The sequence below is a fragment of the Ambystoma mexicanum genome, chromosome 7p, assembly GCF_040938575.1.
Source record: "Ambystoma mexicanum isolate Mex_15411 chromosome 7p, UKY_AmexF1_1, whole genome shotgun sequence".
In the NCBI taxonomy this organism is placed as follows: Eukaryota; Metazoa; Chordata; class Amphibia; order Caudata; family Ambystomatidae; genus Ambystoma; species Ambystoma mexicanum.
Window position 1 is genome coordinate 306,448,227 of NC_090939.1, and position 144,179 is coordinate 306,592,405.

Genomic DNA, 144,179 nt, shown 5'->3' on the forward strand with positions numbered 1-144,179 from the left:
TATGCAAATGTTGTGCAACATAGCACAAACAAGTACTGTCTTCCCTACTTTTTCAGGAGCTTACATTAGTGCTCCGCCTGTATGACATAGGCAGTGAAAATGTGCCTTCAGGAGTCCAAAGGTCCGCTCAATGCACACACAGGTCCTGCTGTGTGCCTGGTTGTATGCATTGTCATGCAGTGTTTGTGGATCACACACAGGGTCATCAGCAAGGCCAACCACAGGTATCCAGAGTCACCTGCATGGGGAAAGGCACACACATTAGTCACTGTAAAATGTGTGTTGGTGGACTAGCATTTTGTGTCAAAGCAATGGACATCATGTGCATGCATATGGGGCTTCATCACATGGAATGTGCCTCTACAATTTTGGTGCATGCTGTGTCACTGATATCATGCATTATCTGTCCTTCACATGCACCCTGTTACATTGCAGAAGATGTTTTCTAATATGTCTGTTGGTGACATTTGTTTCTGTAGGCGGCCTTGGGTCTGTGTATTGCTTTCTTGCTTGTGGCATGCATGGTTTTACATTGGGCTTTCATACCCTTCTGGGGGCAGTTGTGCAACATTGCAGGGTGGGTGTACAGGGGTGCATGACTGTGGCACTGGCAGGCCTACAGTTGTGCGATGCAATGTTGGCATTTGTTTGGTATTGCTTTGGATCATGCATGATGCATTGTGGTACCTGTAGTCATGAGTGCGGTTTGCATTGATGCATTATGTGTTTGTCAGCATGCAGTCCAAGTGTGTCCAAAATGTGCATGCACTCTCGGCTGTACTCTGATGCTGGTGCAGGGGCTGCCCAGGTGCTACATTTGCATTTGCTTCTCTGGACATGCTTTGTGTCATTCATCGCTTTCACCCAAATTTGGCCAGGTGCTACACAGTACATGCATGCAGGCAGATTTATTCACCCACTATCCACGTTCTTTGTTCACTGTGCCTCTCATGCATCCTGGCAGTGTGCTGTTCTGTAGAACCATGGAGTCGTGGGTGGAACCTGCGTAGCGGACACATCAGTGGGTGATGAGGTTGGGGTCATAGGTCACCTGCACATTGAGGGAGTGGTATTGCTTCCAATTCCTGTAGACTGCTTTGTGAGCCTGGGGGGACACCGACGCAACATGGGTGCAGTCCAGGACTGCTATTACATTTGGCAGTTGGGCTATGGCATAGAACTTTGCCTTCTTGGCATTCACCTGAGCTGGGGTGGTGGGCAGTGCATTGTGCTGACGCAGATGCCGCAGGAGGGCATCCAGCACCTGGGCCCACACTGCACAGAATGTCGGTTGTGCCATGCCATGCATCCCCTCCACAGAGTGCTGGACGGTGCCAGTACCTAAAAATTGTAGTACGGGAACTAGCTCCAGCAGTGGGGGAATGGCTGTCCAAATGTTTAACCTGCTCCCTGGGTCATCCTCTATGGTACCGAGCAGTTCAGTTATGGTCTGCCTGTTGAGGTGGTGGAGAGTTACCAACTGGGTGTCAGTGAGGGTCCAGGGTGAGGGCCTGAACCTGGAGATGGGTGCATGCCTTGCTTGGGCTCTCATCATCCTCCTCCTCCTATACTCCCTGTACCCTGCCCTGGTTGTCCTGTATCTCTACTTCCAGGTGCAGCATGAGCAGCTGCCTGTCCCAGCTCGCAGCAAATAATGGCAGGGAGGATATATCAGGGGCAATGTGCTTGCCTTAGAACCAAGATGACACAGCGGAAGACAGGTTCGATCCCCGGGTCCGCGCTTAGAAACCTCTGGGTATTAAGCATGTTATAAATAACCTATCATATCATATCATATCATGCTGTTGAAAACAATGTTTGGGGTAGAGGTGTACCTTATTTAGCCATCTGGAGTGCATTGGGTGCACCTGTGGCTTCATTTCTGGAACCTATGTTCATTTACCTCCAGCTGTATTTGTGCCAATGTTCGGTGCTAATACCGCCGTACATGGACTTGTGATATGGCTTTAATTGCGCTCTGTGTTTACGGTGCTTATTACCTCCTCCTATAATAGCACTGGCTGTAATAGCACCGGTTCATTTTGTGGCTGGTGGTATTTGTGCCAACTCGTGATCCGGAGGAGCAGTATTGGCGGTGCTAATTTTGTTGCCACCAGAGTTAAGGGCTGCTGCCCAACTCGTGATTAGGCCCATTGTGTGTCATATTCTCTTGCTCACATTCTACACCCCATTCCAATTCTAGCTCTGATTTCTGTTGTCTATTGGCATTCCTCATGTGCTTGTTCCGGAATCCTTCTGTATTGGTTACAATTTCGATTTTTGTTGAATCTTAAATCTCGTATTGTCAAGGTTGGCCAATTCTCTCACTACGAATTGGCTTTTTTTGTGACACATAACATCATTTCTGCATTCTTCTGATTTCTGTCTGGTTTTTGCCCTTTGATTGTCCAGACTAGATGGTGGTAATGTTGCTCTTGTATGTTAACCTGCCTCCATTCCGCAAATTTACAATCTATTTTGCATTCAGAACCTCACCAGATCCGTCCGTCAAGGGGTTTTGCCAATGTCATGCCCAATCCTTTTCCACAGGTTCCTATACATTTGTAGTGCCAGAATAAACTGGCTTTAAATACTTTCAAGGCAGGTGATACAGCAATATGTGAAATCAGTGAAAACAATGGAGCAGGTTGATACAGAAGAGGGATGATTGCATGCCGTTGGCTATGATAGATAATTGGTTTGATATGGGTTGATTTAATGTGACTCTGAATATGTAAGAAGAAAAAATGATCCCTTCCATTTTGCCAATTTTATTATTTCACCATGGAACTTCAGCTATGCACCATCAGGCTTGGTACTGTGACATGTTGTTAATTAGACTCATTCACTTCTAAACGCAGAGAAAGACCGCTACACTCATTGATAGTTAAGCTCTTTATATATGCAATGTCATCAGCTAACCAATCACTTTAGTTATTTGTTTATTTATTTAATACAATGCATTCAGCCAACAACTGGCTTTACATATATTCATCGTAATCCATTATTATAAAAAACAGACATTTACAATGAGCAATACAAAACAAAACAGATAAACAGGACCAACTCTAAAATATGGCAGAAGAAAGGTGGCTAAGTAGATTTAATCTCACAAAATGTCATCATGTGATAAATTAAATGAAATTCACATCATCGCCCCCTAGAAGTTTATCCCACATCACACTAAAATACTCATCGTCAACTGAGTTGTTGTAGGCTTTCAAATGTTTCATTCTAATCATTGTGAGGCTCTCACAGTGGCATATAATGTATACAGCTGTTTCAATTGTCAAGACCCGCATACATCAGTCGTACAATTTCTATTTCCATTTCAGCACTATGTATCACATGTTTCGGATTGTGCTTTATCCTTGCTTGCATTTAACTTGCCCACTCATTTTCTCCGTCATGGGACACTTTTTTATAGGTGGACCTGAGATGTCCCAAAACTCCAAAATCGTCACTACTGTTAATGCACCTAAATGCTTTCAATACCTCTAAGGTTGTGGTGTCATTATTTAGATTACATAATTTTACATACATCACAGCTGCTTTATATTCCATAATATCACATATTCGCATCATGTTACATTCCAATAAGATGTATTGCATCGGGAGGGTTTTGGGCATCCTAAACAGAATTCTTAGGATTTCTGCTTCAAGCAGGTTCAATTCCTTTTTACATTTTTTACCCCATACTTAAACCCCATATAGGAGGCAGGGTGCAAGTTTTGCAGAATACAGCAGCAGGATGGTACTTAGCAAGCAGTCACCCTGCTTTCCGATTAAATGGCTTAATGCCATAATATTCCTCATATATTTGCATTTATTTTCTGCCCATTGCGATGTCCTTTGTAAATTCTGATTTACAAAAACTCCCAGGAATTTATAGCATTCCACGTGCTCAAATTTCTAACCATCACTACTCCATCTCATGTTATTTGAGGATGTACCTCTTATTTTCTGCATAAATGGGATAATTTGGGTTTTCTTTAGATTGTTTCTCAGACCATTCCCTTTAGCAAAATTCTCAAACACCTCCAGTTTGTCATTTAGCCCCCTTGGTGTATGGTCAAGTAACAACAGATTGTTTGCGTATCCCAGCCAAGCGATTTTTAGAGGACCAACCTTGTGGTCACATGTTAAGATGGCATTTAATTCTACGGCCAGGTCTGCCAAGCACAAGTTAAACATGGTGGATGCCAATAAACAGCCTTGTTTGACACCTCTACTGGTAGGAATCAGATTAGTAACTTTGCCCTCACCATCTAGCCTTACTCTAACCGAGTGTATTCCCCAGCTTATTCCATAGTATTGTGTCAAAGATGGCACTGAAATATATAAACTTCCTGTAGACTGGGAGCTGGTGCATATTCTACGGTTGTAACAAGAGTGATTACATTATGCACTGTAGAGGATTTAGCATGGAAACCTGATTAATTAGGAGTAAGAATGTGTTTTTCAGCAATCCACTGCTTGAGCTCTTTTAGCAGCACCTTACCAAAGACTTTTGCATGGATGTCTAGCATGGCTAACATGCAGTAGTTGGTCGGGTCTTTCCAACACACTTTTGTTGTAGATGGGCAAAATGGAGCCTTATCTCCATGTGTCAGATACCTGCCCATGTTTGCCAATCCACCTAAATAGAAAGTGCAATGCCTGAGCAACGATAATCAGGTCCCACTGCTCGGGAGGCAGGAAGTACTTCATTCATTTTAGTGAGTTCATCAATGAAGTACTGGCTAACCCATTCTTCCTCCTGGGTAACATGTAATCCATCAGTCAAATTCTGGGCCACAAGTGTCATTTCCACGTGGGATATCCACCTGTGTTCACTTACTCTGTTTATGGGCAGATTTATTTTTTTGGCACCATCCATAACTGACCAGACTTGTGTATTATTATTCTCTCTAGCATAGTTTGCTAACGTCCGCCACACCTCATTTGAGGTAATAAATCTATGCTGGCGTAACCACATATGATAGTCACTCTTTGCCTTTTTAATTCGGATGGGAGTGTCCACATATTCACTTTGTTTTAAAAGCCCAATAGTAACTCTCAATTTTTTTCTTAGCTTTGCGGACGGCTCGGTCAAACTGTGGACTATTATTGTGCGCTTTTTTCCATCTTTCATTCATACTCTTGTAATGCCTTTTATTGGAGGAAGCAGCCTTATTGGCTGTAAGAATGTGTTCAAAAAGCTGTAGAGCCAAGGGCTCATCTGTATCAGTCATCTCTTGCATGTTTTTTATAAACCGTGGCAACTCATGCTCTGCTATTGACTTGCCCTTCTTCAATTTATTTGGATTCCATTTAATTCTATGCATTCCATTACAGACGAATAGGTTACCATTCAATTCATAAGTACTCTTATTTTTCTTCTTAGAGAAGAACACATAAAGGGGCATGTGGTCACTTTCCTCATGTGTCCCAACCATCATGTCCATGACTAGCTCAAGAGCCCTCTCATTTACCAATATATAGTCAATGGTGGACATGCTTTTGCCACTCACTCGTGTGACGGCCCTGTTCGCATCACTTTCACAATTACCATTCAACATGCTCATGTTTTTTGCCTGAAACAGTTTGGCCCATCCTTTCCCTTGCCGATTAAAAGCTATATCACTGGACGGTCCCTGAGTGTACTTCTCATACTGCCATATTTTATTTAACTCAGATTTGGCATTGAAATCACAAGTACAATGATGGGGACCTCTCTGTCATATTCGTCTAAGATGTGGGATACAGCCACAATATTAACTTTGTTGTACACACCATTTGGAGGATTGTTGACATTCACCACTATCATGGTGTTGTCTGAGGCATATCACATTGGATGGCCACCGCTAGGACCATATGAGTTTACCATGACGTCCCATAGGCAACCAACCCAGGGGTGCCTTACTGACACCAGCAGGCCACCCCTGGGTTGTCCGATAGGATCCTTCACCGCCAAACTTTACACTGTACTGCGTCCATCTATTTCACACAGGTCCAAGTCTCTTGGAGCGTCACAACAAAAAATAACTGCATACAAGCCAAGAGGCCATCTTCAATCGAGTAATGTGAATTACCCCTGGTGTTCCAGGACATGATAATGTCACTGTCACTGATAATTCTTGGTAAACTTTGTTTTAAAGGTACCTCAGTATTATCTTTGTCACTCATGTCTTCACTTATCACATGTTGCTCATCCCTGCCTTTCTTGACTCTTTCACAATTTCTCCCCTTTCTGTACTGTCCTTCAAAAATACACCCACTCTCAGTCCGCCTTTGGGGCCGGTCCCCACTTAAATAATATTTAACATTGTTCATTAGTATTTCTTTACAGGAGCAACCTAATCTAAGAAACTCACTTTGGTATTGCATTATGTACTGAGATGTCACTGCCTCGGTTGCCACTAATTGATCGATAATCTGAATGTCATCAGACGCAATAGCCCAAAGGGGAACTATTGTGTGGAGAAGTTTTATAATCCACTCCTATTTAACAATATCTTGGGCCTCATCGCGAGTTGGGTAGTAGCCCTTAAATCCGTCAGTAATGGTATTAGTGCAGCCAATACCGCTCCACTGTATCACGACTGCAATCCAGCCAGCACTATTCCAGCTTGCTGCTATTACAGCCGGCTGTAATAGCGGTGGCTGTAATAGTGCAAACAACACAACGCACTATCACAGACCTATCACAAGTAGAGCATCAGTGCTACTAGCGCAGGAAAACCGGTACTAATAGCAATGGAAATACCCACGGCTGCCTACTGGAGGTAAAAGAACACAGATGCAAACAATGCACACAAGAGGCCTACAAAAGACCCACTCAGGCCCAGAACACATTACCCAACACCATGTTGCCATTAGGAGCAGGGAGGTGAAAGCGATAAAGCCAGAGGTGCGAACAATGCACACAAGAGGCCTACAAAAAACCCACCCAGGCCCCAAACACACTTCCCAACACCATGCTCCCATTTGGAGTGTGGAACCTTGACATGGACCTCTACATGCTGCGCCTGGAGCTACAGAGGCCTGAAAACCACAGCCCAGGGCACATAGAGCACAAGGGGGTGGGGTGGGGTGGGTGAGGAGGAGGAAGAGGAGGAGGAGACCAGCCCCAGCAAGCGGGCAGCCATCCCCAGGGTCAGGCCATCACCCTGGGCCCAGAAAATGGCCAGTTGGTAGCCAAGTACAGACTGGACAGGGCTACCATCACCCAGTTGCTAGACACAATTCAAGGTGACATTGGCAGAAGGATTGCCATCTGCACTGCTGTGCCCCCACTTGAGAAGCTGGTGTCAGTCCTGCAATACCTTGGGACTCGCAGCTTCCAGCACACTGTTGCAATGATGAATAGCATGCCCATTCCACATTTAATGCAGTCCTGGGTCAGGTGCTGGATGCACTGCTGCACCATGTGAATGAACAAATGTCATTGCCAACCACCCCGGCACAGGTGAATGAACTTAAGGCACAGTTCTATGTGATTGCCCAAGTGCCCAACGTGATTGCAGCCGCCCCAGACTGTACGCATGTTGCAACCCGGGACAATGAGGTAGTGTAGGAATTGGAAACATTTCCATTTGTTGAACGTACAGATGACCTGTAGCCCAGACCTGACCATGAGCCACTGCTGTGCTTTCTACCCTGGATCCACTCACGACTCCATGGTGCTGCCAAACAGCACATTGCCAGCCTACATGGAGAGGCAAAGAGGACAACACACATGGGTAGTGGGTGAGTACAAACCCTGACTGAAATTCATGCCAAAGTATAACAAATGAAGGGGTTGGGGGAGCCACAGGAAGTATTGCATGCCACCAGGAGCCACAGCCAGTACCATCACAGCACCAGTAACATATACATGTAGCACACAAGTTCACCTGCACACGGCCACCACACCTGGACCCACACAAGGTGATGACCATACACTTCTCAAAACACCATAAAACGTGACCACAACAACCAGAATGCAACTTGTCTGTGTTTCAGTGCTGCTTTACACCCTGACACACAACAGTAACCTCACCCAAGGCACCACAAAGGAAGGCAAAGTGAGAGGAATGCAATACCTATCCTCTAAACCACTGTATATGATCAAGGTCAAACCCAAACATGAACATCCCTCAGAGAGTGACCCATAAATGCACATTTACATGCATGGGAAACAAAACAAAAACTGGTCCCATGTCGCTAAAGCTCCACCATCCACTGAGATAGCCACATCCAAATACAAATCACCATTGTCCCTGAACAGCCTGTCATGACGGGAGCCTCGTCCTGGATGCACCACTGTGTCAATCACACCCAGGGAGCGTTGCAGGTAGAAAGTGAGCTACAAGGGACAAGGCACACATTGCAGAGCAAACCCATGGAACAAGAATACACCATATTCAAAGTACAAGTGGTTACATGACGATACTTGATGAGCATGAGTGCCAAACACAGTCCCATTCACATAGGTCATCATTCACCGGTGCAAGTTCAGTAATCCCATGTGCAGGCAAATGTAATTTGCCACAGGACAGCCCACGCAATCACACAGGGTGGATGTACGGGTCAGATGATGCATGGCCTCAAAGATGATGGATGTATACCAATCACATTGCATGTCCCTGTTGCACGCAAAGAGGACCACGGTGCATAGTGTATTGTTGGTTATTCCTGGCACACCCATTTAAGTGACCTATACCTCATGTACTCAATGCATCCCAGGCATGTGATTCAGGATACCTGCATCTCACCTGGCTGATGAGCCCTGTGAGGAATCCACAAACTCCGGCAGAGCAGGAATACAAAATACCCATAGTAGGACATGCATATGTGTAGCAAGGACATTTGGCTTGTTGAAGGCACTGTTTTGGTGCCTGGACCATATTGGAGTGGCACAAATATATGCACCTAAAAAGTTGACAGGATTGTTCTCATGTGTGCCATGCTGTACATCTGTTGCCATAGGAATGTGCCACTACCCCCTGACACAGTCGGGCAACACCAGGGGATGGGAGTGATGATGACCATGTGCCGGTTGCCGGGCCTATTGCACGCAGGGATGGGGTGAGGGTGGGGAGGTTGGCCAGACAGGCGTTGATTGACAATTTTTTCTAACATGGTGAAAGGGCTCATGGCACAAACAGTGCTTATAAAATAAATATCACTTGTACACAATTATAAATGTCCTTGCTTAATGTCATGTTTGAATGGGCTTTAATAAAAGTGGAACTAAACCCCTCGCCCCACTAACTTCCCAGCACACATACACCCCTCCATCCACCAACTCCCCGGCACACATACCTCCCTCACCACACCAACTCCCCAGCACACAAACCCCCCACCACCATCTCCCCAGCACACATGCCCCCCTCCCATGGGTCAAGTGCCTGGCCCTCAGGTCAACAGTGCATTGTTCATCTAACATGGATGTTGACACTTCCCACGTGCACTGCCTTCAGGAGAGCGGCATTGCAAATGATGCAGTGACCTTTGCCTGGGTAACCCCTGTAGGGAGCCCTCTGTGGGGGTGGTTGAGGTGGATGGCACCGATTCGGCCAACTGCTGCTGCTGGTGGAGGAGATTCTTAACGTCATGCATCTGTTCTAAATGTGCAGATTGGCCCTCGCACAATTCGTAGACTTGCTGGCCAAACCCAATGATTGCCACAGAGCAATGCCTCTACGACCTTAGGTGTGCATGCATTGTCACGTGCCATGGTCTTGGCTTCCCCCCTAATTGCACTGCTGATGTCCTTGATGTGGCGGTTCTGATCAATGGCCATGGCCTCGATCCTAATCTGGCGTGCCTCCATTGCAGTCAAGCGTGCCATGAAAGTATTGGCGGGACCTGTTCCTGTGTCACATGCAGGGCTTCTGTGCTGGGCAGGTCTGTGCAGTGTTTAGGGATCATGTGCTGGGCAGGTCTGTGCAGCGTTGTAGGGATGCTGTGCTGGGCAGGTCTGCGTGGTGTTGTCAGGCTGCTGTTGCTGGAGGTGCTAGACTGTCTGGAGGGGCTGCCGTGGATGGAGGGGCTGCCAGCAGATGACCCATATGAGGGTCTGTCCTCATCTGCCACTGGTGTTTGTGTGCGGCTGCGGTGAGCACAGATATGTGCACTGTGGCTGTGAGTCTCCACATGCTCAGGGGCCCCTTCGGGTGTGTCCGTTTGCTGTACTGGACTGTGTATTGGTGTTAACACAGATACAGCATGCTGCTCTTCACTGGATGAGGCACACTCCTCTGGGGCGGTTGCACTCGTGGCAACTTCCACATCCTGTGAGCGCCCAGTGGCTTGGTACGGGCTCAGTGAGGCGGCCTTGGTGGCTTAGGTGCGCCGAGTCTGTGAGCCCATGGTGGCTTGTGTGCATCAAGGTCGTGAGCCCATGGTGGCTTGTGTGTGCCAAGATGGTATGACACTGCTGCAGTGGGATGGGCCCTCTGCCTTGGTGTGTCCTGCCGGACCCTTTGCAAGGTGGTGGTGCTGGTAGAGGCACATCTGGGCACACGTTGGGATGGGCCTGCCTCCTCGTCATCCACGTTGCCCTCGGATGATGCCTGCGTACCTTTAGGAGACATATGGTATGGCATGAGAACAGAGCACCTCCATTTTTTTCATGCACTTCAGTGCTTACGGGTGGGGGTTGTACAGGACAGTTTCACTCATGCTTGGGCCTTACCTGTTTTGTTTTAAGGGTGTTGATATTATTGGGGCATACTACATAAGGGGGGCACAGTTTGGAATTGTTGCCATTGCCATTTTATGCATGTGATGCACATGTACAGCTGGTATGCCACAGTCAGCGGGGGGTGGGGGGGTTGATACCACACACACCCACCTGATGAAGCTGTGCCCCACCATGGATGTGTGTGGCATGGTGCTTGCATGTGTCCATTGGCTGCCCTAGTCATAACTCTGGATCACAGGGGTCACCTAGGTGCACTGGTACAAGGCTGCTGTCAGGTGTGGCTGTGGTCATGCCCACACACTGCACCCACCCACAATGCCCGGCTGTTGGGCATTCACACTAGGAATGGAGTGGTGCCCTATTCACAATGCAATGTGCAAGAGTGCGGGTGACTCACCTCCAGCATCCTGGGTGCCGGAGCATGCCTCCACTCGTCCCACACCCTCAATGGATGCCATGTCGATGAGGGTGGTGGACTGTTCCTCCTATGGTGCCAGCTCTGGTGGTGGTGACCCTCCCTCGGGTGCCATGCTTGCACTCCTGTGCTGTGCCAGGCGGCCCCGGACATGAACCCGCAGGTCGTTAAATCGCTTGCGCCAGTCCTCACCATCGCTGGGGACATGGCCCACTGCAGTGGCCTTCTTGCTGACTTCCGCCCAGGTGCGGTATGCCGCTGTGAGCCCGTCTTATTCTGTTGGGGTCCATAGAGTTTGTCCTGGGGGGAAATCACCTCCTACACCATTATTGTGAGTTCAGAGTCTGAGAAATTAGGCTTGCGCACCCTATCCAGGGCAGACGTGCCCCTCAAACGCTCCTGGGACATTTTCGGGAATGTGTTGGGTTGGATGGCTTCCAGGGGCTCCGATTTTAGGTGGATTGTGATTTCCAAAATGGCTGCCACTTTGTTTCCCATTCCGGCGGTGACGCATTTGCCAAGTGGTATTAGTGTGCGCTAATAGCCCTAGCCGCCGATGTTAAGCAAGGTTCACTGAGTTTTGGGGTTTTCAGCCACTATTACCGCCGAACGGTATTTGTGTTAACACCAGGGCCGTGTGCTTGTGCCCGCCGACTTGTGATGGGGCGCTGTTTCCACCACAACTCACAGCATTAATGCACATAACGCTCTGTGGCACATGCCCCGGAAACCGCCCAACTCGTGATTTGATCCCTTGTCATTGGTAGTGTCTGCTACTTGGAATTGTCATCTTATTCTGTGGATGTCGCATTCTTCTCGCTAGACACATAATCTTGCACTACCAGTTTTGGCATTTTGCTGTCTGCCACTCTCCACTATACATTCTTTTTCTTCCTGTCTATGCATTCTATTTAACCGTTTAGTTTCCTTCTGCTGTGTCGTATCTATTTCAATACTCTCACTATTTGGCGATGAAAGGTTCCTAAGACAGAGTGTTGCACTCCACGATTCTTCCTAGCTTTCTTCTTTGGGTGCGCTATCAACAACTTCTATAGATTCTTGCTCCATGATATTTAACGTGCTCATGCCTTCAATATCCTCTAAACTACAAGTTCTGTTTAGTTCTTCCTCAGCACCCACTTGCTTCGTGCTCCCTTCTGTTGCCATTCGATTGTATGTCCCGTCCCCGGAGCTTCCATGCCTCAAGCCCACAGTAATTTCTGGCCACTCCACCTCAGTCTCTGCGTGAATTAATTCTATCTGGCGCCCACCATCAATACCATCGTTCCCATTGTTTCCCATACTTGCCGGCTGAAGCACCACACTTGATATCAGTTTTGTGCCTATGCATGGTAGAGCAGCACTACTCTCATCAACAATAGCGGTTAGCGCTTGCTCTTCTTCAATAATGCTCAATATCTGGATGACATTGCCCCCTTTCTTAGGGAAAAACCTAGTCATTTTTGTCATATTGTTTTGACTTAATAGACTAGGCTTGCTAATTGTTTCACCTGCACACATCTTCTTGCACGATTAGGACGCTCTTCAGCAGCATTGTCCAATGTTTTTTAGCCTTGCCAGCAACACCTATTCCTCAGGCTGCACTGGCTCCATCAGAGGAGCAATAAAGGGACAAAGAACACAACCATCCCCCTCCTAAGTGGGTCTAATTCTACTGGCTTGTGAAATCCTTAGTTTATGAAGAGTCAGCCACTCGTACCTTGTTGTGCTCAGAGAGTTTAAACAGAAGCAACGGCGAACCCAACAACTGAGCCACTGCACTACCCGCACCACACTAGTCAGCAGCACAATCTCCCTGATTGGGTTTACACAGAAGCATCTATCCTGAGCGAGTTTACACAGAAGCACCAGAAGGCCCAGCAACTGAGCTACTGCACCCCCTGGCCCACGCTAAAAAGCAAAACAGCACTTCACCGTACACTTCTAGGTGCAGGTGCGCTGGTGCACGTGGCCGTGCTTTAAGTAGGCTATTCTAACTCTATGGGTATAAGCAAAGAAAACAGTGATAAACGATATCCACAGAACTTTCATACGTCCATTGAGTCCATAACTGTCCACTAAGATAAGTGTGTAATTCTAAAGAAGAGAAAACGTGGCTCCACCATCGCCACCACTGTATGTGATATAAAAGTCCTTGCTCGAACGACCACCATGCAGACAGGGCAGTTGGGACAGCAAAGCAGCACTTCACAGTGCACTTCTAGGTGAGCGCGCACTGGTGCGTGCAGCCATGCTTTAACTAGGTGTAGAGGGAGGGGCTATTCCAACTCTCTGCCGTCGTCACCATTCTATGTGATACAAAGGTCCTCGCTCGAACGCCACGCAAATAGGGCAGTCTGGATAGCAAAACAGCACTTCCTGTGCACTTTTAGGTGACCGCGCACTGGTGCGTGCAGCCATGCTTTAACTAGGAGTAGAGGGAGGGGCTATTCCAATTCTCCGCCGTCGTCACCACTGGATGTGATACAAAGCTCCTCGCTCGAACGCCACGCAAACAGGGCAGTCTGGATAGCAAAACAGCACTTCACCGTGCACTTCTAGTTACACAAACATATTGTGCACCAACACCAACAAATGAAAATCGTTATTTTAAACCACATATGCAAAACAACATTCATTTTGGTATGTCATTAGAACATATATAACTTGTTAGATTTTAGCGTGCTTTGACTACTACCATATATGTTAAACCTTGGTGTTTCGATATCCTGTGATCATCCCCTAATCATGTATCATTGGATGGCTCATTTTAACCTAAACCTCTGGAATAATTGGACACACTCCCACTCAAGATGTTTAAACACATCTTAGTTCAATAACATTTTGGAACCATAAAGATTAAGGAAGTGTTGCTTTGTGTCCAATCTGGCACCTTGCCAGTTATACTGCGGAGGGATTCTAATTATTTATTTATGTATCTCTGATACTCACCATCAAAACAATTTCTTGTCTAATGGCCTTTTAGATGGGGGCCGTCTTGCCCTTGTGTCTGTTCTGCCCCATGCCCTTGGCCAGCAATTCCTTACCTGAAGATAGGTATGCTTCAGTCCGCACTTGCCAGACCGATGCCCATGCTCTAAACCTCATCGTCAGCCCAGTTTCGACCTTCAGCTAGCTCCAACTCCACCTGTAACCCAGTCAGCTCCTACTCCCACCACGTCCAATGCAACCAAGTGTTTCTCTGATTCCCAGCCAAGTGTGTTAGCCAAATGTGTCTGTGTCAGTCCCTACCACTCCTTTTCGACCTCAGTTTCAACCCCTACATTCATCTACGCCCCTCCATATGCCCCAAAGTATATTTTATTTGCAATTCCCCACCTACTTCCTTATGCCATCTCTCACCACATCACATGCCCGCTCATGTAATTTTCCAGCTCCTAGCTCTGGCAACCTTTGAACAATATTCTGTTGGGCCTAATCTCATGCTGAATACTGTTACTTTATATCTCCTTCCTTCTCTGCTTCCCTCCTTTCACAACTAGCACGCACAATTAATGGTTTCTCTCAAAGCCCATATCACTTCTGTTGCATGCAATGCTTTGAAACTTTCCTTCACGAAGCACTGCTGTTCAACTTTTAATTTTGGTTTGATTTGCTGCCTTAACTATGTTTGTGCACCTGTGGTTATGCTACCATTCGCCTGGCCTAAGTGAACCTAGCCTGCTCAACTCACCCCCCAAATCTAAGTGTTAAGATAGAATGTTAAAGTACATACTGAACACATACTTTAGCTCATTACTTCTTTAAAAGTTAAAACGTGTAGCAAATGTATTTGTTCAAAATTCACAGATTATTTCCTTTATGAAGACGTCACCTACAATTCTGGGGCGTGCCATCAAAACTATTTGACTATTTGAAACTTCAAAGTGTGTAATTGGTTTACACAGATACATTAATTTTGTAACATTTATTTCTTATATGTTTTGTCTATACTTCTATGAATAGTGTTTTAATATGCTATGTTAGGGTGTCCAGTCATACTTTCAAAAAAAATAGTTTCGACATACAAAAGTTCTGAATACAAAGTTTCGAATGCAAAAGTTTCGAATGCATTTTTTTTTCATGTTTTAGGTTTTATTTTTGTTTTGTATAGAAAAAAAAATTAAAAAGGAAATAGGGGTTGGGGGAGAACCCCATTAAAGGGGAACCCCCCATTAAAAAAAAAATACAAAAAAAATGCATTTGAAACTTTTTTTTCGGTGCTTTTGTATCGGAACTTTAGTATGTAGGAACTTTGACTGTCTAAACTATCACTATGAACCCTTTGTTAGTAATGTATAATGCTGAGTTTTGTATTATATTACACATCTTTTGAATATAAGGAATAATGTATACATTTTTGTTGAGGATCTTTTTTGGGTTAGAGAATTGAAGCATTTTTTCTCTTAGAGATCAATTTTAATTCAGGGTTATCATTTTTTCAAGGTTTAATGGTCCACAGAATACAAAATTTCAGAAAATAATTTCTCTTTGTCAGCTTTCTAGGTGCAGGTAAGCACTACTCAGATGTAAGGCTAGTGTTAAGGGCACAACTCATATGAGTATATAAGGGACCATAAAGAACAATTCCCTATCGAAAGATGTGGTCCAACACACTTAAAACTGCTGATAGCCACATTATCAAAGCTTCAGGGGCTAGAATTTGTATGTGTTATGCAAATGGCAAATTTGGAGTGGCATTGATGACAATAAGGCCACAGTGTTTACCATGTCTTGATACTGGACACGGTGGGGGTCATTACGACCCTGGCGGTAGGGAGTTAACGGCGCCAGTAGAGCTGCCGGCGCCGTTAACCCCCTACCTCCTCATTACGAGGTCTGCTTGCGGGTCGTACTAAGGACGCCTGGTAAAACCAGGCATCCTTAGCGGGTCTCGCGAGCAGACCAGGATGCTAACAACTGGCCCGTCATTAACGGGCCCATTGTTAGCATCCTCCCCATTCCCATTGAGCCCTATCAGGGCTCAAATGGAAATGGGTATGTACCGGGTCCGGGTTCCTTGAATGGGGAAATAACGGGCCCTCCAAGGTCGGAATGGCACGGTATTTCCCCATTCAATTAACCTGGACCCGGTACTAAAAGCAGCATGGCTACCTCCATACTTGTAATGAGGCCCATAGTTTGTTATTCCAAGAATCCTATCTCCCTTTGTCATACTGACTTGTGTTGTGCAATGTGTCAAATAATTAGGGGGAACTTCACAAGACTTAGTCCAAGAGTAAGTCTGATTATCCCAAAGAAAAATACTTACCACATTATAAATAATTCACTTCTACTTCACTGATGCAGTTACTTGAAATTAAGAATACAGCCAAAGGTGCATTTGGAAAAGGGTATTGTTATTGTTAGTGTTGTTGTTGTTCAATGAGTCAACAGTATCTAAGCATATATCCAAAAGGTAAAGGAAACTGACAGATTAGTTTGTGGTTAGAACAAGACACTTTTTATTTATTATGTACCTCATTGTAAGAGGTTTTCGGTTTATTATAGGTTCTTCTGCGATGGAGTTCCATGTTTGAGGGGACAGAACATTGAAAACGCTGCCTAGTGCCCTAGACCGTCGACAACATGGATGTACCATTGTGTTCAGTGTTTTTGCTTTTTGAGGATAATTCAAAGAGAAACATTTTATATGATTTTTCAGGTCAGAAAGGACTGCATCGTATATAGTTTGTTTTGTAAATAGTAAGTTGTTTGAAGCAAATCCTGGATGTTACTGTGATCCAGTGCCATCTCTTGAGTAATTTGTTTCTTATATGTTTTGTCTATAAATCTATGAATAGTGTTTTAATATGTTATGTTAGCAATGTATAATTCTGAGTTTTGTGTTATATTACATTTTTTTTTAAATAAAAGGAATAATGTATACATTTTTGTGGATCTTTTTTGGATATGTGATTTGAAGCTGTTTTCCTCCTACTGAAATGATTTTATTGGGGGTCATCATTTTTCAGGATGAAATCTTAATGGTCCTGAGAATGAACAATTTCGGAATATAATTTCTTTCTGTCAGCCTTCAAGGTGCAAGTGTTTCTCTGGCATGGGAGGTATAGCACTACTCAAAATGCAAAGCAGGTGTTGAAGGTACATCTCATATCAGTATATGAGGGACCTTAAAGATCAATTCCCTATCCAAAGTTGTGGTCCACAAGGCACTTAACGCTGCTGACAGACACTTTATCAAAGCTTTAGTGCCTAGAATTTGTATGTGGGATACAAATGGCAAATTTGCAGTGCCATGGAAGACAATAAGGCCTCAGTGACTTGATACTGGAAACATAGTTTGTTATTCCAAGCCTCTTATCTACCTTGGCATATGTTGTACAATGTGTCTAATAATTGCGAATTAGCAAATACTAAGGGGGAACTTCACAAGGCTTAGTCCAAGAGGAAGTCTGATTTGCCCCAGAAAAAAAACTAACAACATTATAAATAATTCACTTCTAATTCACTATTGTACTAACTTGAAATTAAGAATACAGCCACAACAGAGGTGCATTTTACAGAGGGTATTTTTATTGTTATTGTTGGTTTTGTTGTTGTTCAATAAGCCAACAATATTCAAGCTTATATCCAAAGGATAAAGGAAACTAACATATGGGTTTGCGGTTCTAGAACAAGAGACTATTTAACAATATTGCAAGAGGTTTTTGGTGTCTTGAAGTTCGCGCCATGTTTGAGTGGACAGAACATTGACAAAGCTGCCTAGTGCCCTAGATCTTCGGCAAAATGGATTTGCCATTGTGTTAAGTGTTTTTTCTCTTAAGGGATGAGTCGAAGAGAACAATTTGGCTTGATTTTTCAGGTAAGAAAGGACTGCATCACAAAGAGTTGTTTTGTAAATAATAAGTTGTTTGAAGCAAATATTGGATTTTACTGTGATCCAGTGCAGTCTCCAGAGTATATGTCTGGTCTGATCCCTTCTAGGAACATTAGAGACTATCCTGCCAGCTGCGTTTTGTAAAACCTGTAGTTGATGTTTTGTGTGTTGCGTTTCACCTACTAAGGGAGAATAACAATAATCAAGCCTTCACTGTATAGTCGCTCTTGCAATAGTTGCACAGTAAGCCTCTGGTCCCAGCTGATATAGGATTGTATTGAGAATTGTCTGTAATGGAGTTACCATGCAAGTCCATTGATAGGGTCTAGTCGAGAATTTTCCAAAGGATTTCACTTTTGGTTATAGTAAAATGGAGATGTATGCCCTGTTGATCAGAGTCATTGCTTTAAACATGTTTTTCGATGAGGATACCAACAGGGAATCTATTTTTTTGTCTGGTTTAGTCACATTCAATTATTATTCATTCACTTTTGGACTTTATCAAAGATGTATCATTTATGAGGTACATTCTATTTGTGGTCCTCATCAAGACGAAGTATATTCTACATGTAATCACATTCTTTTGGCTGGCAGCTCCCAGATTCTTTAAAAGATCATGCAGAGACCTTATATAAATATTAACTAGAAATGGGAATTTAAACAGTCCCCCTTGTGGTACCTTACAGATAATCGCATCTAGAGGGGCTTTTCAAGTTCTGATATTCTATTTCCAAGGACAAACTTCCTGCTTTGTATCTTTTTGCCTGTTTGTAGCTAATTGGCACATGCACTTGGTTTACATATGGTTTTTATTCTGGCGCCAAAGACCTCTGGCCAAAGTGCTGAATAAAATATTTCCAATGAAGGAGGTAAGACACTTTAGCCCATTCTCTGACAGATCTTCTACATCCTGACTTGCAGGAACAAGCTGAAGACAAGTCTTTTTAACCAACCACTTTAAAAGAAATAAACAATTATAGCAACAGATTAAGAACTGTTCACCTGAAACTTGGATTCATTTTTGGCAAGCAATTTTCAAAACTCTTCACACTTCCATCTGTAAGACATGTAAGTCATTTTATAGAAAAAACCCTAGACCTAAAATGAATAAAATGAGAAGGGCCTTCCTGATAAGAGAAAGAGAGATAACATGTACCAACTGTGGTCTTCATGGTTGATTTTCCTGATAAATTTCACATTTAAAAGGAAGGCACACTTCATAATAAAAATGTACCAACCATTTCACTTCACCCATTGTAAGAAACGCAAAGGATGAAATTGTCACATTTTAGGGACGATTCATTTTCTAAGGAATACAATAATCCAGAGAAAGTGCATCAGAAATACATTTTCATCAATGCTTATCTTGAATGTGTATTGTGCAGTACAATGGCCCTCTTGGCAAAGCACATCTCTGCTTTGTGTGAATTCCTGAGCCCAGAACATCAAGCACAGGATATTTATGAATCTAGAGTATAGTTTTATGCAGAGAAAAAGTAATTTATTTTTAATTGACTGTCTTTATTTGAGTGAAACACAAGTTTATGAGAATATGAAAGGCCTGTATTTGTACGATGGCATTGATCAACAGTTTATAGATTTAATTTTAACATAGAGGGGCTAGTATGAAAAAAACTGAATCAAACTGCATTTTACGTTGTCTTCGTGTGTGCATCCTGTAGAGAACAGAGGTTTCCAGCCTAGTTGGAACTGGGTATAAAATAATTACAGGTTATTGCTAGTCCAGATACTTTTAAAGAACACCCAGAGATGATCATTGATTGGATTCAAACCAGGATTTCAAAGCATGAAAACGCAATGCCTTTCTTAAGGCATTCACTAACATTAACACCATGTCTTGCCATTTAAATAATCTATTTAACATTAACTCATAAACCAAATCCATAAGCCTATGGAAGGTTGACATACAAGGTCATTAGCATTTAGATGCATGGCAAACACTATCTGCCAGGATTAGTCAACTTTACAGGCCATTGAAGGTATGCACAGCTGTACCTGCCTCCCTTGGACCCCTCTCCCCTTCCCTTCTTCTCTCGTCTTTCTCTTCTTTATCACCTGGCGAGGTCTCTAGACAAGTCCACTCTATCAATATCTCATGCAGAGAGGTGTGCCCCTGCTTTTCCAGAGCTATAACGGACAACATTGCCTCCTTTGCTCTAGCTTTGGCTGATATCTACAATCACCCCTTTGCTACTGGCTCCATCTCTCAACTCCAAAAGCACTCCTTTGTGCACCCTCTGCTTAAAAGGCCTTCTGCCGACCCCTCCTGTCTGGCTAACTACTACCCTATCTCCATTACCCCCTTTCTGGGCAAACTCTTGGAGAAGCTGGCCATCTCACAGCTTATCCACCAGACTGAATCTGTTGGTTGTCTCCACGACCACTAGTCTGGCTTCAGAGCTGCCTTAGGCAAGGAAATTGCACTCCTGAACAGCCGTAAAGGCTTGATATCTACCCTTCATTCCAACACTCCTTCTGTTATTATCCTTCTTGACCTTTCCTCTTCCTTTGATATGATCAATCATGCCAGCCATATAAATCGGCTTTGTGGTAACCTTGACATCTCATACCTGGCTCTGGACTATTTGACCTCCTTCCTCTCTGACCATCCTTCCCTCGTTGAACTGGGCCTTTTTCTATCCTCCATCTCACTCTATACCTGTGGTGTCTTGGCTTTTCAACATCTACCTTGCCCCTCTAGCCCATTTGATCTATGCCCTCCACTGTTATGTGTACGACATGCAGCTCTCCTTCAAGCTGCCCCCCCCACTGCCTCCTTCTCTTCCTCTCCCATTCCTGACTGTCTGTCTGCTATTCAGGAATGGTGTACTGCTAACAAGCTCTACCGTAATGCCAGTAAGTCTGAGATCCTTCTCATTGAGACAACAGCTCCCTTCTTCCATCGTACACTCTGGCATCCCTTCATGGGCCCCATCCCCTCACTCTCCTGTGAGGCAAAAATACTTGGTGCCATCTTTGACTCCTCTCTTTCCTTCTCTCCACACACCATGGATCTTGCCAAAAAGGACCACTTTCAGCTTTAACTCCTCAGAGGTATTCTCCCTTTCCTCACCTTTCCCCAGAAACTCAATGTCTTCTGATCTCTGGTCCTCTCCAGGCTAGACTACTGCAACAGCCTCTTCCTCAATCTACTTAATTCATGCCTTCACCCCCTTCAACTAATCCAGAATAGGACTGCAAAATTATCCTTGGCCTCAAGCTCTGGGACGGCATTTCCGCAGCCCTAAAATCACTCCACTGGCTCCCGGCTGCTGTGATCATCAACTTGAAGACCTTCTTCATCACCCACAAGGTTTTCTGGGGCCTGGGACCCTGCTACATCCAACTGTCTCTCCCTAAATACCTCCATACTAGAGCCCTATGGTCTTCTAGCTCCAACTCTCTGCAGATCAGATGCTTTCCCTTAAGCAGAGAGTGGGGGGTAGATTGCTCTCATCCGCAGATGCCTCCCTCTGGGATGGCTTCCCTGCCCCTCTCAGACTTGAGACGGATCCCCTTCAGTTCTGAAAGCTTATCAAGATCCTCCTTTTCTCTTCCTCCTTCCCTCTCCCCATCCCCTGCTAATGGGCCTCTTGACTGGCTGCCTGGTTCCTTCAGAATCTTGCAGGGCACCAGGTCCTCATCAACTAGCCTACCCCTGCACTTGTTCTTCCTAGACCCCCCGTGCCCCAACTTGCAATTACTCTTCCTAGCTCTTTCCCCCATCACTAGCCTGGCTGGGCCTGCACCCCATTGAACCCTTCCATGTCCCACACACTTACCATGTGGATCTTATTTCCCCTGCACTCTCTACATTCCCCTGGCACTTGTCCATCTGGCCTGCACTTGCATTAACCCATCATCCCTTCACCATGACCGATACTTGCTCCTCTGCTATCCACCACACTTCTTGTTACTGCACTTGCATGATCTGAATGACACAAGGCCTAGTAGCTCCATTTTTGTTTTCTTCATCCCTGACTCCCCCACTTGTCTTTGTGCGCCTTGAAACACCTTGGTGGCCAGGCGCATTATCAATACCCAATACATAAATAAATATTTAGAATAGAAAATGTGGTTTGGATAGAATACCGTGTAGAGGGAATATGTAGACTGGTTATTGTCTCTGCCCTAACTACTTCAACAGAACACCAAAGAAATCCCAATGCATTTACTTGAAAAAAAGGTCACTTAAAACATTAAAAATGTAATTGCACCTTGCATCACCATGTAAACTCTGATGATCTGAGCTTTTGATTAGTTGAAGATAAAACTAAGCTCTATCAGAATCTTGAAACGGAATTCTATGCTGAAATTTTGGAAATGGATTAAAAATGGCAAAAACATGTAAAATCATCAACAAGTATGAGAAATGTTTGGGTCGACACGCAGCAACTAGAAATATACCTTTTAACAAGGTAGCATAGATAAATCAGAAATTGGAGGATACAGACAAAATTAGCTTCTCTTCAGAAAGAGTAATTTCCCTCCCACCTTTTTGGTCAAGTGGAAAGCAAACCACTCCTCTATGACAAATCAGGGTTGGGATTAGAGGGAAATATAATGGGATGCCCATAGGACAGAAGGATGATGTATAGAATATTGGCTGAGAAAGAGACAGGAGGGGAACCAACGTGAGATTGCACAGTAAGAGAACTGATTCTTAGAAAATGACGGACCAGTCCATTAGACATGTTTATTGAGAGAAGGAAGACAGAGTAGCTCATAGAGACATAACCAGCTGACACTTGGTGATTGATTTAAAAAAGGCCAACAGAATTGAGGGTTTCCTGATAGGATGGTGTTTGGTTGACTGAGTACCTAGCTGGTTTTCCCCAAACCAGAACTTACATCGAAAAAAGAAAATCAACCCGAATCCCCACATTGTCCAATTTGAAAACCGGGTAAATATGTGAAGATTAAAGGACTGGAAATGCAAAGGGGGTGCACTTAAAAAAATAGGAATACAGGTATTGATAAATGTGTGCCCTGTGTTTCTCCACATATCTATTGAATGCAAAGTGACAGGCTGTCCTTTAATGGGCTGATAAACAGGGTACTGAAAAAATAATAAAACTGAAAACATGTTGACTAGCAGTTTAAAGTGGAGTTGTCTGTGAAGAGTTAAGTCTTATTTGCAAATATAGCTAGTGGGTGTAACAGGTGTTAAGTCAATACGGGTCATAGTGCAATTGCAAGTACTATTGCCTGGGAGGATATCACAAAGTTAATACCACCAATAGAGACCACAGTATAGTATGGATGTTTGGTGATGACATGCATGTTTAGAGAATACATTCTATCCATTAAGAACTGTGCAACACGAACATCCTTTGCATTCTCTTGCATTTCAATGCCTAGGCAAAGTCAGGTGTGTGGGGCGAGCAGGGGAATTTCTAACTAAATATCTACTAATGGGTAAGGTTTATAGTTAATATTTCGAATTCAATTATTTTTTTCCGAATGTTTCATTTTTTTTATGGGGGGGTTCCCCCCAAACCCCTGTTTTTTACACTTTATTTTACTTACCAAAACCCCAAAAAAACGTATTAAACAAAAAAATAACATTCACATTTTTTTTTTCGATATAATGTTTTCGACATTTTTGCATTCTCAAAAAATGCGTTCGACATACTGACTGGACACCAATGGGTAATAGTACATCTCCAGCACATAAAAGTGAAGAGACTGAAAGCCTTACATGCAGTGTTTTTTAAAACTGTTTCTGGCTGGAAAGCGGTCCATTCATGTGCAGGAAAAACCATACACAAACAACCATAATTATGGATCAATCAAGAATAGATCCTGGTTTAATGAAAGTGACATATACATGTTTTTCGAGCACTGCACAGACACCCACACAGGAAATATAGTGCACATATGGGTTCATAACCGAAAACATAGATTCCTGAGGATATTATTTGTGAATTCAAACTTACATGAGCCAACACAAAAAAGTGGCCTTCTGCATGTAAATGGCTTAACACATATCCCTATGTTAGCTATTCCTTGCCTATATGTTAAGTGGCATGTAACTAGCTAAAACCTTCACATGCAAGCTTTTGTTAAAACTGTGCATGTTTCTGGAAAGAAAGGAATCCATTCACGTGCATGGAAAGCCACACACACCCACGCATAGCGATAAATGAAAGAACACATTTTGGTTTACTGAAAGTCCCATATACATGTTTATATTTAACTGCACCCATACATGCAAGAACTATTGTGCATATGTGGGCTCAGAACTGAAAATATAGATTTCCAAGGACAGTATTTGTGAATGCAAACTTACATTAGCCAATGCCTTTTTGCATGTAAATGACTTAGCCCTCTGTCAGCCAGTCCTTGCCTATATGCCCAGTGGCCACTACATAGCAAAAAGATACCCAAACCTTCCACCTGCTCCGGGAGTCAGTGCATAGATATATTCAAACAAAAGTGATGTCCGATTTTCCAGCACCATACTTGTCTTGAAATCGCAGAACATCCAATGCTTAAACTCTGAAATGTTCCATTGAAATGTTAGTAATGTTCATAAAGAAACCCATTCTAAGAAGAATGTTAGTGTGTTAAATGTTTATTAGAATGCAGCATAGTAGTTAGAAGGAGGTTTTTGTGATTGAAAGTGCATGCCTTTGTGAACTTCTAGTAGTGAGATTCATATAGGCAGGTAACATTCCACTTTGGTTTAAATATGTGTTTTATATTCATACCATTTTGCAGTGGGTCCCTGGAAAAAGCTGGAGAACCAGTAACAACTATTCCTGTAAACAAAGGTTTATTTTTTAATACCTCACTGTTTGTTCTTTTCCCTGAATGGTTGCATGGGAATGCATAAATGGGGGCATTAGTTCTATATGCCATATCTATGTGAACTACCTGCCAAAAAATATATAAACTGCACTACAGAAACCAGTTTGATTCATGGAACCTGTGCTGCGTAACACTGCTCTACACCTTAATCTCACTGTAATCTACAATCAAGAGTCAGAAAGCACCAAAACCCCAACTTCACTCACCCTCATCCTTCTCCAACCCCTCATCTCTGAACTATCTCATCACTACTAAACTCTTGCTTCCTTACACCCCCACATGCCTTTATGTGACCACAGGGTCTAGTGTACATAACACATTATTCAGACCCTTTCCATCTTCTGTCAACAACCATGCTATCCATTTTTGCACTCCACAATCCAAGGTCTGCTCCTATGGCTAACCTGCCTTGCCAGTACTAACCAAATACAACATAGAGATTTGCATATCGGCAAACAGGTAATGGGTATTTCCAACCTGCAACCAACAACACCAAAGGATTCTGCATCGGCCTTCCTGCTATCTGACTAACACACCCTGCCCTTGTTTCTTACAGAGCCATACATAGTGATACCAACATTATAGGCAGAAAAGCGCTATATAAGACTACTTTACATTATGTTACATGATATGATATGATATGGCATTTATGACACGCCTATACACAAGTGTTTCAAGGCGCGACTAGGCAAGGGGGGGACAAAGGGAGGACAGACAACGATCCTACTAGGCCAGGTGTCATTCAGATCGCACAAGTTCATGGGAAGGGGGGACAGGAAATGTGTGCAGGGGGAAGGGAGAGGGGAAACTGCAGTACATGGGAAGTGGAATAAATAAGACACATAAAACAGCCAGCTAGTGGCAAGTGCAAGGAAGTGCAGACGTAAGTGCTGGTAGGGGGACTGAAGGAATACAGAAACACGGTCCCCAAGTGCAGGGGTTGCCAGGGAGGCAGTGCAGGTGGGTAATTGACGGGCCTGGGCCAGAGATCAGAAAGGGTGGGCAGGTGACCAGCGCAATTTCGTCCGGAATTCAGCAAGGGAGGGGAGGAGAGAAAGCAGAAGCAAAGAGGAAGGTTTTGAGGTGTTTCTGGAACTGGAGATGGTTCTCCTCGAGTTTCAGGGAGGCAGGAAGGCTGTTCCAGAGAGAGGCCCCTGCCGAAGAGAGTGATCTGCCACCAACTCGTTGCTTGGAGAAGCGACTGACCCTAAGGGTGTTGGAGGCAGATGAGCGAAGAGCTCGAGAAGGAAGATATTTAGGAAGAGAGAGTTGAAGGTATTGCGGCCCCAGACCCCAGAAAGCCTTCTGTACAATGCAGAGGGTTTTGAACATAATTCTCGCAGCCACTGGGAGCCAGTGCAGAGATTTCAGTCCTGGAGAGATACGATCCCTGGGCTTGAGGCCAAGGACAAGCCTCGCAGTCCTGTTCTGGATAAGTTGCAGAGGGTGGAGAGTTCAGGCAGGCAGATTAAGATAGAGGCTGTTACAGTAGTCCAGCTTGGAGAGGACCAGGGCTCTGGAGAAAGAGAGCTTCTGGGGGAAGGAGAGGAAAGGAAGAATACCTCTAAGGAGGTGCAGCTGGTAGTGTGATTTCTTAGAGACGTCAGAGATGTGAGGGGAGAAGGAGAGTGCAGAGTCGAAGATGACCCGAGGTTTTTTGCCTTGCAGGTGGGGTTGGGAGGAGGACCAAGAGAGGCCGAACAGAGAGCTGCAGGGAAGGCGGGAGTGTGTGTGCCGATATGGAATCTCAGTTTTACTGGCATTAAGGCAGAGGTCGTTGGCATCACACCATACCTGGATGGCAGACAGACAGTCAGAGATGAGGGAAGGAGAGGAGGAGGCAGAGGGTAGCCTGAAAATGAGCTGGTTGTCATCCGCAGAGCACTGGAAGTTGGGACAGAGAGCGGCGATGCGGTGGGCAAGGAGTGCCAAGTATTGGTTGAACAGCCAGGGAGAGAGGTTAGATCCCTGTGGGACACCACGGGTAGATAAAAAGATGTCAGAGAGGAAGGACCCGAGTTGGACCTGGAAGGGTCGGTCGGAGAAGAAAGAACTCAGCCACTCCAGAGCCTGACCAGTGATACCCAAGTTATCACAGAGATGGTTGCGCAGGATGGCATGTTTGACAGTGTCAAAGGAAGAAGAGAGATCAAGCAAGATAAGCACGCATGGGGTGTTAGAGTCGAGGTTGGTGAGCAGGTCTTCACGGATGTTCAGGAGAGCAGTTTCCGTGCTTCTGGCAGCTCTGAAGCCAGACTGATGGTCATGAAGACAACCAACAGATTCAGTGTGGAGATTGAGCTGGGAGATGGCCAGTTTCTCCAGGAGCTTGCCCAGGAAGGGAGTGATGAGATTGGGCGATAGTTAGCCGGGCAGCAGGGGTCGGGAGAGGGTTTCTTAAGAAGATGCATCCATGATGCATTGAAGCATGAGATTGTGGTCCAAGTGCTTGAATGCTGCTCGAAGTTCTAATAAAATAGCCAGTCCAGTTTTACCTTAATCCATAATTTCTAATTGATTTTCTTCAAGGACTATAAGGGCAAATTATGTTCCTCTATTTGGGGGAAATTCACACTGCTATTTCCCCACTAGCTGCATATCCTTGAAGTGTGATTGTAGATGTTTTGGAGCCATATTGTCACATATATGTGTAGCCTTATACATTTGCTAAATTGTACTGCAGCAAAAGTACATACAAATAGAGCAAAAGGGGGCACTGTCCTGAATGTGTATGTGGGAATTGTGGAAGAATCAAGGGGTTGTTTGAATGAAAAATTGTGTTGCATAACTTTTAATCAAAAACATAAAAATTAGTGTCAGATACTTTTGGGAACACACAACGTCCACATGGATGTTATAATTGTGAATTTTGGATGTGAGGTGTGAACATGAATAAAAGTATGTGTAAGTCAGCAATGTGTGGAGTGGAGAAAGTATATGGTATTGAAATATTTTGCAGAAGAAAAACCTGTACATTTTATCTACATTTTAAAACTGAGTTCATATGGTAATCACTTCCCACATCCGCTGAATTTCAAGGGTTGTGTTGCACTACATCTTATTGCCTTAACCCTTTCTTCACTAAGGTTTCTTCACTGAATTTCAAGAGTTTTGTCACACTATAGTTTATTCGTGGACTCACTAGCCATGGCCTTTGGCCATAGCCACTGCACATGTGGCACCAATATGTTTCCTCTGGGCTTACTAGCCATGGCCTTCGCCCATTAGCCATTGCCTTCAGCCACAGCCAGTGGCCAAGGATGACCATGTTTCACCAATTTGTTTCTTCTGGAATCACTAGCCTTCTCCTTTGCCCACTGTACATGTTGCACCAATAAGTTTTTTCATGGCCCGCTAACCATGGCCTTTGGCCATGACCAATGTCCATGGCTTCAGCCATGACCACTGTACATGTTTCACCAATAATTTGATTTGTGGCCACTAGCCATGACCACTGTAAATGTTGCACAATTATGTTTCTTTGAAGCCCACTAGCCATGGCCTTCGCCCACTAGCCATGGTTTCTGCCTATGGCCACTGTACATGTTGCACCAATAAGTTTCTTCAGGCCCACTAGCAATGGCTTTCGGCCATGGACACTGTACGTGTTGCACCAATACAATTCTTTGGTGCCCACTAGCCTTTGACCGTGGCCATAGCACATTTTGCCAAATTATCTGAAAGAAACTCCAGAGGGCATGATTTATACAAAAATATCAAAATTATTTCTTTAAATTGATACAACATAATATATGAACTAAATCACAAAGTAAGCACAAGAAAAACACAGTAATTTAATGCAGGTAATGAAAATTAATGTAAACCATATGTGATCAATTATATTTGTAATATAGTAAAAACACACAAATCATTCTCACAACTGAAGTGGGCTTGTGCCCTCGTCCCAACACTCACATCCACAACTCACGTTTCATACATATTAACAATTATAAATTAAACATCACAATGACATAGACAATAATCATGAAAGTATGTTTTTGTCTTCTTCTTTCTTCTAGAATGGATCCCCGTAAACGTCCATTAGAGAACACGATCACATTTCTAGATGTAACAGGACCAACTGTTTTCAATATAAGGATACAACCTCACCACGTCTTCATCAGGGAACTTAAAGCATTCTATACAAATCCATGTATAACATAAATTACATCAGCCTACATATAATATTCAACCATCAATTAAAAACACATGAGTGCCATTAACCACCTTTTTTAATTCAACATTTGACCAAGGACATATAGTGAATCCCAATAGTCCCCAAACAACCTTGGTACCACACAAAACCAGATTCATAAGCAAAGGAGTGACCACGCAGCTAGGCAGAACTCAACACCTAATCATTCTACTGATGTGCACTGCCTCACACACCTGTAGATGCAGTTCACCTTGCTTGGGTGCACTTGTATTTTACGTTGTATTCTGTATTCACTTCCTTATTTCAAGGTGTAAATTAGTGCTGAATGATCACCTAAAATGAGATTATTACAAGGCACATCTTTCACAGCCCCTTAAACAGGGTCAAAAAAAGAGGGAAGACCCCAATCTCGTCCATTTTCAAAAGTGTGCTAACAGTACTTATACTCACCAGGGATTTCTTAGCATGGAGCAAATTGTGTTATACGAGCAAGCTGCAAGTTCCACTTCATTTATGTTGGCAATCCATTTCACAACTGTACATGATTCACATTGAGCAATACCTAATGAATGAAAATAAAGTGTCATGAACGTTACAAATTAATTACTCTGCACAAAGAAACAGCGTTATCTATATCCTCTCAATTGATCAGGCGAGATTATACGGTATGTCAAGTGTTCCATTCACTTTGTAACTGTGTCGTAACTGAAATTATCTAGTAAATCAAACAATGGTGGCACACTAAAAGAATCTAGCCCCTGCACAATTCACAGTGACTCAAGGACAGCTGGCTTCTCTTTAACATAAGAGCTGCAAAATGTAGTTTCTAGCACAGGCATTTCAAATGTTACACATATGAAATCAGCCCGGTCGTGTAATTGTGGCATTCCACATCATCGCAGCAACGTTTAGCAGGATTCCAAGAGAAATAGTTATCAGCAAACTTACCACATCAAGGGTCACCACACACTCCAGAGCGCCAGTGTCTCAATAGTTCAAATCCTGTGGTACATCATTAAACGTTCTTCGATGTTAAGCATGTATGTGTGACTTAGTCATGTTATTAGAGCAGTGCACGTCAGCACATAACGTGCTACAAATAAAAACAAAAAACAACTATGCTTACTTTTGCCAACCTATTGATTGATGTAAAGTCCCAACTGGCCAAACTATCCTGCTGAAGTGTGTACAATGCTCACGAGTGCCAGCCCAAGCAATGCCACAAGAGGCAAACCTGCACTACACACTTATCCTTTATTGGTTATATACGGCCATTGAGGAGACATGTTAGTATCAGATGTATATATTCTTGTCAAATGGTGGCTGGTTGATCATCTCCCTCCCCATAAAGGGAACCCACCTAATTTGCAATGATAATAAAATCCATTGTGGGGCGCTGATTTTGGGTGGGCTATACTCTATTTGCACCATGATTCTTGTGGGCAACTGTAGAAAGCAATATCATGGGCGGAACCTACAAAAGTCCCAATTATTATGCAGTGGATAATCCAACTTGTGGCCAAGGTTCCAAAGCCACCCTTTATTATGGGCCAATAGTTAGAGAACCTGTGTATCCTAACCAACACAAATAGTGGCCCTTAAAAGCTTAAAGAACAACCCGGATTTTATTAAACAATGCATAAGAGTCAAGTTCTAAAATCCCACTGCTCCATTGAGTTTAAGCCTCTCTCAAATGTTTTCAAGTTGAAGATCCATAACTGCTCCTTATAAGCCAGTTTTTGGTTCCTGTGCAGTACTTGTCTCCTGAATCTTGTCCACACAAAATCAGGTGAGGTCTTCCAACCCGTGTCCCATTTCCAAAAAGTGTACAACCTATGGGGAATTCAGGGTCCTGGTGCAAATTATTGACCATTGTTTGTTGATTCATAAATGGACCTCCCTTGATGTTTTCCCAATGTAGATCTTTTTACATGGACATAATACTGCATAAATGACGTTCTTGCTTTGGCAAGTGGTAAAAGCCTGCAACTGCCATACTCTCCACTCATGCTCAAAGCCATGGACTTTCATAGAATATTTGCATGGCACACATGAGGTACATGGATAATGTCCAACTACTGGAACATAATTAATGTTATGAGTTGTTGGACATTTTGCCATTGTACGGCTCGTTTTTTGTAAGTCTCTCCTTTAGATTTTTACTTAATTTAAAAGCAAATAGCGTTTTTCCATTCTTACTCCTGCTATATTTAAGATTTTGCAATTTTTCAGAATTGATCCCTTTATTGCCTCACAATGTTGACAAAAGGTAGCTGAGCACACCAATCGATCCATGGAGTCAGGTTTTGTGTTAGCCGGAAGTAAATTGTCACGATTCGTAAACCTGACCCTTTTCCTGCACTGCCTAATCAACCTTTTGGGGTTTCCCGGTTCCAGCAGTCTCATTTGTAAGACATTTGGATGATTATTACATTTAATAGTGTCTGTTCAATTACGGCTAGTGACACCAGAGGAAACATATTGGTGCAACATGTGCAGTGGCTAGTGAGTCCACAAATTAACTATAGTGTAAAAAAATCCTTGAAATTCAGCGAAAAAACTTTAGTGAAGAGAAAGTTAAGGCAGTAAGATCTAGGGCCTAATTCACAGATCTTTTTCCAATGGGGGTATGCCATTATAAAACGCTTCTGTGACTTAGACCCTTCGTGTAACACAACCCTTGAAAATGGACTTCCTGATTTAGTTCATATATAATTTTGTATCAATTTAGATACATCAGTTTGATATTTTTGTATAAATCATGCCCTCTGGATTTCCTTTCAGATAATTTGGTTTTGTAATTCCCTATTGAATAGAGTGGGGATTTCCTGCTCTTGTTTGTTTGTTTGTTTGTTTTATTTATTGTATTGCGCTCCAGACCCGATGGTATCAGGGCGCAGAGGTTAAAAGGATATTCGTAGCTTGGTTACACAGTGAAATGGCATATATACATAAATACATAGCATTATAATCTATACCATACATATTTACAAAATGGAGAGGCAGAAGTACATTACAGGTATATATATGCACGAGTTAATGAGGGGGGAAAAATACAATACAGTACATTTTGCACCAATATGTTCCTTCAGGGTTTACGCGCGATGGTCTTCGGCCATGGTCAGTAGCCACGGCCTTCTGTGGTGCAACTGTTCTTGCTAGACCTGTATTTTCGTTTGAAAGACCCATTGCTCCCTGACCACGTGATGAGATTGCTGAAGATGTTAACAAAAAAAGGTCTGCTGCGAAAATGTCCAACCCATAACTGGCTCCGAGCTCACCCCCAACTTCCTAACTTCCCATGGTGTTGTATTTCCACCTCGCCACATCTAGCCCGATGTAATTGCATACATTTTCCTCCTCCACAGGCCCACTTTTCATTTTCGGGGGTTTGCCAATATGTATCTGCCACTCCGCCATTAAAGTGTGCATGTCTGTGATGTAATGTATCTGATTTAGTCAACAATGTTGAAAACAAGGACTAAGTCACATTTTCTGCTGTAATAGCAGCATCCATCACTCAATTCCCTAGCGTTTACAAAGTGAGCGAAACCTGGAATGAAAAGCAGAAACTAAAAATCAGAATGGGTAAAGAGGAAGCGCCGTTCTACCCACCCAGCAATGCCAGGGTGAACAGTGCACTTTATGACAATGATGAGTGGTCGACAAAATGGAAGTCATGTCGGTTGTGCTCCACATCCCTCCAAGTTCTTGCCACATTTTGCTGACAAATGCAAAAAGCAGCTTCTTAGATTCGCTTCTCTACTTAAAGGGTTTGGATGTTAGACTTGCAATTTGTAAATAGCAGTTATCGCCAAGATATTTGTGGCAATGCATTTCCTTCTGGCATAACCGCAAAACATTTTGCCCTGAAGACATGTCTAAACAAGATTGATTATAGATAAACCAGCTTGAAAGAAAAACGTCACTTCGGTAACAAAAATGCCAAAATGTGATTGCCCCTGCTTCGGCCATCATTTTTCCCCCCAAGTACTGCGTCCGACTCAAGCTTCACTGGCAAGTGTTCTTTTTCTTGTCTCACCTCAGAGGTTTATGAACTTCACATTCTTTAACACCTCCCTTTCCACACATAATGTATCGTTTCTTTAAGTGAAAGGATTATTCGTATTTAAATATCCTCTGCAGAAACATGCAAGTGCTTGCGATAGAGTACATGGAATTTCAGAATATGTAATTAACCCAGGGTTATCATTGGTCAGTTCACTCTGACTGAATCTTTAGTTCAAAGAGCATTTGGCGGCCATCCTGAGATGATGTAATGCAGTCCCTGAGACAAAGAGTGCGGAGGATTTACAGGTTGAGCAAATATATACACAGCAGACCAAGTTTGTTTTGGGGGGGCCTTACGCCACGGTAGTGTTCTGGTGTTTTAAATTCTTTATTTCATATTAGTAGCATCCAGTCATGTGCAGCTACATTTAGAAGCATTAATGCAAATAAAAAATCTGCAAATTATAATTGATCCAATGTACGGGCTTCATGTACGTATCTTGGTGCAGTTCAATGCACAATGCTAAATGATTGCAGCTAGCAATGGATGAAAAAAAGGAACTGCGGCTGTCTAATGGCAGAGAGGTGTACCGGTCCTGCATCATTGCTTCCAAGAGCCGAGGGTACCTTTGCCCTCTGCACTCTCAGGTCTTTCATTAATTTAAGATTTAAAAAGTAACTTGCTTAATTTCTTTCCCAACAAACTCTCATTCATGTAAGTTTGTTAGCCCCCAAAGCTTCTCAAATGCTGCTGAGTGCACGTAAGCCAATTGGTCTTCCATCAGGAAAAATACCTAGGCCTAGAGTGTCCTCAAGCCTCGAACCACAATCCCTAAGACCCCATTACTGTCAGGATCCCAATCTAATCACTTCTCCCACTTTAATCTGTCTGCCTTTCATTCATTTAAAATTCTGTCTTGGAATTGATTTTCCTTCCTAACAGTCTGCTACCAGATTTCAAATGTGATTCAAACCCCTTTACACGGTCCCCAATGACAGCCTTAGTGGGTGAGCCAGCTAAGAGCTGTGACTGAAGGAGAAGCCTGTTTCTCTGTATGTCAGATCACCCCCGTGGACACAGATACACTCATCTGTCTTGTAAGCAAAATCGTCTAGTAGGATTCCTTTGCTCCAGGACCTCACAAAAAAGGAATGTCTATATGGCCACTTTGCGATAATGAGGAACTGAGACATGCATGCTTGCAATATTTGGTACAATTTAGCATCAATTTGGAGAAGGTTTCTTGTGATGCCATAGTGTTCTTTCAAGAAAACCTTGCAGGGTTTTACTGTGAGATTTTACAACCAGAATTTACTAAGAGAATTTGCGCTAAACTGCACAATCCCCCCCCCCCCCCATACTCACCTGTAGTGGAAAAGGTCACTATAATGTGACATGCCACAACTTACAACAAAACGGTAACCTGGCTCTTCGGCCATACAGACTACTGATCGTTAACATTTAACCAAAAAAGTTAATTAATGAATTTATTTCTTAATTCATGGCCCTTGCTCTCTCCCTTCCCCCTCAATTCCTCTCACCCTATTTTCCCCAATTCTCCTCCATCTTCTCCCCAAGGACACGCCCCTCCTTCTTCCATGCCTCTTTAACCTTCTTGTATCCCTGCCCCCGGGCTAGACTGTCCATGCAAACAGTGCTTGCCCCCTCCTTTACCAAGCTAATACCCACTTTTGCTTCCCCCAACCATCCACCAAAGGACGATACCCCTGGCTCCCCCTTCCACATGCACAACCAATGCTCCCCTCAACACCAATCTCCCTACTCTGACACTACTGCCACATCTGCAAAACAATAAAACCGTTAACACATCAACTTCAACCCCAAATGCACCAGCTGTCACACCAGTGCCATCACCCCCCCATTTAATTACCAAACTCCCTCTGCCCATACACCCACCAGAAACCACCCTCACCTGTACATGTAACCATGGTGGGAGGGTAAGAAACACAACACTGAGCCTCAACCATTGCTTGCTCCCAAACCTTTCCTGCCCCTTTTTATGCCAGGTAGGGGGCACTCTGCCCAGCACCCAATTGCTCCCCTGGGTGCAGTGCCCAAATTACCCCTGGGGGAAGGCGTACGCATGCCCCAGGGGCCCACATTGGGCTACACTGCACAAAAGTGGAAAAGGTTGCTTTAATGTGACAGGCCACAGATTAAAACAAAATGCTAACCTGGCTCTTTTGGTTAACAAATTAAAAAAACGATGAATTAGTTAATTCCTTAATTAATGTCCCTTGTTCCCTCCCCTCCCTCTCAATCCCCCTCACCCTTCTTCCCACAATTCTCCCACATATTTTCCTGGAGGCCACGCCACTGCTTCTTCCATACCTCGCCACCCTTCTTGTACCCCGGGGTGAGCCTGTCTGTGCAAACAGCACCCCCCTTCCCTGCTCTTACCTACTTTCCATCGCACTTGCCATTGGGCCTCCCTGTTACACCTGCACTTCGCCCCTTCACCCTTCCCTTCCCACCTTAGCACTTCTTTTGCACTGACCTGCACTTCCTCCCTACCTCACCTAAGGACACCCTCCTTCCATTCCCATAATCTCCCCCACCCAGGTGATCCTCCCTGGCATATCCAACACTAGGGTCTCGATCCAAAATGAATGGCCTTTCCATGGGAAACTGAGCAGAGGATCCTGAGGAGAAGGCACTGAGGAAACTTTCAGGTTTCTCACAGCACCCATAACACTTTGCCCTTCTGATCGGTTTTCAATTTTGTAATCTTGATATCTACACAATCATCGGACAGTACCACCTGCTACCACCTCAAAGCACTCTGACCCACCCCAACACCAATTATGACACTCGTAATGACCCATAAACCAACCAAATAAAGCATACCCTGAAAATGTCCCTCTCCCAGTGGGACCAGAATATCCCACAATGGTTTGCAACAATCTCCCAGTGATGCCACTGTTACTGCCCTTCTCTTGTCTTTTACCCACCCCTTCTCCCTTGCCCACCCCTCCAGCATCATCTTTGCCATCCCTCACCCACTAGGCTAAAAACCCCAGAACCGACTGCCGTAGACCGCAATCCTTGCCAATTTCTCAGCAATTGTGGAGTTAAACCACCTCATATCAATGCAATCCAGTTTGAAGTTCACCACATCCCATTCCATCTCTCCTCCACATTGCTTCACCTTCTCCACCTCTGTGCTCCCCCTTCAGGCAATCTAACCATGTTCTCTTGCATGCTACTTGCAAAATTGCAGCCAATAAACTCTTCACTAAATGCAATGCTCTCGCTCTCCTAGCTGCCATAGCTCCTCTTCTAGCTCCACTTCTGGTGCCAATCCATGGAATCCCTCCCAATGAAAACAAGATAATTCATCAGTGAATCAAAATCTTGAACACCCTCTGATACTTGGCAGACCCTCTGCTCACCACATTGACCACTGCCAAATTGTCCATATTGAAGTTCACCCTGTTGTTCTCCAGCTCCTTGTCCACAATGCCAGCACGACTATCAATGAAAAGGACACAATGTTCGTCTTTCCTTTCCTCTAGTGTGGTGGCCACTTCTCTGAACAACACCTCCCCTGACAGTACATCCCAGAAAATCCTGCTCCTGATGCATCAGTGAAGACTGTTACCTCCCAAGCCTTTGGTTTCCCTAGAAGCCACATGGACACTCCATTGAAATCCTACAAGGAACACAACCATACCCTGCAGTGCTCCCTGAGAGCCCCTGACACCCTTATTCTGTGGTGCAATTTGTTTGTCCTTGACATAGACCATGTCATGGTTCTGCAAAATGTTTGTCCTGAGGCCACTACATGGCATGTAAAATTCAAGTGTCCCAACAACTTCTTCATGTCTAACAGTGTCATTTTGAGTGCCCCCACCACCTTCTTCAGTAAATGGACTAACTTGCTCACCATGTCGTCCGGCAAGCGTAACACCATCACCACCATGTCCAATTTAATCCCCATAAAGGTCAGAACCACTGCCGGCCCGTCTATCTTCTACCAATAGAACATCCAAGTCATTTATAAACACTTTGAAATCCTCTAGCACTCCAAACACTCCTCCTTTCCCCCCACCCCACTCAAAACCAGATCTGTATGTGAAACAAACTACAGGAAAGAGCTGAAACACTCAAACAATGCACACAACACTGCAAAACCCATCAGAGTTGCCTTATCTAAACAAATCTGGTCCTCAAACTGCATCCCAATTAACAAACAATACTATGGATGCAACAGCAGCAACCTGAACACTGACTTGATATTGCATTTGGCAATAAATGCTCCCTTTCCCTTTTCTCTCACAACCTCCACTGCCTGATCCACCACACAATACTCTTGGACAATCAAATTGTTCACTTACATGCCAACTCCTCTTCAATCTTCTTAGGCACGTCCACAAGAGGTCCAACTACCCTCCCCTCTGCCACTTCTTTCTCCAGCTTCAGTCACATTTTCCATACACCTACTCACCCTAGGTCCTTGATATCCCAGACTAAAACCATCCTGAAACCCTTCCCCCATAGTCTTTGCTTCCTCCCTGTCAGGGAAACACAGCCATTCCTCCAAATTAACTGAAGTATAGGCCTTTCTGCACAATCTCTCTCCATGTACCCCTAACTCTTTCTCCTGCTTCAAAGCATTGTGTGAGAGGGTGCCGTCCTGCACACCAGCTGCACTTGTGCTTAAACTTAAAGACAGCCATGGAGCACCATTCTTTGTTGAATGCCCAACAGGCCATTGATGGCTACCTTCTGCCTCCAACCCCACCACATACAAGGTGGGGCAACCATAAAGGCCCGGTAAGGCACAGGAAAATGGATTTCTCTGTGCAAAGTGGGCGCAGGATGCGTGGGTCACTGGATGCGTGGGCACCATCCACTGTAACCCCAAATCCATATCGATCACACCCCACACCGCCACCTGATCCTCTCTCATCATACCTCACCCATGCAAAACCAGTAAAGCTGACAATGGTCTTCCTAATGATGTCCATACATTTAAACAACACCACACTCCTCTCCGGGTATTTCTCACAGTAGACATTAACATATATCAAAAGGCAGACATTCAATTAGCAATCATTACCGCCCTGTTGGGCCTCGATACAAGCTCCTTCTCCTCCTACTCTGTTCCCTCATTTTCCCTTACTTCCCTGTGCAGAAGCAGAAATTCATCCACAAAATCCCGTGCCCAAATGTTCCCTTTGGTGGCCGCCATTAAATGTGCCCCAAGCGGCTTTGTAAGACCCATATAAGGTACTTCTTCAACTTCTCTTTGCTCTTACTAGTCCCTGCAGAGGTCACTTCCACCACCGACAGTACCTCCTTGTCCAGTACATAGCTGTCTGTAGTTCTACTATGCACACACTCCATACCTCTGCTTTCACCAATGCCCCTGCAGCCCCCTTGCCATCCTTCCTCCCCAATATCCACTCTCCACCCCCACTCTTTTACCATCCCCACCTCCCCCCCAACCTGACCCATGCAGGTGACCATTCCCATCCCTGTTCACCTCTTGGTTGTCTGTCCACACCATCCTAGCTGCATCACTGCCACTCCTCCTTTCCTTCCTGATGGGACTCTGACTGTGGGTACAAAACACATTGGCAGAACATCTCTGCATGTTAGCCTGACCACTGGCCCCACCCCTAGACCATCTCTCCCTCACAGCTGCCAAACATCTCTTGCCACCCCCATCACTCTACCAAACCTTTCCATGCTCTCCTCGTCTCCCCAAACCCCATGATCTCCTTCCACCCATACCATCCATCTCCCCTCATCCTTCTCAACAGCCATATATCATTCTTGGTCCATGAACACACTTGGGCAAGGAAGATCATCCTCTCACCAGCAAAGGAGCATCCACCACAATTCTTCTGTGACATCTTCTTGGAGGGGTCACCCCAACCCCTTCCTGCTTTTCCCTTGCCCTACTTTCTGCTGTGGTAGGGGCCATAATGGGCGGTGCCCTCTAAGCTGTTCATCACTGCTGGAAGGAGGGTCCATCCTGATCCCATCTCTATCATCATCTTCTGCTGTATTAGAGGCTGTGCAGCACCCTCCATGCCCCTCTCCACTGTCTGGGAAGAGTGTCCTGGACCTTCCCCCTCTTCTGCCACCTACCAGGAAAGGTCTGCTTCCCCCTGCACTCTTTTGCAGGAACTTCTTCCCCTGTTCCCTCCTTACCACCGCCAGGTTCTGCTGCCATTCCTTATCCTGATCCTCAACACCCATCCTCCCAACATTCTCCCACAAATGCCCTTCCTACCTGACCCAGCATTTTTTCCCTCTTGACCCCCACTATCCTTATTAACGAGGTGCCTCCCCCTCACCGCCCTCCGCAGCATGTCCACCCTACTTCTCCTGACAAAGTTCAACTTCTCTTTAATCCTATCTTCTTCAGTCCCGCCAAAAGGGCAGCAAGCCACCACTGCTGCTAGGGCCATGTCTGAGGCCTCCCTGTGCTTAGGTCTACCATGGGTTCTGCATCAACAAACACCTCACCTTTAAGATGAATATAGCTAAGAAAACTCAGTCAGCTTGGAATCAGCTTTCCCTCAGGCAAAAAGTCAAGCCCTTCATCCCTTCAGACAGATTTAGATCCACCATTCAAGCACCAGTCCTATCCCACTCTGCTTCCTTGTATTCGCCACCCTAAGATAACTGAGCTTACCTACCTACCTAGCCCATTTACGATACCTAAACTTAGTCTTACCTACAAACCTGAGTACATAACCATTTGCTTAGATAGCCTTGCTAGAGGGCATGTGACATTCCAAGCTATGCCTTGTGCTTGTACATCTGTTTGTACATATTCTTGTATATATTATTTTTGTCTATGTGTTTTGTGTACTCATGCCAAACTCTGTAATAAGCTTAAGATTTCTGGTACACTGTTGCGCCCGGCTACCCAAGGCTTTGGTGCACATTACCAAATAAATAAACAAACAAACAAACAAACCTGGATGGGGGCAATGCACTCCTCAAAGGCCTCCCGTCGTCCTCCCTTGTGCCCCTGAGAAGTGTCCTACATGAAGCTGCACTTCTCATCAAAGGTCCACGCAGATACAACCACATTATCCCAGCCCTCCTCGACCGTCACTGGCTCCCACTGCACACGCAAATCGCCTTCAAGTCTTGCTGCATCATCACCCAGCTACCTCATGGAGAAAACCAGCATCTCTGGTAGATAGCGCACCGACAGAAACCAGACTTAAAATCAACCACTACAAAAAGGAAACAACCAGAAAACAAGTCTTCTCTGCCTATGCCACAAGACTGCGGAACCTCCTCCCAATCGACATCAGACACATCCCCATACTCCTACAATTCAGAAAAGAACTCAAGACCCAGCTCTTCAATAAGTCTCTCCTCCATGATACCTAGGCCAACATGTTACCCCTCACGCCACCTGGCTCGCAAGATGCCTCACACCCCTCTTCTCCCAGCCACCTGGTACAGCCGGTCCCCTACCTCTGCGCCCTTCTGTATCCTACACCCACTGTATATCTGTTCTGTAGTTACCACTGCAAAATGATCCGTTATGCATCTGTAATGTTGTACACATCTGTGCCCAGCTCTGTTATGTATCTGTAATAATACCACCCTAACCCTGCATCCTCCAGGTGGGTCTTTGATGCCCTATTTATGAGGTTCGATGCCTTCCACATGGCCTGAGCGTCCGCCAGCCCCCAGCCATGGTTCCGCACTCTACCCCAACTCGCCCAGAGGAAAATCCCCCATTTCCCCCATGTGTTCCTGGTGCAGGTCTCCCTACCCGCAACCCCTTCCTCTAATTATCTTTTATTTAAGAATAATACAATTATTTAATTATTTAGCTATTTTTTCTATCCACTACAACTCACCAATCTCTCACAACACCCAAAACCGCCCTAGCCCCTCTGAAACAACAAGGGGTGCTCAGCTGGCAACCATCCTGTATGTGACAGCCCCACAGCCCCTTCCTTTGTAATTATTATTATTTTGTTGCAGTTTTGCCGTGCCCCTACCATGCCAATCTGCCCAGCTAACCCCACAAAGACCCCAACTGCCCAACTCCCTAACCACTCTCAAGCTCCCCCCCCATCTCCAACCGTGCTAGAACAGAGGCCTGGGTAGGGAAAACAAGCAGCCTCACAATCAAACATAGGCTGGCACCCTGCATTACAACATGCTGGTTTAAAAAAACTAACTGCACTGTCACCACCAACACTCCCCATCTTCCAGCTCCTGGCCTCCCTGTCCCAGTAGCTCAGGACAGCACCTGGCAGGTACCGAGCCTGCACCTGACACTGCTCCCCATCCTGCTGCACCCAAAATTGAAAACCCACCAGCCCCCTTATTGCTCAATGACCGCTCGCTGCATGAGCCCCCACCAGTCCCCCACCAACCTCCCCCCTAACCCTACACAACACCATCACATGCCAAAGCTGGGGTACCACAAACATTTTATATATATATATATATATATATATATATATATATATATATATATATATATATATATATATATATATATATTGTATTTATTTATTTATTTACTTTTTTCTTTTATATGCCACCTCATGACTTAACAGTCATACATGATTCTTACAAATGTTCCATTTGCACTCTCGGGAACATGAAAATGCATAACAAATGCTATCTGAAGCACCCCGCAAACATTAAACATGCCTGAATGCTACTCTTGTACTCCGCCATCCACCTTGAAGATAAGCCTCCTCTTAAGCCATTCATATTACCATTTTAAACATGTAATTTTTCAAACATGGCATCTTTTCATTTCTGTAAAGCCTGCCTTGTTACGATACATTATTGGAGAAATAGGAACGATTTTGGTACTGGATTTGCTGCAGGTCACTAAAAGAAATGTCTGCACTGCTCTGTGCCAAACTTGTTTCGAAACTGAAGGAAATCTGTCCAGTGCTTTAGGATGTATTTTTATTTTTTTACACTGTGGTGCATATTTTTAGCCATCACACACATGTCTACCAAACATTAACATTTGTTGGGTCTGGGCCAAAACATTTTTGGGGAAAATGTTGCACAGTCAAAGGTTAATGGATGCTAGAGTTCATCTAATTACAGGGTAAAGGCTATCACACGATGACATCATCAATTACATCACTGGAACCTAGACATTACCAAGAAGGGCCACTGCCAGCTGCACCTCCCCAGAGGTACTCTTCCTTTTCTCACTTTCCCTCAGAAGCTCACTGTCTCCAGAGGCCTTGTTCTCTCTAGGCTGAACTACTGCACTAGCCTCCTTCTCAATCTGCCTTCCTCTACTCACCACCCTCTGCAAGTAATCCAGAACAGGACTGCAAGTCTTGCCCTTGGCCTCAAACCTAGGGACCGTATCTCTCCAGCCCTGAAATCTCTTCACTGTCTCCCTGTGGATGCAAGGATCAAGTTCAAGACCCTCTGCATCGCCCACAAGGCTTTCTGGGGCGTGGCCTGCACTACATCCAGCTCTCTCCCAAAATACCTTTGTTCTCGAGCCCTTCACTCAGCTACCTCCAACTCTCTGAGGGTGAGACGCTTCTCCAGGTAGAGAGTGGGGGATAGATCTCTCTCTTCTGCAGGTGCCTCCATCTGGAGTGGCCTCCCTGTCCTTCTCAAACTTGAGCCAGACCACTGAAAGGTCCGGGAGCTGCTTAAGACCTTCCTTTTCTACTCTGCTTTCTCTCTCTCCCTCCCCTGCTGACTTACCTCTCTGCTGCGCCAACTGGTTTGCGTGGTACCCTCAGAGTCTCACTGGGTACCATGCTCCTCCATGATAAGTCTCTGCTCTACAACCACACACATAGGGGCTGTAACTGTAACCTCTACAGCCCCCTGCCTCCTTGCACTTACCCAGAAGCCGCACTGCCCTGGCTGCGCTCATTCAGAGCAATTCTGCCCTGATTGCACTTCCCCTTTCCCTCTCCCTGGCACTTCCCACCCACACTCCACCCACACTTTTTGCGCTGTCGCACTTGCACAATCTGAATCACACAAAGCCTAGTAAGATCATTTGTCTTGTCCTCCCCTGTATTTCTGCTGTGTCTTGTCATGCCTAGAAACACCTGTGTACAGGCACCATATAAATGACATATCATACCATTAGTATTCGCTGAGTAATAACTCCGATAAGACTTCAGCAGCACCTATGGTAGAATTCCCAGGCCTTATCATCCTGTAAGATTTTAATGTGCAGGCAGATGGCCTTACTCCCCTTGCCACAAAACCTCTCTCGGCTGCAACTTAGATATGCACAAGCTGACTTAAAGAGTGGGAGGTGTGACCCATGTCCTTGGCCACATATTTGATTTGGTACTTGCAGTCTCAGAGTTCATTCAAGCAGATCTCCATTTCCACTAACTTGAATACATTGCTTATTTGTCCATATTAACAACCCTTAGCATCAAACAATAATAACAACTTAAAAAGTAAAGAATGAGACAAAGTGACACGTATCTTCCCCTAGAGACCTCTACACCGCATCAGCTTTAAGTAATTTCACCGGCTACTGATCTCAAACTGTCTAATGCTCTCCTGCCTTTCTTCACACAGGAACTTTCTCATCCCCCAGATACTTTTCATCATATAAAGGAATATAAGTTTAGGTATAATGTAATCATTTAAATTGCATCATGTAAGTCTGACTTTGCAACCACTAAACTATTAAAATGACTATATATTGTTAATGACAAACCTTATACCAGTAAAGCCTGATTATTACTTCTAAAAAGACTAACTACACACAACAAATCGCAGAGGCTTTACATGCAGAAATGTTGTTAAACCTTTGAGGAGTTTAAAACAAAGGCACACAGTCATTGATTGTGCAATGACGTTGCCATTTTATTCAAATCAAAATTCCAAGATATCAGTCAGGAAATGGAGGAAAAGTAAGTGATGAGGCTCCTAACTGAATTGAATTGAATTGTTTATTATTATAGCGCCAGATACACAATGTGTTTCAAAGCGCTTCAAGGCCGGGAGGGAACAAGGGCGAATACAGTGACATTCTTACAGGTCCTTGATACATTTAAGAATGAGAAATTAACTATCATACTCAGCCTAGCGACATTTAATACATCATCTTGACCTCTTGTTCTTATCCCACAGCCAGCATATGCTAAACTAGACTCCTCCAAGGACTCTCTTAGGTAAATAACAGAGCTCTGCTAACGTTCAGTAAATATCCAAGCTCCCTTTTGGACCTATTATCAGCATCATAGCTCAAACAGCTAGTCCTTAAACCATTACTATTTTTAAGAATATTTGTAACACTTTCTTAGTCAGGGTTGCGTGGTGTCTTCAATTAAAAAAGTCGTCCTAAACTCTGACTTGAAGCATTCTTACTTAGAAAATAAGTCTTTGGGAAACTACAGGTCTTTCAGAAAAATGTACCATACCCACATAAACTACTCAAATATGCAGTGCTAAAGCAACTGCAAGTATCTGAAGAGAACAATAGCATCTTGAGTACCCTAGCAGTTTGTCTCTTCCTCGGTAGAGTGACAATAGCTGTTCTGTCAGCAGCTTTGGATACATTACAAATCATTGCAGACAGAGGTTGCATGGGGATACCAGTTCTGTTAGACCTGTCAGTGGATGTCAGCACAATTAACCACTCTTTTCTGATCTTCCAGTAGGGAGAGTACAGTTTTTATTAGGCTTCTTTGGAAAGGATCACATCTTCACATTGGCTGGTGGATGTCTGTTGGGATGTGCCTCTCTCTCTAGCGCCATGATGACTTTGGGCGACTGCGAGCTTTACAAGAAGTCATAACATAAAATAACATTCCAAATACCAGCAAAGGATTGCCATGCTCCATTTATCATGAGAATTAACACAGGTAAACGGTGGTGTTTCACACAATTAAGCCAGATTTCTGCTACTTTAATATCTCTCTTATGCATTTTGAAATTCTGATTCATCAGTTTGCCTTCAACTTCTTTGGCTCTGCTGACAATACTGAGATCAGGCTGGAGGTAACATTTCTTCTACCCACAATGCTTGCCGTGATACCTCCGGGTTTGGACGGGTAACAAATGCAATAAATAAATAAAATAAATCTAGGTAGACATTTGAGAACTTCATCTTGGTTGGACAATCTTTCCTTAAATTTAATCTACCTAAGATTAGTTGCTACTCTACCAAGAAAGACTTAGCTGTTGCGCTCCATTGGGAAAGCGAGTCCCACTGAGTTATTTTTTCCTTTCTTCCCGGACTGCCATGGGAAGGAATATGGGACTATGTGTAGTCCCTTCTTTCAGTTCCATGACAGGCATTTTGTTTGTTTTCTTTTATTTTTATTTTTTAATGGCTGCCATGGAAAGTGAGAAGGGACTATGTGTAGTTCCTTCTCCCCAATCCCTGCCGGACATATATATATATTTTTCTCAAGTTGCAAAATGGTTTCCACGCTGTTTCACAAATCGAACAAAATATTTTAGTACTCTTGTATGACATCCCAGGGTACTAATAGCAATATAACCCTTGGAGGGAGGGTATTACAGGTCGGGTAATGCCCGTAGGGTTAGGTGAAAGCCCTCGCACCACTCAAGCTTCTAACTATCGCCCTGGGGGCATTACCCAACTGGTAATGCACCCCTCCTCAGGTTGTATAGCTTAATTGAGACCCTATAAGTCTGAGCTCCTATAATGGATCTTAACCTGTCCTAGCTATGCTCACTGGGTTACTGCCTAGTGTCTTCTAATAAGCTGAAAAATACAGGAGTGATTATTGACAATCAATTGTCTGCAGCCCTGCAGCCACAAGTAATCAAGATCAAGATAGGTTTGGTTGATAAACAAATGAATAGACATGTCTATCTTACATATCCCCTACCTATCTATCCCAAGTCATTCTAGACCTTGTACAGTCACCTTTAGAATATTCCATAGGGATTTACATATCTCATGAAGAGGCTTTAAATGCTCTATAAGGCCACTGCACTGCTCCCCTCTTGTCCAACAGCCCCGGGGTAGAGCCTGTTCTCCGAACTCAAAGTACTGCTCAGGCTACCAGTCAAAAGAAATATTCATTTTAAAGTTTGTGTGGCCAATCTAGCCTATTAAAAGATTGGTCCAACTTTTCTTTCACTTTGCTTATGAACTGTCTATCAACCAGATACCTGCATTCTATAGCTGACAGATGGATTACTGTTTGCTGAGTTAATAAAATGAGTGCTGGTGGTTGGCTAGGTCTAATGACTGGAAATCCTGATCACACACAGTAGGATTAGCACCAAGAGGCCAATCGTGCAATACATGCACTTTCAAAAGAACTCTTAACATAAAATTCCATTTAATATGTGTTTTAATGAAACATTTATTTACATAGAACAATGAATGAGGCATCAATCCCATTTCAGTGTGCCTTATAATTATAAGAGGTTATGGGGATTTGAGGGAACAATAACCAACTGGGGGTTGTCATGGAGGATGTTCTTTCTGTTAGAAAAGGAATTCGGGTGAATAACCCAGTCAGTTGATCTTTGATTTCTTTACTCTCATTTTTTCCTATGATTGGAGTGATTTATTGTGTATAAGTTTATGTGTACATTTGGTTTGATTGTTTTTTTTGTGATGGTAAATAGAAAAATATAGTTATGATGCTCTTTTACGATGTCTGTAATCATTTAACAGTTACTGACCAAACAAAGGACGTGAGTATATACACCTATTATATATTGAGGGGCGTGATGTTTATTTTATAGATGGAGTAAAAATAAAACTAATATGTTGGCTCTCAAATGCAGACTTCTGTCAGATGTTGTTGAGACACAGTTGGTGATCATTTAGTATCTGAGAAAATGCATATTTCTCCTTGTGAATGGTTGCTTTGTGCTTGTGCTTGTTTCAGCTATGGGAGCAGAATGAGACACATGTTCTTACACAAAATCAAATGCAAACTGCTTGCTGGGGCACAACAATTTGAATTTGAACTTTTGGTTGTTGTGGGTTTAAACTGATCTGAATTACAGAGAAGTCAGAGGGTTCATGGAAGGTTGGCAAAGCCGAGTAGTAATATTGGCAGTGCCATACACATCATCAATTACTGGAAATGTTCTCTTCGTAGTGAGTATTATAATTTCAGATTAATATTTAAACAACAAAACACCTATCCAAGATCTGTACCATGTGCAAAAGGCCAGGCCCGAGCTCATAAGGTCCTTGCACTATTATTTTATTCTATTCTATACTATTCTATTCTATTCTATAGAATTTGTGTAAAGTGCCAGCTCGCCCAAGGCCTCAGAGCGTTCACATGACAGTACAAATGGGAAACATAGACCGCTAAGACAGCGGGTTAAGCGATGATCAGGTCTGCATTGGTGATAGTAGGGAGCTGAGGAAACCTATATTCCTCCTCCGTCGAACAAGTGCGTTTTAAGAGCCTTCCTAAACTGGATGGTGGATGGCAGCTGCCTGATGGATGGTGGAAGATTATTCCACCTCCTTGGTTCCCATGCACTGAAACTTAGGTCCCCGTATTTCTTCAATGTGAAGCGTGGTACGAGCAAAAGGTCCTTGTCATTGGATCGCAGATTTTGTTTTTGTGGTAGTGTCTTGATGTGTGATTGCAAGTACTTGGGGTCAATGCCACAATGCACTTATGTAGCAGGCAGGATACCTTAAACTGGACCCTTTGCTGAATGGGGAACCAGTGTAGGTTCTTCCGGGCTTTTGATACATGGTCCCTATGTCCTATACCACAGACAGCTCTAACAGCCCCCTTCTGTATTGTCTGTAATCTTTTTAGATTAGCTGATGTAGTGCCAGCCAGTAGGCTGTTATAATAGCCCAGCCTAGAGTTGATGGTTGCTGTTGCTATCACCGCCCTGTTAGCTTCTGGAAGGTATGTGCAAATCTGTCAAAGTAAGTGAGTCGTATAGGTGCAACTGGAGATTACAGAGGCGAAATTGAGATTGCAGTCAAAGGCCCTCATTAGGACCCAGGCGTTAAGGGGTTTACGGCACCGTAAACGGCGCCAACCCTTAACGCCTGATTCCAAGGTCCCTTTGCGGGATGGTGATTTTAACGCCTGCTTTTTGCAGGCGTTAAAACCCATGCCGCAAAGGGACCCTGGTGCTAATTACGCCACCGTAATTTACGGTGGCGTAATTAGCGCCTTTCCCCATTCCCATTATGCCCTATGGGGCAAAAATGGGAATGGGGAAGGATAAAATGGGAAATGGGGATTTACCGCCCCACTCACCTTGGAATGGGGCGGTAAATCCGCCATCCACTATGGTGTAAACGCAGTTTACACCATGGTGGTAAGGGTACGACCCAGGCAGTAACTTACCGCCTGGGTTGTAATGAGGGCCAAAGACCACTCCAAGTGTCTTGATGTGGCTGGATACCTTAATGATACTTCCTCCAACCAGAAATGCTTCATATTCAGTACCTAGAGTCTTAAGTTTGGCCACATACCGACGATCAGGATCTCCGTCTTTTTATCATTCAAGGCCAAGAAGTTATTTCTCATCCATGTTTTGATGGCATCAAACACTCCTGCGACTAACTGAGAGTTGGCCTCATTGGAACCATATAGTTCCAGAATGATCTGTGTGTCATCTGCATAATTTGCATATTTGACACCTAGACCATCCAAGAGGGAAAAAAACACATTGGAGTAGAGATTGTAGAGCAATGGGAACACATTAAACCCTTGGGGAACACCACAGCATTGGAGAACCTCCACGGACCTGGAGTCCCCTCGAGCTACCTTGGTTCTCCAGGGAAAGTGTTGTACCAGTTGGTTGCTGATCTGGAGCATCTGCCCACCTCAGGTAACCTGTCCGCCATCCAAGAGGAGCAGCATGGCCACCTTCCCGTGGTCGACAATTTCAGAAATGGTAGATTTAACCTCCAGCAGCGCAGTTTCAGTGCTGGGGATATTTTTGAAATTCAGACTGTCCAATGGACAGAAGGCCCCTCAACAAAAGTATCTTATTGCATACATGCAATTGTATTAATAATCTTAAGGAGGAAAGGGACATTGTTTATGTGGCGGTAATTCAGAGGCTCCAATGGATCCAAGCCTTCCTTTTTTAGTAGCGGGGTAATCCAGGCCTCCTTAATGCATGCTGGAATTTTCCCTTCCCTGAAAGAGCAATTGATGAATAGTGTGACTGGGGCAGCTATACTGGGAATGTATTTCTTATAGATGGAAGCTGGAAAAATGTCGCCTATTCAAGTACTGGGTTTAAGATTCTCAACAATTACAGAGAACTCCTCCACTGTAACCTGCTTGAATCAGAAGACGTCGGCTTCATCATTCTCATCCATGCTAGGGGAGATAGTTTCTGCACCAACCGCCTGATGCCTGTGCAGATTAGATAGTTTGGGCCCTTGATGCTGTTTGACCTCGTCCACGAAAGCATTGTGGATTTTGTGGCGCCATGCATCGTCAACCGCTAGCTGTGATTCCTGAGTTTTTCCCTTAATATCATTTAAAATATTGAACAAATCTCTGGTGCTGGTCTTGGTATTCAGGATACGCTCCTCCACTTTAGCTTTTTCTGCTTCTAGGATTGTGTCTCTGTAGTGCTTTGCTGTCTCTTTATAAAGAACCAGAGTATTTGTAGTTGGAGAATTCCTTCATCCTCTTTCAGCCGCTCACTTAAGCTGTCTGGCTGGTAGGACATCAGGGAGAACCATTGTCTAGCACTCAAGTGTACTTCTTTCTCAGCAGATCATGGTTTAAGGGGTGCTAACTTGTCATAGGACTGATTAAGGATGTTGCTCAGCTGAGATGTATAGGATTCCAATGAATCGTTCTCCTGGATGGCCAGAAATAGGGGAGAAATGATAGATGTAAAAGCCTCAAGCAAGGCATTGTGAATACATCTACGTAAGGTGGGTTTCAAGTTTTCGCATATTCTCTCCTTAACATGGGCAGATGTTAGAATAGAAAATGACATAAGGTGGTGCTCAGATCAGCAACAGGTCTTAACATTGATAGGTGAGATAGACTGATTTATGGTCAGTATCTTGTCCAATGTATTACCTGCATGATGTGTCGGAACATTTACATGTTGTGCAAAACCCACACTCTAAAGTAGGTTCAGTAAGCTGCCTGCCTATAGATTAGTGGGATCATTTGCCCATAAGTTAAAATCTCCTGCCACTCTAAATGGAGTCTGGGTTTTAATGTGCAAAAGGGTATCCCCATTTGGGACTGAATCTGTGGTGTGGTCCCGCATTTCAGCTTGTAGCCTTAATAGGCGGTTGCGCTAAATCAGCATAATTAAATTGTTGTGTGTCATATGAAAAGTGGAGGATTTCATAAATACAATAAAAACGTACTAATATATCAGCCGCACTGTACAGGAGTGGTATAACATGGCTCTCCCACGCTCTCCCACCCTCTCATTGCACAAACCCTCACTAACCAGCACTAACCGACCGTTAGCGGCAGGCACGTTTCCACCTGCATTTAGAATTTAAACTACTGGAAGTATGGGAGTTGTAGTTCCCAGAACTTCCGACCGTGCGTGCAGAAACTAGGGTTTCTGCTTCAAATCGCGCGGGAACCAATTAAGGAGTTATGATTAATGCACACAATAAACACAATAAAACACACAGCAGCAGTACAGCCAATTCAGGAAGATAAAAGTAAGTAAAAAACACAGCGATCGAAATTGGTAAAAGCAGATGAGTAAAAACAAGGTTTAGTAAAATGGCAAATAGAGGTGGGAGGTAAAATAAGGCAACAGCTATCAGTGAGGAGAAGGGGGCTGGTTCAATATAGAGGCACTAACCGGCCCGTTAGCGCCAGTTACATTCGTGCTTGCATTTAAAATTTAAACTACTGGAAGTATGGGAGTTGCAGTTCCCAGGACTTCCAGCCGTGCGCGCAGAAACTAGGGTTTCTACTTCAAATCACACGGGAATCAATTAAGGAGTTATGAGTAATGCACACAGTCAGGGCCGGCCTTAAGGACAGCACCGCCCTGGGCGAAATGGGTGCCGCCCTGGGTGAAATGGTGCCCCCTCTGCCCCTGGTTAACAAGGGGCGGGCGGAAGTGGTGGGGCCAGGATTGGCCACTTTTTTATTTTTTTACACTCCTCGCACCGGCAAGGAGGGAATGATATTAATATGGTGCGTCAGCAGCCCATTGTCATTGAATAAGCCCACCGCCGCAGTTGTATTCAATGACAATGAAGCGCCCGCCGCCGCTGTTGTATTCAATGACAATGAAGCGCCTGCCATGCCTTCTGCCACCACGCCAGCTCAGGGGAGCCTTTAAAAGACTCACCCGAGCTGGCGTGGTGTAGGGCTAATGGCACCTTTTGTCATTAGGGGCGCCCGTGGCAGAGGGCGCATTTTATAAGTGCCCGCCGCAGGCTCATTTGAAGGTAAAAGCCTGCTTGCCATGCCGCCTCCCACTATGCCAGCTCGGGGAGCCCTTGAAAAACTCCCCTGAGCTGGCGTGGCATGGGCTGATGGTGCCCTGGGGGGCGAGGGGCCCCGGGTGGTCGCCCTGCTCTCCCCCCCAAGGCCATCTCTGAACACAGTAAAACACAATAAAATTAGCAGCAGTACATACAATTCAAGAAGATAAAAGTAAGTAAAAAAACACAGCGATCGAAATGGGTAAAAGCAACTGGGCAAAAACAAGGGATGTAAAATGGCAAATGGAGGTGGGAGGTACAATAAAGCTACAGCTATTTTGAACTTTGAGCTGTATATTATTTTAATTAGAATGTCAGAGACAATGACCAGGGAGCTAATTGCTTTGTTTTTTAGGTTGTAAAAGGACATGATAACTGTTTCACAAGTTAAAAAAGGACTGCAAAAAAAGAATGCCCATAAGTGAAAAAAGGAGAAATAGAACTACAAGATGTCACTTTGCCCTTTAATTGGTGGCCATGTTTCAAGTGAGGGAGAGGAGTGGTGGGAGATATATAGGCACTAACCGGCCCGTTAGCGCCAGTTACGTTCATGCTTGCATTTAGAATTTAAACTACTGGAAGTATGGGAGTTGCAGTTCCCAGGACTTCCAGCCGTGCACGCAGAAACTAGGGTTTCTACTTCAAATCACACGGGAATCAATTAAGGAGTTATGAGTAATGCACACAGTCAGGGCCGGCATTAAGGACAGCACGCCCTGGGCGAAATGGGTGCCGCCCTGGGTGAAATGGTGCCCCCTCTGCCCCTGGTTAACAAGGGGCGGGCGGAAGTGGTGGGGCCAGGATTGGCCACTTTATTATTTATTTACACTCCTCGCTCCGGCAAGGAGGGAATGATATTAATATGGTGCGTCAGCAGCCCATTGTCATTGAATAAGCCCGCCGCCGCAGTTGTATTCAATGACAATGAAGCGCCTGCCATGCCTTCTGCCACCACGCCAGCTCGGGGGAGCCTTTAAAAGACTCTCCCGAGCTGGTGTGGTGTAGGGCTAATGGCACCTTTTGTCATTAGGGGCGCCCGTGGCAGAGGGCGCATTTTATAAGTGCCCGCCGCCGCAGGCTCATTTGAAGGTAAAATCCTGCTTGCCATGCCGCTTCCCACTATGCCAGCTCGCGAAGCCCTTGAAAAACTCCCCTGAGCTGGCGTGGCATGGGCTGATGGTGCCCTGGGGGGCGAGGCGCCATGGGTGGTCGCCCTGCACGCCCCCCCCTAAGGCCATCTCTGAACACAGTAAAACACAATAAAATTAGCAGCAGTACATACAATTCAAGAAGATAAAAGTAAGTAAAAAAACACAGCGATCGAAATGGGTAAAAGCAACTGAGTAAAAACAAGGGATGTAAAATGGCAAATGGAGGTGGGAGGTACAATAAAGCAACAGCTATTTTGAACTTTGAGCTGTATATTATTTTAATTAGTATGTCAGAGACAATGACCAGGGAGCTAATTGCTTTGTTTTTGAGGTTGTAAAAAGACATGATAACTGTTTCACAAGTTAAAAAAGGACTGCAAAAAAGAATGCCCATAAGTGAAAAAAGGAGAAGTAGAACTACAAGATGTCACTTTCCCCTTTAATTGGTGGCCATGTTTAAAGTGAGGGAGAGGAGTGGTGGAAGACAGCTAAGTGTTTAGGGGAATAGAGGAGGGAAGGTGGACTTGTGGGAGAGTCTCTTTGGGTGGGAGTATGGTGGAAGAGCTAGATAAGGTGGGGTAAGGTAACTGTGAGGCAGATAAAATCATAGTGAGTGTGTAGAGCCTTCAGCTTGCTTTGAACACACTGTGAACATAGACTGAGATCATTCGTTGTTTCAGCCTGTAACTGAAGTGAGCCGATTAGTTTTTGCATCTGCCCTGAGTACTAATATGTGTTTATAATGCATATTTTTCAATAATTATTCCAGTATGTTATTAGTCTTGATCATTTTAATTTCTGGTCAACATTAATGTGTGTGCCTATTTGATATTCTATATAAATTACAGCTGATTTTTAGTCATCTGGACAATTATTATTTGTGTCTGTATTTTTCCTAAAGAAAACTTACATACTGCAAATGCAAAGAAGTGTTTGCCTTGGGAATGCATACTAATATATTTTCCTTTCTTCTATGCACATTGGCCTGTCAATTGCTCAAGATATATCGTTTGTGAGAGGCCACACCACAAGGTGCTTCCAAAGAATTGAGTTGGAGCAAACCAGAAATTGCTCAACAGAAATTTGGTGACTTAGTCTTAGATCACAATATCCTGATTCTTCCAGAAATGCCTACTCGAGCTATCACTGTCTGGTGTAATTGGTGCATTCACAAGTACTGGAACCAGTAGTTCACATGTAGGTGCTACAGACTGTGAGCCTAAGGCATCATTTTATTTCAATATTGGTGAAAGATTGTGACTGGCACTGAACTGCTGTAGACAATCTTGGGTGAGGAAACACATTCACATGAGCAGAGGAAAATACTAGCGAAACCAAAACGGTTTGATGTGATTGCAGGCAAAGAAAATGTATTCAGAAGCAGGATCATATAGTGGTTAATGTATGTGAGCAAACAGTAAAGAGTGAGAAGCCTCACCATTAACCCTTTCAGGTGATGATGACGCCAGTCACCCCTATGGTCCTCTGAAAGTCCTGGTAAAATGAAGATGCAAGAATCACTGATGAACTCTAGTGATGAGAATGATAATGCTCGTCAGCAGCATACCATATCTGTGCTCCCCTTTTGAACCATAACCTTGCTCAAGAAAAGGCAAATAAGACAAGCAGTCCAGGTACAACTGGAACGACAGTAATCGCAACAGAGAGCAATCTGCAACACTAAGGGCTCGGAGTAGTTATCATATCTTGTCCACTAGGAAATATGACAAACTCAAGGGAGTGTTTACGTCTGACAAGCACAATGACCAAGATATAATCACAATACTCTGAAAAGAAGATGTGCATACTGGGACAACAGACTCCCATGATGGCACTGGGGGACTGCAAACTGACTTGCAAAGTAATTATTGTGAGCAATTGCTTGCTCAGGAAAAGCAGAACGAATCAGGTGCTGGAACGTCCTCTGAAGGGACAGTGCTTAAAGGAGAGGAACACGATGATGGATAAGGATCTGTCAGAAAACATCCTTAAATTATAAGCAGGGCATCAAACCCTGTGCCCCATGTACTCTCTTGCGGACAGGACAGAGATTTCACCCGTACTCATGTGTGGTCATCACTTGGTGATCCAGGCAACCTTGCTGACAAGTCTGGCACGACACTTTTACTGTCTAGTCGTGAACAATCCAATATCAAGACTGCTATCACCTAGTCAGAACTCCAGCATCCATCTTTTGGTTCGTTTTTACAAAACCAAATTGTCCAAAACTTTGGCAGTTCGTTGGTGGAATTTGAGGAAACATGGGAGTTTGTCAAAGACATTTCTCCAAACTATCGGTCCCCAGTTCAACATATTTTTCCACAATTGCAGTGCCTAATATTCACAGAACAATGTATTAACAATTGTTTGAGCAGCAATGGAGTACATGCTTACTATTCAAGTGAAAATGTACACGTGGACCATTGGATGTGCATTGTCTCGGGGGATAGCTCGGGCAATGTGCTCGACTTGGAAGCAAGATGACATGAAGCACAACAGGTTCGATCCTCGGGTCCGTGCTTAGAAACCTCTGGGTATAAGAGCATTATAAATAACCTATCATATCATATCATAACAGCGTATATGTGCATCACTGCACATTACAATTTTCTTAAGAGCCTGCACATTTTGTGCTGACCCGCTACTGCAAACATGTCGCCAGCAACTCTTTCAATATTTGCCAAGGAGATGGTGCGCACACCAGCACACATGCTGGGTGTATTCAAAGCAAATGTGTTAGGATGGCTTAGTCCAACTTATTTAGCTGTTGCTGTTGTAAGTGAGAATAGTTGTATCATTGCGCATGTAATGGCTGACAGAAATTATGCCCATGTGCCCTATTTTGCATGCTCTGTTGATCTCACCATAAGGGACCTCCTGAAAAAGTCACCAGGGGTTCCATAATTTGAGTGATTTGTCTGAAAATAAAAAAACGAATCCCCAAAAAGACGTTTTTTTTTTGTTTCTCACTATTTGACCGCATAAATATGCAAGAGGAGACACCCCCACCTCCCACCTTAACCCGCCACATTTCTTTTAACTTTACCCCCCCCCCACATATTGCATGGACGCGGTAGCGTCCATGTAGTTATGGTTAAGTTGGTGTTTCCATAGGAAGAGCATTTTTTGGGTGGCTTATAACATCGCTCCCTCTGGACAAATCCTCACCAAACTTTGCAAAATAAGTATATGGCCTATTCTGAATCTTTCTGAAAAGTTTGGAGAGGTTTAGTCCAGTATTTTTTTTTTTAAAATGGCCAAAACGTAAGGCAAAAAAATTAGTGATATCTCTGTTCGCTCCGCGGACGAACTTCCCGGTTCGCTCCGTGGACAGTGCCCCGATTGGCCGAGCGGCTTGCGTGATGTCCACGGACATGCGACGTGTTCACTGATTGAACGGCGTGGGGCATTGAGTGCCTCAGATTTTATGTGGCGCCCGCCATTTTGCATTCGCCGTCGACCGCGGACAGCGCAGTGAAACTTGGATTAAAAATTGTATTTAGTGGAGTGTGTTGGTGTGTAAGAGTGTTTGGGGAGGGTGGGGGAGTATGAGATAGGTTCAATGTTCTGTTTTTTTATGTGCTAGACGCTTTTGTTGTGTTCGATTTGTCTGCGGACAACACGGCTGTTCTGAAATTTTGTAAATAAACTAAATGGTGGGGTGTTCTGAGGACAGAGTATGTGTCCATTTTGTTCGCAAGCAAGCTAAAATTGAGCTAAGAACACTCGCGGTGTCCTTAAATGTTCGTACATAACAAAATGGGGGTGTCCTGAGGACGCTGTCCATATTGTACTCTGGCAAGTTGAATGTGTTCTAAGAACACTTGCGGTGTCCCGAAATGTTTGCAATTAAACAAAATAGGGGTGTTCTGAGAACGCTGTTCTTATTGTTCGTTGTCAGGTTGAAAGTGTTCTAAGAACCCTCCTTATGTCCGCTGATAGTACAATTTCCTATGGGCCTTACCCGACTTTTTGTCCACTAAAGAAACGATACATCAGTCTGCTGTGCACTGACATCATGTGATAATCCTATCACTTGCGCCATCAATCTGGCTGACATGCTTTTGCGACACTAAATCATATGTCCCGCCCCTAAGCCTGACATTATCAAAGCATTCATATTCCCCGCCTCTCTCTGTGACGTTACAGGGTGCGTAGCCAAATGCGCTCAGTCGTCTCCAGTCCTACGCGACTTTACACAGAACCCGGAAAACAACACACATCATCTCACAACACAGCGCACCACAATTCGGAATATGAAACTGTGATTTAAAAGCAAACAGCAAGATTGTACAGTTCGTAAAGTACATTTATTTGACATCAAATGTTTAGAGAATATTCAGCGATTTGCATTTGTCTTTGTTGTCGATCTGCAAAAGTTCATCTTGAGCCACGCGCTGTTCCTTTGCGGTACACAGGCTGTTGGTTTATGAGAAAAGAAGCAAATGGTCGCACTGATAATCGGATGGCTGCTCCACCAACGAGGCATTAGGGTACACAGGCTGTTGGTTTATGATAAAAGAAGCAAATGGTCGCACTGATATTCGGAAGGCTGCTCCAACAACGAGGCATTAGACCACCATAATGGTTGGTATGTTGCTTCTAGCCGCCAGTACTGCGTAAGGGCATATTGGTCCTTGGCGATTGTCCCATAAAATGGTGAGGTTCATGAAGTTGCTTAAATGGAGCTGCACCTGGCAGTTAAAGAAACCATAGGCTGGGGTCTGAAAATCGTGGCATTGACAATAAGGAAGGACGTAACTTTTTTAAAAAACATAAATTAGTCTCACCAGCCGATCTTCATTAAAAATATTCATTTTATTTATTAGGGCGTGAAACTATTTGCTAGCGAGGATAGTGCAACGGAGTAGGTTAACTTATTCCCATTAACCCACCCTCTGTCCTCTGCCTTTTTCAGAGCCCTCTAAGCGACAGGTGACCAATTCGGCGGTGATAGTGAGCGGTAGAAAACACTATGCCACATTGAACAAACACTTACAACTTAACCGGGCTTTAACGCCACGCTATTGTTATTATATTGTGGTATAAAATAATCTAAAGGGTTACTTACATTATTTTGGCATTTTCCATTGTCTAAGCGTAGTGCAGTCCCAAAATACGACTCCATCTGTGCCAACGATCTTTCTCATAGTGATATAATATATAAAAGTGGTTTTGTTTCAGAAATGTCATCCTTATTGTGTCTTACGTTTTTGCAACACTCCTTCAAAAGAAGTCTTTTAGCACGATCCCTGTCTGTCAAGGTCAAAAAACAATAGAACCTTATAGTGTGAGTCGTGGGCCTCTCCGGCACACGATCAAAAAATGGAAGCAGCTGACGTTCACTGTAAACGACCATAAATTCTTAGTTTGCAACATTCTGTGTACAGCCATCTCTGAGAAATTGCTTTTTACACTCCATCTTTGTATATTGTTTGCAGGCTAATAAAAAAACTTTGTTAACAGGACGTTATGTTTAAGTTACGCTGCTAAAAACCTATGAAATTCAGTGAAAAAAACTTTGTTAAAGGGACGTTATGGTTCCAAGTAAAACCGAAAAACCCCTGGAATTCGCCAGTTATGGTGAGCTAAGCAACCATAACTCACGCCACCACCGTGCACTGCTAAGACTAACACCCACGACACCAAAGATGATGACATCACATGTGTATGTACTTTTCATGAAATATGTGTACATGGGATTCTTATTATAATGTTGCGAAAAAAGTGTCAAGGATCATTGCAATAAATATCATACCATAATTAGTGCTTTGAACGATGCATTGATATAAATAGCATTCTATTATGGGGTTCTATCTAGTATACTAAGCTACTAATGCAGAAACATAGCATTGTGTGCAGCGTACAAGATGAAGGTATAATATTCGTAATGTTAATATGTTGAATAATGAAATGATAATTGTTTTCTTAATAGATGTTTGTGTACTGTGAAATATTTAATAAGTAGCTAATGAAACCCATGTATTATATAATTGCATTACTATAGAGAAAACACAAAGAGACAAGAACACATACCAATATACATATACATAGGGTAAATAGCAGCTTTGAAACAGAGAAATCATCATTTTTTTGTATGAAAATAATGCTGTCTTTAAAGCTTGTGTCTTCCCCTATGTATATGTTTCATATGATGTGACTGGACTCTAAGGGAATTACTATAAGAACCTACTTGTAGGATATGTCTACAAATAAAATACAATTTTTAGTTTCTGATTGTTACTGAAGAAAACCATGTGGCCTAGTTATGTCAGCAAAAGAAAAAAGAGTGAGTCAGAAGAACACTCGCGGTGTCCTGAAATGTTCGTACATAAAGAAAATGGGGGTGTTCTGAGGACGTTGTCCGTATTGTTCACTGGCAAGTTGCATGTGTTATAAGAACACTCGCGGTGTCCTGAAATGTTCGAAAATAAACAAAATGGGGGTGTTCTGAGGACGTTCTCTGTATTGTGTGACTGCTTAGCTGTATGCAATGAGGGAATGGCACAGAGAGTGAAGTGGAAATGGTAGAAGGGCTGTCCAAGAGTTACGCGGTCTGCGGACACCACGGCTGTCCGTGGACAGGACATGCTACATCCAGGGTTTTCCAGCAAATCTAGCATGGAAAGAAGACTGTAGGGATCAGCCAATCAGATGTTGAGGTTGTGGATTTGTGTTGAAAGAGACTGTGTGTAGTGAAGATGGAAGAAGTGGAGAAAGTCAGGGTGTTGGTGCTTGGAGATATGTTTGTGCATGGTTTACAACAGTATGCTCAATGCAGGCATGTTGCAAAGAATTTTGATGTTAAAGGAGTGGAGGTGGTGTGGAGCACTGTGCCTGATTGCAATGTACAGGGAATTGTACAAGTTTGTGAAGATATGGGCAGGATGAACAGTCCCCATGTGGTAGTTTTGCACTATGGTGCTTTCCATTTGGGCTATGTCAGTGCCCCTACTTTGTTGGCAGATTTGGAACACTTGGTTCAAGCAGTAATGAACATCCTTCCAAATGCCAAAGTATTTTTTTCTGGATTACTACCTAGGGCAATATGGGACAATAGTTCAGTTGTTTGTCCTCAGCAAAACAATGCTAGGTGTGTAATCAACCGAGGCATGTGTGCCTTCATTCTTAGAGCTGGTATGTTCTTCTGTAATAATGAGAATATAGATTCCAGTAATGCTGTTTATTTTCAAGAAGATGGCATTTCCTTATCTTTTATGGGACATGCCATGCTGTTTTGGAATGTAAGCGTTGCTTTGGAGAAGGTTATGTGAAGATGTTAGTAGTAAAGTAAGAAAAAAGAAAAAATACAAAATAACAGGTGTCTGTCAAGCATCTGCAAAAAAAACAAAAAAACACCTCTTTTCAGAGCCAACCTCAAAGGGGAAATGGGGCACACTATTTAAATATACATTCACCACGCTCAGATTTTCGATATGTCTGTGGACATGGCGGTAGTCCGCGGATATCGAAATCACTAGCTAGGGGTTCAGTATGTTCTATGTTGCATGTATTTAAAGTCAGGGATATTATGGTTAAGTTGTGCTACTAAAAACCTATGAAATTCAGTAAAAGGACTTTGTTAAAGGGACGTTATGGTTAGGTTTTGCTGCTAAAAACCTATGAAATTCAGTAAAAGAACTTTGTTAAAGGGACTTTATGGTTAAGTTGCGCTACTAAAAACCTATGAAATTCAGTGAAAAAACGTTGTTAAAGGGACGCTATGGTTCAAAGTACAGCCGAAAAACCCCATGAAATTTGGCAGTTATGGTAAGATAAGCAACCATAACTCGCGCCACCGTGCACTGCTAACACTAACACCCAGGACATCAAAGATGACATCACAAATGTCATTGATGACATCACTGATGACATCACATGTGCATTTACTTTTCATGAAAACTCTGTACAAGGGATTCTTATAATGCTGACCAAAAACTGTCAAGGATCATTGGGATAAATATCATGAGCTAATTAGTGCATTAAGCAATGCATTGATGTAAATAGCATTCTATTATGAAGTTCTATCCAGTATACTAAGCTACTCATGCAGAAACATAGGCAGTGTTTGCAGCATACATGAGGAAGGTGCCATATTCATAATCTTGCCATGTTGAATAGTGAAATAATAACTGCTTTCTTATTAGAGTTTTGCGTACTGTGAAACATGTAATAAGTAGATAATAAAACCCACTTAATACATAATTATTACAGACAAAACACAAAGAGACAACGACACATACAAATATGAGTATATACAGGGACAGTGAAGTAAACAAAAAAGCAGAAGTAGTAGCAGAAAGAGTTCATAACCTAACTGATTGTCTTTATGCAGAGAAACTATTGCTCTGTTTCAAAGCTGCTACTTACCATATGTATGTGTACCACATGATGTGACTGCACCCAAAGGAAAGGAGAGTGAGTACAATGTATACAAATATGAGCATATACAGGGAAGGTAGAGTAATAAAAATAAAACTATGAGAAAGTGCTGATAACCCTAATGACTATCTTCATGCACAAAAAGGATTGCTCTCTTTCAAGCCTGTGTCTTCCGCTATGTATATGTTTCATATGATGTGACTTGACCCTAAGTCTACAAATATAGTACCTTTTCAATTCTTACTTCCTGACTGTTACTGAAGAAAACTATGTGGCCTAGATATGTCAGTAAAGGGAAAAAAGGGAGAGCCAGACATGTGATGTCATCAGTGATGTCATCAATGACATTTGTGATGTCATCTTTGATGTCCTGGGTGTTAGTGTTAGCAGTGCACGGTGGCACGAGTTATAGTTGCTTATCTTACATAACTGCCGAATTTCAGGGGTTTTTCGGTTTTACTTTGAACCATAACGTCCCTTTAACAAAAATGTTTTTTTTAAATAAAAATGTTTCATTGAATATATATATATATATATATATATATATATATATATATATATATATATATATATATATATATATATATATATATATATATATATATATATATATATATATATATGCAGTCAAATTGGGCATCCCAAATTCAGTCCCATATTCGGTCTTTTGGGATTCAGTCTTTTTGCCCTCAATCTTTTTGGGTAAAACCAGTTTTCCAACGTAATGTCCATGTCGAAAAATGTCTGGTGATTTCTTCTTTTTCCCAAAGACTGGAAGATGCTTAAACAATAGCAAACCATGAGAGGCCTTTCTCGGTTTGGCCTCTGACAGAAAGTTTCCATCCAATGGAATTCTAATCTATAAATGTTTTAACACCTCTTTCAATAGCACAAAGCTATCAATGACTATGTGACACAACACAAAAGTGAAACCTAGTCGGCCATGCCTTTAACCTCAAGGCAATGGGGACTCGGTAAATGGCTAATCCAGCTGTTCCTTTTAATTATGCCTCAAAGGATGTCAGCAATAATTCACTTTCTTTCAGTGATGGGGCCCCTTTGTACAGATTCTGAAAGAACCATGCACCAGGAATTCAGGGAAGAATAGGATTGGAAGCTCTAGGTCTAGGCAATGGCACGCACCAGTGCCTAGAAAGAAATGCCAGGATCCAAACAGACATACCTGACTCTGAGGAATGTTTCTGTGCCACAATGTTAAACCCATGCTACAGATCTCAATTGTCTTCTTTTTCTGCACTGGGCGACATAGCAAAGTACAGGTCATGGATCCTGGTACAAATGTTTGCACATCTGAGGCATCACTTGCAATTCGTGAGCAAAGAACAAGACAAATGCCTTCTTCTGCCACCTCTACAGAGATCAGTGCCAATACCACCACCATCCCAGGCACCATACCTCCAGGACAGCTGAAATCAGTAGTAGCTCCAAGGTCTGCTCCATCTTTTCTCAGTGAGCACAGCTGCAGAATTTCTTCAGCACAGTATTATTTTACAGAAACTTCCCAACTGCATTGAAAAACAGAGACCCCCGTTTGGAAAGTCTTAGCTAAATTTGGAGTCAAGATAGAACGAAAAAAACTATTTTTCTCATTAAGAAGGACAGCAGAGGACACTCTGGAGCAGTATCTTGTAGATAATGAGCTGCTGACAATAAATCACACGGCACTGCGTTATTGGCTCAGCAGAATACAGTAGTGGCCAACACTAAGCAGGCTGCCAATAAAATATTGTGCGTGCATCGCTGCCAGTGTCAACACTCTGCACGTTATTCCTGAAGTGGGGCCATCATCATAGACAGAAGGACAAATCTGCCAGGCCTAATTACTGATGAAGAGGAAGTACAGGCACTTCCTACCCCTCACATAAGCTGTTCCAGAGAATTTGGAGCAAGTACATTTGGGAATCTTTGAACACATTCCTGATGGTGCTCGCAGAAGAGACCAGGTTACAGCAAACACAGCAGGGCTTGTTAACATGGAAGATGTAAATATGTGCAACATAAAGGATTAACACTATAATTCTAAAAGGTATACTCTAATGAGCCAGAGCAAGTGACTGTAATCCATAAATGCACACAAAGCATTCAGCAATTTACCGATAGCGGATCCTACTGTCGATGGAGGTTATGAACATTGCAAAAGTCGGGCTCCACTGAATGACAACGGTTCCACATTGCACCAGCAAAGCATCAGGTAGCATCAGAGGTCGCTAAGCAGCAGTACTCTCCTAGCACCAAATATGTTTGGTAGACCACTTTTTGCCATCCTAGGGGATCATGGAGGCAGTAGTGAACAGCATGTCAAGGTCTGTTGAAGCACTCTTCAACAAAGAGACCAGTTTATGGCAAGCTTGGTAGGAATTGTTAAAACCAATCTAGATTAGTGTAATTTAACACAGATGGGTAGGCTATTTCTTCAAACAATGGTAGCTATAAATAGTTAATTTACATTTCAGGACATGTTTGATTCATCAAAGGAACATATCCTCACTGCACACACCACCCATCACAGTACAAGGACAACAACAAAACAATACTAACTGCCTGACGTTGTGCAGTTATCGTCCTTTAATATTACCATTCCAGAAGAGATGTGTGTACTTTCATTTCAACAACTTTGTTCTTCTATGAATTGCATAAGTGTGTTCTGTATTGAACTCATATACTTTATTGTTTGACTGAGGTCAGTATTCCACGTAATACTCATTGATGTTGTACATACATATAAATATAATGTAGTCACCAAACTAATGGTAGATGTAATCCTGTAAAACCTACAGAAGAAGACAGCAACACCATCACCAGTGGGGCAGCCTAGATGCTTATTTGACATAGGACCTACATCACGTCACCACTCAGCTTGTCAGGGTGACACTAGTTTGCCAAACATAATAACATGGCAAATGTCTCAAGTGGCTGCTAATACCTGTTTATTACAATACATACACAACAATAAATATGTAAATACATTTTTTTTAATCACGACAATGAAAACACTTTAAGCAAAAGAAAACAAAGCGTCCCTCTATCAATCAACAAGTTACCATAAACAATAAACATAAAAAATAAAGAAATTAAACAAGAGAGGGAACTATGAAAGGAAAACCCATGCGGAAGCCCCCATTTAGTGTCTCCTCAAAATGGTCCATCTTCTTTTCTATGTCCTTGACCATATATATACGCATATATATATTTGTCAAAGTACATGAAAAGAGTAGCAGAGGGGGTGGTGGACCTGGCTCTGGACTGCTGCTTTTGCCAGTTGGGCAAGGTCCACAGTAGGCTTCACTTCTCTTCTCTATTATTATGCCGTTCCTGCACCACTGTAATCTTCTTTTAGCACGGTGACACCTCTGCACCTTGGAAGCTCCCAGCTGCGTCTCCTGGTTTTCATTTGAAGAAAGTAAACATGTATATGTATACTTAGTAAACAGTATATGCTTAAATCAAAGGCTACTGTTGGCACAATTGAATCCCAGCAACACCAGGGGCAATACCAGAGTAAACAAGCACTGACAGACTAAGAGATCAGGTGACAAGAGTGTGTGTCATCCATTGTGGTTTTTGTTTCACTTTCTGTCTGGTACTTCACTGCCAGCGCCCATCTTGGATTGGTGACTGACATCACTCCCTCTGGCTCTCTTGGATTGGGGACATCACTTCCTGTGGCCATCTTGGATCAGAGAAATCACGTCCTGAAGCCATCTTGGTTCAACCCCATCTCCAGCCAAAGGCCACAAGAGGCTCCTCTAGGAACACCAGATAGGAAGAAATCACATCATCCCAGCAGCACCAGGAACAATATCAGAGAGACCAACCACTGATGGACAAGAAGATCAGGTGACAAGAGCGTGTGTCATCCCTTCTGGTTTTTGGCTTCATTTTCTGTCTGGAATTTCACTTCTAGTGGCCATCTTGGATTGGTGACTGACACCACTTGCAGTGGCTATCTTGGTTTGGTGACATTGCTTCCTGTGACGAGCTTGGATTGGTGACATCACTTTCTGTGGCCATCTTGGATCAACTCAATCTCCAATCTAAGTCCACAAGAATCTCCTCTGGGAATACCAGTAAGGAAGAAATCACCTCAACCCAGCAATACAAGGAACAATAACAGAGAGGCCAACCACTGATGGACTAGGCAATCAGGTAACAAGAGTGTGTGTCATTCCTTCTGAACACTCAAGGGGCGTCCAGGCAGGGGCATCCCAGTTAAGGGCAGAAAAGTGAAGGGTGAAGATCTTCCTTTGACTAGTCCCTTTGACTCTTGGCCTATTCTTGAATTTCTCCCTGCTGCATCTGTGAGTACCCCTAGCTTACACATTACTGTACTGTATCTCCATACTCTCCTACTCACCAATAATACATTAACTCCTGCTCCTCCTACTCACCTCTCCCTAGGCTTTCTCCAATGATGCTCCAACTTCCTCCTTTGCTATCCCTATTATAAAACTCACAACTAGAAACCCCCACTACTCCATGTCGCTTCCAGCTCCTTCAAACAAACAATGGCAATGAGCTAACCATACCTCCTCTATCATCTATCTACTTCACCACTCTTCCTCTGAGTCTCAATTTCTCTACTCTTCCTTACCTCATCAACTGAGCATTGCATTCTGGAATGATTGATCCGTCTGTATGCAACAAAACCTCCTTTATCACTCACTACTTTCACTAAAGCTCTCCTCCCCTAGACCTTCTTCTTATCACTGAAACCTGTATTTCTCCATCGAACACTGCCACTCCGGCAGCCATACACAACTCCAAACAATACTTTATTCACTCCCCTGGACTGACTGTCAGAGGTACAGGCGGTGGACACCTACTCTCTTCCTGCCTCAATGCCTCACAAATCTCCATGCAATGTCCTCTCCTACATCTTTTTTATTCACCATCTCTACTATCAATCTGCATCACTAAGCTCCCATCATCTCTATCTATCACAATCCTGGTCCAACTGGACCATTCTTTGATGATCTTCGGCAACTCCTTGATTCTCTTTCCACTAAACATCACCTCATTCTCTTAGGCAACTTTAACCTTCCCTCTCAAACCACTTCTCAGAAATTAGAACTTCAGTCTTTTCTTAGTGACCAGGCTCTCCACTCTATCAATATCCTACCTACCACACATGGGGAGGGGGTAACTCTGTGGATCTCTTATTTATCTCCACCTCTCTCTCAGCCTCTAATACTAATGTCACACCATCCAAATCTGATCACATAATTGTTTCTACCACATTCCCTTTCTACCTTCTGACCTTTCCTCACTACTTTCTTCAAATATTAAAAAGGACATTTACTTTACTTTATATTTTATATAGCACCACACGCAGACCTCAGAGTGCATAGAAACAAGACAGACCAAACACAAACAAAATCATCAGGAGGAAAAGCAGGGAAGTCGTGGCCCTCAGAGAGAAGAATCACAGTAAGAAGGGATAGTATACGCCTTTGAGTCAGGCAGGGGATAGTTCTTAGGGTAAGAGGATGTTTGTTCCATGATCGAGGGGCCCAGGAGTCAAAGCGGGCACCCCATATTTCTGGAGTGAATACAGTGGAAGGGCTAGAAGGTGTATAGTATTATAGAACTGTACTCTCATGAACTGTGAAGTTGGGCTACTGGATATTTAGCGGGGGCGGGGGATCCATTGAGTACTTTATGAGTTAAGGTCAAAGGTTTATAGAGAATCCTATTTTTCACTGTTAGCCAGTTGCACTGTGTTGATATTGGTGGCAGATATGCCATCCAAGAGACCATTGCAATAGTCTATCTTGAAGTTGACCAATGTGGAAGCAATCACAGCTCTATTCCTCTCAGATGGACAAGGGTGAATTGGCCTGAGTAGGGAGTTCAAGTAGGCACATGATGATTGTAGATGCGTGGTGTGTTTATTGAAAGTGAGATTTGAAACGAGGAATACTCCCAAGGTTTTGACATGGGAGAGACTGGAATTGAACATCCAGCAATGCAGAAATTTTTTTAGGAGAAGTCCAGTTTCTTTAACCTTGGGCCAGAGCCTAGTGTCAGCAGCTCAGTCTTATTCTTATTAATTGCCAATAACTTTGTAATCATCCAGGATTAGTTTGACTCAAAGATTGTATTCACCGTCTATGTATCCCTGAGGTAGTCGCCAGAAATTGCCATCAAGACCTGCCTTTTGTCCACGTAGTTTACGTAGTTTATGTAACAGACACCCATACTGTCCACAAGGTCTACAAAGAGCCTGGTATAAAGATTGAACAGGGTAGTTGAGAGGCATGCTCACTGTGGTACTCCAAAGGTCTAGTGGACAGGGGATGATTGAAAGCCTTCTATGGCAACCTTGGTTACACAGGGGGCCATAAAAGTCTCCATCCAAGAGACAGCACTTTTGGAGAAGTGAACAAAGTTGACAGTCTTTGAATGAGCAGTGAGTGATCTATAAGATCAAACATGCCGGACAAGTTGAAGAGATTTAGAAGTGTGACTTGCCCACCATCAATTAGGCTCAATAAATTATCCTTTACATTGGGAAGTGCTGTATTTGTTCCATGTCTTGGTTCAAAAACCAGATTGGCAGACACCCCGCAAGTCGTGTGTTCCAGGAACTCCTGCAGCTTTATTTAGGCTATTTTGTCTAAGGAGAACAAGGACACTGGTTATTGGCCTATAACTCGTGGCAGCAGCAGGGTCTAGATTGTACTTTTTATAGAGCAGGGTAATCCAGGATTCCTTTAAGACTACTGGGACATTATCCTGGTGTCCATGGTATAAAGGGGGAGAAAAGTCCTTGATCAGAGTGGCTGGGCATGTGTCGCCCAAAGAAGAAGTGGGTCTCATGCCAGCTCGAATGGTCTGGTCTTCGTTCTCTGAAACATGTGAGAAGGCAAACAATCGCTCAACTTTCAGGATTTGATTGGATTATTTGACTAAAGGTAAGGCATATGTGCACTCCAGATGCAATTGGCATACTTGTATGGATTTCTGGTGGCCTGATACTTTTATTCAACAATTCATCCTGAATTGCTTACACCATGCATCGATTTGGACAATTATAGGTCTCTTGTCTTTTCCTTCTAATTTCTAGATAGAAAAGAGCTCCCTTGAACTGGATTTGGCTTGGCAAATTCTGTAGTATAACTGGTTTGTTTAGCTGTTAAGATGACTTGTCTGCAAAGGTGGGCATATTCCTTATATGAGCATTGCGTATTGGCACAAGGGTTTTTTCAGCCATAACTGTTCTCTTCAATGTTTGCATTTTTTGGCTTCAATAACCTATGTATTAAACCATTTTTGTTTTGTTTTTATACATTGTTCATGGAAATGGGCTAGGATGTCTACCACCTTCCCAATTGCCTGTTGGAACGTGGATGCTTGGTGGTGGACTCCCCCCAGATGTGGAGCATTAGTGAGGTAGGTAATGACAGTCACTGCCAGAGTCTTGGGTATAATATTCTTGAGGTTTCTGGCTACTTTAGTCCTTTAAGTTGGTTTATATCCATGTGACAAACTTCTGCCATTCCCTTTTTTCTCTCTGACCCACAGGTCTCACTCACACTTTTCACACCCAATGCCTCTTCGACCAACACTGCCATCTCCAGTTTCCAAACCCTACTATATGACTCATTCTCCTCTCACATCCCACTGCTTACTTCCACCCCTATGTCTCAGCATCCTCAGCCTTTGGAAACCCCATTCCTCCTATCTTTCCGCACAGACAGTTATTGGCTGCTGTGCAAATGGAGGCATACCCAATCGCATGAGGACATGCAACTCTACCTCTCTACCATGAACTCTCTCAAGTTCAACTTTGATAGAGCGAAAGGAGAATTCTTCTAATCCTCACTGACTCTCACTCAACCATCCTTGCTGGCTACAGAGCACCCTACACTCACTCCTCACTCCTCCTAAGTCTATGACTATCAACTCCACTCGCAAAGCTAATGACCTAGCTGAATACATTGCTGCAAGCATTTCCAAAATTAGACTCTCTTCTGACCTTCCACAAACTCACCTTTCCTACATTCTACACTCTACCTACTCTACCATCATCATCTGCCTCTATCTCCCACTTTAGTCACACTAATAATGATGAAGTACTGTCTCTACCGATGAAAGCTAACTCCTTCAGACCCTCTTGCTCCTCAGCCAGTGAAGCCTATTTCCCCTTAAGTGGCCTCTGCCCTCGCTGAACACTTCAACATATCCTTTGACTCCACTTACTGTCCCTGTGTTTTCAAAACAGCCATGGTCATCCCTCTCCTAAAAAAGAAATGGGCTGACCTGAACCTACTGGCTACCTTTCTCCCTGTATCTCTCCTTCCGTACTATGCTAAAGTGCTTGAAAGGGTTGTGTCCAAATGGCTTACCAATTTCTTAGACACCCACAACCTTCAACACCCCCAACACGCAGGTGTACACTCATGTCACTCCAAGGAAACTGCTCTCATGGTTGTGTCCAACTGTATTACCTCTGCAAGCACTCCATTTTATCCTCTAACCAAATTCTCCTTGGCCTGTCTCCTGCATTTGACACTGTTGGTCACTCAGATCTTCTTAATAATGTATTTCTTCTTAGATTCAGTATCAAGCCCTTACCTGGGTTGAATCCTATCTTGCACCTTACCAATTCTGTCTCTTGGAGTAAAAAACCTCTGAACATCTCTCCTCTAACTGTTGGTTTTCCATGTAGCCTGTGTTGGGTCTGCTCCTCTTTACACTGCTCATGGGGCACTAATCTCCTCCTATGGGTTCTCGTACCAACTCTTCACGGATGGTACCCAGATCGTCTTTTCTTTTCTTGAACTCTCCTCTGATCTCTCTATCAAAATTTCCAATTATCTCTGGGTCATTAAATATTGGATGGCTTTTCACTCTCTGATGATAAACTCTATCAAACCAAAGGTGCCCTTCTTCCCTGACAAAAGTGCTCTCCTCTCTTCCCCTGACCAGCCAGTGCCCACCAGGCACTCTCCCCTACTCTTCTTCAGCTAGAAACCTTAGCATCATCTATGAGCCTTCTCACACCTTCTCTAATTTCATCTCCAAAACTGGAACAGCAGCTCACCTCATCCTCCTAAATATTAGGACAATGAGGCACCACCATCCTTTCAACACCACCAAGCATCTCTTAATAACTCTTGTCGTCTCTGAGCTCGACTACTGTGCCAGCATCCTCTTTGGTCTCCACATCAATGCTTTCTGTTCTCTTAACAAGATCATTAACTTTGCTACCAGAACTCTCTTTGAACTCCCTCAAGTCACACCCACTTCCTTGTACCATCATCAGACTGCATGGCTGACGATGCACAACAGGGTCAAATTAAAACGTATTATTCACAAATCTATAACTGGTAAAGGCATCACTGTATCGATCCTCCTCTATACAACTCTACAAGCCTTCTCGTAATTTCTGTTCTGCATCTTTCAACTACCCATGTGGCTCCTTGCCCTCCCTGTGTTTTTACTCTCATCCGCTCTTTCTTTCTTCTTGCTCCACTTGCATTAAATGCTCTTCCCCCAAACATCAACAAAACAGTCCACATGGATTTGTTCAAAATCACACTAACAGCCTACCTCCTTGCCTCTGAGTTACCATCTTAACCAACCTCTCATCTGCCTGCTAGCTAGAATGTTTCCCTTGCCTGTAACCTGCAACTGTCCCTCACTTCCTCTGCCTCAATTCTAGATCTTCCCACATCCTGGGCAAATCCCGAGCACAGCTGACCGTACCACCTAGAAATGTCCAGTGTTGGTTGTCCTTAATGTATGTTTACTAATGTATTGTTACTGGTGATTGTTCCATTTACTCTCCTCCACACCCCATTGCATGAAGCTCACTGATTCCCATCAAATCTGAATTCTTAGCTGTTGTATGTTATTTTGTGATCAAAAGAGCATTCTTCCTCCTGTATATAAATACATCAATAAATACATAAACATTGAAATCAGTAAAATAACAGAAAAGCCCATATTAGCAGCCATGTTACTGTAACATTCATTTGCACCACAGCCAAGAGCACACCACACAACAACAATTAAAGGGCAAATGTGTGTCAATGTCAACTCAAGCAGCCAAAACATATGAGCTTTACTTTTAACTGGGCAGACCAAACACAGCAAAGAATTAGCTGGTGTAAGGTATGACACATTGTGTGTAAAGCATCTATTGAAATGTGTGTGCTGTTACTGACAACAATTTCAAATTGTGCTATGAGTGGAGTAGCCCATTGATGTTGGGATAGTAAGCTTTAAGTGCAATATTGCACACTTTGTAGCATACTGTATATCACATTGCATAGATTATAATTTTTTAGTGTAGAGTTAGTTAAGAGTTATTTCATTTAGAGAGCTAGATTAGAGTTTAGCATTACTTCCGTGTGTTTTAAGAGGAGAGTTTAGAGTTAGAATTCGGCAGAGATTCTAAAAACATGAAGCAACTTAAACATTTCAGAGAATGCTACATTTTTCAGATGCCTTCATTTTTTAAATGTGCTGGTCCCCTTATTCTCAGAGGTGACCTACACATGAACCAGGGATAGAGTTGCCAAGTAATTGGCTCTGGCCAAACAACGTGCATACATTATTGCCAAGAATGCTGTATCACAGGCTCACACAACCCATATGGGTGCTGGAAGCACATTTCTCAGTGATGGACCCTTAATGGCCTGTCATTGTAAAATATTAAAATAAAAATAAAAACATTTCTATGCTGGCTGGAAGGATTGACATGGTGGTTTAACAGGAACTGTTCATGCGCTGATGTTACACTTTTAAAACAAATACTTTTAAAACAAATATGTTTGACAGGGTCAGTAATGCCAGTTTCACGCTTTGCTCTTCTCACTACCCCTGTTCAAATCAGTCATAGGGTAATGCATTTGATGTATGCATATTTCAAGGTGCCTCTCCTTTGTGGATCTTGGATTTATTTATTTATTTATTTATACATTTGTAGAAGTGCACAAAGCCCTGGGAATGTACAAAAGGAATGGGAAGGGGCACTTGAATGGGCACATTCATGATACACACATTCATATGCCCTTTATGATTTGGGCACATCCTGTTTTGCACAAGCCCATTTCACAACTTGCATCCAAATTTTTTTGAGAATCTGGCCCTCAAGTTTATATTTCAGAGTTGTGGGTTAGACTTGTTTTTAAAAGTAAGTTACATGAGCTGTAGATTTCACAATTAGCTTATTCTGAACGTCACCTTCAGCTTGTAACTGCAGGATCTCATTTGTTAGCAAATCAGCTTCCCGGCACACACTGCTACTCCCTTTGATACCTCGTCTCTTGCCTAATATAATGCAAAAGATCTTCCATTTGCTGATCCATATAATCAATGTAGAATATGTTTGGATTTAAAAATGCAAAAATAATGTGTTGCAGAAAAATAGTTCAAGCAGTTTAATAAAAATGTATTGGAAAAAAACACATTCATTGCGTGCTTTAATATAGGTAATACCATGCTCACATGGGTTAAACTCCAGCAGTGCCCAAATTAAATATTCTACCATAAACAGTTCAGTGTCAATTACAGGATAAAATGTGTCACAGAACACTACTCTGCAAGCAAGGCATTTGAAAAGTGTTTCATGGCTTTAAGTAATTAAGTTCTGCAGTGAGCAGTGACAGCTGATATTCTCTCTGCTGGCTCAAGCAGAAGGCCTTGTGATAATGGATTTTTTGTATTTTTTGTATTTCACAAATGCAGGCAAAACAGAAAACACAATGCTCAACATAGCATGAGGGGAGCCAGTTAATAGAAAACAAAGGTATAGAAGTCTACCACATCTATAAAAATGTAACAATGTTTTTTCACGGAATTCATTGGTTCTTATTTGTGCAATTTAACCATAATGTCCCTTTAACAATGTTTTTTCAATGAATTTCACAGGTTTTTACCAGTGCACCCTATTTTGCTACAACTTCCTAATATCCTACTTACCCTCAATATAGCAGCATTTTTGGCTGATGTTGAACGTTTCACCTTAAAACAGTGCCATTCTCCACCGCCTAGCAACATTTTATAACACTTCTATTAACTTGCTGCACCTTTTTGCATGTTTTTTTTGTTCGCCGAAGTTCACAAACATCTGTAGTCACTGCAGACTTTCCAGACAGTGTCACGTGACCACACGTGCGTGGCGTGATGACATGTTCGCGAATGGGACCGTACCGCGGATGGGTGTGTGCTTCGCAAACAGTTAAACCCTCAATTTTGAGCATATTTAGGAAGTTTCAAGCTGAAAATGAACCCTTGCACAGCTCCTACGCCTATTCTTACTGATTTTCTATCTGCAATCCTGGATGGAGCACATTCTTGAAAGAATATAAGCTCAACTGCTATTTATCGTAAGAAATTGCAACTATGGACAACCCTCCTCCCCAGGAGCAAACCCAACAACAACACCACCAGTTGGAGGGCCTGGACAACAGAAAAAGCACAATGATACAGAAAATAACCTTGAGGACCAAGAAGGTGAGATAGAGGAAATACCTACCTCCCGCACACTGAGAGAATAATGGGAGTGGTGGTTCTTTATCACTGTTAGGAGTGTACTGAAGGCTAAGGCAACCAAGGTAAAATGCACTAACTCAGTGGCAGACAATCTGGGCAGTACTCCCACAGGACCACCTCCATTCGTCACCACACAAAATCCAACCACTGGGATGCTCTGAGAAAGGCTGTTTGTTTCTCAGGAAGTAGTAGGCTGTCTTCCTCTACCTCATCGGCCTCAACCAATACTGCCACCATAAAGGCTACTCCTGTGGGGTAGAAGATCCCACCAGCTACCTTGAAAGCCATACAAAATGTGGTTGATCCATATCTTTCCAAGTCAACAGTACTAAATACTGCAACACACCACTCTGCAGCGGGAGCATTTTCGAAGTGCCTTTGAGGCTGCAATTAAGGAGCATGAGAAACACTGCCCCTTACCTTAGATTTAAGGCACACAAAACATCTTCCCTTGCCCACCTGTCCCTCCATATCTGTCATTGGTGCCCCTTCCCTCATTCTCTCAAGCATCTCCTGCAAATAAGAAAAATACAAAATCAAAAAACACCAAAAAAGGTTATGATATGATATGATATGATATGATATGATATGATATGATATGATATGGCATTTATAACGCACCTATACAAAAGTGTTCAAAGCGCGATGAGGCAAGGGGGGGACAAAGGGAGGACAGACAACGATCCTATGATGCCAGGTGTCATTCAGATCGCGCAAGTGCATGGGAAGATCGCACCTCTCACAGTTAAAAAATAGAAGAAAAACAATCATATAGATTCCATCTACTTTTCTCTGGTTATTGCTCATACCTGACATATCAGGTCGATAGCCTCCCCGGGGCCTATCTCCTAAGTACCTGGGGCTGATGTAGTTCTCCCTATTACTAGGATCATGCGACTGAAACATTGGTGCAAGGTGTGACGACCTTTGTTGATTACCCCTTTTTTCAGGTGCCAAATTATTTTTACTTGGACTTTGAGCAGACTCAAGGGACATTTTGGCTGACCTGATTTCCATTACTGTTGCTGAGGGTTCTTTAGATTTAGGCCTAGTATCTTTCATTTTATCACTTTCTCTACCCTGACAATAGATTACCTCATACAGTTTTGTGCTTTGGTGTACAATCCATTCAAGGGACTTGTCACGGTCAAATTCAAGGACCAATTGGGATATGATGTCTTTCTGTAGCCTATAGAAGTAGGCAGTTTTATACTCATTGGAATTGGCATCAAAAGATACATCAAAGCGAGAAAATGCTCTTTTTAAGTCTTGTAAAAACTGGCGAGGGGATGTATTAGGCCCAGCAGTGATTGTGTAAGTGACTTTCTTTGCCTCCTGCAATGACTGGAAAGGAGAAAAATGACGCCTAATCTCTTTTTCAAACTCTGCCCATGTCATATTCTGCTGTTCATTCAATCCTCTTATGATACTGGCCGTCGGAGCATCTAAAGTTAAATGAAATACTGCCTGTACTGTTCCTTAGGTATCTGGAGGGCTTTAAAAATGTCATGAACTGCTTCTAAGTGATCCTCTATGCAGCATTTCCCTCCCTTTTTAAATGGTTTGATCAGGGCTTTAATGGATTTCATTATCTTTATGGGGCTACTTGTTGCAATGCATGGAATTACACTACTTGGTGACTCAACCCTGGTTCCAGGTGTATGGGATTGGTGGCAGCCCCCAATGGGAGTATCAAATCCCCCAAGGGTGTTGCAACTAAGTTCAGTCACCAGCCCATTCACTGGGGCACTAGCTCTTTGGGTAGAAATAGAATTCACCTCAACTCCATTGAATGTGGTGCCCTGCCACCTCTCCTGGGAATGGCCATTTGCTGTTCCAAGTCCTTACACTTTTTAAGGAGCCTGTCTGCTTCCTTTTGCAAATAGTTGTTTTCGTCACTCATTTTATTAATTAACTCCTGCATGTCGCACATTTGCATTTGGCATTAATTAAATTCTTTATTTCTCTTGTCCCTTTCTTGAAGCATTTTAACCAATTCTTGTTCTGCATTTTGGAGGTCACTTTCTTTTTCAAATTGTTCTTTTTGTAAAACTTGCATTTCTGAAACCATCTCATCTTTATCTTGTCTAATGTGGTCCACCAATGCGTTTAAGTGTACCAATTCTTGCTCACTGTCTTCAAACATTTTCTTGCTTTTGGACAATTGAATATGAAAATCTCTGCATTTTAACTGCATATCTTTTCGACATACATCCAATTAGGCTCTTAACATTTCCTCTTTCTTACTTGCCCCATCTAAGTCAGTCTTTGACCTGTTAATTAGCTGGGTATCATTTTCCTGCATTTGCAGGGACCTATTCAAAATAAACCAGATCTTGGCGCATAGCCGTATCAAACAGTCTTTCTCTGCATTTTTATCGGCTGCATTTAATAACCTTAGAAGGCAGACCTGAATTATGCTGCCTTCTGCAAAAATATTGTCTAGTTTTTCTTTCTGCACCTCACCATGAATGCGGTCATGCCATTCTGAGGTACTATTCGATGACCACGTCCCATGTGCAAATAATTTTGCCTCTAAATATTGCACTAGGTCTGAGAATGTGGCTTCCCTTTGAGACATTCTGAAATTCGTTTTTAGTGACACACTGCTATTATGAAATGGGTTCCCTTTAATGAACAGATGGCGGTGTGAGACACACTTGCCACGCCCAGTAGGTGCTCTATGATCACTTTCCCGGCCTGCAACACACCATAAATATGTTGGGTATTTTGTGTAGATTTAGGGCCTAGCGGTATTTTCTTACCGCCCAAAACAAAAATAACTTAGCAATAATCACCCCTTGCATTTAGATTGGGTTTGGTATCATAATGGTATAGTGGCTACGCATTATTTCAATACACAAATACATTTGGTTGGTATACATTTCGTTGTGGTATAGTGATGAGCTTTTCGGTTCTACTTGTGGTCCCCAATATACAAAACCCCCTTTTTCTTTCTTGGTCTGTTCGTATGATCACTAGAGAGACCTTGGGTCTACATTTTATGGATACCACAATTTTTGCATATAGCTTTCACCAACCCCTGTGTTATTATCACTAATTTATTTACATTAGTGAAATTATGTTTCCACGGAGTATTCACAATAACATGTGGTATTATCACTAATTTATTTACATTAGTGAGACTATGTTTCCATAGGCCTCTCTCTGCTGATTTATATACGCTCAGCAGACTATTGCATTATATTCCACTCAGAAGCCACACACACATACCCTGAGTGGAATCACGCACACAGCTATTTATTATTGCTCATAACATTACTTCATCTCCATAGGAAGTTTGGCACATATATCACCTAATAACCTTCCCTTTTATTATGTGATATGGGATAAATGCACCAGAGAAAAATAGAAGCAGGAAAAAAAACTTTGACAGACTGTGATTTATAGCAGTTTCTTTTCAAAATAATACATTACCAGCTTTGCCAGGCAGTCTTTTCTAGAATAAACAGAAGAGAGACAAGTACGAAAATACAAGGCATTTCACTTTGCAACAATAAAAAGAACAGTCATTTAGATGGCAATATTATAAAGTGGCATTTGAACACAGGAGAATTCCCTATCGCTACACTGCCTGTTTAATAGTAGATCATCCGTCCGGCATTCACAGCAATCTCACTCCATTTGTATATTTACCAGCTATATGTAGCTTTTCAGCACGCAAAGTCTCCTGGCTTGTCGTCTTTGGTCAGTGACCCATGGCTCTCTTTTTTTCTTTCTTCAAAGCACCCAGCGAGAACCTGCAGTTCAATCTGCAATCTGCATTTCTCAAGCCGGTGCCATGTGACTAGGAAACCCAAGTCTCTGAAGGTCAGTGGTCCAGCTCCTCACAGCCGCAGTACAAAGGCGACCTCACTGCAACCCCGCAAAATGTCTTCTCCCTCTCCTTCTCCCCGAGCTGCTTCAAGAAACATCTGTTACAGCCCCTAAGGTGGCGTGTCACCAATCAAAATACACAATAGTCTACCCTCCTTCCTCAACAATGGCTCACTTTTACAGTAACAACTGTATCTACTGATTTCCTGCTATTCGAATGTTTGCTTCCTGCAAAGACCGTGGACAGAGCAAAGAGAGAGAAAGAAAAGAAAATCTGCACAAACGTTAAAAATGAACCTCAGCCTGCCTCATTTTGCACATGGAGAACACATTATAGTGTTAAGGAGTTAAAATCGTGTTAGCATTTGTTAATCCAGTTAATTAAGTATCTAATGTTTCTCCTGTAATTGAGGCATTTCAGGTGAGAGAAAAAAATGGTGTGCTTTTAAACCCAGTATTGAGAAAAATGGTGTGCCTTAACATAAATATCCTGTCTTCATATACCTGTCCATATGTTACCCTGGCAACACATGGCTTGCTGTACCACGTTACAGCAATACTTTGATCCCATGCAGTGGCGCTGCACTCCAAAACACGCTAAATTATACTACAAGACTCAAAATTCTTCAACATTTCCATTACCATTTTGTACTATCCTAATGGAAACAATGGACAATTGTATATTAGATAAAAAGAAGAAAAGACACAAAGTATATTCTATCACAAATACTTTTCTCTAGCATACTATAAGGAACATCATCCATGCACCTTCATAACTATCCACAGTGCACAACATCACACAGGTCAGCGCTTCTACCCTTTTTCCTTTAATGTCTCTTACACTCCCTCATTGCCTGCTTTTAAACACCCACAGATCCATCTAGCAATCACTTCCAAAAAATCTTCATGTAACCCTATCAACATGTTCCACGCACCAACTGCCAATCAACAATGTTCTAGAAATAGTTTCCATCTACATTTCCTTTACCTAGAAAAACAAATGTACACAGTGCTGCTATAAATGCACATATGCATTGTTCAGTGAGAGAAGTGCATGAATGGAAGGGGAAGAAGGGATGTGCAAGTACTAAAGGGAGCCCGGGAAGGAAATCCCAAGGTGTACCAAAGTCAGAGATCACTGCCTAAGTCCTCGGGCAGAGCACTATCAATAGTGTGCTACAGAGCTGTAAGGGAGTAGGTCCGCAAGGAGAGTGCTGAAGAAATGGTTGGATTCTAATCTCGACAAGGTATACAGCCTGCAACCTGTCAGGTTTAAAAGGGACCAGGCCACCAGTTTCAATGGCAGTAGCATGAGTTCATAGGCAAAAGTACGCATTCTATACGTTTGTCAACTTAACCAATAATATTGTTACCATTCATTAAATAAACATCCCTCCCTCACCCGATCATCATATTATATGAATTTAAAATTCTCACATTTATGTTTCTCATTCTGATTCCCCATCTCTTTGATAAAAAATGCATTTTTATGCAATAAATATCTTCTATATTATTCTGTGATACATTCCTTTTTTTAAACCCCAATTAATAGTCCACAGTCTACACGATTATTCAAGGGTCTGTTGAGAAAATAGAGTGTTTGCACACATCATGCAATATCCGCACATGTCCGGTCTCACATGAAGCACTTTTAATTATTTCACGGACAGCGCACCTGTTTTCGGACATTCATGTGCATGCACCCGTCATCTCCCACTCAACGCGGTCCGTGAATGCCCACCACCACACACATCCCCAGATGTCATCATGTAACCACACCCATGCAGCATCACAGAGTGTCCTCAGACAGTGCCCATCACTGCGGACAGTTTGAAACTGCATTTTCAGAAAATCTACAATATTTCAAATTCAAAGTGTACCACTCCACAGCTCCTACACCCAATCTTACTTCATTGTCAACTTTTTACAACATTCCAAGTCCTACTTTCAGCTCAGTTGTTTTGCGTACGATTCCTCTAAAGGGACCCACCCACTACTAGTCATTCATAGTCTGGCACACCAGCAGACAGAATCTTTCAACAAAGCTACATCCAACAAACATCCAGAAATGTAACAATGGCATCGCTCATGGCCATCTCTCCATCCCAAGGGCCACCAACACCACTACAACAAGTTTAAGGCCTGTACAGGGCAACAGGCACTGTGATGTGGATGAGGATAACAAGGAACAGGAAGAGTAGGTAATGAAATGTCTACCTCCATCCCCTGGAGAGAGTAATCGGTGTGGATTCTTTTTACCACTGTTGGGGGAGTACCAAAAGTTCAGGCTGCCCAGGTGAAACGCATTCAGTGCAGGGTCTTAATTTTATTGTGAACAACCTCAGCAGTACTCCTTCGGCACCACCTCCATGCACCGCCACACCAAATCCAATCACTCAGGTATTCTGAGAAAGTCTGTTCCTTTATCACGGAGAAGCAGTTAACTCCTTCTAATCCATCTTCCTCAACCACTTCTGCCGACACACAAGGCACTCCTGTGGAGCAGATGATCCTGCCAGCTCCCTCACAGGCCATACAGGAGGTTGTTGATCTTTACCTTTCGAAGACCACAGTTTTCTCTATATACTGCAACACACCACTCTTCAGTGGGGAGCAGTTTCAAAGTGCTTTTGAAGCCGCAGTCAAGCAACACAAGAAACACCACCCTTTACCTTATATATAAGGCCCACCCAACAACTTCCCCTGGCCATCTCCCTATCTGTATCTGTGGTTGCTATCCTTTTGCTTCCCTGCTTTACCTCCTCACCACTGTGACAAAAAAAACACAATAAAAAAACACATAAAAGCAGGATAGACAAAAAAAGTTTGCTTTTGGAGGCACCTTTCACAGTTAATAAATGGAGAAAAAAAAAAATCAAAGGACCTTTTCAGCCTGAAATGTCTACAAACACTATTCCAGGTTTGGGGCATAAAATTCATTAACTTTTGTTAAAAAAAAAGAAACGAACTTTTTGTTTTACTTCTGACTTCTATATATGTTTTACATTATCTGGTTTTATATACTTAGGTAACAAATGTTCTTCTGAACTTTATTTTCTTTTCTAACTTTTACAAAAAGTGCCTCTAATTTCTTTTCTGTTTTTCCTTTCCATTTACTACAAGTACTACAACATATTTCAATCCATATTTTATGCATTCACAGAAACTGTTTCAATGCCTTTTGAACATTTTCAAGAAAAATCTAATTGCCAACATCAGTCAAAGGCAATCCATCTCTTCAAAAATGAATGACAATATGAAACTTGATATTTTCACTCTGAAAAAATGTAATTCCATTCCTGCAAAAAACACATGAACAGCTTTGTTTACATTGCACCTTGCTTTTTCAATCTCTGGACAAAATAAATTTGAATGCTCCCACATTTGTCTTTCAGCTATCTGGGAGAAAGCCAACTTCAAATTTGGAAACAGTTTCATCAACTATAAAACTGTATCGTTCATTGCAAACTATAATAATAATCCAATGACATAGCCCAAACTATTGTTACCACAGTCAACTACGATGAGGCCCGGATGCTTCAAAGTAACCATACACTCACAAAATGGGAGCAATTCTACCCACTTTAATCCTAGAACTCCAAACCAGGAAACTTCAGATTCTTTAAATCCAAGATTCCCTGGTAATCCACTCTGCTTACAGTACACCTTAACACAATAGACACATTTGCAACAGTCCAAAGAAAAATCTGATTGTAAACATCAGTTAAATGCACTCATCACACTGAAAGGTATTTAGACTATCCAACTTGACATTTTCATTCTCAGAAATACCATCCTTAAACCATATAATAAAGTACATACACCTTTATTAACAAGGTGCCTAGCTTCTTCCATTTGTGTAGAAAAAAATGTAGATATCTCCATATTTGCCTTGGATTGATTTGACAAAATAATTATGTTTGCAGCTGTAAACAGTTCAATTAGACTTCTCAGCATATTCTTCAGGCAGAGACACTGGCCTTATATAGCCCAAACTGTTGCCTCCACAATGCACAACAATAATATCTGGACATTTAAAGTGAGCCGCACGGGGTGGCCACCAGGCGGCGCGTGGATGGGATCCTCTCCAGCGTGAGCTCCCGTCCCGAGGTCCCGAAACATGGAATGAGCTCCCGTTTTATTGACCCCCCCTGGGGTGGAAACTCGAGACGAAGGTCTGTGAAGGTACTCGCCACGTACAGAAGAAATCCTGAGTGAAAACAGCCCCGGCTTCTACCAAATATCGTTGTGAAACTGTGAAGGTGAAAACGAAACTAGAATCGGCCTCGACGCTGCTCGGAACTCTTGGCCTGCTGGGAGCAACACCCAGTGGAGCGCACGCTGGAGGCTGGGCCCCCACGTCCACTCAACGCCAATCCTGGATGGGTGGACCCGGCAGAGCAGACGGTAGACCGCAATAGTGGAGAAAGGAGCGGGGAGTACTTTGGAAGCGGTCCGACGCCGGGCGCCCCGAGAAGAAAACGGAGGCACGGGCCTGGTGCTTCCTCCTCCGCTGAAACAAAACTTCGCAGCAGGATTAGATCACCTCCCCCTGACGGAACAAGCGAGGAAGGTCCGCCACCGGGCTGGGGTGCGACCTGGGATGCACGCGGTGAGGAGCCCCTGCGGCCCAAGGGAAGTAAGTGTCTGCCCTTGTCCCCCCTCCGTTCATCCGCCAGAGGATAAGGACCTTATCCACACTGTAATAACGGACGCATCTACCTCACAGAGGGAAAGGCCCCCTTGGGACGGAAAGCAAAAGCACAAAATAAGTGACCATGGGGCGTGTGCCTCTTCTGTGGTAACAGGCGTTCTAGCAGCGGCACGGTCCGACACGTTGAAACTACGACATCAGGTGCATGAACGCCCGACAGAAACTTGCCATATACGCATACGGTTCGATTCCGGGAATCGACCTTGGCTCCAAAATGGCCACATCTCCAATCACAGATAGAGAAACCGCCGCCACAAAAGGAGACCTAGCAGATTTACTGGCAGAAATAAGGAACATAGGTGCCAATATAGGAGGAAAGATTGATAAACTTACACAGCGCCTTGACAACATACAGGATAGGGTTGAAGGCGTCGAAAACAACCAGGCCTCAATCGATGTCTTGGAAACACAGCTGGCCCACAGAATAACTGAGCTAGAACAAAGAGAGCAGGAGTTTAGACTTAAGATGGACGATTTGGAAAATCGTGAAAGGAGAAACAGCCTATGTTTTTTTGGGATTCCCGAGAAAGAAGGAGAAACGGAAGAGGACCTGAAAACAACCCTCCATGACATCATCAAGCTCCTGGTTCCCGACGACAACATTGATGAACCCAAGACAGAGCGCATTCATAGAGCGGGAGGCCCACCTGGAGGCCCGAGATCAGTTCTGGCAAGATTTCACCGTTATCAGGATAGGATGAGAGTGTTGGAAAAGGCGAGGAGCGGGAGCTCCATCTCCCTAAATGGATCCCAAATAACAATATACCAGGACTTCTCCTCCCTAACTTTGGCCCTGAGGAAAATGTGTAAACCACTCACGACATGGCTTAAATCTTGAGACACACGCTACAGATGGGGATACCCTTTTTATCTTTCTTTCGAACATGAAGGCACAAGGATCAGGTTGGGCTCCGAGCAACAAATCAAAGCTTGCATATCTGACTTGCTGCACCCGCAGGAATGGGAGGAATCCCGTGATCATGCCCCCAAGGACGGGAGGGAATGGCAGATACAGGGCCCGAAGAGGAAGAAGGTGAAAGGCTCGAGGAAATATTGCAGGGGGACACGGCTCCCCAGAAGGGGGCAGCGGATCCTTGACAAGTACGGTGCTCTTTGCTTGAATTGAGATTTGATAAGGGGAAAACATGGGTGTCTATTGGAGTAACGTGATTGAGACCTCCACTTATTTTGCAGAAATGTGCTCGCTCTGGGGGGAGGTTACCGGGGGCTCATTAGTTATTTTGATGCTTATTTTACAAGGGGACCGTGAGGTAACGGTCTCCACTGGTGGTTCGGTTCCGGGCTAATGCGTTTAACTAAGCTCGATCGGACGCCACCGAACTCAGGAAGAAGGAAGGGGGGGAGACGGACGAAGTGTCATGTGTCAAATCAAAGGGATATTCAAGGACTATGAACAGTACAATGGTTACATGGTTGTTTAAACACTGAGGAAGCGGGTTGAAATGGTCAGAGAGTATGTATGGTCTCGGATTCCATTGTTATGATGACCGATGAACCATATAGCAGGGGTGCCATAAGGGTGGGAACGCTGAACGTCAAAGGTCTTAATTCACCGACCAAGAGATCACTTGTCTTTAGAGAGTTTTGCAGATCAAATATCGATATCCTCTTATTGCAGGAGACTAAATATATGAAGGGTGATGAGAGGGCGGTCCTGGGGAGACGATCCGGGATTGAATTCTGGGGCTCTGGACCATTAAAGAGGGGGGAGTGGGAATAATCATTAAGAAGGGGATAGACTTCAAGACCACAAAGGTTTGGTCAGACGCTGAAGGCCGAGCCTTGCTTGTTTCAGGGACCATTGGGAATGTGTCCACTACGATCACCACGATTTACTCCCCCAACGTAGGGGCAGGTTAGATTCCTCTCCAAAACAATCCCGAAAATCATGCTAGAGTCAACGGGTCATATCATCCTTGGAGGAGATTTTAATACATGGGCAGATCCCACGTTAGACTGGAAACCCGGTAACCCAGAAACACGTGATAAACTCGGAGGAGACCACGCTCAATTCAGGGTGATGATGGAACTGTATGGTTTGACTGATGTGTGGAGACGAATGCACCCCACGGCGAGAGCTTACACCTTTTTTTCAGCCCCTCACAATACACTCACCCGCATTGACCAGCTCTACCTCTCAAGAGATCTATGTGATACGACCTCACACACAGAAATCACACTGCTCACATGGTCTGACCATGACATGGTGACCGCTGATATAATATGGGAATCCCTACCAGTTAGAGGTGGAAAATGGAGATGCAATGAGACCCTATGGAAAGACCCTGTTTTTAAGTCGGAGATGGAAAGTGAAATTGCTGATTAGTTTCGACTGAATGATACCGGGGAGGTCTCTACGCAAGGGGTCTGGGATGCGGGCAAGGCGAAATGGAGGGGGTTCCTGATGAGGGAGGGAACAGAATATATGTTTAGGTGGGGGGTGTATAGTGAGCGAAGTCTATTGTATTCTAAAATGCAAGGAATATCAGCGTTTATTTTACTTGCATCAAAGTTGATTAGAAATAGACCGTCAAGTGTACGTAAGCGTCATAGTGCTACATAGCTCATGCCTTCTTTAAAGACTGTGTTACCAATATCTATCATTGCTTTGTCTAGGGTAAGACCTTGTGATTTATGAATCGTGACTGCGTATGCAAGAGTTAGAGAAAATTGTTCTCTGCGTACATACATATCTTTGAAGAGAAGGAATCTAGCTGTTGAGCGTCCTATCCTTTTTACTTCCGAAAGTTTGTCAAAGAGTATATTGACAAACTGAATTTTGTTGTCGCGTGGGTATGTTTGAAAGCCAACAACTGTACCCAGTGCTCCATTAACTAGTCCTTGGTCCACGTCAAGGTTACGTTTAAGCATTACTCTGCAATTTAAGGATAATTTTAATATCTTTTCTAAGCCTGCTGTGTTTGAGATTGATTTTTCTAAACTATTTAGTCTTGTTGTGGCTTGGTCACACATGGGTAGTGTCATACCATGTACATCTAGTTTGTCTGTGGCGCTAATTTCCATGATTGGTTGCATTTCTTTACTTAGCATGATGTCATTGAATTTGAAACAGCTTGCAAGAGTTGGCATTAAGGCCATACAATTGACATTTTTGTGGGCTAATTGTTCCATAACATCTGTAGAACATGCATTATCAACATAAAGTGCATTAATGTGCCGGGTTTTCAATATTGCTTCTGCTTCTTTAGAAAGTATACCAACTCTGATACTTTTTAAAATGTTGGCATAAGTGAGATCTGCAGATTGCCGCATGTTTTCTGTTAATTCTCTGTATTGGAAATGTTGCCAACGGTTGACATTTCCAATGCTGCCAACATTTTTATGGCAGAGTTTGTGTCCTAATGTTTTAAAATAGGCTCTCCTTTTACTGGTGTTAATTAAAGCAGATCTCCAAAAACAATAATGTGTTTTCCTGCAAATAGCTCTTCATAGTCTGTTTTGAGTACTTCTTGTAATCTGAGGTGAATCAAAGCTAACATCAAGTTGAAGACCATGCTCACTTCATCTATTAGCAGCATTTTCATTTGTTTCAATACTCTGTGTAATTCCATTGCAGCTTCGGCAGAAAGTTTGTAATAGTCTAATTTGTTCTGGTGTTCTACTGGTAATAGTAGTAATCGGTGTAATGTAACACTACCTATGTTGTAGGCAGCTAAACCTGTGGGGGTAGTGACAACAGCTGACAGTTTGTTGTTTGTCAATTGTTGAAGGAACTTACTAATGATTTTGATTAGGAATGTTTTGCCAGAACCAGCTTCACCACTGACGTACATTAGTATAGGTTTATAATTATGGCAGGAACATTCTTTATTTTCATGTTCTACACCATGTGCAATTTGTTTTGTTACTTCTTGAAAAATGCTACTTTGCTCATTGTTTAGTTTTGATTGTAGTATAGTTAAGTCTTCCTTATCTTCATACTGACACATGGTGTTTTCTACTTCTATCATAGCTAATTCTGCCTCATTTATTATTAGTGGTTCTCCCAGTGGTTCTTGGCTTCCTGTTACAGAAGGTTGACTACTGTCAGGAGTGTCCTTATCTAGTTGGGCTTGGAGTTCTTCTTCGTGTTGCTGTTCATTGTGCAACATTGTTTTGTACTGTGTAAAGTTTACATCAGTTATAGTGCTTTCACTTGCTTTGAAAGCATCCTCATATGAGTCATAGTTATCTAGTAATTGTTCCTCTTTTCTGCATGGTTTGAAGAGTTGTAGCAGGGACATGTAATATACTTCTTTATGTTGAGGAGTCTTCAATGACAATTTGATATGATTAATTAAATTTGGTTAAGTGAGTTTAACTAAGCTGCCTTCACAGTTTGTCACTCTATATTTACCTTTTTTTCATCAGGTTTCATATTATTTTTGTATGTGTAGTTTTGGGCTATGTGGTATAGACACATGTTTTCCAAAGTATTACTTCTGTTTGGGTAGTATGTGTCCAATAAATTGTTTTTTAAAATGTCTTGGCTGTTGGGATCATGTTTGGCTATTGTTTCTATATCTTCATATGATTTTAGAACTCTTTTTCTAGATTTAGCTGGACCAAGACTTAGCCATACTATATTTTCAGATTTACCATACAATGCAGTACCAGTTAAACGATCAGCTGCTTCATATGATCCACATTCTCTATGGGTGAGCATTTTTATGCCCAAGCTGTATAATTTCTGAGATACTGTTTTATCTGATGACAGGTCATTCCAGAGGTCTTGGAGCTCTGTCTTTTCTGCTTTAGTTAAGTATGCTGTGACATATCGTGCAACTGCAGTAGAATTGTCTGCAATGTACTGCACATCTATGTTTGCATTCCATAAGTGGGCAATGATTGCATTATAATCATTGATATATTTTTCTTCTTCTTTTCTTTTTATGTAATATGTATTTTTAGGTGATTTACCTTTATCACTATGTCTAACTGAAGACATGAGGTTGTTCACTTGACCTGTATTTGTAACTGGTCTAGGGAAACCAAATCGGCATTTGGTGTAGTATTTCCCTTAGTTTTTGTCTTTGCGACGACAATATTTTCCACATTTGTGTCTTTGAAATTGTAAAATTTGTGCATGAAGATCACTATTTGTGGCTTCTGATGGAATTTCACAAGTGGCATATTTTTCAATAAACTGTAAAACAGTGGCATCACTGTTTTGACCAAATTTAGGAGCATCTTTAATCCATAAAAGCATGTGGATATGTGCTGCTCCTCTGGCTTGGTATTCGTTTCTCCAAAAGAAGTGTTGCACTTCTCCAAGGGGAGGAACAGTTTTATTACAAATAAAATGTAGCATAGCAATGAAGCGATGGTGAAAATATTTTGAAACATTAACAGGATCCAAAGAACAAAGTTCTCCAGGTGTTAGTATATCTATGTTTGTTTTGTTTTTATTTGATATGCGTAGGAAATCATGTAAATCTTCCCATGCATATACTGCACAACTTAATGTAACAAACCAAGTGGGTGGGCCAAGGTTTCTGATCATACAACATACATCTCCATGACGTTGAAACCAGTACTCTTTAGTACCACGTATATTTGCTAATAGATTTGTAATATTTGATTGTAAAACTTCATCCTTTTGTTGCACTTTTTCTAATAATTGTGTAGCTGTCATATTTTGAAAGTGTGATCCTGATTTTAATATGTGTGCAACTCCGTAACATAAAGTTGCTAATTCACTTTCAAAGAGTAGGTGGAATATGTATTCCACATTTTGTCTAAATCTGGGATCTTCAGAATACATCCGTAATGAGCGGTATTCTGAAGCTGATATTTGAATAGGTCTATCATCATACCTTCCTCCTTTGCCAGCAGGAAAGAGTAGAGGAAAAGCACATGCTTCTATACTTTTTTCCCATATGCTGATTGGTGATCCTTTTGTTTGACACATTTGGTAATTTTCCAGTACATCTTCTACGGTGTCATTACAGTGCAAAGGATGAATTGTATAATGGTCCAAAGTATTTGATATTGTAGCAGGATCTAGTAGCTCAAATAGACCAGCTTCTTGTGTTTCTTGAATTATTTCAGTTGTATCTTTCAAGTTTTCTTCAATATTAATTTCTTTGTAATATTCATTATTCTCTTTAAGATATTGGAAGGCTTGTCTAACTTTATATAAATCTACCAGCTGTTGCCATTTTTTTTGTCTTTTGTAGGTACTCCATTTACTAAGATAATTAAAGATTGCTGCATTGGACGTTGCACTCCTAAAGTATGCACATTTTCTTTTAGATCTAATGGTAAATAAACTACTTTTCCACGAATGCCTTTTACCAATTCAGAGGGAGGTAATTTTGCTTTTTTTGGTTGAAGGCGTTCTATTGCTTGAAATGGGTGTACTGTTTGAATTATGATGCTCTCATATAAATTAAGTTGTTGTAGGGGTTTTGGTACTGGGTATAATTCCAAATTATTTGTGATAGCATGTGAAGGAGTTTGGTTGTTGTCAAGTTTTGTAGTGCAGTAACTGCAAAGTATTAAGGGCTCAGTTATTTCGTATTTGTTTTCTGCTACAAGGTAGAGAGCTAATTCAAACCATTTAGAATCTTCACTGTCTTCTATTTTGTATGATAGGTCTACAGTTTTTGTGTTACTTTTATAAAAAGTTCTGCGGCAATATACACATACATGGTTTAGTACTTCAGCTGATGTACTTTTAAATTTTAGTATTTCTTTTTTGTATGTGTTTAGCAAAAGGTTGCCATGTGTAGAATTGTTGCTTAATTGGTTTAAAGCTATTTCATTCTGTAAATGGCTTTCACTTCCAAAATATTTTTTCTGGATATAGTGAATTTCTTCAAGTAGGTCTTTTGCTGTACCATGTAGAAGGATGTTATTTAACTTTGCTAGTGCTAAAGCAGGACTTTTAGCATAGTACAGTTTATAGAGTAGATTTCTTATATTTGAATGATGTGTTGATATCCTTTTGATATCATGGAAAGTGGTTTTACAAGTAGGTCCTGTAATGCAGGCCAATGAATGTCCTTGTAGTCCTGTGTACTTGCGCACTGGACAGGTATCCATATTTTGCAGTAATTTAATTTTGATTTTGTCTTTGCTTTTTACATATTTATTGAGGAATTGGCGTAAAGATTTGAAACATTGTTTGGGAATGTTACACATTGAAGTGCATGCCCATTTGTACACTAGACGTTTTGATTCACATTATGGTATTATTCACTTTTTCATTACATCGACCACTGCTATCTATGGCAATTGTATTTGTTTGCTTTTGTTTGTACGCTTCTTCATTAAAATATGCTTCTGTGATCGTAGTGTGATTCCGTTCACCTCCGCAGATACTTAAGAAGTTCTTTCTGTTGACATTTTCGCTTATTGAGAAGTCTTTTTTGTAATTTAGTTATTAGTTTTGTTAGTGGTTTCATTTTGTTTAACAGTAAAATAAATAACTTTCTTTTGAGAAGAATTGCACTGTCCATCAACGCTTCTAAGATTAATTTCCTACGATAGGTTTTAAGCATTGAACCTGATTACTCTCCTGTTTTTATAAGATTTTGAAGGACTTTGTGACGGTACATTTTGGCTAAAATACTTTTCTTGGTATGCTTACTTTGCACTATATTAAAATTTGAAGAAGTAGTTTTATCTGTAGTGATAGCTGATTTTCTGTTAATTGTTTTTTGGTTTGTTTTACATTTTGATAGAGGAGGCAAAGTGTTTGTACTTGAAACTTCTTGTGTTTCACTAAAGATGGATGCTTATGTTGGACACTTTTATTTTCATTTGCTCTACTTTTTGCGTTGCTTTCTACGGACTTGACTTTTGGTAGGCATTCTTTAGGGTCTGTTGAAAAAAATAAAGAAGATATGGGTTGGGGTGTTCTGGAATGTATGTGTTCTGTGTGCATGAGTGTTTGAGTAAGATGATAAAGATGTATGTAATGGTGTGTGATTGTGCATTTGGAACTACAACTAGTAGGGATAGGTATTCTTGAATTTATGTGTTACTAAACTGGGGTTCAGATGACAAAAAAAAGTAAGCTAGTGGTGTGGAAAAGTACAAATAGTAAATCTAATGTATACAATTAAAACAGTTGTTTGTTATATAATATGAAAATTTTAGCAGTTCAGTTGGGTAATTTGTGTGTCCAAAAATAGGAATTTGTGGGCCATTCTGGCTGTAAATCGCTGTTTAAGACATGGAGATTTTTGGACAAAATGGTACACAATATCTATTTTTAGGCACCGAAATAGCTTGTATTAACGTTATAGTATGTTTGATTAATAATACAAATATTATGGTGATATTCTACTTACTTTTTTTCTTAAATTAAGAGGTAACTTCTTAGTTCTTCTTTTTTCTTCGAAATCGGCTGCTTCTTTTCAGGAGACTGGTCTTCACTGCAATTGTAAAAGCTTCAAATTAGTAACTTTGTTTGTATATAGCGCTGTTTTTAATTTAGATATTGATTTTTGTAATTGAAACCCTCAGTGCCTTTTTTAAAACCAATAAACTAATTTATTTACATAAGATTCATTGCATCAGTTCAGTACATATGATATGTTCTTAATGAACAGATTGTATTGAATGACTAACTGTAGCAAAAAAAAATATCTTTACTATGTCTTGTGAAATGTATAATATACCAGTGAATACCAATATTTCTGTAAATATGCTGTTCTATGTAATAGCGCCTCAATGTCATGTCTAAATTAAAGTAATTAAGTAAATAAATAAATAAAAACAAAAAAATATGAAATTGTATAAGTATTTTTTTAAAGATTTAAACATAGATTGTGCTTGCATGCAATTTTGTTTGAATATATGTAGTCTATATAGTTCATTTAAAAAACGTTAGTTTAACATGATTTGAGTGTGTGTGTATAAAGAAAGTAAATATTATAAAGGTTTATAAGTGATAGTTGATTTTAGGAAATTGAAAAAAATACAGTAAATTCATTTTACAGATTACACAAGCTAAAAGTCTGTTTGAAAATGTGTTCATCTACTGTACAGAAAATATGCATACCTGAAGTTTGTTTTCATGCATATGGATATGCATGGAGCTGCAAGTAGAAATCTTGGAGACTTGTACAGTATTTCTGGTAGATGCTGCTTGCCAATGATATGACACTTGTACTCAGAGAGATTCACAGTACATTTGCAGTGCTGATCTATGATGATGCAGTTAGATGTAGAGGTCTTGAATGTGATTGGTGCATGGTCATGTGATTTCTTAGCTACATCCAATGAGGGAATGGCAGAGAGAGTGAAGTGGAAATGGTAGAAGGGCTGTTCATGTTACGATATGTCCGCGGACACGGCAGTGGTTCGCGGACATCGGGAGTTACATCCGGGGATTTTTGGGTTCAGAAGTCATGCAAATGAGAATAAACACTGAAAGGGATTGGTCAGGAAAGTTTAGTGGGTGTGTTGTGCAAGGAGAGAGTTTCTCAGATACTCTTTTTGCTGAGAGAACAAAAGATAGCTATGGCTGTGTGTTTCAGAAAACAGATTGTTTGGATTTTGGGAGATTCGTGGATACATTGGTTGAAGGTGCATGCAGAAAGCTGTGGAGTAGCTGTAGATCTTGGATTCCCACATGTGGAAATACACTGGCATGGAGTATGTGGAATGAAGTGGTTGGACTTGCTACCTCTCTGTGCTACTTTGAAGACAGAGCAACATCCAGACATAATTGTAATTCATTGTGGAGGGAACAGTTTAGGACATGTGACTGGAATTTATTTGCAATTTGCTATGAAAGAAGGACTTGGGAAGGTTATGGACAAATGTGGCTTTGTTCTTCTTCATTTGGTCCACAAATGGAAAAAGAAAGGCGCAATGTTAATAAGGCTGTTTGTGCCTTTCTAAGAGATTTTGGCATTTCCTCTTTTACATGAAAATATTATGTTTCGTAGTACATATATTTTTCGCAGAGATGGAGTCCATCTTACTTATGCTGGCAATCAGATTTTTCTGAGAAATGTACAAAATGCATTGCGACCTTTTTTGGAATTACAACAACCATTTTAAAGTAGGAGTTAAGCATTTATAATTTTTGACTTACAAACACCACCCAAAGGCTCTTTTCAGAGCCACCACTTCCTCCCAGAGAAAATTGCAATGTTTGTGATGGGGTAGCAACCCAATTTTTAAAATGTTCACGAACTGTCCGCGGACTTCTAAAAAATACAAAGGGCCCTGCTTCATTTATTTTCACTTCTATTTTTTAACTGTGAAAGGCGGCTCTGAAAAGAGCCTTATTTTTCTTTTGATTTTTGATAGTTTGTATTTTTTTTGTTTTTTTATACATGACACACTAGGAGAGGAGGGGAAAGGAAGGTAAAGGGGGGGACACCAACCACAGGGATAAGAAAGGGCGAGCTGAGAGAGGAAGATGTAGAGTGGGTTTTATTTGGGTAGTGAGCAGATCTTCTCGTGCTCTGAGACGATAGTCTCAAAAGCACTACAAAGTCGCTCCCCCCTGCAGAGTACTGTGTCACAGTACATACATACAACTGTGACCCTCGAAAGGTACCGGTCATCAGCATTCTGTATGGCCTGTGAGGCAGCTTGAGGAAGACGCTGTCCCACAGAGGTGGTCCTTGTGGTGACAGGATCAGAAACAGAGGATTAAGTAGAGGAAATCAACCTGCTACGTTCTTCGCAAGGTACAACCCTGCGAATAGCCCCAGAGTGAAATGACCTGAGGTGTTGCTTCATAATAGTGGTCCCAAAACTGTACTTACCGTGCTTCCCGCGACTGAGTATCATTTTGCACTCATTGCAGGTAACACGGTTCTCACGAGCCTTGGGAACATTCCCATGAATGGTAAATAACTGCCACACCCAAGACTCACGCCTAGTGCGGGTAGTAGGGTTTTCCTCTACCTCATTCTCATCATCCTCTTCTTCCTCCTCCGCATCCTCACTCCTGTTCCCCTCTTCACGCCCTTAGGGAGGTGGTGGAGGGGGTGGGGGTGGTGCTGAAGCAGGTGCAGCACCAGGTGGCAGTTCTGCAGCCAGGATGCCATCTCGATGGTGTAATCAGCAAGTTGCTGGAGAAATAGCTGTGCTCTGAAGAATAGCCAGAAACACAATGAGAATAAGCTCTTGGGCGTGGTCTTTTATAGGGGTGCTTGTGCGCGGTCCGCGGACATGCGCGCTGTCTGTGGACAGATCGAACACAAAAAAAAGTTTGAAAAGTTTCAAAAGGTATGTAGAAACTCAGGATTACTATGTGGGACTTGTGCCATGGTGAGATTTTATTGAAAAATATTATGGATTAATTGAAAATGTACTTTTAATTTGTTCAGGGACCCAAACAGTGTCCGCATTCAGAACATGCGATCAGCGTGGGCGCGGTCATATGATCCGTTCGCGAACAAGACCGCAAAGGAAGTGCATGTCCGCAGGACACCTAATGCACGGAGATTGGCTAGCGCATGCGCGTTGATGTTCTACGGACACTGTTCGGGTCCTGAACTAATTAAAATTGCGTCACACGTGAAACGAACATTTCAGGACACTGCGTGTGTTCTTAGAACAGTTTAAATTTGCTAGCAAACAGTAAGGACAGATATAGTGTTCTTCAGGACACGTTCAATTTTGTTTATGTACGAACATTTCAGGACACCAATTGTGTTCTTAGAACATTTTCAACTTGCTAGCGAACAGTACGGACAGGTATAGTGTTCTTTAAGACACCTCCATTTTCATTTAATTACGAACAATTCAGGACACCGCGTGTGTTCTTAGAACAGTTTGAACTTGCTAGCGAACACTACGGACAGATATAGTGTTCTTTAGGACACTTTAATTTGTTTTTTTTACAAACTTTTCAGGACACTGCTTGTTTTCTTAGAATAGTTTCATCTTGCTAGCGAACAGTACGAACAGGTATAGTGTTCTTCAGGACACCTCCATTTTTGTTTATTTATGAACATTTCAGAACACCTGCACTGTCCGCAGACACCTACATTGTTTTTAAAAAAAAGAAAATGAAACTATTTACCACACAATATAAAAATTAAACTTTATTTAACATATATTAATAATTTATGACAGAGAAGGTGAGGCAGAAACAGAAACAAAAACAGGAGAATTAGGGGTTTCATCATGATTGTTATTTGGTGAAGAAGGGATGGAAGTCTCATCAAAATGTTTTGGGTTATGGAGAGGGTTTGGGAATAATTGATTGGGATATGGTGAGGAGGGACAAGTACATGTGGGGCAATGGTACGAGGTTTTTGGTTTAAAATGATCTTCCACAAAGTTTTCAAATTATTAAAATTATTCAACAATAAATCCATTTTTTCTTGTAGACTGTGAAAAGTGTTATCCATAACAGGTTTTTCTGAATTATTTTCTATTTTGGTATGCTATGTACAAAAAAATATATATATATATGTAAAATGTATACAAAATAATAATAATTAAATGGTTTATATTATAAAGTGTTTACCATTAGTTTCACTATCTTGTGACATTTCTTCATGTGGGAAATTTTCCTCTTGCCATTCCAGAGTACTAGACATTTCTGTGAGAGAAAAAAAAAAAAAGATAATATATTTTTTTATCTGATACAGAAAGTTTATAAATATATGAATAAAATTAAGTATACTTACTATTTCAGGTAAGATATGTCCTATGTACTCAGTGGGTCTGCTCTTGTTCTCAGTCCTGTCGTGTTTGTGAGGTAATTATGTTGGAAGCCAATTTATTTTCTTGTGGTATATTCCATTTTAGAACATAGTGCATTTAAATGAATGGTTAGTGTGTTGTATATATGGGTTACATTTCTTATGTATTAGTACATATAATGTGTTTGTGTGCTTTTTTTAAAATTTGTTAAATGTTCCTATGTTATGATATAACAATCAAACATACCCCCCCCAGAGTTTTTAGGTAGTGGTACTGTTCTTCGAACATGTCCGCGAACATTAAATGAGTTTGCGGACATCAAGTACAATAGAAGAGATTCAGTCAGTTCCATATGATATGTATATAAAGTGAAAGTCATTATTGTTAAGTTGCACTACTAAAAACCTACGAAATTCATTGAAAAAACTGTGTTAAAGGGACGTTATGGTTAAGTTGCGCAACTAAAAACCCATGAAATTCAGTGAAAAAACTTTGTTAAAGGGACATTATGGTTAAGTAGCGCTACTAAAAACCTATGAAATTCAGTGAAAAAACTTTGTCAAAGGGACGTTATGGTTCCAAGTAAAACCGAAAAACCCTTGAAATTCGCCAGTTATGGTAAGCTAATCAACCATAACTTGCGCCACCACCGTGCAATGCTAAGACTAACACCCAGGACATCAAAGATGACATCAGAAATGTCATTGATGACAGTTTATTCACTGAAAAAAAAAAAAAAATATATATATATATATAAAGGGACATTGTGGTTAAGTTACTATGAGTGAATTTCATAGGCTTTTACTAGTGCACCCTTAATCTGCTACAAGTTCCTTATATTATACTCACCCCCAATGTGCATATATGGAGTCTGCAGACAGTGTGATAGTGCGCAGACATTGTACGGCATTTACACAGCCCAGAATTATAGGGGAGACCCAAGAAAGTTGTACCCATCAACCAACAAACACATGTACATAAAATTATTACTAATGTTTATGACACTCAAATGTACCTTTTTGTACAAATACTTTAAAAAATGTGAATTGTTTTCTCATTTAGCACACATTACAATGGAATGCACCAATTAGAAAACATAAGTGTACAATTCATATAATCTCCTCAATAGACCTCTGCATACAGATTGACAAATACCAGGTGCTTATTGGAGAACAAATTCTCAGTAAATAGTAAGTGCATTGTATGTGTTTATCTATTATTAGCGTTCATTATATAAACCTGTGTTATAAGACAGATGCACTTTTTTTCTCACAGAAATGACTAACCCACTTGAGTGTTTAGAGGAGAACTTTACAAAAGAAGAAATGGGTGACAATGAAGATTGTCTAGGCTTACAGCTCAGGCAGTCTTGATTCTATTAAAGACAAGGAGGCGAGCATTATGCTTTACTTCTTTAATTACTGCTCCCACAGCAATTCAACTTAAACACTTTTTTTAAAAAAAACTTGCTAACACTCTTTTGTTCCTTCCAGACTCCATGGAAGCTTACATCAAACATAGGGGTAGCACAGTTTGAAAAATAACAGAACATCTCTCTGAACTACCAATGCCCACAATCCTCTGTGTCCATGTAGTTCTGTATCCCACCCCTTGCCCAATCAGGGCCGACCCCTGTCCGTAAGAGGGACCCTAGCTGACTACCAATTCCTCTTTATTTGGCTGGCAGCCAACAAGTAAATCAACTACAACAGTCAACTTGATCCAACACAAGCGAAACTGCAAAAGCTCCACCTCGCCGAACCTCTTGCGTAGAGATGATGCCGCTGAACTCTCACCCACGATCTCCATTATCCATATTTACGGTTTGCACTCATGTCTGCTCCTGATCTTCCCCTGAAAATAATGGGAGACGTGATAAAAAGGGTGGGTCTTTACTCAGCACAATATCATAGTACAGTTCATGCCATTGTCATGACCCACGAGGGTGGGATATAATGCTCGCCTCCTTGTCTTTAATAGAATCAAGACTGCCTGAGCTGTAAGCCTGGACAATCTTCATTCTATGGCAAGACGGAGGCAAGCATTATAATTGTTCAAAGTCATTAATCACTATATTAGCTATTTGTGAGATGGGCTTAAAATAGAAAGTCTTAAAAGTACGTTCATTAGACCAGTCGGCTAACTTCATAATGTCCTGCAAAGACACGCGTGCTGAAAATGCGCTGGATGCCATTGAGCTCCTCGCTGAATGTCCGCCAAACTGTGACAAATCTACTCCAGCCCAATGCATAACTTCTCTAACCCATCTGGCTATGGTGGCTGTAGCTACTGCGTGGACTGGCTTTCTATGCACAATTAGCAACCGAGTCACTCCCCTAGGCCTCAAAGCTGCTGTAGCTGCCTCATAGTCTTTGATGCACTGTGCCACACATAAGTTAGCGTTATCTGGAAAATAGGGATACGAAATAATGGAAGAGTCGGACTTTGTTCTATTCGCAACGCTGAAGGCTACTCCATCCGGGTAGAAAATCTTCCTGCCTATCTTTAGGGCTTTTACATCTGAAACTCTTCTACTCGCTGTGGGACATAAGAGCATGGCTAGCTTTCCTGATAATTGGGAGCGCGAAAGATCTCTATTGTCCAGCCAGGACATAAATAACTGAAAAACTGAGCGTACATCCCATAGAACTGAGTACTTCGGTTGTGTGGTTTCTTTATTTTTACACCTTTCAGAAGCCAAATCACGGTGGGGTGCTCCCCTATCGGGTGCCGTTCTACTTTGTCATGGCCTGCTGATATTTCAGACCTGTAAACCCCCAAAGTTCTGTAGGCACAGCCCTCATTGAACCTCTGTGCTAAAATATTCAGCATGTGCACTAAAGGGGCTGAAATGGGATTAGCACTGATGGTTGCACAGTACGACGACCATCGATTCCAAGTGGCACCATAGCTCGTAATGGTGGAAGGCACCCATGAGCTCCTAATACAGTCTGCAGCAAGCTGTGAAATGCCTGGCAACTCCCAAAGTCACCTGAAACCCTGCACGCCAGCAATGTCAGTGTGTCCTGCACTATGAGCGGGTGAAACTGCCCGTTGGGGCTCTGCAGGAGGTCCTCTCTGTGAGGAATCAATCTCAGGAAATACGTAGAAAGTTCCATCACTACTGGAAACCACAGCTGTGACTTCCACATCGGTACTACGAGCACCAGCTCCACCTGCTCTCTCCTCACTTTCGCTAACACTCTCATCAGCATGATAAATGGAGGAAACGCATAATGGATGCCTCCCAACCACTGTTCGAAGGAGTCAACAGCGTCTGTCCCCGCTGCTTCCGGGTCTATCCTCCAGCTGTAGAACTTGGGCAACTGGGTGTTGAGCCTGGTGATGAACAGGTCTAGGCCCAACGGACCCCATAGATGCTGCAGGCCATTGAAGATGGACGGGAGTATCCTCCAATCACTGGAGTCTACCAGATATCATTAATTCCAGTCCGCTACAATGTTCTGAGCTCCTGGTAAGTTTTCTGCTGAAACTGATATCTGCTGGTCCAAGCAATGATGCCAGAAATCATTTGCTAACTCTGCCAGCATCCTGGAGGAGGTTCCACCCAGCCTGTTTATATACTGGACTGCTGAAATGTTGTCCATCTTGAGAAGGACACAGCAGTTGGCCCAGTCTCTGGTAAATGATCTTACCACAAAGGAACCTGCTAAAAGTTCCAGACAGTTTATGTGGAGCTTGAGCTCCTCCTGTGACCATTTTCCCCCATCTGGAGGTTTCCGCAGCAAGCCCCCCAGCCTGCTCTTCTGGCATCTGACTCTACTAATAAATCTGGGATATCTCTGAATGTTGTCCTGCCATTCCAGGCTTCCATGTTCTGTAACCACCAACAGAGTTCTGTCACGGCTTCTTTGTCTAAGGACACTAGCTGATGGCAGCCGTGCCCCCCTCTGAGTTGTCTGATTTTTAGTCTTTGAAGGGCCCTGTAGTGTAAGGTGCTTGGAAAGATCACCTGAATCGAGGCTGCTAGGAGGCCCACTATGCGAGCCAGATTGTGAAGTGAGATAACCTTCTTTGCTATCACTGACCTCAGTTCTTTCCAGATTGCTCACACTTTCTGTGCTGGCAATTCCAGAACTGCTTTCTTGGTGTCTATCATGAATCCTAGGAATTCTATTCTCTGGGCAGGGTGGAGATCTGACTTCTCAGAATTGATGATGAAGCCGAGGGACGTTACTAGGGTGCATACCCAAACTGCTTGGTCTCACAGTTTAGCTGCGCTCTGACCCAGAATCAGTATATCGTCTAGGTATATTATAATCCTTATCCCTCTCTCGCGGATGACAGCTGCCACGGGGCGCATGAGCTTGGTGAAGGCCCACGGACGTATGCTAGCCCGAATGGGAGACAGGTGAACCTCCACACTTTGCCCCCCCACCAGAATCGAAGATATCTCCGATGTTGTTCTGCAATAGGTATTGTTAGGTAGGCATCCTTGAGATCCAACCGGACAAGCCAGTCTCCTGTCCTGAGAAGATCTCGAAGGAGATGAATCCCCTCCATCTTGAAGTGCCTGTACACTACCCATTCGTTCACACCCTTCAAATTTATCACAGGTCTGACCTTCTCTCCTCTGTGGACTAGAAACATGCTACTGATAAAGCCTGGCTCCTCCTGCACCTCTTTTTCTATATCCCCTTTTAAAGCTAGGACACGTAACTTTCTGAAGAGCTGTATTCTTTTGCTCTGAGACTTGAACATCGAGGTTGGCGCTCGTGTCTGTGAGGGAGTACCTACAAACTCTAGGCGCAAACCTGACACTGCCTGCAGTACCCATGCATCGCTGGATAACCCGTGCCATGCTTGCAAAAACTCAGCTGTCCTGCCCCCTACTCTGGAAGGAGCTGCAATAGTACTCACCGCTTGGTGCGCCCTGCTGCCTGTAGGCTCCTCTCCCTCTTCTATTTCTTGGTAAACGGCTCCTCGCTGGGAAGAAGTTGTCCTGTTAACATGTTTCCCAGTACTGGGACCTTTGGCTCTGGGGCCTTCTGTTAGAGGTAAAGCGACCGGACGCTCGACCCCTCTGGCGTCCGGTTCCGGAAAAAACATGTCCGTGGAAAATTCTCCTGATGGAGCTTTGAGCCTTCTACAGGGCGGAATACGTTCATATCTTTGGTGAAGGTTGGCAAAGGCATCTCCGAATAGCATGCCCTTCGCTCCTTCATCTGCTTCATAAGAATAGAGGTAGCTTAGCTTATTATCTATCTTTAACAGGACTCCACGCCTCCTCTCTGAAGAGAGCACACAGTTTGCATTCCCCAGTAAACAGACTGCATGTTGTGCCCAGTTGGCCAGTATCTGGGGTCCATCAGAGTGTCTGTGTCTATGGCACTCTCGGCCAAATCCATGATTTTAGTGACGGGCCCGCAGAGGTCCAACAGATTATCCTGGCAACCCCACCATGCTCTGTCTACCCCTTTTCTCACATCCATGAAGGATTTTGTAAAAAAAGGTGACCATTTTAGGGTCGAGGTCTGGGGTGTCAGTGACTTTGCCTGGTAACTCCGGCCTAGGGCATTCTGCTTGCACCTTAGATCTTATCTATCGGTCGAGAGGTTTTCTGATGTGGAGAGTCATATACTGGGTCCCTCTGGGTGACAGCACCCAGTCTGTTGACCTAGGATGTCTTATTGCTTCTAGATCAAACATATCTCCCAGGGGTTCCTAGTCTGCGGGCTGATCCTGCGTCTCAGGTTGATGAGGGGTAATCTCCTCTTCCCCGCCCTCGTCATCTGGCGTGTACCCGGCATCCTCTTTATCCCCTGGATTGTACACCCCTTGGGCAGGGGGTCGAGAGCATTGGCACTGTTGCCCTTTACAGAAAGGCTTATTTTAGCCTGCTCACTGGGTCAACTGTCTCTTGAGGTATCAAGCCTACCCCTTCTGGTCTGCTCGGGGGCGTCACTGAGTCTCTGCTCTGCCGAACCTATTTACTGCCCTTCTGATCAACCCTAGGACTGGGGTGTCTCGCTGAAGTCCCCTCGCCAGGGCTGAGTGCCGTCATCTTCCTTGACTGGTCTTTCTTGGCTCTTTGCTTGTTAAGCATGGCCTCAAGATGGTCAAGTGTTTGGGTAAGAGGGAGAACCCCCTCAGAGACATCCTGGGATAATGAATCCCCTAGGACCCTTTTAAAGCTTAAGCTGAGATCTTGGTCCTCGTGTATGGGCTCCTCCACCCATTCCTCTGATGTTCACTCTGCGGTTGTGGATCTGGATCTGGGCTCACTGTATTGTGCTATGTTACCATAGAATGTGGGACCTCGCCGTTCTCTATACTTTTCTGTATAGATTTTAAATTATTATTATTATTATTATTTTTATTTTTTTATATTCCCAGAAATCCTTTACTGCACCAATATGCCCACACAACTTCCACCAAAGTGATGCTCAGAGTCAGTGTCTAAGCTTTCTCACAGAGCTCTGTAATCATCCGCGCTCAGATCGCGCCGCACTGCACCTCTCTCTCTCACTTCCTTTCTGAGATTAAGCGGTTCCGCACGGCACGCAGTGGCTGCTGGGGCAAGCCTGCCCGCCTCAGGGATCCTGCTGGGTCCCAGATACCCGGCGGGAGGGCCGGATGATGAGCGCCCGCATACTACGGACTGAGGAGGCGGGGCTGGGTGCCCTGTTGGAGCGCATTCGCTCGTGGCTCCGGCCCTGGCAACTCTAACATCAATTAAATGGAAGAAAGGGACCACAGGGTAGTGGTGGTGATAGAGGGAGCAAAGGGTGCACCTCCACAGAAAAATAAGTTGCGGTATGTATGCCAATCAAAGCCCCTAACGGGAAAATCCCTTGTATGCTTGCATCCTTTACTACAAGTATAGACAGAACGTCAAAGCACGCTGCGCTAAATTGAATTAACACTAATTAACTATAAAGAACAATCTATTCAAACATTACTCCATTATAGTATGAAGGGGGTACGTAGCTCAGGGAGCAGCAACAAAGAAAGAGGAATTGGGAATTGGCTGGAGTCCCTCTTATGGACAGGGGTCAGCCCTGATTGCACAAGTGGTGTGATACAGGACTACATGGACAAAGAGGATTGTGGGCATTGGTAATTCAAAGAGGTTTTCCGTTATGTTTCATACTGTGCTACCCCTATGTTTGTTGTAAGCTTCCAGGGAGTCTGGAAGGAACAAAAGAGTGCTACCAAGTTTAAAAAACAAAATAATGTGTTTAAGTTGAATTGCTGTGGGAGCAGTAAAGAACGAAGTAAAGGATAATGCTCGCCTCCGTCTTGCCATAGAATAACATCTCTAATGGTACACAATACATATTTTGATGTAAACAGATTATGTAATTTGAACACACCTTATTAAAATAAAATGTTCTGTTAAGAAACCACGCACCAGTTTAATTATACACAATCCCAAGAATCACGAAGAGAAGCCCTATCCCCAACTGTAAATTATCAAATCATGAACATGTCTAAATAATTGGATGAACTAAGTAATGATTTTAAAGAACTTTTACAATCTTCCCCATCAAATTCTGAAAATTTTTATCAAAGACACTGTGATGAAACCTCATTCCCTTCCTCCCCTCATGATTACAGTAGAAAATTCCTAATTCTCCCATTTATGTTTCCCATTCTGATTCCCCATCCCTTTCACAAATAAATATATTTTTATACTATAAATATGTTGTATATTGTCATGTAATATTTCTTCCTTTTTTAAAAACTCCAATTATGAGTCAGTGAACAATACGAATGTCTGGGGTGTCCACACTCAAAATGGAGGTGCCCCTGGACATGCGCGATGTCCGGACATTTCCGTTCTCACATGACACACTTTTATTTAGTCTGCAGACACCGTGCCTGTTCTGCGGACAACCAGTGCATGTGCCCTGCGATTACTGCCCGATCGGTATCTGCGGACGGCCATCATTGCCGCGGTCGACCTTGGATGTCATATGACCATACCCATGTGAGATGACGGGGGTGTCTGCTATTGGTGTTCATGGCTGCTGACAGTTTAAAACTGTATTTTCCACCAATCTATGGTGTTTAAATCTGAAACTGTACCCGTGCACAGCTCTCAGACCCATTCATGATTGATCTGGCAACTTTTTACAATTTTTCAAGGCCTAGTTTTGAATCGGTTGTCCGCAGACATCACCACTGTCCGTGGAATGGTTCCTCAGAAAGGACCCACCCATTACTTTTCCTCGTTCACAATCTCGCTATCCAGGAGAGAGCACTTGTTTTCAGTTTCTGAGTTCCTGCTTTGCAGCTGTTTTGTGGAGATAATCATTGCTCCTGCTATGACTACTTATGCTCCACAACCACCCCTATCACCACCATCGCCATCTAGAGGGCCTGGATGGGGAACAGGCAAAGAGATACAGATCAAGAGGAAGAAGAGGATCAGGTGGAGGAAGTCCCTATCTCCAGTACTCAGAGTGAGTCCTGTTGTGGCAATATTTTTACGGCCGTTGGAAATGTCCCAAAGGTTTGAGCAAGCAAGGTTCGATGCAATGAGTATACTCAGTCACGGGCTTGTATTCCTATGAGACAGCTTCCATGAGACGTCACACCAAATGAAACCACCCGACTGCTCTGAGGAAGGCAATACCTTTCTCAGATAAGAGTACGTTGACATCCTCCACCTCATCATCTTCAACTGCTCCTGTTATCACAAAGGATACTCCTTTGGGGCAGAGGATCCCAGCAGCGACTTCACAGGCCACACAGAATGTTGTTGACCCTTACCTTTCGAGGGTCATAGTGTTATGTTTGTACTGTGAAGCACTGATCTGTAGGAGGTAGCAGTTTCGGAGTGCTTCCAAGGCTGCAGTCATGAATCACAAGCAACACTGCCCCTACCTTAAATTTATGACCAACCATCACCTTCCTCTGTCCACCTGCTCCTTCGTCTCTGTGGTTGGTACCCCTGCCATCTCTTCCCTCCCCCACCTTGCCTCTTCTGCAAAAAAATGCCTACAAAATTACAAAACCAACAAAACACACAAAAAGGTTCCTTTAGGAGCCACCTTCCACAGTTAAAAAATACATTAAAAGTGATAAAAAAAAAGTAACAGACACCTTTGCAGCCTGCACAGTCCGTGGGCAGGATAGTAATCTGCAGACATCTAAAAATTCCAGGCACAGGGTGGGAAAATTTAAATAATTTTAATTGTGGCTCTTAAAATCATTTTTGAGGTGTTTTTGGCTTTTATATGTTTTTTTGGTTTTATAAACTGAACTAAGAAACAATTTACTGAACTTAATTATTTCTTCAAACTTTCAGAAAAAATTATTCAAAGTATTTTGAATGTTTTCCAGAGAAATCTGATCGCCCACATCAGTTAGATGGACTCCATCTCTCTGAAAAATGTTGGCAATATCAAATGTAATGTTCTCATTATGAAAAGATGTTATGCAAACATCTCACAGAAAATCACACACAGCATCATTGACATTGTGCCTCGCTTTTTCAATTTGCAGATTAAATAAACTTGAATGCATCCACATCTGTCTCTGAGCAATGCCAGAAACATATAATTTTTCAAATTTGGGAACATTTCCTTCAAATTTCCCAATGTCTCCTTCCTTGCAAACTACAATGAAATTCCAGTCACATAACCCAAACTTGTTCCTCCACAATGAAGAATAATAACCTGTGGATGTTTCAATTGAACCATATTTGTATAAAATGGGAGCAAGTCCACCCATTTCATCACTCGTACTCCATACCATCAAACGAAACACTCATGGAATCCAAGATTGTCCACCAATCCACACTGCTCTGCATAATGGACCCACACAATCTGCCTTCTCAAACACATAGCCATTGCCATTGTCAGTGCTCTCACAAATCCTACTAACACAACTAATGCTACCCTCTTTTCTGCACACCACATCCAGCAAACCTAATTGGCTGATCCCCACAGTCTGTTTCCCATGCCAGACATCTTCAAAAGACCTGGATGTGGCACATGCCATCCGGGGACTACTGAAGTATCTGCTGACCTCGTAACAAAGGGGCAGCCCTACTACCCTTTCCACTTTCATGTTATCAACACTCCCTCATTGGCTGCTTTCAAAAGAGTCACATCTCCATCCACAAATCACATCCAAAGCCTCTACACCGAACACTGTCACCTCAGTTCAACACGTCCGATGTATACTTGAACACTGAGAGTACCTGTCTCCTGTTAAGCAAGGGCATCTGCATCAAAAACTACTATGAAACTGTCCATGATTTCTCAGGGACTTAATTTCACCAAAATGGCAGGCTTACCGGAAGTGACATCACACAACCTTTGACCTCTAATAACATCACAGGAAGTGATGTCATTTGACCACCAGCCCGGAGTGACATCACGGGAAACGGTGGAACAACAAATTTCACCCTTTGACAAAACAGGAAGTGGCATCACTATAATGTGATATCCATGTCAAACAAGAATGGTTTGCCATATCTATCGTTAATATCAGTGTGAATAGGCCATATTACCAAATTACTGTGAATGCAAGCAGGTGTCCAAGGCCAAATGATAATGATGTGTTATTATATTATTAAACGGTAAATCATATTGTGCCTCCTTTCTCTTTATATTGGCCTAACCCTAGTTGCTCTGCAAAGAAAACCGCGTTGCAAAGTTCCGATTTTAGATCGACTTTGCCGCCAATTTAGAATCATCCACCATTTTGATTTCTATTCGTATGTGATTCTCTGTTCTAAAATGGTGGACTGTGTTTTTAACTTGCAACCACGCCTTCCGACCTTTGAGTTTTTGTTAATGGTTTGACTGTCCGAGGGCCAACTGTTAGACTAGGTAATGAGACATTGCCCCAGGCATGACTTGCTGTCCTAGGATTGTCTGCACTAACAAGCCTCATCCACAAATACACATCGAGGACAATGTTGTGCAAATGTCGAGCGTGGACACTGGCAGGACTAGATTGTGAAGGGATATATACTAAGGCTCACTGCTAAACCCAGGAATACACTTCACCATTGTAAATTGTTGGAAACACAAACCTATGTAATCCAGGTGCATATTATTGTATGAGCTATATGTGAACTTGGCACGAACTCTAGACTGCAGATTATTAACCTGTAGAGGGGCTGGACAATATTATAGGAAATGTATAAAAATGCTAATGTTTAGATGTCCAGCACTCTCCCGCCTCACTCTGATGGGCTGATACTCATTGCGGGGTGTCGAGAGCCAGATAGCTATCTGTAACAGATCTGTGTTTCTTTGTAACTACGCAGTATTAAAGATCTGTGAATCTTTATAGCCCGTGTTTGGTGTATTTCCTTTTGTGGTACTCAGCCTCGATATTTCATTGCTTTTACAGTTAGTGCCCGAATAACGATCCTCAAGATTGATTCCAACTCGTTGAAGTGTTGATGCGGCTATCGGACCAGGGATCGGATGGTGAAAAAGGAGGCCCCTTCTTGGATGAGATGCGATACCTCAACAGTACTACCTGACCCGATCCTTGGACGGTGAGCCCGCGGTCCGAGACGGCATCTTGACGAGGGTCCATATATCGAGGCGGGCAGTTTTGCCGAAATCACCCACCACAAGTGTCCTTTGTTGTCCTTTGTTATCCGCTCGGACCTCCTTTAGCTCTTTATCAGGTGAGTCGTGACCCGATTCTTAAGTATCCTGATAATTTGATTTTGGCGTATTGTACTCGCAAGCACAATTATTGACCAGGTAACACCAGGAATCTGATATGCCTGAGAAATTGTCTGCGTGTTTCAGGGCATTATTCCGCAGAGACAGACAATCTTTGGAATTTGGCGTCCGGCGCCACAGGAGGGGTCGCTGGCGTGTACTATGTACTGTAAGCACGGCATTGGTAGTATAGGGTTTAATGATATTTGGCACATACAAACTAGACATGCTTCCGAACTTCAGTGGCCAATCAATGGTAGTTTTGAGATTCCTCGTATCGAATATTTAGAATCTATATTGTTGAAGAAAAAAGCTAGACCTGCAGCATTTGATGTATTACAAAATTGGAAGGAGGAAGCTATGCAGCAACTTAAAAGTAGAGAGAAACATGCGCGCCGACATATGTCCAACGCTGAGAAAGCGTTATTGTATGATCAAAGTAAACAGTCAGAGTCAGTTTAGTGCTTTTCAACTTGGTATCCAGTAAATATATCCGTCTGAATATTTACATGTGTCTGATGAATTAATTGACAAGCTTCTAAATGAACGAAGGCCTGGTGCCACTGCGCCACCTCCGTATGTTCCTATTTCTGTTGCTTTACCTCTTCCTGCTGTTGTTCCTCCTCCCCTAGTAATTCCTCCTCCTCCTATTGTTCCTCCTATTGCTCCTCTTCCTCCGGTTATTGTTCCTCCTCCTATTGCTGCTCCTCCACTTGTACCTCCACCCTTGCCTACTGTTACGGGTCTGGTTGATGTGTCTTCTGCACCAGTGATAGTACCTTTGTTACCGATTGTACAAGATTCTTCTACTCTTTCCATTCCAAGTGGTTCTTGTAGTTGATATGGGAGCAGAATCACAGATTGTAACTCGCAATACAGTGTCTAAAGAGAGAAAGCATGATTTGACTGCATGGGCTCGACAGTGCATGGAGAAGGTTGAACAATCTGATGTTTTTGCCACACTCTCTAATCTAGAAAAATATTGTTATCGAAGGACTGGGAATTTATTTATCTGTACTGGGGAACAGACTGAATGATGTAGGTCTCCCACAAGGGTTGAGAGATCTGAATGTTTTAGCAAATTCAAGAGATACTGCGGAGAAAGTATATGAGCACGTTGAGAGGGTTTTTGAGTATAGAAGGGAGTTAGAAAGATTACAGATTGAAGAATTTGATGGTGATAGTTTGATCATTAATTTTGTACAGAAACGGTTCCTTCCTCTTTGTAAGTCAATGAGTGAAGAAACACAAATTTGCACAAAAGATGCAATTAGATGGAATTCAGACATGTCGATATCTCCCGTAGAAGTATATGACATGTATAGTCAGTATACGCCAGAAATGCAGAGGAAAGTGATACAGGGTATGGTAGAAAACCTGCAGGATGAATGTATAAAAAGAAAGATTTGTTGTCTCATAGAATTATTGAATATTTACAAGAGAGCTTTTTTGTCTGCACTCCTTCAGCTGCTTTAGCGCTTGATTTAGCTCTGTTGCTCAGTAAGCGTTCGGAGTTTCTTATCTCTCAGTTGACTATGAGAGAGGTTCCTCCGACATTTGTCCCAAAAGTGGAGGTTCCAGCTAATGCCGCAGCAGGTACCGCTCCTTACGACATTCCTGCACATTATGTATCACAGTTTGTTCACGTCCAATTTTCAAGACAGGAAATGAACACCATTAGACAATCCATCCCAGATATTAGAAAGAATCCAACAGGGTTCTTTAAAGAGATAGAATCTGTCTTGCAGTCATCAGTATTTACTCTGAGTGATATATATTTGTAATTTCCCGTGCTCCTACCCATTGTTTTGTGGAAACAAATTAGGACAGTAGATGATGCGGTAGGGTTAGTGGACAAATGGAATAATATGGCTGGACAAGACAGAGATAGACCAGCTGGCGAGAGACCGCCACCGGTATTACTGACTTTGCCTGATAGAATAGTGACAAAACCGAAAGCCTTAATTCCTGAGAGAAGGATTGTCTGGGACAAATTTACTGCTTGTGTCCAAGGAATGTCTGAGGGTGCTACCAAATTATTTAATCAGTTTGAACAAGTGTTTTCAGATTTAAGTGGGCAAGATTTGAGCACAGAGTCTAGAAAATGACTATTTGTAGACAAATTTGTCCGTGGATTGTTACCTGACATCCCGTCGCAAATTGTGTCTTCCGAGATCGCTTGGCAAGCTAAGTCTCAGTCTGAAGTGTTGCATATGGCTCAGTACTATGAAAACCGAGTCAATAATGAAAAAGAGAGGATTGAAAAGAAAAAAGGAGACTTGAAAACGAAAATTTTATTGCAACAGATTATTAGAGGCCCTAGAGGGGGTAGTACACAGTTTAGGGGACAGTATGTTCCACAAGGTACTGTGCCGATGGGTCCTGTATACGCGACCCAATGTGCTTATTGCAGACAAGAGGGTCATTGGCGAGTACAATGCCCAATCCCCCTGCAGAGGTCGAATAACACATTTGGTATAATGGGTAGACAATCCAGAGGCCGCCCTGGGGTAGGGGGTCCTGGTAGAAGCCAGTTTCATCAGAATTCACAGCCTTTTTCACAAGACAATCAGTCACCGAGTGTGGACAATAGAAACCTTTTTGATTATCCTTCTACTGCATATCTCTCTGAAGACCTTCCCTTTGACGATATATTGTTTAACTAGGATTGCCTGAAGCAGGGTTTGGAACCAATGCCTATTCCCGTTAATCAAAAAGGTCCCTACGTTGAAATGATAGTGGGAAATAGGAAACATCTATTCTTGATATATACAGGAGCATAGAAGTGTTCCATTGACCATTCACAGGTTCCAAACATTCCACTGTCAGGAAGAACTAATGGTTCTGTAGGGTATTCTGGTACACCAGTGGTTAGTCCGGTTTCTTTGCCGGTACCAATTACACTGGGTCCATTCGCGGATCACTGTCCGTTTCTTTTGACAACAAACTGTGGAGAGAATTTGCTGGGGTTGAATCTGTTGAAGGAATTAAATGTGGTAATTCATTGTTCTTCGGATGGAGTGCGTTTGACGATTTCACCACAGCAACTTTCTCTCTCACAGTTCCTGACTAGACCTTTGCTGCCAGAATTTATTGATGTTCTGGAGTGCTTATGGGCGATTAATGACAACAATATTGGTGTTCTACAGATTGAGCCTGTTAAAATTATCTTGAAACAAGGAGTAAAGTTGCCACGTATTCCTCAGTATAAGATTTCGGTTGATGGTGAGCAAGCTTTGAAGTGTATAGTTTCCGATTTTGTACACCGCAGGGTAATTGAAGAAATTGCAGGTAGTTTGTGCAATAGTCAATTTTGCCTGTGTACAAGAAAGGAGATAATGCAATTCCTTTTCATTTTATAATTGATTTACGCACTATTAATAAGATTGTTGCTCCACAATTTCCTATTGTGCCTGATGTAATGATGATATTAACTATGATCCCAGCTTCTGCTACTCATTTTTGTGTCGTAGATCTTAATAATGCTTTCTTTAGGATTCCTATTCACAAGGATAGCAGATACCTGTTCGTGTTCACCCTAGGGGGAAGCTCGTTTACATTCACCCGTGCGCCACAAGAATACACAGAAATTCCGAGCATTTATAGTAGGGGTTTGAAAGAGCAGCTTGATACACCCGAGTTGCCCACCACTTGTACACTGCTTCAGTATGTAGATGATCTTCTTTTAGCTGCATATTCAGAAAGTGCCTGTAAGGAGGGCACCGTGTTGTTGCTTATTCACCTAGCAAAACATGGACATAAATCTTCACTGAAAAAATGTCAATATTGTCGACAGGAGGTCGCCTATTTAGGCTATCTCCTGTCAAAGGAGGGAAGAAGGTTGACGCCTGAACAGATTAAAATCATTTCTAGCATGTCTGTCCCAAATACACAGAAGGAAGTCAGAGCCTTGATAGGAATGGCTTCTTACTGTAGACAGTGGATCCCAAACTTCTCACTAGTGATTAAACCAATGTTGGCTTTGACAATGAAGGGCATTTCTTTGCCATTGCCGTGGAACTTGAAACACCAGAAAGCTTTTGATCTGCTCTCAAAACTGCACTGTGTTCAGCACCAGTTTTGGGCAAACCAAATTATGAAAAGGCCTTTGAGTTATATGTGCATGAACGTGATGGATGTGCTTTGACTGTATTAACGCAGGAACATGGAGGGAAGAATAGGCCGTGCAGTAACTTTTCTTCCGCCCTTGATCCTGTTGCATGCGCTTTGCCGAGATGTCTGAGAGCTGTCGCTGCTGCTGCTGTGTCTGTGAAACAGAGCGAAGTTATGGTCCTAGGACATGCTTTAACCTTGTTGGTACCTCACTCTGTAGATGTTCTATTAAATAGAACACAAACGCAACACGTCAACTCCGCACGATTAACGAGATATGAATTGATCTTGTTTGCACCGCATATACAAATCAAGAGGTGTTGTGTATTGAATCCGGCAGAACTATTACCTTTCCCGCAAGGTACTGCTTGTAGTGCCGAAATGTCACATGACTGCCTTTACACCACAGAACAATAGACTAAAGGCAGGATTGTTCTGAAAGATACACCTTTGATCTACCCACTAGGGGAGCTGTTTTGCGATGGCTCCTGCTTCAAACTTCCAGATGGTACATCCACGACTGCTTATGCCATCACCACACTAAGCACGATTGTGGAAACCAAAAGAATTTCGCATAACTTCGTGCAGGCCGCAGAGATTATTGCATTGACTCAAGCTTGTGAATTTTCCGAAGGGCTTAGAGTAAACATATATACTGATTGGGGTAGTTCACAACTTTGGTAGACTTTGGGCAGAACAAGGTTTCTTGACCTCACCTGGAACAAATATGGCTCCTTGATAGTGCGGTTACTTTCAGCGCTTGCACTTCCCCCTCAGTTAGTGATCATGAAATGCGCAGCGCATCAGAAAGTGATAAATGATGTAGGAAAAGGGAACGCTTTCGCTGACCAGATAGCCAAACAAACTGCTATTTATCTCTATTCAAATATGTACACTACAAGGGAAGCCACAAATGTTTGTACCATAGATGACTAAGCAATGGGCTGAGGGATTGGCGAGGTTGGTTGATGATGGGTGTTGGGTGGATAAGTTGGAGGGTAAATGGATACTGCCAGATGCGTACATTATTTTGATGGTCGCATGGCTCATGGGCCCACCCACATCTGTGCAAGGCAGATTTGTAAAATGTTAGAAAAAGTCTGGGTGAACGATAACATCTTGAAAACAGCTGAGCGTTTTGTCCAAAGTTGCATGATCTGTCTACAGCACAATATGGGGAAGGGCACATCAACACCAAGGGGTAGTTTTGGTGCACCTTCTGTCCCCTTTGAAGTGATCCACTTTGACTTTATTGAAATGTAGCATTGTAATAATTTCAAATTCGGTCTGGTTGTTATTTGCACCTTTAGTAAATGGGTTGAAGCCTTTCCTGTAAATGATGCCACAGCAATGGCAACAGCGAAAACCATGCTTAAGGAATATTTTCCTAGGTTTGGTTTGCCAAGAGTCACTGGTCGGACAATGGTCCACATTTTATCCCTGCTGTAATTCTGCAGATATGCGCAGGATTAAATATTGATAAACGGTTCCATTCGGCTAGACATGCTCAGAGTGCTGAATTGGTAGAGAGACACAATAGAATTTTGAAGAACAAGCTCGCTAAAACGTGTGCCGGAACCAATTTGAAATGGCCGGATGCCTTACCAATAGTGTTACTGTCAATGCGCACCACCCCACAGACTAAGACTGGGCTCTCCTCATATGAGGTGGTCATGGGTAGGCCAGCTAACATTTGGAACACCCAAAACCCAGGGCTCTGAGGGACATTGAGCATGTACTTCTTTCTGATTATTGTGACAGGTTAACTAAAAATCTGTATTTGATTTACCAACAGGTGCGAGAAGCCCTCCCAGTAAAATACGAGGGGCCAGGTCATAGTATCCGACCTGGGGAGTGGGTGCTCATTGAAGCATTCGAAAGAGCATCCGGTCTCGCACCGCGGTGGAGAGGGCCACACCAGGTCCTCAGGGCCACACAAACGCCAATTTGGTTGGAGGGCAAGAGGCACTGGATACATGCGGCACATGGCAAGAGGATACCCTGCCCTTTGCCACACGATAAAGAAGATATAGAGAAACTTACTCGCTCTGCTCCCAACGATCACTCAGCATTGAGCAGTACTGAGAGTGCTTCAGAGACACTCCCTGAGCCCGCGGGGCCTGGGAAAACAGCTGCTTCATCTCCACACTCTCCTGCAGATCCTTTTTCACCATTGTTAGGTTCTTCTGCAAATTCATCACTTCTATCAGGAAGCAACGACACTCTGTTTGGTGATCACACCGTACCAGGAGTCACAAGGTACAATCTGCATCCACAGAGCTAGACTTACTGCACAGTTCGGCTGTGCTAACAGGAAAATCATCATAGGGCTTGTCCTTTGCCCTGTCTTTTGCATAGAAAGGAAAGTTGTTGGCTGGGGATAGGGAAAGACTAAGAAAACGCGTGATCTGGAGATCACCAGCAAATGAACTACGGTGCTTTTCGTTTCAAAGGAACAATGTCTGTTATCGCCTCTACCCATATGGAACAAATGAGTGACTGTGTGGCCAGCAAAGACAATGGACGATCGAATACATGGTCTTTTAAAACGTGTTGTTTTTTTGTAATTATGTTAACCGGTTTCACAATAGTAATTGCTTTAGGATTTTGTTACATGGAAGAAATACGTCAGCTCGAAATACTTTTGCCCACTAAAAATGTAACTACTGTACCTACACCTTTCGTTCATCTGCACCCTTTATCTCCTAGAGACTCTCAGCACAGACAAAGTTACCACAATAACAACCTACTGCTTATAATGAATGCAACACATTTGATTTCTAACATGTCTAACTGTTGGGTCTGCTCTCATTTACCACAACATGGAGACAAAGGGTTGGGCTGGTATATTCATCCTTTGCCTTTAACTACTGCATGTTATGCTTCTCTAAGGGCACTATTATTTGGCCGATGGAATGATAGCATCTCGGGGAACTTTGATGGAACAAATCTGAAAGAGTTTGAAAGACGAGTGTTAACGCCCCTGGGATGCTCACATTTTGCAAATAGAAGCAAGCTTAATGTTGCTTCCATTAGGCCTTCTGATAGACTGTTTCGACCTTTTCAATCTCTAATCTCTTTCAAGATGGCTCCTATAAGCAATAGGGATGGCACGCCACCTTCCTACAGTGTTAACCATAGCTCTGACTCAGTTTCTTTCTGCATACAGACGTATGGTACTCAGTCAATGGGTGATTTCAAGGGTTGCACCAATATTGCAAACTTGACCAGTGAGGACAGACCTTTGTATGTAGGCAAACCTGTCTGCTTCTTTTGCGGTAATGAAGCTTTCCCATGGCTACCGAGGGATTGGCAGGGAACCTGTTATTTAGGAATTCTGTTGCCTGGGGTATTTATAGCTAGTACTACAGAAATCTCGAGGGCTCGTCCAAGGTGGGACGAGAATGGCGATACTTTGTCACAAGTTCTGGCAGATGTAGCAAAATACTTTGTACCTTTCTGGGGGGAAATACTAAACTCCGAGGATATCAGGAGACTAGCGAGAGTATTGGAGAGTTCCATCAACCGGAGCACTGAAATACTCTATAACATGACTCTAGAACAGAAAGCAATAAGGTTAGTGGCACTACAGAACCGGATGGTGTTAGACGTCATCCTGGCTGAGCGTGATGGAGTATGCAAATTAGTGGGGTCTGCTTGTTGCATTTTTGTACCAGATGACTTCCCAACCATCTTTAAGGCTATACAAAATCTGCACACCCTTAGTTCAGAAGTACACGTTCCCGAGGGAAATTGGGATCTTATCGCTTTGTTCTGGGACTTCTTACGATCTTGGGGATGGAAGCTTCTTTCAGTTGTATTGATTATTCTGGGTATTCTGTTTTTCTGTTGTTGCTATATACAATGGGCCTCATTACGAGTCCGGCGGTAACCAAGGCGGTAAAACCGCCTGGTTACCGCCAGACTCGTATTACCATTCTGCCTCCATGACTCCCGGAAATACCAGGGCATTACGACCCTGGTGTCCAGGGAATTCCGGAGGCGGAATTCGGTAAATCCACATTCCCATTGAGTGCTGGTGTTTCCACGTCTGCCTGCAGGCGGGCAGTGTTAAACCCGCCAGGTCAGACCTGGCGGGAACATCGCCTCCCGCCTGCAGGAGTATGGATCGGGTGGTCCGGAATTAACAGTGGCGGCGGGTTTTACCGCCACTGCTATTTCCAGACCACCCAACCTGTAATGAGGCCCAATGTCTTCCTGCCATATGTTCAATGTTAGGGGGATGTTTTGCACAAACTATGGGAGCGTTAGGACAAAGGGTACACGCACCAGAAAGAATGACCAACACATTTGTGTTGAAGGAAATTTCTGTTACAGACCTTATGGCGATTGATATCTCTGATGATTGTGATTCAGGTTGTATGGACATTGAGACGTGGAATTACTCGTAAAGTGACTAGTTGTAGTTTAGCGCTTGGCTTAGGCCAAAAGGAGGGTTTGTTATATGGGAAATCATATTGTGCCTCCTTTCTCTTTATTTTGGCCTAAGCTTAGTCGCTCTGCGAAGAAAACCGCTTTGCAAAGTTCCGATTTTAGATCAACTTCGCCGCCATTTTAGAATCATCCACCATTTTGATTTCTGTTCGTATGTGATTGTCTGTCCTAAAATGGTGGACTGTGTTTGTAACTTGCAACCAAGCCTTCCGACCTTTGAGTTTTTGTTAATGGTTAGACTGTCCGAGGGCCGACTGTTTTGACTAGGTAATGAGACCTTGCCCCAAGCATGACTTGTTGTCCTAGGATTGTCTGCACTAACAAGCCTCATCCACGAATACACATCGATGACAATGTTGTGTAAATGTCGAGCGTGGACACTGGCAGAACTACATTGTGAGGGGATATGTACTAAGGCTCACTGCTAAACCCAGGAAAACACTTCACCATTGTAACTTGTTGGAGACACATACCTATGTAATCCATGTGCATATTATTGTATGAGCTATATGTGAACTTGGCAAGAACTCTAGACCGCAGATTATTAACCTGTAGAGGGGCTGGACAATATTATAGGAAATGTATACAAATGCTAATATTTAGATGTCCAGCACTCTCCCTCCTCACTCTGATGGGCTGGTACTCATTGCGGGGTGTCGAGAGCCAGATAGCTATCTGTATCAGATCTGTGTTTCTTTGGAACTGCGCAGTATTAAAGATCTGTGAATCTTTATAGCCCATGTTTGGTGTATTTCCTTTTGTGGTACTCAGCCTCGATATTTCCTTGCTTTTACAATATAGCACTTACGCTTAAGCGCTTTATGTTGAAAACACATACATACAATATCACCCAACCTGTGTTGGTACTCATTTATCGACCTCAGAAGGATGAACGACTGAGTTGAGGTATTTAAGAACAGACTGAATCAATGACTCACCCCCTGAAGTGTGCCTGAAATAAACCTTTAATGAGTCTAGAAAGACACATTAATTATTATGCCTATTCTTTCTTATTTAAGGTCACTGCTCAAAGTGCTACACTTGTGGACCCCCCTGTTTTTTAAAGCGGCCTGAACAAGAAAGCCAGCCACTCCAGAAACAAATAGCCACATGGTGCTGGCCACAGCCCAGGAGCTTCCATTAAAAAAAATATGTTTTTCCCCTTTTTATTTTAGGGGTAGCAAGGGAGACGACAGGGGTAGCAAGGGAGATAATTGCAACTCCTAGTGATGCCTAAATGACATCTGTGAGATTTATTTTTCCAGATTCAACAAGATCTGCATCTAACAAGACATAGTACAGGTTTGTTATATTTAAAACAATATTTTCTTCAACACCTTCACAATATATTTACGGCCTGCAGTAGCAGCTGTGTAGTTATGGTTAGGTTGCTCAACTCATAGGAAGAGCACTTTTTGGTCAGTTTATAATTCTTCTCCCCTTTGGCGAATCCTTATAAACCTTTGCAAAAAAGTATATGGACTGCTCTGAATTTTTCTCGCAAGATTGATGATGTTTTGTCAAGGGGAGGGGGCAAAGTTATAGGGTAGGGCCTAAATGTTTTTTTTTCCAAAGACGCAATGGAAAATAAATTTGCTCACACCTACAGCCTAAACCACTGGACAGATTTTCACCAAATGAATGGCAGCTGCAGCGGTTTGGTCCCGAAAGTGTGCTTTTGTAAATTTGGTGCAAATCCGTCCAGTAATTTTTGGGAAAATTACCAAAAAGTAGGTAAAAACAATTTGTGATATCTGGGTTTGGTCGGCAGACCAACTGATTGGATGGTGAAAAGCGTGAAGTGTGTCAGATTTTTGGAAATGCCCGCCATGTTGGATTCGTAGACAGCGGCTGGTGTCCGCGGACATCACAGTAAAATCATATAAAAAAACACAATATTGCACTAATGAGGATGGGATGGTACATGGTCAAAAGAATTTAAAACGTTGGTGCTTTTCACACCCGAAGTCTGCAAACGCTCCAGATGTTCGGGGAACCGTCCTGTGATGTTTGTCGGACACTTCAGATGTTCGGGGCCATCTATGCCTATTTCTGCATTGCAGGGTTGGTGAAAAGCAGTTCTTGAATGGCTTATAACTTTGCCGCCACTCAATGAAACTGCATGCAATTTTGGAATTTTATTCTAGACTTGATACTGAATGGTTTTGGAGCTGTTTTGTCAAGAGGGAACACATTTAGAGGGGGGTACCAAAATATTGTAAGGGCTTATAGATGTGGTGCCATTTGACGAATCTGCACAAATGTTTGCAAAACATTTTAAATCTAGATATAAATGTTTTTGTAAAGTTTTGTGGGATTTTCTCAAGAGGGGGCTTAATTAGAGGGGGGTCTCAACATTATTAGATGGCTTATAACATTGTTGCCATTTGACAAATGTGAACCAAAGTTTTCAGAAAGATTATTGACCCAACCTTCAATGTTTGTTTAACGACTGCTTGGATTTTGTCAAGTGGGAGCTTATTCACATGACTACTATATATAAATACATTTTGACACTTTTGAAAAAATAGAAAATGGGCAGATTTCAAGGAAACTCGTGTAAGGAGCATTGACAACGACCTAAAAGCACAGTTTTGCAAATGTGCCTGTGTTTTATTTTAAGACAAGTGTCATAATGTTGGTACAAAAAATTGTGATATACCTTTGGTGACTGAGTGAATGTCCTGTGGCCATGGGCAGTGGCCACATTGTCCGGGTCATTGTATAAGGTCACAGCCCAGACAATCTGGCTACTGGCCAACACCACGAGGTGTTAAAATGGCCATGTACACCTGGGTCCGGCTATGTGGTGAAGTTATTCGATAGTCGGATAGGTTTGAGGGGAAAATAATTTGCTCATGTTAATATGGTCATAGGGTTCTGTCTTCGCCTTCTGCAGACTGCCATGGAAAGGGAAGAGGGGCTCTGTACAGAGCTCCACCTTCCCTTTCCATGGTGGCCATCTTCGAAGGGGTGCTTATGGCCTTTATCCCGCATTGCAGGGGCTGCAATGAAGGATAATGTTCCGGAGCCCTCATTTGTTTTTTATTTATTCATAACACGCCAAAGTCCGCAAGCCTCAGGGCGCACACAGACACACTACACTTGGGCTGATAACTTGGGCTGCCGGCCCGTTATCCCCCGTTCCGGTCCCTAGAACGGGGGATGCATGCCACATTATTCCCATTAGCATAACACAAAATCCTAATGGTAATGTTGGAAAAACATATTGGGCCTCATTACGACCCTGGCGGTAAGGGGTTTACGCCAGCGTTAGCTGCGCCGACCCCTTACCGCCAATTACGAGGTCCCCTAGCGCCATGGTGCTTTTAACACCTGCTTTTAGCAGGTGTTAAAATCCATGGCGCTAAGGGACCATGGAGTTAATTACGCCACCGTAATTTACGGTGGCGTAATTAACGCCTTCCCCACTCCCATTATGCCCTATGGGGCAAAAATGGGAATGGGGAAGGGTAAATGGGGATTGGGGACTTACCGCCCCGCCAAGGTCGGAATGGGGCGGTAAGTCCGCCAACCACCATGGCGTGGCGGTAACTTACCGCCTGGGTCGTAATGAGGCCCATACTTTACTGAGAAATGTAAAGTACATAGCATTTATAAGATTTTTTTTTCGTTCTATTTTTTTACTGTGAAAGGGGGTTCCTAAAGGAAACTTTCTTTTGTTATTGTTTTTAAAAGGAACTGTTTACAGGAGAGGTTAGAATGTAAGGTGAGCAGGGAGATGAGGGAAGTGGCACCAAGCACTAATATGGACGGGCATGTGGACATGGGAAGCTTCAAACGCACTTCAAAATTACTTCCCCCTGCAGAGTGGTGTGTTGCAGTATATACAGAGGACTGTTGTCTTCAAAAGCTGTGGGTCAACAGCCTCTTGTATTGGTTGCAAGGTAGTTGGTGGGATTTTGTGTCCATCAGAAGTAGGCTGTGTCGTTAAAGTATTATTTGAGGAAGATGATGTGGGTGAAGACAGCCTACTACTTGCTAAGAAAGGAACAATCTTTCGGAGAGCATTGCAGTAGTTGGATTTGGTGTGCCTGCGCATGGAGGTGATCCTGTAGGAGTTATGTCCAGGAAATCCGCGACTGAGAACAAAGTTGCACTCAGTGCATTTCACTTTTGTAGCTTTAGCCTTTGGTGCCTTCCAAACAATAGTAAATAACTGCCACACCCATGATTCTCTCTGGGTTCTAGTGGTAGGCACTTCCTCTAGCTCCTATTCTTGGTCCTCTTCATTGGAAATACTGCACTTTTTTTGTTGTGTGGGTCCTCCAGCTGCTGGTGGTGGTGGCCCTTGGGGAGGAGGGATGTCACTAGCTGATGCCATTTTTAAGATAAATAGCAGTTTTGCTACTATTCTTCCAAGTATGTGCTTTGTACTAGATTGTTAATGGATCATGTGTAAGAATAGATGTAGGAGCTGTGCAAGCATACATTTTGAGTTTGAAAGTTCCTAGATCAGTAGAAAATGCAGTTCCAAACTGTCCTTGAAGCAAGGACCCTAATGCAAAGTGCAAACACGTTCATGGACATGTCATCATGTCGCGCACAAGTGCATGGTCACGTGGCACTGTCCGGAAGGTCCACAATGATGTCAGATGTTCGAGGACGTTGGCGGAAGCAAAAACAGTGGAAAATGTATAGAAGTGTTAAAAATGATGCTACAAGGTGGGACATGGCAGAGTTTTAAGGTGAAACTTGGTAAATTGGACATAAATGTTGCTATATTGGGGTAAGCATGAAATTAGTAAGTTGTAGGAAAATAGCATGCACTGGTAAAAACCCATGGAATTCTCTGAAAAAAAACTTTGTTAAAGATACATTATGGGTAAGTTGCACCAATAAAAACCTATGACATTCAAAGAAAAAACTTTATTAAAGTGACATGGTTACATTGCACTAATCAAAAACTATGAAATTGAATGAAAACACTTTGGTAAAGGGACGTTATGGTTAAGTTGCACTAATAAGAACCTATGAAATTCAATGAAAAAACCTTGTTAAAGGGACACTATGGTTAAGTTGCACCAATAAAAACCTATACAATTCACTGTAAAAACGTTGTTAAAGGGACGTTATGGTTAAGTTGCATTAATAAAAACCTATGAAATTCAATGAAAAACATTATGGTTAAGTTGCACCAATAAAAACCTAGAAAATTCACTGAAAAAACTTTGTTAAAGGGACATTATGGTTAAGTTGCAAAAATAAAAACCTATGACATTCAAAGAAAAAACTTTGTTAAAGCAACGTTATTGTTACGTTGCACTAATAAAAACCTATGAAATTCAATGTAGAAACTTTGTTAAAGGGATGTTATGATTAAGTAGCACTAATAAAAACCTATGAAATTCAATGAAAAAATGTTGTTAAAGGGACATTATCATTACAAGTAAAACCGAAAAACCTCAGAAATTTGCCAGTTATGGTAAGTTATGGTAAGCTAAGCAACAATAACTCAGGCCCTAAGACTTATAACCAGGACATTCTATATATATATTACAATGCCACGGTAGTGGCCATGTAGTTATGGTTAAGTTGCTGTTTCCATAAGAAGAGCACTTTTTGGGCCGCTTATAACTTCGCTCCCCCTGGACGAATCCACACCAAACTTTGCAAAAAAAGTATATGGCCCACTCTGAATTTTTTTGCAGAGTTTGATAAGGTTTGGTCCAGGGGGGGCAAAGTTACAGGGAGGGTCCCACATTTTTTTTTTCCATAGACTGACAGTGGAAAAAACTTTGCTCACGCCTACAGCCCAAACCGCTGGACGGATTATCACCAAATTCGGACCAGGAGTAGCAGCCTTGGTCCCGAACGCGTGCTTTTGCAGATTTGTTGAAAATCCATCGAGTAGTTTTTTAAAAAATGACCAAAAAGTAGGTCATAAAAAATTAGTGATATCTGTGTTCGGTCCGTGGACGCGTGAAGCGTGTCAGATTTTCGGTAGCGCCCGCCATCTTGGATTCGCAGACATCCGCAGACAGCGCAGTGAAACTTGGTTTAAAATGTGTATTTAGTAGAGTGTGTTGGTGTGTAAGAGTGTTTGGGGAGGGTGGGAGATTATGAGATAGGTTAAATGTGTTTTTTTATGTGGTAGATGCTCTTGTTGTGTTCGATTTGTCTGGGGACAACACGGCTGTTCTGAAATGTTCTAAATAAACTAAATGGCGGGGTGTTCTGAGGTCGCAATATGTGTCCGTTTTGTTCGCAAGCAAGCTGAAACTGTTCTAAGAACACTTGCGGTGTCCTGAAATGTTCGTAAATAAACAAAATGGGGGTGACCTGAGGACGCTGTCCTTATTGTTCTCTGGCAAGTTGAATGTGTTCTAAGAACACTCGTGGTGTCCTGAAATGTTCGTAAATAAATAAAATGGGGGTGTCCTGAGGACGCTGCCCATATTGTTCGATGGGAAGTTGAATGTGTTCTAAGAACACTCGTGGTGTCCTGAAATGTTCGCAAATAAACAAAAAGGGGGTGTTCTGAGGACGCTGTCCGTATTGTTCGTTGTCAAGTTGAAAGTGTTCTAAGAACACTCGCAGTGTCCTGAAATGTTCGTAGGGGGTGTCCGGAAGACGCTGTCTGTATTGTTCTCTGGCAAGTTGAATGTGTTCTAAGAACACTCGCGATGTTCTGAAATGTTCGTAAATAAACAAAATGGGGGTGTCCTGAGGACGCTGTCCGCATTGTTCTCTGGCAAGTTGAATGTGTTCTAAGAACAGTCGTGGTGTCCTGAAATATTCATAAATAAACAAAATGGGGGTGTCCTGAGGACGCTGTCTGTATTGTTCGATGGCAAGTTGAATGTGTTCTAAGAACACTTGCAGTGTTCTGAAAAGTTCGTAAATATACAAAATGGGGATGTCCTGAGGACGCTGTCTGTATTGTTCGATGGGAAGTTGAATGTGCTCTAAGAACACTCAAGGTGTTCTGAAATGTTCATAAATAAACAAAATGGGGGTGTCCTGAGGACGCTGTCCGTATTGTTCTCTGGCAAGCTGAATGTGTTCTAAGAACAGTCGTGGTGTCCTGAAATGTTCGTAAATAAACAAAATGGGGGTGTCCTGAGTACGCTGTCCGTATTGTTCGATGGCAAGTTGAATGTGTTCTGAGAACACTCACAGTGTCCTGAAATGTTCGGAAATAAACAAAATGGGGGTGTTCCGAGGACGCTGTCCGTATTGTTCGTTGTCAAGTTTAAAGTGTTCTTAGAACACTCGCGGTGTCCTGAATGTTCGTAGGGGGTGTCCTGAAGACGCTGTCCATATTGTCCTCTGGCAAGTTGAATGTGTTCTAAGAACACTTGTGGTGTCCGGAAATGTTCGTAAATAAACAAAATGTGGGTGTCCTGAGGACGCTGTCCTTATTGTTCAATGGGAAGTTGAATGTGTTCTAAGAACACTTGCAGTGTTCTGAAATGTTTGTAAATAAACAAAATGGGGGTGTCCTGAGGACACTGTCCTTATTGTTCTCTGGCAAGTTGAATGTGTTCTAAGAACACTCGTGGTGTCCTGAAATGTTCGTAAATAAACAAAATGGGGGTGTCCTGAGGACGCTGTCTGTATTGTTCAATGGGGAGTTGAATGTGTTCTAAAAACACTTGCGGTGTCCTGAAATGTTCGTAAATAAACAAAATGGGGGTGTCCTGAGGACACTGTTCGTATTGTTCGCTGGTAAGTTGAATGTGTTCTAAGAACACTCGCGGTGTCCTGAAATGTTCGCAAATAAACAAAATGGGGGTGTTCTGAGGACACTGTCTGTATTGTTCGTTGTCAAGTTGAAAGTGTTCAAAGAACAGTCGCGGTGTCCTGAAATGTTTGTAAATAAACAAAATGGGGTTGTCCTGAGGATGCTGTCCGTATTGTTTGATGGCAAGTTGAATGTGTTCTAAGAACACTCGCGGTGTCCTGAAAAGTTCACAAATAAACAAAATGGGGGTGTTCTGAGGACGCTGTCCGTATTGTTCTCTGGCAAGTTGAATGTGTTCTAAGAACACTCGTGGTGTCCTGGAATGTTCGTAAATAAACAAAATGGGGGTGTCCTGAGGACGCTGTCCGTACTGTTCGATGGGAAGTTGAATGTGTTCTAAGAACACTCGCGGTGTTCTGAAATGTTCGTAAATAAACAAAATGGGGGTGTCCTGAGGACGCTTTCCGTATTGTTCTCTGGTAAGTTGAATGTGTTCTAAGAACAGTCGCGGTGTCCTGAAATGTTTGTAAATAAACAAAATGGGGTTGTCCTGAGGATGCTGTCCGTATTGTTCTCTGGTAAGTTGAATGTGTTCTAAGAACAGTCGCGGTGTCCTGAAATGTTTGTAAATAAACAAAATGGGGTTGTCCTGAGGATGCTGTCCGTATTGTTTGATGGCAAGTTGAAAGTGTTCTAAGAACACTCGCGGTGTCCTGAAATGTTTGTAGGCGGTGTCCTAAAGACACTGTCCGTATTGTTCGCTGGCAAGTTGAATGTGTTTTAAGAACACTTGCGGTGTTCTGAAATGTTCGCAAATAAAAAAATGGGGGTGTTCTGAGGACGCTGTCCGTATTGTTCGCTGCCAAGTTGAAAGTGTTCTAAGAACACTCATTATGTCTGCGGACATTAAAAGTTTCCACAGGCAATAATTGAAATGTTTGACTCTATGGGTGTGATATGCTGCGGTGGCTGTGGCCAGGGTATAGAGTCTTGGGTGCATGGCCATTTGTGTGCATTTGGCCATGCACCCAAGACGCTATGCCCTGGCCACAACCACCGCAGCATATCACACTCATAGTGGCTTATAACTTTGGGTCAAAAACAAATTTATAAGGAACAAAGTTATAAGCCACTATGGGTGTGACATGCTGCAACGGTTGTACTTATTATAATATACTTACTGTTTGGTTTAGTAACTGGAGTACATGTATTTCTTGTTCATTTCTGTGATAAAAGAAAATAGCATGTTAGTATTAGTATTTTGTAATGACTTATTACGTGGGGCCTCATTACGAGTCGGGCGGTACAGGGTTAACGGCACCGGTAAAGGTGCCGGTGCCGTCAACCCCGTACCGCCCGATTCCGAGTTCCCCTTGTGGGACCCGCTCTGCACGTCTGGTCTCACCAGACGTGCAGAGCGGGTCCCACGAGGGGAAGAGGGAGCAAACAACGGGCCATCTTGTAATGGCCCGTTGTTTGCTCCCTCTCCCATTCCCATTCAGCCCTATGGGGGCTGAAATGGGAATGGAAAAGGACCGTGTCTGGGTCCTCGGAGGGAGGAATTACCAGGCCTTCCAACCTCAGAATGGCCCGGTAAGTCCACATTCCGAGGACCCGGACCCGGACCCGGACGCGATTTCGGCGGCAGCCATGCCGCCAATAGCGGCATGGCTACCGCCGAACTCGTAATGTGGCCCATTGTATAATCAACATTTTTTTTTTACCCTCATATTTAGTAGATTACAAACCAAAGTACTGTGCAATTTGCTCAGTTTCTGTGTTTGTTGCTAAAATCATTGGGTCTGTGGGAGAAAAAGAAAATCCATGTTGGATTTAAAAAAAACCTTTTTCTGTTATGCTACAGTTTATTTTTTTGTTTGTTTTGAGTGTTCACTTGTTGTTTCTGGCTAATACTTTATACATTGGCTTGTTGCAGTTTTTTGGAGCAATAACATATTATTTATTTGTTTGGATATTGTAAACTTTTGGAGCAGTTAGATATCAGTAGGCGTATTCTAACTGTCTATTTTTTGATATATTTTAGTGGTATTGATTTATCTGTTTGGCTATTGTTAAATTTTGGGACAGTTAGATACCAATTGGCGTATTCTAACTGTCTATTTTTTGCTCTAATTTAGTGGTATTCATTTATCTGATTAGTTGTAGAATATTTGGGCATTATATAGCTTTTGGAATATTCTATCAGTTTATATTTTTTACTACAAGTTTACTTAAGGTTTAAGTACAGTTTAGTTATCAAATTTTGGTTTTAAGAACATTAACTAAGTGTTTGTAAGATTTGCTGGTAATCTCTGCTTTAGAGTAATGGTACTATCATTACATTCACACCATCCACATTTCTTTTTTTATATATGCAGTGTAATTCCCTGAATTGGTTGTGGCTCCTGCGTGGTAGATTATACCTATTGTTGTGAAGGATTTTTTACCAAGTGATATTTGACCAAGTGTGAATCCAGTCAGCTCGCAGTTGTTTTTGGTACCATCTGCATTGTAACGTAGAAGCATTAGTATTACGTATTTACTATGTGTTTGTATTACTAACGTGGAGCGATTATCCGAATTGCATTTAGTAAATAATCTACCATGGTTTGCATTTTGTACAAGTTGCTGAAATGGAATGGATTCACAATTAGGTATTGATATATATATATATATATATATATATATATATATGAAGCGTTCATTGGGGATTTCTTCTTGTGTCACATTGTAGCAGAGAGTGCATGTATGTTTCCACACATATGAAATCTGGAAGATTTCATTTATAGGTATGTTTCGGTTTTCCAGCACTTGTAGTAAGTACATTAGAAATTGTTGTCGATCTTCCTGTGAGTTTATAGTGAATTTAACCATTCCAGCACAGTAGTCCAATTGTTGTCTTATTCCATAAACACTATACGTATTGTCAGGATTGTTTGTTGCATTTCTATGAAGTACTAACATTTGCAAACACAATTGGTCTGTACTGTGTAAGTAAATGTTGTCAACAATTGGTGGCAATTGAAATAGAATATTCATTTCTACATTTGCATAGCAACTTACTCCAACTATATTTGAGAGTTTAAATGGTCCAGGTAGTTCTGCATCTGATTGATTTTTTTTTTAGTTTGTCTTCCTTCTTTGATGAAGTACCTGGTTTACTTTCCCTAATGGGTTCTTTTGTGTTTGTGGTACTCAATGAAGTTTTAGTTTCTTTTACTCTCTTTGGAGGATTTGCAGTGACATCTGTTGCATTTCTGTTTGATTTAGTTTTCTTTTACAATGTTTTACTTTTTGTGGTAGAGAATATGTGTTTAGATGGGGGGTGTATAGTGAGCAAAGTCTATTGTATTCCAAAATGCAAGGAATTTCATCGTTTACTTTACTTGCATCAAAGTTGATTAGAAATAGACCATCAAGTGTACGTAAGCGTGATAGTGCTACGTAGCTCATGCCTTCTTTAAAGACTGTGTTACCAATGTCTATTATTGCTTTGTCTAGGGCAAGACCTTATGATTTATGAATGGTGACTGCGTATGCAAGAGTTAGAGAAAATTGTTCTCTGCGTACATTCATGTTTTTGAGATAAGGAATCGAGCTGTTGAGCGTCCTATCCTTTTTACTTCTGAAAGTTTGTCAAAGAGAATATTGACAAACTGAATTTTGTTGTCTTGTGGGTATGTTTGAAAGCCAACAACTGTACCCAGTGCTCCATTAACTAGTCCTTTGTCCACGTCAAGGTTACATTAAGCATTACTCTGCAATTTAAGGATAATTGTAATATCTTTTCCAAGCCCGCTGTGTTTGAGATTGATTTTTCTAAACTGTTTTGTCTTGCTGTGGCTTGGTCACACATGGGTAGTGTCATACCATGAACATCTAGTTGGTCTGTGGCGCTAATTTCCATCATTGGTTGCATTTCTTTACTTAACATTATTTCCCTGAATTTGAAACAGCTTGCAAGAGTTGGCATTAAGGCCATACAATTGAAATTTTTGTGGGCTAATTGTTCCATAACATCTGTAGCAAATGCATTATCACCATAAAGTGCATGAATGTGCGGGGTTTTCAATATTGCTTCTGCTTTTTTAGAAAGTATACCAACTCTGATACTTTTTAAGATATTGGTATAAGTGAGATCTGCAGATTGCCACATGTTTTCTGTTAATTCTCTGTATTCGAAATGTTGCCAAAGGTTGACATTTCCAATGCTGCCAACAGTTTTACGGCAGAGTTTGTGTACTAATGTTCTAACAATAGGCTCACCTTTTACTGGTGTCAATTGAAGAAGATCTCCGAAAACAAAAATGTGTTTTCCTGCAAAGAGCTCTTCATAGTTTGTTTTGAGTACTTCTTATAATCTGAGGTGAATCAAAGCCAACATTAGGTTGGACACCATGCTCACTTCATCTATTAGTAGCATTTTCATGTGTTTCTCTCTGCGTAGTTCCATTGCAGCTTCTGTAGAATGTTTGTAATAGTCTAATTGGTTTTGTTGTTCTACTGGCAGGAGTAGTAATCGGTGTAAAGTGACACCACCTATGTTGTAGGCAGCTAAACCTGTGGGGGCAGTGACAACAGCTGACAGTTTGTTGTTTGTCAATTGTTGAAGGAACTTACTGATGATTTTGATTAGGAATGTTTTGCCAGAACCAGCTTCACCACTGACGTACAAAAGTATAGGTTTGTAATTTTGGCAGGTGCATTCTTTGTTTTCATGTTGTACACCATGTCCAATTTCTTTTGTTACTTCTTGAAAAATGCTACGTTGCTCATTGTTTAGTTTTGATTGTAGTATATTTAAGTCTTCTTTATCTTCATTCTGACACATGGTGTTTTCTACTTCTGTCATAGCTAATTCTGCCTCATTTGTTATCAGTGGTTCTCCCAGTGGTTCTTGCCTTCCTGTTACAGAAGGATGACTACTGTCAGGAGTGTCCTTATCTAGTTCGGCCTGGAGTTCTTCTTCGTGTTGCTGTTCATTGTGCAACATTGTTTTGTACTGTGTAAAGTTTACATCATTTATAGTGCTTTCATTTGCTTTGAAAGCATCTCCATATGAGTCATAGGGCCTCAATACATGGTAGGCGGTAGGGGTATATCGGTACCGGTAAGGGCACCGGTACCGGTAAACCCCTACCGCCTTACTACGAGTTCCTTTTGCGGGACCTGACTTTAACGGCTTGTTTTACCATCCGTTAAAGTAGGGTGCCGCAAAGGGACCTCAGAGCTAATTGCAGTACCGCAATTTGCGGTACCGTAATTAGCAACTTCCCCATTCCCATTATGCCCTATGGGGACAAAAATGGGAATGGGGAAGAGCCTTGGTGATTGGGGAATTACCGCCCCCGCTTACCTTGGAGTAGGGCGGTAATTCCAGCATCCACCAAGGCGGATACGGTAAAATACCGGTGGCAACCATGGCGCTAATAGCGCCATGGTTACTGCCTACCGTGTAATGAGACCCATAGTTATCTAGTATTTCTTCTTCTTTTCTCCATGGTTTAAAGAGTTGTAGCAGGGACATGTAATATACTTCTTTATGTTGAGGAGTCTTTAATGACAATTTGAGATGATTAATTAAATTTGGTTTGGTGAGTTTTACTAAGCTGCCTTCACAGTTTGTCACTCTGTATTTACCTGTTTTTCATCAGGTTTTATATTATTTTTATATGTGTAGTTTTGGGCCATGTGGTATAGACACATGGTTTCCAAAGTGGTACTCCTGTTTGGGGGTATTTGTCCAATACATTGTTTTTTAAAATGTTTTGCCTGTTGGGATCATGTTTGGCTATTGTTTTTATATCTTCGCAAGATTTTAGAACTCTTTTTCTAGATTTAGCTGGACCAAGACTTAGCCATACTATATTTTCAGATTTACCATACAATGCAGTACCTGCTAAATGATCAGCTGCTTCATAGGATCCAGATTCTCTATGGGACAGCATTTTTATGCCCAAGCTGTATAATTTCTGAGACACTGTTTTATCTGATGACAGGTCATTCCAGAGGTCTTGCAGCTCTGTCTTTTCTGCTTTGGTTAAGTATGCTGTGACATATCGTACAACTGCAGTAGAATTGTTTGTTTGTTTGTTTGTTTATTTTATTTGTATGGCGCTCCAAACCCGGAGGTAGAAGGGCGCTTAAGAATATGGTTACAGTGTGCATACTTCGTACAGGTTTATAATATATACATATATATACAGTGGTTAATAAACAGAACATATGCAGTGCGTACAATATACAATTTTCAGAATAAATACAGTGTTTAAGCCAGTATCCGCACGGGACTAGAGATAGTGGTGTTATTCTTTGTTTAGCAGCCAGCTGATGACCTGCTTCCTAAAGATCTGGAAGGATTCGACAGTTTTGATGTTAAGCAGTAGGGAGTTCCAGAGTTGCATCTGCAATGTACTGCATCTGCAATGTACTGCACATCTATGTTTGCATTCCATAAGTGGGCAATGATTGCATTGTAATCATTGATATATTTTACTTCTTCTTTTCTTTTTATGTAATATGTATTTTTAGGTGACTTACCTTTAACACTATGTCTAACTGAAGACATGAGGTTGTTCACTTGACCTGTATTTGTAACTTTTCTAGGGAAACCAAATCGGCATTTGGTGTAGTATTTCCCTTTGTTTTTGTATTTGCAACGACAATATCTGCCACATTTGTGCCTTTGAAATTGTAAAATTTGTGCATGAAGATCACTATTTGCGGATTCTGATGGTATTTCACAAGTGACATATTTTTCAATAAACTGTAAAACAGTGGCATCACTGTCTTGACCAAATTTAGGAGCATCTTTAATCCATAAAAGCATGTGGATTTGTGGTGCTCCTCTGGCTTGGTATTCTTTTCTCCAAAAGAAGTGATGCACTTCTCCAAGGGTAGGAACAGTTTTATTACAAATAAAATGTAGCATAGCAATGAAGCGATGGTGAAAATATCTTGAAACATTAACAGGATCCAGAGAACAAAGTTCTCCAGGTGTTAGTATATCTATGTTTGTTTTGTTTTTGTTTGATATGCGTAGGAAATCATGTAAATCTTCAAATGCGTATTCTGCACAACTTAGTGTAACAAACCAAGTGAATGGGCCAAGGTTTCTGATCATACAACGCCCATGACGTCGAAACCAGTACTCTTTAGTACCACGCATATTTGCTAATAGATTTGTAATATTTGATTGTAAAACCTCATCTTTTTGTTGAACTTTTTGTAATAATTGTGTAGCTGTCATATTTTGAAAGTGCGATCATGATTTTAATATGTGTGCCACTCCGTAACATAAAGTTGATAGTTCACTTTCAAAGAGTAGGTGGAATATGTATTCCACATTTTGTCTAAATCTGGGATCTTCAGAATACATCCGTAATGAGCGGTATTCTGATGCTGATATTTGAATAGGTCTATCATCGTACCTTCCTCCCTTGCCAGTAGGAAAGAGTAGAGGAAACGCTCCTGCTTCTATACTTCTTTCCCATATGCTGATTGGTGATCCTTTTGTTTGACGCATTTGGTACGTTTCAAGTGCATCTTCTATGGTGTCATTAGAGTGCAATGGATGAATTGTATAATGGTCTAAAGTGTTTTATATTGTAGCAGGATCTAGGAGCTCAAATTGACCAGCTTCTTGTGTCTCTTGTATTATTTCAGTTGTATCCTTCAAGTGTTCTTCAATATTAATTTCTTTGTAATATTCATTATTCTCTTTAAGATATTGCAAGGCTTCTCTAAATTTATGTAAATCTACCAGCTGTTGCCAATTTTTTTTTGTCTTTTGTAGGTACTCCATTTACCAAGATAATTAAAGATTGTTGCATTGGACGTTACACTCCTAGAGTGTGCACATTTTCTTTCAGATCTAATGGTAAATACACTACTTTTCCATGAATACATTTCTCTAATTCAGAGGGAGGTAATTTTGCAGTTTTTGGTTGAAGGCGTATTATTGCTTGAAATGGGTGCACTGTTTGAATTATGATGCTCTCATATAAATTAAGTTGTTGAAGGTGTTTTGGTAGTGGATATAATTCCAAATTATTTGTGATAGCACGTGAAGGAGTTTGGTTGTTGTCAAGTTTTGTAGTGCAGTAACTGCAAAGTATTACGGGGTCAGTTATTTCGTATTTCTTTTCTGCTATAAGGTAGCGAGCTAATTGAAACCATTTAGCATCTTCATTGTCTTCTATTTTGTATGATAGGTCTGTAGTTTTTGTGTTACTTTTATACAAAGTTCTGCAGCAACATACACACACATTTTTTGGTACTTCAGATGATGTACTTTTAAATGTTAGTATTTCTTGTTTGTATGTGTGTAGTAAAAGGTTGCCATGTGTAGAATTGTTACTAATTTGGTTTACAGCTATTTCATTCTGTAAGTGGGTTTCACTTCCAAAATATTTTTTCTGGATATAGTCGATTTCTTCTAGTAGGTCTTTTGCTGTACCATGTAGAATAATGTTATTTAAACTGGCTAGTGCTAAAGCAGGACCTTTAGCATATGACAGTTTATATACTCGATTTCTTATAGTTGAATGATGTGTTGATATCCTTTTGATATCATGGAAGGTGGTTTTGCAAGTAGGTCCTGTAATGCAGGCCAATGAATGTCCTTATAGTCCTGTGTACTTGCGTACTGGACAGGTATCCATATTTTGCAGTTGATTTTGTCTTTGCTTTTCACATATTGATTGAGGAATTGGCGTACAGACTTGAAAATTTGTTTGGGAATGTTACACATTGACATGCATGGCCATTTGTACACTAGACGTTCTGATTCAGTTGAATGGAGGGGTAATTCTAAGTTTTCAGGGCATATTTTTGTAAGGAGTACTTCTTGTTCCATTATGGTATTATTAACTTTTTCATAACCTCGACCACTGCTATGTATGGCAATTGTTTTTGTTTGCTTTTGTTTGTACGCTTCTTCATTAAAGTATGGTTCTGTGCTCGTAGTGTGACTCCATTCACCTCTGCAGATACTTCAGAAGTTCTTTCTGTTGACATTTCGTTTATTGAGAAGTCTTTGTAATTTAGTTATTAGTTTTGTTAGTGGTTTCATTTTGTTTAACACCAAAAATAAATAACTTTCTTTTGAGAAGAATTACACCGTCTATCAACGCTTCTACGATTAATTTCCTACGATATGTTTTAAGCATTGAACCTGGTTTCTCTCCTGTTTTTATAAGATTTTGAAGGACTTTGTGACGGAACATTTTGGCTAAAATACTTTTCTTGGTATGCTTACTTTGCACTATATCAAGATTTAAAGAAGCACCTACGTGTATTCCTGGGGTTCGCAGGAAGTTTTACACGCGAAAGGGCACTGTGCGAGTGGGGTACGTGTATTCCTGGGGTTCGCAGGAAGTTTTACACGCGAAAGGGCACTGTGCGAGTGGGGTACGTGTATTCCTGGGTTTCACGGGAAGTCTCACACACGAAAGGGCCCTGTGCGAGTGGGGCACGTTTATTCCTGGGGTTCGTGTGAAATTTTACACGCGAAAGGGCCCTGTGCGAGTGGGGTACGTGTATTCCTGGGGTTCGCGGGAGGTTTTACACCTGAAAGGGCGCTGTGCGAGTGGGGTACGTGTATTCCTGGGGTTCACGGGAAGTTTTAAATGTGAAAGGGCCCTGGCAAGTGGGGTACGTGTATTCCTGGGGTTCGTGTGAAATTTTACACGCAAAAGGGCCCTGTGCGAGTGGGGTACGTGTATTCCTGGGGTTCGCGGGAAGTCTTACACGCGAAAGGGCCCTGAGCGAGTGGGGTACTTGTATTCCTGGGGTTCGCGTGAAGTTTTACACGCGAAAGGGCCCTGTGCGAGTGGGGTACGTTTATTCCTGGGGTTCACGGGAAGTTTTAAATGTGAAAGGGCCCTGTGCGAGTGGGGTATGTGTATTCCTGGGGTTCGCGTGAAGTTTTACACATGAAAGGGCCCTGTGCGAGTGGGGTACATGTATTCCTGGGGTTCGCATGAAGTTTTACAAGCGAAAGGGCCCTGTGCGCGTGGTGTACGTGTATTCCTGGGGTTCGCGGGAAGTTTTAAATGCGAAAGGGCCCTGTACGAGTGGGGTCCGTGTATTCCTGGGGTCCGCGTGAAGTTTTACATGCGAAAGGGCCCTGTGCGAGTGGGGTACGTGTATTCCTGGGGTTCGCGGGAAGTTTTACACGCGAAAGGGCAACGCCCGTGCGTGATACTTCACAGACGCGCTTATGTGCTAAGGGCCTTTGGTCCAATGAAATCACATACGTGTGCTGGGCCTAGTAAGATCATTGTCTGTCTCGAATTACACGCTGATATGCAATTTTTTCACGTGCCAAATCACTCCGTATCAAGCTGGCCACGCACACACACACGGAAGACCACGCTCCTGCCCTGAAGGCCATTTTCCTGCCCCCTAGAGTCCCGAGCACGCTCCCACCTGCAATCTGCTGCTGCCTGACTGCCTGCTGCCCACGTGCCTTGCCATTTGCTGCCTGCACGTCAGCCAGGGGTGCAGTTGCTGTGACCACCCCAGCTGGAACTGAAAACTCCCGACTGGGATTCCATCGCTCCACAGCCCAGCCCCAGGACCCAGTTGCCCACCCACTCCTGCCTCTGGGGTTGCCATGTCTAGCAGAACACCGGCAACCCCCAGCCAGAGAGGCAGAGGGCCACCAGCTTCAGTGCCAGGGAAGTTGCTGTCCTGGTGGAGCAAGTCCTGGGGCAGTATGATGCCCTATTTGGAAGTTTGCGTGCCGACAATGAAGGACGGACCAGGATCTGGTGGACATCATGACTGCCATCAACGCGGAGGGGGTGGCAGTCCGTGACTTACATCATGTCAAGAAGCGCTGGGAGGACTTCAGGTCCAGGATCCTCAACAAGGCCCGGTGCCTCGCAAAGGCAGTGGATGCCGAGGGGTGCCGGGGCCAGCTGTCGGACCACCAAATGAGGGTCCTGGAACGCACATGCACAGCGCTCTACGTCCAAATCCTTGAGAGGCAGACCCATCTGGAGTCGAGCGGTAAGTGTACATGCAGAGTGATTGGACGCTGTGCATGTCGTGGTGTGCCAGTAGTGTGCTTTTGTAGGGCCATGTGGCGTGAGGCTGCCAAATGTGTGTCTTCCCATGTGTGAGACACATTGATGGTGTATGTGTTGGTAAGCATGCTGGACAAATGCAGGTGTGGGAGCACACATTTTTGAATTTCTGTGTATGTACATTGGCATGGTTGTGGCATGGATGGTGGTTCCTAATGCATGTATCTGCACTGTGTACATGTGCATGTGTGTGTACTTGACAAGTGTGCAACTGTGATGCAACATGGATGCATGTGACACTGATATGTAGAAGGCTGAATGGCAGATCTGACATGTATGGCAATCTCATCACTGCAACAGTTGGACGAGATGTAGACATGCATGTAAGTGTGGTGGCGTGTGTGCATGTCTACTGCACTCCCTGTGTTTCATGTGATGTCTGGCTCACCTTTGGATGCTCATGCTTTGTATGTGTATGGATGGTGCTGGCTGTTGTGATATGGCTGTGGAATTGCTCATGTATGTGAGTTGAAATCACATGTGTGTTGGGGATTGTGATGCCATGTCTGAAGTTTGACACTGCCACTCATGTGCAACTGTCATGTGTGTTTCAGTCCATTGTACAGTGCCCTGATGCCTGTGTCCTATCTCTCCCTGTCTGCAGTGTCAACTGATGAAGAGGGCGGAGAGGGTGCTGTGGAGCACAGCGGCATGGATCGCACCGCCAGCCGGAGATGCAAGGCCCAGCTCCCCTCTCAGGTTGTCATCTCGTCAGGGAGTGAGGAGTCCGGTGCCGGTCCCATGCCGTAGCTGCCGAGGGTAGGTCCAAGAGGCGGAGGTCAGAGTTGGACTCCTCAGCAGCAGAAGGGGCAGCTGAGACCCCACAGGGTCCGACGGAGGAAGATGGCACGGAGTCATCCAGGTTGGTGGGGCGTTTGGTGGAGGAGGAGGCCGTGCAAGGGACAGTCACGGGGTCTGGAGGTGGGGATTCCACTGGTGCAAGTGGTGCAGTGCAGGGGCAGGGACAGGAGGCAGCACAGGCCACCGCGGAGGTGCCTGTGTGTAATCCTGTTCCCGATCCTGTGACTGCATCATCCTGCACCAGCAGGGATGCCTACGTTCAGACCCGTTTTCAGGGAGGGGATCCGCTTACAACAACTGGACTTCCTCTCCCTGCAGACGTGGCTATCCGGGACTGGGTTGAGACTGTCCTGAGTGGGATGGCGTTGCGTCAAGGGGGCATGCGAGGTGACTTGCAGTGTTTTCGTGAGGACACTGCACGTCATCTTGAATGCCTCGTTGACCACGTAGACCTACTGGGACAGCTCACCAGGGCCGGATTCCTCCATTTGCTGGACCTTGTTCCGACTCCCTCCTCACCTGAACCCCCTATGCGCCAGTCGTCCTCCATGCCATCTTCCCACCCATGTATCACTTGGGTACCCTGTGAGCTACCTCTGACCCTGCAGCCAGGCTGCTGGAGGACACATCCCTGCCACAGTCGGGAGTCGGACGTCCAGCAGGGGTGGCCACATCAACAACTGCACCCCAGCCGGAGGAGGAAGTGCAGGCAGCCAGAGCCAGGGCACAGGCAGAGGCACAGCAGCAACAAGGTGGGAGCCATGATGGATCGGGGCCTTCAACATCGGAGGGGCAGGCATCGGCCAGAGGGCAGGAGGACCCAGGACTGGAAGCGTCTTACGTGTGGCAGCGGTTAGGCCATGCTATAGATGCAGAGCGGCAGCGGGCAGAAGAGGCACGGCTCACGATGGTCAGGGCAGAGAACTCCATAGGGTAGGGCTGTGAGGCGGGCCTGAGTGCCTCGAGGCAATTCGCAGGGACCTGGAGGTCCAGATGTCATCGTCCCTGCAAACCCTCGGGGCGATGGAAGAGGACGGCCTCCGGGACATCAAGCAGGAGTTCGATGATGCCCTGGCCCGGGACATTCAAAAGTGAGCCGTCGGACTAGCCCACTGCCCTTGTAAATCGTTTTTAGAGTTAGGTTTCCTTTTCGTTTTCCTTTTATTTGTGGTCAATGGACAATGCCACACAAATTTGTATATAGTTATATTTTTAGGTAGTTTGTTATGTAGGTTTCATTTGTTTGGTTGGGATCATGGACCCTTTACATCCTTGGACAATGGATTGTATATAGTTTCATCATGTATTCATTTTTATTTATTTTTTTTGCATTATGTATATGGAGCAATGGATTTATTTTTTCCGGACAATGCATTGTAAATAGTTGGACTATGGATTGATTTCTCTTTTTTGTTTATTATGAACATGAAGCAATGGAGATTTTTTTTTACATTTCCTTTGGATTTGTGTTGTTGGCTTTGGACTGTTTTTCTTTCAGATTTTTTTGGATTGGTTATCATTTTCATTCAATCATGGTTTTCCAATTGCTTTTCATTTCATGTTTCATATTTTGGTATGCTTTGATTTTAATTTTTGATTTTATGTACATAATACATTTTGATTTTTTAGTTCCATGTGTGGGATTCGCTCATTGGGTTGATGCATGTGAAAATGAGGGTTTACACAAGCAATGCCAACCAGTGTATGTGTGTGACGGACATTTGATTGATGCACATAGTTGACTTTTGGTTTGTGTCATGAGATCGGCATTTCACTGCTGGGGGGTGGGGGTGCAAGGGGACATGAGTGGGACATGAGTGGGGGCCTGCTGGCAGGTGCCCTGCACTGCTGGGGGGGGTGGGGTTGCAGGGGGACATGAGTGCGACATGAGTGGGGGCCTGCTGGCAGGTGCCCTGCACTGCTGGGGGGCGGGGGTGCAGGGGGACATGAGTTGGTGATCAGTAGTACAAGCTGACATGTGGCTTGGCTGGGGGGCATGCCCATGATGGATGGGCTGCCTGCGATACATGACCAGGGGTGCAGGGTAGTCCCCTGTGGTGTGGGCTGCCTGCAGGGGCCGTGGAGGGTGTAGAGGGAACACCTGGAAGGACCCACACTGCCAATTCACGTGTAGGACTTCCCGCGCACCCCCGAAATACACATACCTTGCTGAAATCACATGTGAAACTTCCTGCGCACCCCCGAAATACACATACCCTGCTGAAATTGCATGTGAAACTTCCCACACACCCCCCGAAATACACATACCCTGTTGAAATCGCGTGTGAAACTTCCCGCGCACCCCCGAAATACACGTAACCCACTCGCACAGGGCCTATCGCGTGTGAAACTTCCCACGGACCCCCAAAATACACGTACCCTGCTGAAATCGCGTATGAAACTTCACGCGAACCCCAGTAATGCACATACCCAGCTCGCACAGGGGCTATCGCGTGTGAAACTTCCCACGCACCCCCAAAATACACGTACCCTGCTGAAATCGCGTGTGAAACTTCCCGCGAACCCCAGTAATACACGTACCCCACTTGCCGTGCTGGTACAGGGTTAGCGCAGCCTTTCGCATATTTTTGATGGCTTTTCCTTGCGTGAGAGGCATTCTTGGGGGCATAACTGGCGCTGCTGCAGGGTCACTGCGCAACTGTACGCCATGGCTGGTTTTGGTAGCTAAAATTCATTAATACGCTGTGCGCGGAAATGGATTTTAGCGCACGCGGCTGGCGCAGAGATTCACACGCGCACACTGTGCACCAGCCACGTGCGCCACTTGTGCGCTAAATTCTATGAATTACCCCCCATGAGACAAGAACACATACCAATATGGGTATATACAGGGAAAGTGAAGTTAGCAAAAAAGCACAAGTTGTAGCAGAAACAATTCATAACCTAACTGATTATTTGCATGCAAATAAATTATTGCTCTGTTTCAAAGCTGCTATTTACCCTATGTATCACTTCATGTGATTGGACACTAAGGAAAGTATTGTGAGTACAATGTATACAAATATGACCATATACAGGGAAAGTACAGCCATAAAAAAACAACAGAACTATCAGAAAGTGCTGATAAGTCTATTGATTTTCTTTATGCACAAAAAGGATTGCTGTATTTCAAGCTTGTGTCTTCCCCTATGTATATGTTTCATATGATGTGACTGGACTCTAAGGGAATTACTATAAGAACCTACTTGAAGGATATCTCTACAAATAAAATAACATTTTTAGTTTCTGACTGTTACCGAAGAAAACATGTGGCCTAGATATGTCAGCAAAAGAAAAAAGAGTGAGCCAGACAAGAGATGTCATCAGTGATGTCATCAATGACATTTGTGATGTCATCTTTGATGTTGTGGGTGTTAGTCTTAGCAGTGCACGGTGGTGGCGCAAGTTATGGTTGCTTAGCTTACCATAACTGGCGAATTTCAGGGTTTTTTCGGTTTTACTTGGAACCATAACGTCCCTTTTAACAAAGTTTTTTCACTGAATATATATATCCACGTGATCAAGGGCTCAGTATAGCGCGAAACGCGTTGTTTGCAGGCTGCTTAACTTAGGCGTCCTGCTGTTCTGTCTTCTATGTGCTGCCTTGTGTCGTGCATTTGTTTTTTGCACAATGCATTTGTTTTTTTATTCTGTATTAACATTAAAAGACATCAGTAATTGTTTCACTGTGTCTGCGGTGTTTTTGCCGACCCTCTACTGAACCTGGCATTAGTTTTGTTGTGCCTGCGGGAGTGCGATTCGCTTTTTCCTCCTTTTCTGCTATATATATATATATATATATATATATATATATATATATATATATACATATATGAAGAATGTTCCTGCTGTAATAAGCTTCTCAATAGGCATATTCTGTTTTGTAACCACTCCAGCAAAAGCCATGCATTGCAGCATTCAGAACCTGCTCACATGAAGCAGCAAATAATTACAATGCTCTGCATTTAAAAATGTTTTTTAAGAGCAATTTCATTAAAGTAAAAAAAATGTATATATGCATTTACAGCAGCACTGTGTGTTACTTTTTCATAATAGAAAGGAAGAGCAGATAGAATACATGTGTAGACCATTGTTAAGTGGCACTTAGTGTGCACCACTTTAATATGTTGGGAGCACATGCACACATCATAACATCGACCATTCCAATCTGTAGGTGCTTATCAAGTCTTCATGTATTTCCATTGCATTCTGTTACTACCAATTCCACTCCTCTGATTATAAAACTCCAACTAAAATTCCCAGTATGCAAAGAAAAAAACAGGGCTGTTATTGAAGATTCAAAACTGTGACATGTATTTCAAATAAACATATAAAAGGCTTTGCATTTCAAAATATTTCTTTTGGTAAGCATTTTGATAAATGTTAAAACATGCCTATCTGCATTTACAGAAGCACTGTGTCCCTTTTACATAAAATAGAGTAAGAGCCGATAAAATAGATGTGTGCACCATTTTTAATTGGCACTCAGTGTGTGCCAGTTTAATATATTGACAGTACATGTATACTTCCTAACATAACCCATTCCAATCTATAGATGCGTATGCAGTCCTATTTTTTTCTCTACAATCTTAGAATTGTACTCCAACTTTTATAATGGGGAAAGTGGATCTACAAGTCCCAGAACACAAACAAAAAATCTAGGACTAAATAAACACCTACAAATTAGAATGCATCATGCATATGCAATGCATACTATGCATATACTTCTAACATTAAACTTCCACAAACCAACTACCATTTAAAATTGTACTACAAATCTTTTCCATGAACTGTTCTTCTCTTTTACCAAACGTTACACACATAGATTCCATAAATACAAATACGCATTTCTTTACTTTCATGAAAAAGATTGTAAAAACTTTTTAAATATCTGTCAATTTCATTAACTCTTTTTCCCAACAACTCCTCCTACCTTTATAAATAACGACCTTGATTACTAAAAGCACTTCAACATTACCACATATCCTCACTAACTTTATTTTACAATTACAGGAAAGATGCACATTGCTGAATAAAAGAAATGAAAAAAGAATGACCCTTCACATCCTACAAAGTAAGTACATTAATGTATCATGCACATAGCATATATGTTACATCAGCACAGTTCCTATATATATGACCCTAGACTACTCTTTTCCAACCAACCATTCAAACTCATCACACTCGCATCCGTATACCACCATTGCAATGCCCACTCTTTTCCTAAAAACAGCACAATGTCCCAAAAGATCCAATCACACCACCACTCCTTTACTCACTAACCCAACACCATCACATATCTGCAGACTCTTACTCTCACAATCTTCCCATCCACACTGAATATACCACCTCACAATCAAACACTGCATTAAGCTCTCCAATCACACCCACACACCTTTGCATCCCAAATTGTCTCTTTTCCCAACAGATACAGCAAAATGCCTACTAAAAAGCAACTCTGTAGAAAAGAAAGAAAAATAGAGCAGATAAGAATACAACCAAACCATTAAGTCATCCACCTCTAAACAATTTATATAAAACATTAAAACAAAAGAACTAGTAACGTCTCTCAAGAGAACTAAACCAGCCATGACTAAAAAAGGTGAATCCCTTTTTGTAAAAAAATATGTACAAAGAAAAGCAGATCTTCTGATGTACCTAACACTGTACCTACCAATGTTAACAGTCACGGTAAAGCAATCTAAAAAATCTATGCTACAAAACATTTTCTACCATAGAGTTCTTCACAATCTTATAAAAACAGCTGAAAAGTAATGATCTAACCTTATAAAATACTGCAGGAGACTAATCCCGGAAGCTCCAATTGACAGTGCTTTTCAACTAAGGAGAACATTGTTTATATTAATTTTAAACACAATGAATCTAATAACTAAATGAATGAATACATTACAAAAGGTTCTTCTAAACATGTACAATGTCAATATAGAAACCTTTTCAAACTTCTGTGATGGTGAATGGATTAACACAAGCACCACAGGACCATATTTCAATGAAGAAGCCTATAAACAACAACAAAACAATTTCCATAGACAATAATGTTTGAAGGTATGAAATGGTAGAAGACACCATTATGGCAACTTGAAACCCGTATAGTAACAAATTCCCCAACAAACTTTCAACCAAATGCTCCTTTCACCCAAACAAACCGTCCATTGTATAAATGGACATACTGCTCAATGTGTAATGTACACCAACAATCCTTCAAATCTTTACAACAATTCCTCAATCACTATGTGAAACTAACTGAGGAAAGCAGCCATACTGGGCTTCTAGGACATTCATTAACCTGCATTTTAGGAACTGCTTACAAAAGCACCTTCCACCACATCAAAATGTTAGCAACACACCATTCTGCTATACAGAATCTTATGCATAAGCATTACTATGCAAAACGTCCTGCTCTAGAACTGCTAAATTTAAATAACATTCTCCTACATGGAACAGCCAAAACAACTGCTTCCAGAAATAGAGTTGACTTTGAAAATTCTGTAACTTCAGAAGACATTACTGAACACCTCGTAATCACCAACGTCCTAATAAACACATCTGCTGAAATACCATTCCAAATATGTGTCTGTTGTCGCAGAACGTTTTATAAAAAGAGCACAAGAATTGTAGATATACCCTAAAAATAGAGAACAATGCATAATCCCAATGGTTCCAATTAGCTTTATATCTGACAGCAGAAATGAAATACAAAACATCTGACCCCTCAACAGTTTCACATGCTGCTACACTAAGCTTGACAGTAACCAAATGCCATCACGTGTTATCACTAATAACTTAGACATAGTCCCACTTCCAAAAGCTCTCCAACAACTCAAGTTTTATGAGAGCATTATAATCCAAAAAGTACAAGCATGTCAAGCTATAATACGCCCTCCACTGAAAACAGCCAAATTATCAACCTCTGTGTTACTAAAGGGCTTCCTTGGCAAAATAGTATATTTGCCATTAGATACCAAAGAAAATGTAAAAACCCTAGCAGTACAATGATCAATAGATCAATCTTTGATTGTACTAGTTAATGGTGTACCAGCAAAAGACAACATTGTTTGGCAGCAACTAGTGGACTTAAAAACAAAGTTAGACAAGACCTACAATATCTAAAAGAAAACAATGAATAATACAAATATTAAAATATAGAGTTAAACTTAAGAGAAACCACCCAAATAATTCAAGATTCAAAATCAACTGTCCAAATTTGAACGCATAGATCCTATTAGTGCAGACACCATTTTAGACCAGTATTCAATTCACCCACTACACTCCAAAGACACAATTAACGATCCATTGGAAACACATCAAATGCATCAAGCCAAAGGATCCCCAATGAGTATCTGGGAAAAAAGTGTAGAAGCACGTTATTTTCCTATACTCTTTACTACTGGAAAAGGAGGAAGATATTCTGAATGGCCACACAAATTAATGCAACATAACATCGCTCTTTAAGAATGTATTCTGAAGACCCCAAATTCAGAAAAAATCTTCAATACATTTTCCATCTCCTCTTTGAAAGTGAATTAGCAACTCTATGTTATGGATTAACACACACATTACAAATATGATGTTACTTTTTAACATTTCCTCTACCCAACTGCTTCAAAAGATAAAAGACAAAGATGAAGTTTTGCAGTCAAGTATCACATCTCTTGGCAAACATGATTGGTACAAAAGAATACTGGTTCCGACATCACACTAATGAATGTTGTATGCTAAGGAAACCTAGGCCCACCAACATGGTTTGTTACTTTATGTTGTGCAGAGTACGCATGGGATGACTTTCACGAATTCTTATGCACTGCAAACCAAAATAAAGATGGAGTAGATAAAATATCAGGAGAAGTGTTCAGTATCAAGATACTTTCACCATTGCTCCATTGCTATGCTGCACTTAATCTGCTATAAAACTACCCCTCTAATCTGAGAAGTCCAACACTTCTTTGGGAGAATAAAAGGTCAATTCAGAGGACCCCCACACATCCACATGCGTTCGTGGATAAAAGATGCTCCTAAATTTGGCCATGATAGTGACACCACTGTTTTATAGTTTATTGAAAGATACATTACCTGTAACATCCCTTCAGAAACCACTGATAGTGACCTACACACACAAATCTTAGGGTTCCACAAATTTAAGTGTGGCAAATACTGAGCCAGAAATGAGAAAACAGAACTAAAAGACCTCTGGGATGACATATCATCTGACACAACACTATTACAAAAATTGTACAGTTTTGGTATTAAAATGCTCTCCCATAGAGAAAGTGGGTACTACGATGCTGCATACCGTTTAACAGGTGCAGCCTTATAAGCCAAATCTGAACACATTGTCAACTTCATCCTGAGAAAGAGTACTAAAATCCTACCAAGAGATAGAAACCATAGCCACAAATGATCCCAACAGACAGGACATTAAAAAAATTAATTGACACATGCTACTTTGAGAAACCGGAAGGTGTCTCACCCACTAGTCCATGGGGATCTGTCATCCAGGAGGCCAGGACATGGCCATCACTTTTGGATCCAGTTCCTGGGGGTGTTTTCAGTGCAGAGGGAACACCTAGTGAGGGGTCTTCAGGGAATTGTAGTGGGACACCAGATGGCAAGATATGGTATGCCTACCCCTGTAACACCTTTACCCCATCATACTAGATAGGATATGTGGGAAATGTACCACCTTCCCTTCACAAACACTTCCACACAAACACCCCACTCTGGGACAAAACAGACTCACACCCGAGCAGTGTACCTGATACTTGGCATAAATCACCCACCAACACCAATAAAACTGCATTTACGACAGCCTCCACAGTACACAAAGCGGCTTTCCTTTCTGTAAAAAAAAGGCTAACTCCAGAATCCACAGTGCCAAATCTTGTACTAAGGAGCTCTTCGGCATCCTAAAAGAGCTTGAATCCCCAGCTCCTCCCTCACAAGACTGCATCAAAGATGCAGATTGCTGCACAAAAATTCAGCAAGCCCTCGATGACAAAATCAGTCTACTCCAAAATAAGATTGAAGCTAAAAAGGCGAGCCTCACTAATGGTTCTGCACCAGACCGAGCAAAAATTCTACAATCTTGCACCCCCTTCACTTTCTTGCAAGTAACTCCAAAGGAAGTAGAAGACATCATAAAAAGCCTAAAACCATCCCACTGTCAGGGGCACATCTGATAATGAACTCCTAGGCCTCAGACAATCGGGCTTCAGACCCAGGCATGGAACCGAGACAGCTCTCCTAGACCTCAAGATCCAAATGGATGAGGCAAAGGACAAGGCAAGCTAGCGGTCCTCCTACTCCTTGACTTATCTGCTGCCTTCGACCTTGTCAATCACTGAAATTCTCACCAGGCACCTCACCACAGCTGCAGCATTTTCCACTAACGCGTCTGACTGGGTTAAATTCTTCCTCTCCAATCGGACCACCAGAGTTTTCTCCCCCTCAGCCTCAGCTAACCCAACACCCATACTCTGTGGAGTCCCTCAAGGATCATTTGTGTCACCTACACTATACATTATATTTACGAAGTTGCTATTCGACGTCTCGATAACTTGGGTGTCATCTACACCAACTATGCAGATGACACCCAAGTCCTCATTCTCCTCATTGGCGGTTACGACCAAGATTCTAAACTACTGAACGATATTTATCTTGAGATCCAAGCTTGGATGGCTACTAACAGTCTGTGCCTCATTTATGATAAGACTGAGTTAATGATCATGGGTACTCAAGCTC